Here is a 144,179-nt window from a genome sequence, read left to right as displayed (position 1 = left end):
TGTTAATATGTACGGAACTTCGTGTTTACATTTGTTATCAACTTGTTATCGTGTTTAAGTTTATCAACATGGGGTGATTTTATGATTCATAGCAACATGTCTTTGTATCACTTCAGGTGTTGGTTGATTTGTTATTTACTGCCGCACTCCGTAATATTCCTGCTTTTTGGCGGCGGCACGTGAGTAATCGAGTCTGGATCTGACAATCCAGTGATTAAGAGCATGGGCAATGATCTGTGCATCTGGGGTACGACCACAGGCGCTCGTGTCATTGCGAGGATTAAAGATATTTTAATATGAAAATTCTGAGATGACCCCCGACTTGAAAGCGTTTCAAGAGTCATTCAAGACAGTGAGCCTGACTGCCAGATCCTAATAGTCGCCTCTTGCGACAAGTGGAGGTTGCTGAAGATCAGGTCTAACCCGGATACTCACGGGTAGTTCTGGTTTGGGGTTTCAGAATATGCCTCATTAACTCTTTAGAACAACCATATTATATAACGGCATAGTCACCAACGCACACTTTCGTTCTGCAAGATTAATTTATATTTGTAAACAGTACATGCTTAAGTTGTATATTGTGTCACATTACATATATAACTTGTAATCGGTACACGCTATGACGACCCGTGTAGGTCCCGGGGTAGAATAGGCCTTCAGCAATCCATGCTTACCATAAAAGGCGACTATGCTTGTCGTGAGAGGCGACTAACGGGATCGGGTGGTCAGATTAGCTGACTTGGTTGACTCATGTCATCGGTTCCCAGTTGTGCAGATCGATGCTCATGCCGTTGATCACTGGATTGTCTGGTCCAGACTCGATTATTTACAGACCGCCGCCATATGACTGGACTGTTGCTGAGTGTGGCGTAAAAGTAAACTCACTCACTCAGAATTGACAACAAAAGCATGACGGCGACAGCGTTTGCACCCAGTTATTTATAGGTATGCTGTGACAAACGAGTGTGCTAGAGCTTGTCACGTTGCAAGACGATCAGGAAGAAAAATTAGGCTGTGACCTTTTTTAGGTAAAATAGGTTTGTCTCATTGTGTTACATGGGACTGTTAATTGTGAATTTTGTTTAGTATTGATAGATAGTCATCATTATCTACAACGGTTATCTCCCAACTGATAGACACCCATCTGACAGACAGACGATTGACGACCACTGAACCGGCAGGTCTGAACAGTGGGCCTTCTCGTTTACCCACCACCTATTGTTCCAGGTGGGCAAATCACTGACGTGGAATAATCCGCCAGCCAAGAGATATCTCTTAACTTTCGCTCCCCGTGAAATAAGGTTCCCCCATGATGTAATTCCCATAAGGTGTGACAAGTACAAAACAATTATCAGTTCATTCGCTTGTTTAGTGCTGTACAAATAACAAGTCTCGAAAACATGCATACGGGTTACCTGTTCTCTGCTACCTTTCAAAATAGGCATATTCCCTCAGATGATACAACATTAATCAAAATGGACATTCTTGCAGATAATACATCATTGCTGTCATTAATAATTTACATGCTGGTCTCTGAAGGGCATCACATAGTTTGCGGGTTTCCTGGACCCAGTTCCAATGGATGGATGTACCTCTTCTTCTCATAGTTGTGAACCTCTAGTTCTGGAAAATCAAGTACCGACTGCGGGTGGGTAAGTGAGTATGACCCACTTTAATTAGGGTAACACTTTCGGGTATAATGGAACGGTCCACTGTCTGGTGAGTAGAGTAGGATGAGCCTGAAACAGGTTCGTTACTGAGAAAAGGGAGACGATATATACAGTGACGTGCCATAAGTATTGCAACAAACACATTAGCAGTAAAAAACACGGGAATATTTACCACAAACAAAAGCCTCTGTTTGGAAAACCACTGAATGTTTTCTTGTAAAATTTGGAGAGGCTGCTTCTTCGTATGACACCGTCTATGACGTCATTGATTGTGTTAACGTCCTTCGCGTGCCTAGCAGACGACATGGCTCACAGTGCGAAGGAACTGACTGAAGGGCAAAAAGAATTGATAATTAAATTACATCAGAAAGGTTTGAAAATAATAAGATTCCATAATTGCTACCTGTCCAAAGGTCTACTATTGGACGAATTTTGAAAAAGTTTGACAACGGTGAAAGCTTAGAATACAGGCCTCGAAGTGGTCGGCCTCGTAGGATTGGTTTGAGGGGTGACAGGAGACTCTATCGCATTGTTCGTCAGAATAGGAGACGTTCTCTGACAGATATAACTGAACAATTTAATTCTCAACACTACAGTCAAGTTTCTAGCAGGACAATTCAGCGACATTTACATCAGGCTGGCATTAAAAAGCGAAAGATAAAGGGTATCACCATTTTGCAGGTTAACCGTCAGAAGCGTGTCAGATGGTGTAGGGGTAAATTGATGTGGGGACTTGATAGGTGGAAGAAAGTGTTGTTCACTTATGAAACACAAGTTTCGAAACTTGTTGCGAAAAAGTAAATTTTTTTCTGTATGGAGAAAGGCCGACGAAATGTGGAGACCGGAATGTCTAACGTCTTGAAATGTCCTGTCACGGCAAGTGTAATATGTTTTGGGGATGTATTAGTTACAATGGTGTTGGCGTACTGACTCCAGTCGAAGGAAATATCAATTCTGGCAAGTATATTGATGTACTGGATACCAGTATGTGGCCTGTTGTAGCTAAAGAATTCGGAGACGGCCCCTGGATATTTCAAGATGGCAATGCGCCTGTACACCGATCTCGGAAGACCACTTCCTGGAAAACTAATAATAACGTCCCAGGAATGGACTGGCCTGCACAATTAATATAATAGAAAATGTTTGGAGATGTGTAAAAATTAAACTTCGGAAACGTTGTGAAAACATCAACTCCCGTGAGGATTTAATAGCTGCTGTACAGCAAATCTGGGCCGCTCTTCCAGAAGTGTACATTCGGAGTTTATACCGGTCGATCCCAAAGAGAGTTCGAAGTGTTATAATCCAGAAGGGTTTTATTACCAAATATTAACAAGTTTCGGTAAGTCACTGCATCTGTTTTTATTCTACTACGTATTTTTGTTGAGCCCGTTTGGTTCAACACCGGTGACGTCAGCCATGTTTGTTGCAATACCTATGGCACGTCACTGTAGATATTATGTACATAGATTGCAGATTTTCCCTACTGAGAAGTAACTTCTTCTCATCTCAAATTACCATTGAATATGAAACAGGTTTGTCAGCGAGAGGTTTGACTGTCTTTTTTATTGGAACATATTTTACTGATTCAAGAAAAGGGTGAGGCACAAGTTTTCTGACGTACAATAGCTCTCCCCCATTCAAGGATGTGACGAAAAACATTCTCAGATCCATATACACACTGACAAGATGCGGCATTTTTTTGTGTTCTTAAAATTAATTCACATTTAAGTGTAATGTTTTGTTAATTTTGTGTGGAAAACATTTTACTTCCTAATTCCATATGAATAATGTTTCGGTTCACTATGTTCTTTCGGGTAAATATAAGATTTAAGTAATGCAACTGCAATTTCTAATAACTAAGGAAATGTTATTCCACATTTTAACTGCTGGAGGAATAAACGATCGTGTTGTCTTGTACGTGGTTGACTAAAATTTTTGGAGTTCTAAACTCACAGCTTGCCCGGTTGCCTACTACAGGTCAGAGTAAATCCTGAAGAAAAACTGGTGTTGTTTGTTTAGTGCTCACTCGTTTTAGATGTCTTTTTACGAGAAGGTTAAACCCAAATATTTATGAAAATCAACTGTTTTTATATTGCAGCTATATCTTTCAAAGTAAATGATACAGCTTCAGTTTCTTTCTTGTGTTATAATTTGGACTGTTCTGTTTAATGTGTAGGTAACGGGTACTAGCTTATCTGCTCACTGAACCGTAAATGTTATTGTTCTAAGGCGCCTGCGTACTGTCTGTCTGCCTAATTTGAGGACACCTCTACAACAATATATAGATCACAATCATCATCAAAATCATCTTCTGAAAATAACTGTCTTGTACAGAGTGTGAGTTAAGCATTGTGAATGGGATATTGTACTATCTGTTTGTATATGTGTAACTTTCATTTCAAGAGGTAATGATCTTGTGACTTGCAGTCACTCAGGTACTCATTAAAATGCTATATTGACATGTTTTAAGAATGTCAATACTGTACATGGTGCCCAGCACATTTCTCTTGGCGTAATACAAAAATCATGTCATCTAATGACTCATTCCTTTGAGCAGGGATAATCTACAACATCTTTTGGTATGATGCACAACTTCTCGCCTTGTCCTGAATGAACACAAAATATCATGATTTATCCGTTACCATCATCTTTCAGTCTGACATTCAGGGTGGTAAAGACACTGGGACTTAGACTGTAGTGTTAAGACTGTGCCATCACTTTTGTTATGGGCAGTGAAGGGACTAGTCATTTTATTCATATTTTATTAAACATACTATATAGAAACATTGTGACAAACATCGATTGTTAACACCTTTAAGGAATGCTGAATTGTCTGAGTTGTGTATTAGATTTTTATAATCCCCCTTTACAAACAATCTCCTCTCATCAATACCTATTTAGTCATCCTCGATATCTCCAGGGTATACGTTCCGACATTTCTCCACTGCACCCTGGATCTACGATAAATTTATTATCTCTCTTAGCTGACGTTTTATACAGCCATGCAGATGTCTACGCTGTTAAGAAAAACAGGAAGCAACTCCTGTAAGACCTCTGCGGGAGGTAGTTCTTATAAATATATCTATGACAAGGGTATTTATAGAATGAACATCTGAAAAACCACCGTATTAGCTGAATGTTTGTGTGTACACTCTTGGCGATAAGTGGTTTGATTTATGTTGTCTCTCTTTTCCCCGGTGTTTTCACAGAAACGAGTAAGTATGTAAGTTTTAACAACGTTTGAACACCTTTTGAATGAGCATTACTGGATTAACTGGTCTGAACTGGATTATATACTCACCTCTTGCATATAGCTGGAATTAGGCGTTACGTGAGACACGAGTTGACATTTGGAAACTGACCCATACAATATATAACCGATCGCCATATACCGATATGGTCTCTGACAAACGTTCCTATTTGATAGATCTGACAAATCCCGTGAAGGTCCCGGGGTAGAATAGGCCTTCAGCAACCCATGCTTGCTATTAAAGGCGACTATGCTTGTCATGAGAGGCGAGTGACGGGATCGGGTGGTCAGGCTCGCTGACCTGGTTGACACATGTCATCGGTTCCCAGTTGCGCAGATCGATGCTCATGTTGTTGGTCACTGGATTTTCTCGTCCAGTCTCGATTATTTACTGACCGCCGCCATATGGCTGCAATATTGGTGAGTGCGGCGTAAAAGTAAACTCACTCACTCAGAATTGACAACAAAAGCATGACGGCGACAGCGTTTGCACCCAGTTATTTATAGGTATGCTGTGGCAAACGAGTGTGCTAGAGCTTGTCACGTTGCAAGACGATCAGGAAGAAAAATTAGGCTGTGACCTTTTTTAGGTAAAATAGGTTTGTCTCATTGTGTTACATGAGACTGCTCATTGTGAAGTCTGTTTAGTATTGATAGATAGTCATCATTATCTACAAAGGTTATCTCCCAACTGATAGACACCCATCTGACAGACAGACGATTGACGACCACTGAACCGGCAGGTCTGAACAGTGGGCCTTCTCGTTTACCCACCACCTATTGTTCCAGGTGGGCAAATAACTGACGCGGAATAATCCGCCAGCCAAGAGATATCTCTTAACTTTCGCTCCCCGTGAAATAAGGTTCCCCCATGATGTAATTCCCATAAGGTGTGACAAGTACAAAACAATTATCAGTTCATTCGCTTGTTTAGTGCTGTACAAATAACAAGTCTCGAAAACATGCACACGGGTTACCTATTCTTTGCAACATACAACATCAATCAAAACGGACATTCTTGCAGATAATACATCATTGCTGTCATTAAAAATTTACATGCTGGTCTCTGAAGGACGTCACATAGTTATCTTTGATGTTAACCGTGGCATGGCAGGTTTTCTGGACACTGTTCCAATGGATGGATGTACCTCTTCTTCTCTTAGTTGTGAACCTCTAGTTCTGGAAAATCAAGTACTGACTGCCCCTACCACTGAGAATGAACATGACATTCACTTTTTGGTTAGCCATCGTGACTGACTTGATAACCGACCATATGTATCATTATATCATGATGGTAAACAGTGTTCATTAAATTTATTAAAAAATAAGCAACAAAAACAACAACCTTAATTCATAAACGGTAAACACTGTCCACCTGGATGAGACTTGTAATTCGTGCCACCCACCAGGACCAAGTTTCATGGTGAGCATTGTAATCACTAACCTGTGTTCACTAAACTTTCTTAAATCCCTAATCATAACTCTTGGGTGGTGGGTAAGTGAGAATATTTGGGTATAATGGAACGCTCCACTGTCTGGTGAGTAGAGTAGGATGGGCCTGCAACAGGTTCATTACTGAGGACAGGGAGACTGTATATAGATATTATGTACATAGATTGGAGATTATCCCTGCTGAGAAGTAGCTTCTTCTCATCTCAGATTACTACAGAATATGACTTCTGACGTACAATGGCCCTCTCCCATTCAATGCAGATAATACATCAGTTCATTCGCTTGTTCAGTGCTGTACAAATAATAAGTCTCGAAAACATACACGGGTAACCTGTTCTCTGCTACCTTTCAAAATAGGCATATTCCCTCAGATGATACAACATCAATCAAAATGGACATTCTTGCAGATAATACATCATTGCTGTCATTAAAAATTTACATGTTGGTCTCTGAAGGACGTCACAAACATCAGTTGTTAACACCTTTCAGGAATGCTGTATTGTCTGAGTTGTGTATTAGATTTGTATAATCCCCATTTACAAACAATCTTTTCTCATCAATATCTATTTAGTCATCCTCGATATCTTCAGGGTATATGTTCCGATATGTCTCCATTGCACCCTGGATCTACGGCCCCGGTCGATACATTTATTACCTCTCTTAGCTGACGTTTTATCCAGCCAAATGTCTACGCTGTTAAGTTGAGCGAACCAATCACAACTCACTTTTTAAATTATCTAACTGATTAAACTTTGCAACACAAACAATGCAGAAGCTCTCTGAAAGAGGTAGAAGGATCTATATTTTTTTTAAAATTCGGACCTATCAGTTTGTCTGTTTGCTTTTATCCAAATCCGAGTCACACTGCTAACAAACCTTCGCAACAGTGACTGCTATCTCAAGCTCGGCTGTAACGGCGGCTTAGTTGACTGGTTACTGTGAGGACGCAGAGCCAAAGGGAGGTAATAAAATTATCGGGTCAAGCCGTAGATGCATCCAGTGTATAGTTGAGATTCATCGGAACGTGATGATGATGATGATGATGATGTTAAGTAATTTTGTATTATCTTCACAGTACCATGCATTAATAACCATAATATACACTACAAATAGTGTCAATCACATTGTTGTTGCACATTCTCACAAATATTTGCAGGCATTTTGGGATTGATTAGCACTAAAGACCCTTGGCGCTTACCTACCTTACAGGTTTTGGATTACGTGATAATACCTTCTGGAAGAACCTGTATAATCAAACCTTTAATGTAGAGTGTGTTGAACAAACTTGTTTGTTTTCTGAGCTCCCGAATAATTGAATGAGCTTTTGTTATAAAATGTACAGAAACCAACCAAGTTGTGATGTTCCGAACCTTCTTCGAATACTAATGAAGATATATACAGTAGCTTATGTCTATTACGGGCTGACCCCGGACCGCCTCTTTTGTCCGGATTGAAAAGAAGTCCGAATTGTAGACATATTTTGTCCGTTACCGTCGACATTGCAACATGAGTTACTTCCCTTCTACAAGGACAACAAACAACTTTGATCGTTCTTTTTTTCGTTGTTGCTATCTTAGAATTATGCTCAATATACTATTTATTCTTTCACTGGAAAAGGTCTGTTTACATAATTTCTTCTAGCTCGTCACATTTCCACGGAATACAGTCTTTTCCGTCTTTAACCATCGGGAACAGAAGTAACCGAGATGTTTATTCAATGGACTGTTATTTTAGTCAGGTACGTTCGGATTACTAAGAATTGGTTTCATTGCAAGTTTATTGTCGGCACTGTCATTCTAGTCAGCTGCGACCGGACTACAAATCATTGTTCTCAGAACAAGTTGGTTGTATTGTAAGACTTCTATCCAACTAGTCAACGGTTGGCCCAGCTCATGAGTCTATCCGTGCGTCGAATGATCCATCATGTATTTTCAAAAGTGTTTTCTCGGCAATTTCCAGTACTGCATTACTAAATCTTGGTGGCGATGACAAACTTCAACGAAAGTACATTCCATTTACAATTCAGGTGTAAAGCCAGATAATCAGAGGACAGCAGTGGGCGACAATGGCTTCGAGTGACGATGTCGCATGCAGCATCTACAGAGAAATTCTGGAAAAGTTTTTAGACCAGTGCTGCGCAAATAAGGAGCTTGCTTCCAAACTGAAATTACTCCGAGACCAAAGAGAAACCCGGAAACGGTTTGGAGATGATGTCGACGAAGGCATTGACTCACGTCCCAATTCCGGCAGTGTGGGCAGTGCCGGTCGGGATTCAAATGTATCTATAGTGATGCGCATACGGGAGTTAGGTGGAGAGCTCAAGAGCGTCATAGACACCGTTCTGAAGGAATGTGAAGACAGTGAGAGTCTACAGGCGGGTTAGTTACTTCAATAATACTTCATTTAACACTGGCTGCTAGATGACAAAAGGCTGCTCCGTCTTCCTGCGTGTGTATCTCTCCCCAACCCTACCCTTTCCCTCTCCGTCTTTGTTATGCGCGTGTGTGTGTTTGTGTGTGTTTTATCTACATAACGTTGTGGAGTGATTGAGTGAGTGAGTGAGTTTAGGTTCACGCCTCATTCAGATATATTATTCATTATACTGTTGCAGGGGCCCTGACGATACCGGAGCAGGACCACGAACTCCACAACCCGCCAGTAAGAAAACCAACTTCTTTGCTTCATTCAGTTCTAGTACTGTTCCTATTATGGAGGTAACCTTATGATCATGGTAGAGTTCCGGCTTGACTCGAACTGAGGAATGCGACGTGAGTGAGCGAGGAAGACACCATATCATACTATGCCTAGGTGTTGAACGAGGGCGAGGGATATACCAATATTTAAGCACGAGTGTCGTAAACATGGTATGATAAGGGCACAAATACATCGATGATATTTTCTGAGTATTGTCAAATAACATGTATATTTAATCGAGTCGTCTGACAAAGTTGCGCTCCTCGTGAACATATGAACTTTGTCAGACCACTCGATGAAATAAGCATTTATTGTTTGACAACATTAAGGAAATATTCTATTTATTATACTTTGATCATTGTTTAACTCTTTAATTAGAGAGTAGCTCCAGGCAAAAGTGATACTCTACTCAGTGAAATAACATGATATTCTGCTCCGTGAAAATACCATTTTTATTTTCCCCCAAATTTACAGCAATTCACCGTTAAGAATATAATAAATAACAACACTCCAGCACGTCACGGCGGGGACACTATAGTCGGTTAGTCGACGTGTTGTACTTGGCCCATTGAGTTCTCTATGGAATCCTCTAAATCGGCCAATGCACACCTTACACACAGTTTCATCAACAAAAACGGACATAAAGAAATACACATTAGAATTTAGGGATTTAAAAAAAATTAAACGTCACTTTAGTTACAGCATTTTGTAGGGAAGGTTTTAGCGGGTCAGTAGCAGCAGAGAGCGCTGCTCGACTGCAGTCACAAGACTGATGTCATATGCTAGAGTGTGGATTCCGTCTCTTTTAACTTTATTTAATCCCTTTGACCGTTCACATTTGTGAACGTATAGTCCTGGTAATCTGTTTTAAAAGATTAATCACAAAACACGCTGAAGATAATAATAAATCTGTCAACAAAGGTACAGAAAACTATATTTTGAAACACAAAGTAAAAATCCAGACGGCAATGTCCAAACAACAAACATAAATATGTATTTTTAACAAGTACAAAGTAAAAGACTTTGTTTGTGAAAAGTATAGTCGAATTTCACAGGGTATTATAACTGAAAACACGACAGTGATCAAAATTGAGTAGTGTAGTGTTCATGACCGAACACAAGCGTTCAATACTTTAACATCAGCGACGTTGGGTGCAACTGTTTAGAACACGTGTGTTAATTACACTATGTGGTAGGAATTGAACGTGTTCAGTGTTCTGTCATTTTGCAGTGCACTCGTGTCATTGCGGCAATCGAAGATGTTCTTGGAGGATACGGAAAGGTGCGAGTGGTGACGAATGGGTCCATTCGTAGATCTTCGGATTGTCCCGGTATAAGACGAATTGGTCACGAATGGAATAGGTCGATAGGCCGTATAACTTCCGGTATTTGAGAACCTATAGCGTTATCATTTTCAGATGTCTTTGGTCCCAGACTTCCAGCTGGTGGAGACGATGTCTGCGGCAGCCCGCAGCAACAGACTGGCCCTGCGTGAAGGACACGCACGACAAAGTGTACCCACAGAAAACACGGAGCACGACGAAGAGACAGTGTCCAAGGGAAATCAGGAGTGATCTGTTCAACTTCATGTCGTTATTATTCAATGCTAAAATTGTGTTACAAACTAGATGATGGCCAATCACGGTCTGTTATTATCGTGATGACAAAATAAGGTACATATGAACACTGACAATAGTATGAAACTGGAAATGTTTGTGTTGATGACTTAACGTATGGCTAGACCAAGTGACCTTGGCTTTGGAAGCTCGGAGACGACAGCGCTAAGATAGTCGTAAGTGCCATACATTAACATTAACTTACGTCTAATTTAGCGCTAAGAGAGCTTCGAAAAATCCAGGCCTTGGTCTTACTCCGGGCTGGGGAGTAATGCTGAGTGTTGAGGTTCACCAGAGACCATTTAATATTATATGGTCACTGGGTTCACTGTATATAGCACTGTCATATGTATATTGTGATATATCCCAGTATATACATCAATCATAATTCATTCAAATCAACATCAGTTGTGTCGCTGAATACCTCGTCCTCATAAAAGTGAATGGATTTTGTCACAACACACACCAGTAAGTACGACCGTAGGAGATCCATGCTATGGACTATATGATTCGCTATGGATTTCCTTTAGTGTAGTGCTTCAACTTCAGTATTATTATAATTCAGTATGCATACGAGGGGATATCAACAAGTTTTGAGCCTTGCATATTTAAACTTGACAAATAGTAATGGGCAGGGCACCTAACGTATATTAGTGTCCTAGCTACATATTCCCGGTAGGATCACATAGCTGGAATCATTTCTTCAATGGCAGTGCCTTGTAGAAGAGATATACCCCCTAGTGAATGTGACAAAATGGACAAGGTTGAATATAGAGCAGTAATAAAGTTTCTTGTCCTGGAGGGCAACACGGCCAAGCAGGTTGAAGAGCGACTCACTGCTGTTTACAAGGAGTCTTCCCTTTCTGCTGCAACCATCAAACGTTGGATGAACGAGTTTCAGCGAGGAAGAGAGAGCTTAGATGATGAACCCCGTCCAGGACGAGCCTCAACCATGCAGTACCACCCAAGCAAACATTGACACTGTGCATCAACTAGTGATGGGAAATCGTCGTATCACCCTGCACGAGTTAGAACATGCAACCGGGCTCTCATATGGATCCATTCACAGCATACTCCGTGACAATCTCCACATGTCCAAGGTGTGTGCAAGATGGGTCTCAAGAATGTTTTCTGATGACATGAAGGTTTCTCTGGTCAACATCAGTGGCGCGATGCTGACTCGTTACCATGCCAACCCAGAAGATTTTCACTTTAGAATTGTAACCTGTGATGAAACCTGGCTTCATCATTATGACCCTGAGGGCAAAGGCAAAGAAGTTCAAATCGGTCGGGTCCCCAAAGAAGGTTATGGCAACTATTTTTGGGGACAGTAAAGGTGTTATCCACATCGACTACTTGCCTCATGGTACGATAATGAATGGAGAATACTATGCTAATCCTCTGAAGCAGGTACGCCAGTCCATTAAACAGAAGCGGCGAGGAAAGATCCGGCGATGGATTCTTCTTCACCAGGACAATGTGCCAGTCCACACCAGTCGAGCTGCAATGGAAACTGCGCGCGAGTGCGGTTACGAAATTTTACCTCACCCCCTCCTATTGACCAGACCTAGCCCCTAGCGACTTCCACCTCTTTCCTCGACTGAAAAACACATCCGGGGCCAAAAAATTCAGGATGATGATGAGCTTATCGCTGTCGTGGAGGGTTTTTTAGGGGACCAAGATGTGGAGTTCTTCAGATCAGGAATCAGCAATTGGCAAACCAAATGGGAGAAGTGTGTGAAGTTGGAAGCGGACTATGTTGAAAAATAAAGCAATATGAATTCCAAAATCTTGCTTTTTCAGGGCGAGGCTCAAAACGTTTTGATATCCCCTCGTATATGGATATATTATTGTACATATACTAGTATAGTATGCTTTCTTGGTGATATGTGCGTACATGTGTAAAACAGTCCCGTAAAACTTAAAATGAGTCGTATTATATTCCTCCTCCACTAAATCTTATCTTTGTATATGTTCTTGAAGATGTACATTTGTGATCTAATCTGATATATCAAGTGCGTGTTAATATCTGTCTGGTTGGGCTGGTACACAGGCACGTATTACGAGTCAGAAAATAGATAAACTAGCTCCTCGTTTACTATCCAACCTCTCTACTACATATCATGTAAGGGTGCGTCATAGAAATGATAGAAAACCGGACAATTTCGCACATATCAATCAATATATCTTATTTCAATGGTCTCACAAGTATCAAATGCCTTTTTCCATATTTCCGATGTAAGCAGGAGTCATAAACTCATGCTTCATGTGAAGGTGCATTTGTTGGTTTTTATGAAATCGCCAAAGACCGTCAGCGCTATCAAATTGGTTTATAAAATGACGACAAATACACTTGCTAAAATTAGGTGGAAATTCATACGTCTTTCATCCATGATGTCACGGTCTGTTGATTTGTCTTGGTAAGAACAAATTTACAAATGAGTGAAAAATGTTTTCAAAGAAACACGTAAAAATCCATTCATTCAGTGTAATGTATTAGCCAATCAGATCGCCGGAGATAATGAAGTCGCTGACGACCATTTTCGTATACTTCCTGTAACTCGGCCTGTGTATATGCCTCCTACACATATCGGAAATATGGACAAAAGTCTTTGATATTTGTGAGACCTTTAAAATACGATATATCAATTGATAATACAGGTTTTCGATCATGTCGCCGTATTTCTGTGATGCGCCTTTACATGATATATACTAGTGAGGCTGTAACGATTTTGTGACTCGCAGTGGATACCGGTAATCCGAATACTCGGGACGGGTTGGTACTTTGGACCCGGGTAACCGTCCCAATACCGGACCCGTAATGAACATGTGACTAAGAGATTAAACAATCTAGGCCCTAATATGTTACACTGTCATGAAACAAAAGGTTGTATTGTCTTGAAATTTAGACATAGTTATGCAGTCACATAATTTTGAATATAACATTTGGTTAAGATATTGAAACTGTAGCCTCCAAACAGCGACGGAGTATATTGACGAAGTGACAATACTGCGCGATAAATTTTTTGCTACATTCACTTGGTCTACAAACATTCGCTCACCAGTATGTAGATACTCAATACTATTTCAAAGATATGTTGTAGTTCCCCCCATGTTAGGGCATGTTTTTTTCTAAAATAACATTTGGAAAATATTTCAGCAATATTTTTCAGTAGTATTTGTGTGATTTGGCTTGCATGTCCACAATAATTTTAAACATGATAACAGCATTTCATTAAACATGTACTTGCATAACATTTCTTCAGCATTTAAAAAAAGATTTCAATGATATGTTGTTAAATATTTAGTTTCACCCATGTTACAGTATCATGTTAACATTTAAAATACATTTCAAATACATTAAGTCCTCATGAAACATTTTATAACGCTGTAACGGAAACGTTTTTTAAAAAATATTTTTAAAAAACCAAACCAAACCAAAACGAAACGAAACAAAAAAAGCAAAACCAAACTATTTTGAAAACTAATGAACAGGTTTCGAAAATGTTATGTGTTAGCTGGGATAATTTGCCGGATTACAGGCCTGGTCTCCCGATCCATTCAGTATTACAACTCTTAATTGGTTCTTAGGGATCTAACAAACCATCCATGAAAACTATAACCAGGAAAATCTGTTTCGTACCGAATGAACGTGACATTGTGCTGGGCCGGTAGTAAGATGTTTTCCTCTTTTCTTTGAACAGGCAATGAATTCGTGTCAGCGCCTATCCAGTTTCATTCATTCACAAAATTCCGGCTCGGCCGATTGGTTGAAATCCAACGTACCAAAATACTCCGGGGAAATATGATAACCTATCATAACACGGTATTTTTGCTGACCGCATGGAATTCTGGGTAGGCGTGTGCTGCCCTAATTCAATCTTGCAGAAATGGACGAAGTTTGCAATACACCTAGAAATGAAATTTTGATTATATACTGAATATGTAAGACATGTCACAGTCCGGACGTTGTCATTATCACTTGCAAATAGTCTCACGAACCAAAGTCACTACACCCATTAACGACATACTGCATCAGGAGATAAGTCACGTGACTACATAACCTCCGACCTGATATAGTTTTGTGGTTTCACGTGTGAAGATTCATACGGATACAAGCTTAAGCTGGAGTACAGTGTTGGAATATCCAGAGGTCAAGTGTTACTGTATGTCCATAAGCAGTGAGTGTCATTTGTTGTTTATTTATTTTACAAATATATATTTCAAATTCGAATGGGTATGAACAAACATGTCCCTTCACCTAGCGCAACATGCCTCAATATGTAGAATGATAGATCATGCAGAAGTACGTGTTATAAAGTGAGTCTTGACCTGAAAGTCGCTGATGCATGTAAACATATCTGTTGAACTTGGTGGATCTCGGTTTGACATTGCAACATAATATCAGGCATATTTAGGCCACCGGTGATGGTGAAAGCGGGTGTGATCGAATGTATTAGTATTTATTCATTTCGTTATCGATTAACCAAACGCCTATAGACCAGACACTGACATATAACCAGATCGGTGACGTGAGTTATGATAACTATATTGAGGTCAGCAGGGAATATCGAATGTGACTCCTAACTAATTCATGATGTCGCTTAAATGCCCCTGACGGTGTTCCATTGTTCGGCAACACCGTCATGCCACACGGCGTCATGTTGCTTGATAATGCTAGTGAACTGTTATTGCTACCTTACTCAGGGTCATTGTGACAGTGTTCCATTGTTCGGCAACACCGTCATGCCACACGGCGTCATGTTGCTTGATAATGCTAGTGAACTGTTATTGCTACCTTACTCAGGGTCATTGTGAGGGCCTGTGACACACCTATCTATAGCTAAACAATGGAGTGTTGTTGTGTGAATTATGAGTGAGTGAATTTGTTCCGTATTTCTGTTAAATCAGGACGTTGAAGACGACCTTCAGAGAACGAACTCCCATTGTTTTTAATGAGAATTCTGAATATCTTCCGTATGTAGTCGCTCAGGTTGACATGTGTACAAGCAGAGTTAACGTTGTTCGATGCGACTGCGGTAATACGGTATTATGAACTATTTTTTAATCCACGTGATAGATTATTAATTGATAATGTTTGATACTTTGAATAATGGTCATGTTCATATCACTCTATTCGCCCTTGTTTGAAAAAACACCCGTTCTGAGTTTTTAAAAATATGTAGATGTATCCACGAGCTACAATGTTGTGTGACGTACAATGTTGTGTGACAACCGGCTTAACAAATGACCGGATTAACGATTCGTAGGTACATTGGAATAACGATCGGTACTTATCAAAATGTCCCGGATGTAATTTCTGGAGACAACATTCTTTAGTCTCAAAATATCCCGCTGTCTTCAAGATCTCATAAAGCAGAAAGAAACAGATGTCGTTTGAAACTTTCACTTCAGTAGGTTTGCAATTTCACAAACGCTAAAAGTAGAATGTGTATGAACTTTACAAGTTTAGTATCCTTTGAACTTTAAACAAATGTGACCGAGTTTTGTAATATCATGGGCAGTTGAGGGGATGTATCAGTTTAAGGGTTGGATGATTGGGGTCGGTGGTGGTGGTGGAATGCCTCGTGATAGTTTATCCACTTAGGGAGGCGTGTTTTTGGAAGTGAATAATGTCAGCAGTCAAATACCAATGAGTATATTATATTCAAGCATGCAAAAGTGAGTTAGTGACTTTAATGCCCCTTTTTGTTTCAGTTATATCACGGCGTGTTAGTTTGTTACCGGAAGTAAGGCGATATACGTCTTCCAACAGGCGTAAACGTGTTGTGCCCTTAAACCTACAATGGTCTTAAAGTGAAGTAAATTAACTCGAACAACTTTCCAGCCTTTTTAAGGTCAGTGTTAGAATACGACGTTAATTTTCTGCAACAACAGCAGCAGTAGTAGTTGCTAGTAGTAGAGGAAGAAGACGGTTATTGTATTATTGGCCCCCGGCTTACATATAGAGACATATGTAACGGTCGGGTGTTACGTGCAGTATTACATCAACTGGATATACAATATTTTTCAAAGCGTTATTTCTTAAGCTTAATGTATGTTTCAAACACAATGACAGGTGTAAAACATGGGCAGAATTTCTACAGTGAGTGAATGAGTATGGTTTTGAAACCGCTTTTAGCATTATTCCAGCAACATCACGAGGGGGAACACCAAAAATGGGCTCCACATATAATTTCGAGAGGTCATAAAAGAAGTAGTACAGTAGCCACGTGACGATATCATAGGTATATCAGTACCGTTAGTAGCAGTAGTGGCGGTAATATGACAGTAGCAACAATAGAAGTAGCATAGTTGCCATACTAACATTAGTAGTAGCAGTAGTGGCGGTAATATGACAGTAGTGAGTGAGTGAGTTGCGTTTTACGCCGCACTCAGCAATATTCCAGCTACATGCATATGGCGACGGTCTGTAAATTATCGAGTCTGGACGAGACAATCCAGTGATCAACAGCATGAGCATCGATCTGCGCAATTGGGAACTGATGACGTGCCAATCAAGTCAGCGAGTCTGACCACCCGATCCCGTTAGTCGCCTCTTACGACAAGCATAGTCGCCTTTTATGACAAGCATGGGTTGCTGAAGGCCTGTTTTACCCCGGGACCTTCGCGGGGCATGACAGTAGCAGCAATAGATGTAGCATAGTAGCCACACTAACATTAGTACATATGTCAGTATCAGTTGTAGAAGTTGTGACGGTATTATGACAGCATCAGCAATAGATGTAGCATAGTAGCCACACTAACATGTATCAGTATCAGTGCTAGCAGTAGTGGCGGCAATGTAACAGTGGCAGCAATAGAAGTAGAAACAACAGCTAAAGTAATATTAATATGGTAGTGACCACAATGATAGCTGTAGCACTAGTACTTGTGTGAAACAAAAACGTTTTTTATGAGGAAAAGGAATTCAAAGCAGTCCACAAGGATGTGTTACAGCTACAGGCAGAATTTACATCCGTCTCGCCTGCGTCATATACTAGCCAGCTGCAGTTTAAAAGCGAACTCATGTTACTACGATAGTATCATGCCATGAGATGAACTCTGTCATGGATTGTTTGTTGGCTTGTGGCCGCAGCAGTACACCGGCTATATAAATGATCCAGTCTGGTCCAAACAATCAAGTGATCACCCCTGTCTCGGAAGGCAATGAAACAAACTTTGATCCCCTGGATGCTTTGTGTTGAAATTAACACCGTGCTTGAAAACACAAAAGAAGCCCTCTGAACGATGGTTTGCTGACGGCGCACTCTTTGCGCATTGTCGTTATAGAAAGCATGTGACATCGTTCTACTACTGCATTCCCCCAGATAGAAATCCCTTGCCTGACGAACGCAACAAAAGTCCCAAATTATTCAGATGATACTCAAAGACATGGTACAAGGCGTTAAACGTGCACCCATTTATACTTCTTGTTTGCAGTATAGAGTCTCGCGTTCGTTCGTTCATCACGCCGAAGATCCTGCATTCTCTTCCTACGTAGGAAGATGTGACAAGTAAACACTGTGGGAAGAGAATGAAGATCCTGGGTCGATAGTTACAATACGTGAAGCCCTTTTTGGTCTCCTCCGCCGTGATATTGGTGGAACATTAATGGTTAAAATCGGTCAAGTACAGTTCATGATGTCAGGCAGTTCCTGAACATCCGTTGACAGTACTTGGTGGACGTCGGCGACTGCAACTGTAATAACGCTGATAACAGACAATGTTCGAATTAGCCTCCGACTCGAAGGCCCAGCGCCGTTTGTTACTGCATTGTTATTGTATGTTATTTTATTTATTGTAATTCCAAAGGACGTAAAATTACGAAGCACGTGTTCAGAATAGGTGAGACGCACACAGTGGGCAGTGAACAAAACACCGTATATATACAGTTAATAATACAGTAACTAAGGAATCGATATATCAAATATAAATACTGTAACCCTGCCTTACGACCAATCAACCACTCACATAAATTTAAGGGAACGCATGAAATAGCTGTGACTTGTAATCTTTGAATCAGTAAGAGAAAAGTTCATACAGATGAAAAGGCTTATGTCAAGTGATGAAAATCAATATCGGGTGTGTCCCTCATGTCTCTGGAGAACTGCTTGGCATCGTCGTAGCATGCTGTGAATGAGTGTCCGGATGGTACCAATCGGAATTCTACGACATTCTTCCTGGAGAGCCACGAAATGTTCATCCAAATTGTTGGGTTGAACAGGTCTGTCCCGAACATTGCGGCCAAGAGCATCCCAGAGATGTTCGACGGGGTTAAGGTCAGGACATTTAGCCGGCCATTGCAACACCCGGACACCTGCAGCCCTCAGTCTGTCCCGACAAACATGAGCGATGTGAGGGCGGTTATTGTCACGCTAGAACTCGAACATTCGACCTGCTGTACGCGCAAAGGGGATCACAATCGGGTTCAAGATCTCGTCACGTTATCGTACACCTGTTATCCTGCCATCAACACGCACAAGATCTGTTTTAACAGAACCTCTCCATTACGATCTTGCTGTTTGATGGTGCTGGCACTGTGACGTTCTCCAACGCGTCTCCAAACTCGAATTCGACCGTCATTATGGCCTAGTGTGTACCTGCTCTCATCACTAAACATGGTGTTTCTCCATTGACGTACGGTTCTTCCTCCATGGTTCCGTGCCCACTGCAGTCTCAAGCGCTTGTGTTGCTCAGTCATGTTGATACCAACCAGTGGACGGCGGCTTTTTATACCAGCCGATTTAAGACGATTACGCGCAATATGTGAACAAATTCTGACGTTTGTTCTTCGCCTGAATTCCGTATTGATTTTGGAGGAGGATTTGAACCTGTCTCGCAGAGCAATAAGGCGTAGGGTCCGGTCATCCCGTGGGGTGGCTTTCTTTTTCCGTCCCCGACCACGCCTCATTTTGACGTCACCAGTCGCTCTATAGAGATTCCAAAGTGTGGATATCACGCCAACAGACTTGTGAAAAGTTATTGCAACCTGTCGTAATGAGCTTCCACCATTAACCATGTCAGTTGCCTCCCATTTCTGTGCCAAAGTTAAGTACTGTGTCGCCATGTTAACAATGTTTTTAACCGTTGTGTTTGACAGTGCACATACACGTCACGTGTAAATCTAAGTGCATGTAACTTCAGGAGCATGTAGTGCACATGCATGGAAAGCATTATGGTGAGTTTGAGTGAACTGCTCTTCACGAAAACGATAATACACGGCGCTGAAGTTAGTGAACAGAAATTTTGAATTGCCTTATGAAACATGCGTTCCCTTAAATTATTCCATGAGTATATATATAAATTTATCCCCGATTGCCTTGTGTATTTAGTCACACCACGAGAATGTCTGGACTGGCGGTGGGGTAGCCTTATGGTTAAAGCGGCTGCTCATCAACAGCCACCCCACCCCCCACCCCCCCACCCCCACACACACAACACACACACACACACCACCTTACAGATTCAGTTTGTTCAGTAATTCAGGTCTATGGTACGCATACCTTTGCTACGGTGTTGGTGGTGACATTTCTTGCATTGTAAAACATGTTTACAATAATTGCAAATGAATAGAAAATAACAGCATGGGCAACATTTGTTTGTCTTACAGGTGCTGATATAAATAGTAAATACTTACTTCGTAAACATGATACACTTGATACACACAAATGTCACACGACGTTCACTTTAAATATTACCTGTATTCTAATTTTGCAAATGGATTCGTTATATTGACGCATAGCTCTATTGGAATTTTGTAAATAGTGAATTCTAAAGTCATGAAAACCCCCGATCCTTGTTACCCACAATGGACAACAACAAATGCCAAAGTATGTTAATTATATGCGCTGCAAAAATCTCTTATTCAGCTTACTTTTGTGATATGTGAAAAGTGAATGCTATTAATAGATCATTTGACGTCAGCTCTGACGTCAGTCGACTTGAACTTTGACCATAAAAAACGTTGGTTCACATTGCTATCTATTTTTAGATTTTTATCTATCACATGCAGATAAAACTCTGTTCTTAGCCAGTCACGATATCGTCGCAGGATAGATAGTGTAAAGTTACTGTTTACATATAGATCAGCAAACATATCATGTTTATTTTCCTACGCTCTGGGTAACGCGCAGCGTGTTTACAGCCTCGAGCCAACAGTTGCACGAAAACAGAGCTGAAAGGGGAATCCCCTAGTGTGAGCGACCAATGGCTTTGTACTGTATTATTAACAAAATATCGCTGGCATTCTACGGAGAAGGTAGGATTTCGAACTCTGTCAGTAGCTTCTTGTTATCGCATGTATTAAAACTGAGAAGGTTTAATTAAATGTTTGGTAGGTTATATTCGTGTGTGTTCTTTGGAATATGCTGCTCACGTATTTGCAGGTGTATTTGCAGGTGTAGTCGACCTATAGATATATCCGTCTTCGATTTCCCTAGCCATATTATATCATTTCCGCTGGAAGCTCAGTGTTGGACGCGTGTCGTGTGTTAGCTGTGTAGAAAAACACGATATGTAATGAATACAAACGCATCAGTTCCGGTGCTTTTACATAAAGCAATTTCAACGATATGTGACGATCCCAAGTCTCAGTTATTGAAGAACGCTTTTTGCGGTCATTATTTTAAAACTCATGGATAAATGTTGTTCGCGAATTCGTGATTTCCGATTGACGGTTACCTGTAGATGATCAAGACTGGTACAGACAAACCGGAAATTGATGTTCTGAACAAGTGCTATCGTACTGAACAAGTACATAAGCCGGGAGCCGCGATGCGGTCCTATGCAGTCAAGTCCATCCTCGATATCTCCAGGGTATACGTTCCGATAAGTCTCCACTATATATATCGAGGATGAGTCAAGTCATGTCTTGACTGTATAGGACCGCATCGCGGCTCTCCGCTACGCTGACACATGTCATCGTATCCCAGTTGTGTAGATCGATGTTCTTGCTATTGATCACTGGATTGCTTGGTCCAGACTCTATTATTTACAGACCGCCGCCGTGTAACTGGAAAACAGTGCTGAATGCGACAATCAAACAAACAAACAATCAATCAAACATGCGCAAGCAATAGTCCAGGTATACGCGTGTCAGTTAGATAGATTTTACATACCAGCCATACACCTTTCATCGTCACATTTTCGGGTTAACAATAAGGCACACTGATATCCTTTACTGGCAGAATGACAGCCCCAACCATCTGGCAGCTGGGTGAGGAACTCAAGGGGAAGCTACTGCCCGTCCTCAGAGATGTCAAGGAGATGAAGAGCAAGATTGACCTGGAGATCAGCCAGAAGCAAGACGAGATGGAGTACAGCTCGGTGGTGACGAGGTCGTGCAAGGCGCCGGTCCCTGAGGATCCCAAGAAGATTAAGAGGCTCTGTGAAAGCGTCATCGAATACATCCGGGCAACAACGGACAGCTATGAGCGTCTGCACATGATTGGAGAAAATGGTGGTGGGTAGTTTTACACGAATGCTGTCTTTTCGTTAGTTTTTACTTTGTTTCAGCTTGCAAAATATTTTATCAGCGTCATTTTCCTGTGTGTTTCTTTTGTTAAAATATTATTAATGAACAGTTCAAGAAAAAGTTTTCATATCGGTTGTTAGTGCCTTTGAGTGGCATAAGTTGGAGAGTAATTAGGGGGCAAGCTTTATGGATGAACAACTTTATTCACATGATGTGACGTTTGCATACAGAATATCGTATGGTTGTCAAGCATATAGAATACAGGATGTGATATATATACAGTACATAATTAACTAAAACAACAAGGAAATGAATTGGGATGTACAATGACAATGTGATGACAGTGATTGTGAACTGAATTCCATCCTGTGCGTGCGTGCATGATTGTCAACTGTTATTTCTGACTTCCTTTTCTGACTTCCAGGAGTGCAAGAGACTGGTCAGGTGTCCACCACATGCCCTGACTTGGATGATGAAGCAGGTCAGTGTCCATTCTGCCGAAATGAAGGAATTTCAGATCGTTTTCTCTGAGGCAATGCAGAAACAATGATTTTCAATACTGTAAGCCAAGGGAACTGACCTCCATGATCTGGATCACACCATGTAACATTCAGTAACTTTCACACTTTGTATGTCCTTGACACTTGTGTAAACTTGGTACTTTTCATAAGTCGATTTTACCAATGGTACAGCTACATCCTTGTTAAAGTACAGGCATTACATAGTCCTGTACGCCCACCTTGCAGTACAGTTAACAGTTATAGTGCATCCATAATGCATGTATTTTCACCTTTGTACCCATGTGCTTTCCATGTGAACATTTTACCCACAAGGTCATCTCACCACCTGGTGAATATAATGACCTGACAGGTAAGTCACCAAGCCTGACCACCCAATCCAGTTAGTTGTTTCTTACATCTTCAGTGTTAACTTGTGTTTAGGATAAAGTTAACTTCTATAAGTTTACACCAGTGTTAGAGTTATAGTTACAATTTGCAATATTCACATTATCTTGAGAGCTACCTTTGTAGGTGCAGTGGATGTTTGAATGCATGGATGTACACAGACAGGCATTATATTGTGCTGGACAACTTATTTGGAGGGTTTACTTAATCCAGTATCTAATGTGTGACCACCTGTCAACATATCTCAGACTGTAGATCATTCTTGGCTGTGAACATTTGGTTACATGTACCATACTCAGCTGACTACATCTAGCACAGTAGAGATGAAATATTGCTGACTCATCTAAAACACCAATCACCATTACATAAATATCTAAAAAATATACTGGACAAAAATAGTTAAGGATATATGTAAGGATCTATTTATTCACTGACACACTGACGAAATGATTCAATCATAAAAACACCAATATTCCTCACTTGTTTTGATCAGTAGAGAAGTTGAACACATATGCATAGGCAGATCCAGAGTAGTGTGAAGGGGTGCACAAACATCCCCACTCACCTGTCCTGATCTCATCATTGAAACTCCTGTGAAAGCAGGTGAAAATGAACTATGCACCCCCACTTTCTCAAAAAAGCTGCATCCGCCCCTGTACGTGGTATTTGAACTATTTTTTTTTTATTTGCCCTTGTAGAGAAGATAATCCTACCAACTCCAGAGACTGAACCGCCAAGCCCATTCTGTGATGTGGAAAAAATGGTAAGTCTTCTTTACGTCGAAGGAATTCAATGTAGAGGGAGGACACCAGGCTTTACACGTTGTACCCATGTTGGGGATTGAACCCAGTCTTGAGCATGATGAGCAAATGCTTTAATCACTAGGCTACCCCACCACTCCTGTCTGGATTTAGAGTGATGTGGTGGAACATGCTCCAGGAACACAATCCTTTAACATGATCCTTTTACTGAGGACTGTTAGTTGGTGCAGTTACAGGTTTTGTTTATCATAGCCAATGTAATGACAAAGAAGCATGTGTCATTAAAGTGATGTCCACTCTGTGGCCACCTAATGATGGTAAACAATACTGACAGACGGACTGAGTTTGCTTCTATGCTGCTTTTAGCAATATTGTCCTGGTGAAAAATAAGTTTGGTCTATTCATTCATCTCATCTCTTAGGTAGAAGAGTGGCTGTCGTCTTTTATAATGGAAATAGCTGATGTGAATCTTGTCGTCATGATTGACGACCCATTTTGAAATGCCTGCAATTTTCCCCAAAAGGGAAATTAGAACAATACTTTTCTTCATATTCCTATGGTTCTTTCAGGATATTCAGGATGCTGACATACTAGACAGCCAAAGGCGGGGGTCTCTACGCCCGCAACTTGTACGCCGAGGGGCAGTGGAGCATGTTGAGCAGGAATCTGTTGACCTGGGGAAGTAACTCATCTGATCTGTAGATCTGGGAGAGGCAGCTAACGGATGGGGGATGTTCACAGCATGAATGGATCTCACAAAACGTTATTAATGTGTTCTCATTGGTTGTTCATAGTTCATAAACTGTTCAAGGGTCACTGAAACTTTGATGGTGACTCTTCAGTTTAGATCCTGGGAGGTAGAATTCGTCCTTCTCTGTGTAGACAGGTACTTTTTACTTCTTTTGTGGCGGCTGAGTTCAAGTTATCTGGTAATGTCAACATGGGTAGGAGTGCAGTGTGGAGCATGTCCATCAGGTTTTGCTGTTACAGCCTTGAAAATTCATGTTGGTTCACTAGGCAAAATACAAACACTAAGAACAGATCCAGTATGACAAGTATTTGTGGGCCAGAATTCATATCCAGTTCCAAATGCTTCCATTTTGCTTCCAACTGGAATCTTATTGATAATGTACATTTGACAGACAAAGTGAACAAAGGTAACAATTTTGTCTTCTCCAAACAGGACTAGTTACAAACTCTGCAGTACTTTGAAATATGATTGTCATCTGCGCTAGTTATTAAATATAAATTTCCCCATCTATTGCATTACCACTGCTGACCTTCTCCCTCATTTCATTTGTCCAGATATGCCGAAACGCACATCTTTCTGACAGCATTTTACAGCATGGTGACATTGAGATTAGGGGCGAAACGGTATACAGTGTTTACTAGAACAGCGGTAGGGCTGGGACAGGTAGGAAAAAATGGACTCCAGTAGACTACATGTATTACTGAAAATTTGAAAGAGTAGCAATAAGGGATTAAAACTTGTCTCTAGCTCCTTATTCATGTCTGTTTAACTAATATAGAGTATCACCATCATTAACATTCCTCGTTTAAACACCGAACGTTTCGTTCCTGGTTTTACTGTAACTTTATTACACAGTGCTCCCGTGCAGATTAATTACAGGAAACAATATAAGGAGATGTTTGACAAAATTTTGTTGTAATGTAAATGATTTTAGTGTTAATTTGTATAGACACTCAGAAAACTATGAAACTGTTTTGTAGTTCCTGTGTGACTGAATTAGAAGATGAATTCCATATTACATGGTAAGAATGTACTGTTTCATCCTTAATTCAGGTTTAGATGCAGGGGTGGATACAGCTTTTTGAGAAAGGGGGTGGGGTGTGCACTCTATTGAGAAAAGGGGGGTGGGGGTTGCACACTTCATTTTCACCTCACTTTCAATGGTCATTTAACAAAATGTTGTAAAAGGATCTGCCTATGAGTTGATACTGACATACTCTGTGGAAATTGGCCCAAACATTTCCACAGTAGATCATACACACACTTACAGTTTTTCAATGATACTGTTACACAAAGACTTACAATATTACTGCAGTCTTCAACAGTGAAGAGCTCAATTTCATAAACCACTTTCAGGGTAGATCATTACATACATCAACAGTGAATTCATACAACTGTTGATATTGCTCAATTCTACCTAATCCCAAATTCCATCACTTTTACTTGCATTTATCCCTATCTATTGATGATATAAAGAGATGAATCAGAGAATTGTTAGACTCAAACACAAATTAGCTAAGACATGTCATTAAATATTAAACAGGAAGATAATTCAAGCCCATTTTACTACAAGTGGTCATTGTTGAATATGGTCTGGTGATGCCATTCCATTGCTAACATAGCCCTGTAGCGCTGTGTGATGTCATCAGTAGAATGTCACTAAAAGTTTAAATTTGGTGTTTGAAATATGTGCCACATGAAGTTAAATACTATTCATTTGACTTCTTGCACCAGTGTCATCATGGGGAATTATTTCCTACAGTAAAATGCACCCATGAAGATCTGGGTTGGAACTGGTCATCTGCAATCCATACTTTTGTAAAAGGCAGCTAACAGCATCAGCTGGTTAGGCTTGCTGACTTTGTTCATGCATATGACTGAATTCCAGTTGTGTAGATCAGTGTTCATGATGTCAGTCATTAAACAGTCAGGTTCAGGAAGAGTATTTATTTGCCGGTTAATTTGCTCAAATATCGGGTGTTTTGGGTGTTAATCAAACAACAAGGACCCCCAAAATGCCAGACCATCCTGTAAATAAATTGATATATGTAAGGTATGATGTACTTAACTTGTATTTATATGGCTTTAACACTCATCAGTACATTCAGTTTAATTCTGTTGAATCTTCACCTACTCCATTACAAACTACATACAGTCCATCCTAGATATCTTACTGTAACATTGACTGACCTGTCACAGGTTATATGTGAGAGATACTTGTACAGGTTAATGTTTTGCTATCATTATATATCATAACTTGTTAAAAAAGGTAATACATGTATTTACTTCTTTAAATTTGGAGACTTTTTAAGTACATTTCATAATTTCAACTGCCTGCCTCAGACAATCTCAATAACAATGTTCAATAGTTCTTTTACACAGATGAGCTGGTATTGTTCTACAAGGCAGTCCTATTATACAGCTGTCCAAACCCTATGATAAAATAGAGGCGTTATGATCACTGTGGCTCTGGCATCACGTTGTGGAATGGACTCCCTAGTTGCTAAGGATAATGGGGCCAGGCCAATTATATTTCTTCTTTAACAGATTTTTTTCATCTGAAAACCTAAAGGCGGGAGAGGAAAACAAATCACCAGTCAAAGTAATATTCCTTCTAAATATTAAAAATATTTTATTCCTGGCAATTTATTAAATGTATTTGGAGCAACAACAAAAACTGGTAAAAAAAAGCCATGTGAGTTTGAAATTCTAGCCAATACAACGTTTATGAAAAGGTTTGCAGTTTTGGGGGCATAGAAAAAAAAATCTTTTCATTTCTTATTCTTGAAAACATATGACTGATGGATCTCTAAAACAGTAAATAAAATTGGTCTTGCATGACCTAGTCATGAAGAAGATTATCATGAGGGCACTTTATTGTAATAAATCAGACTATCACAGGGTATCTAACTACTCCATCAATACATAAACGCATACAGATTTCCTCAGTGAAGCCAATTCTTAGCTGTATTTCACCATAGTACATTAATACAATCACTTTCACCCATTCATAAACAGAGCACTAGGAGAAACAGGACTTAAAGCACAATTATTTATCATCAATTTGAACTTATGTATTTTTCATATACCATTTTGTTGAGTCTTTTCAAACCAAAACAAATTGAAGGACTCTTCAAAGAACACAGTTGAATTCCATGTCTTTTTTAAACCTGTGGGAATGGTGCAAACAATAAATTTAAAATATAGAAATGTACCTTTAAGTACATGATTTAAACAAGGTGCTGAATACATCTATATATCACAAAATAAAGGTACACTATGGCTGCGTAAATAGATTAAATGTTTCTCTGGCACATTTTGTTAAAAGTGACGAGGGTGGTAGAACTTTTTAAAAATATTCTGATAGCAAAAAAAGTGACGAGAAAGGAACATATTTTTTCTCTCAGAAATACAGCTGTAGCACGTGTTAATGAATTGTAGTTTCAGTCACATTCATTCTTACAGACACCATAGACACCGTGGATCAAAAGGATGTGTCCAAGTCAAAACTTTGTAAAATGGTTATAAAAAAACTGTTACGTGCACAAATAAAAGTGACATTCCGATGCTCGAGAAACATTTCACTTTTTTCAGTTTAGCCTAACTTATTACAGTGCATGTCAGACATGTACGGCAGAGTGGTTTGTTTGATATATGTTAGGTATGCAATCTTATTTCTCAATCTGCTCGAATACTGATCACTCATTATACATAGTAACTGCTTCACATGTTATCATTTTTCTAATGGACTTTCCTAACTAATTTTTTGTATAGTTGTAATATAGATTTCAGTGTTGCAGAAATAAGATTAACATCAAATTGTTTACTCTGATTGAACACCTTTAACCTTTAATGATTTGATTTGAAACCCTCTGTAGGTATCTTGGGGTAATTTTTCTAGTCAGCCAATCAATAAGTTGGTGCTATATTCATGATACAAACCATACTAAAAAATATATTATGTGACTGAGAAGTTCCAAATGGGAAAATCTTTAAGGAGGGCAGTACTGGTGGATATTTTATATGTACCTCTTTTTCTGAGCACATTCCACTCACTTAAAAATATACTGTCAAGGAACATTTGTGTTTTTCCTTTATTAAGTATTATACTTTATGATTTAAATAAAGAAATGAAGCAAAATCTCATTTTGAAACATGCCATTAATTTGTTGAAGAAACCACACATTTTTCATGATGAGTTCACTCATTGTTCACCTGTCATGACCTGTAGGGTTTGTACTAATTAATTAATCAGTTAATTACATGCAGGGAGGTATTGAATCAGAGTAAAAGATCTGGGATTGCTTGCACAAAGAGATGTCGCACTACAACCATCTTGAGTCTATGCTAGAGTAAAGGTGTTATGAACATTATCGTACTAAGATTGCTTTGAATTTTGGCATGTTTAGAATATTGATAGCACTTGTTCCCATGTGGATTTTATTATTTATCAAATTATTGCCAAAAGCACGGCAAATACTCATTTAACAAGATGGTTGATATTTCATGTACTACATAACACTTGTGATGAATCCTCTGTACATATGTGAAGTAAGATTGTTTCTCAAAAGTTTCTGAAATCATTCAGCTCCCCTACTTTCTGAAATCATTCAGCTCCCCTACTTTCTGAAATCATTCAGCTTCCATACTTTCTGAAATCATTCAGCTTCCATGCTTTCTGAAATCATTCAGCTTCTGTACTTTCTGAAATCATTCAGCTTCCATACTTTCTGAAATCATTCAGCTTCCATACTTGTCATCAGAAACACCATAATTAAAGGGTGCTGTGCAAATGCCATGTGAAGGTGCCCATTTGTAATGGCTGTTTTTATTAGCCTGTTTCATCTGATAACCTGCAGTCAGCTTTGCTTGTCAGAAAAGCATTGTAGGGAGGACAAGGGGTTCTCAAGGACAGGCCAAGCTGTGTATGATTTTGTACAAATTGTGTTCACTACCAACATGTATTTTATTTTGTTAAGTCTTGAAAATGCTCAATTTGTAACTTAATACTTTTAAAATAAATACATCAAACATACCTGACTTATCTGTTTAATGATTGAGGTGAGAATTATTGCAAATGTGTGTTTGTGTGTGTATTAGGGCATGCATCTTCATTGTGGCTGAACAAAATGAATAGTGGACCATAGGGAACATGAATGACCCGATATCCCACCATGCTGCAGTTTACTGTGCAGAGTTGCATCCCTTGGCCAGATCAAAAATCCATGGAAATAGGTTTGAATAGATGTGCATCTTCACACTGTCACTTGTTCTTTTTTGCCTGTTGCCATTTATGACAGGGTCTATCAAATAAATGAACCATGAACCTTCTGCTCTCTGGACGACATCTATCCATCTGGACCCCGAGGCGGTCTCTGTATTCATTGAGTGTCTCCATTGTGGAGTGTTGGTAATAGCTGACCACAGGGAGCATGGATGATCCAATAGTCTACAGTTCAATGTGCTGAATTGTGTCCCTTGGCCATGTCAGAAATCTACGGACACGGGTTTGAATATAAATGATGTGTGTCTTGAGGTTTGTTTATGATCTACCAAACACAACACAAAGCTGGCAGAGAGATCATGTTTAGTTGCTGCTCCAAAATTATGGAACTCATTGCACCATGAACTAAAATCTGAAACATTAATTGAAATATTCAAAACAACCCTGAAATCCCACCTCTTCACAAAAGCTTACTAACTGGCCACTTGACATTGCTCACACAAGAGCCAAGGAGCAGCTGCAGCTGGAAGATAGTGGCTGTACGGTACTCCTCATGTTTAAAAATTATCTGGAGCCCTCAGGAGCCATACATATCTATTGGCAAACAAGGATAAGTTGAGCACCAACCAAACAGTTGACCTGTATTAACATGTATGAATGCTGCCCACTGGCATTTGCCATTTTGAGTGAAGGGGCCCCATGTTGTTTACGTTCAAGTGTAGTTGTTACACCCATCACATGAGAGTCTTATGAGCAAGGCATGTGTAGCTACATGCGGAATCAATTTCATCATCATGCACTTCCATGCACTACATCTGATCTCCCTTTCACAAACGAAATGGGTTTTGCTCATTGCCACGTTCTCTGTGCAGGTCCAACTTATCCTTGTTGTTTACTTTAGTTACAGGTAAACATTACATTGTGGGATCAAGTTAAAAATATAAACACAATTTTTATAGTTTTATTACTGTTTTCAGTAACAAGTGTATATAAAAAGGCATTTATATGCTAACACATGACAAAGTACATTTTGAATTCTTTGTAATACATTCAGCACAGGTGAGTGTAACTAAACATGGAATATAATGCAATCCAATCACATTTGGACTATCACAGTGACTAAAACACTGCTTAATGTATCACTGAAGGACACTCAGTATGAACTTAAAAAGATATTCTCTTTTTCATTCAGTCAGTAGATCTTTACAGGAGGAAAATCACTGAAGTATAAAAATTAGGTTTAAGGTTAAAAAGCAACCATTTTTTTGTTCTCTGTCCCCTGTAATAACTAAGACATTAACACATTACTTTATACATATTCTGCACAGAGAAAGTTAATAAATTCAACACTGGACGTATTTGTATAGCAGTACCCACTTGCTATGAAAGACCACTTAAAATGGGAGTTCTTTTACTACTTTGTGAAGTAAATTCCTAAAAGAAATAAGTGAAGATGCAAATAAAGATGTTTAGCATAGTAAATGTTTAAACCCTGAAGGAGCTGCTTCTAATTGTTCACTCTGAATAAATGATACAGTTGCTAATTCCAATCACAGACTTCACTACAATTCACAGTCACATCTTGCTGTAATCCGAATACACAACTTACCAACCAATAGTAACTTTAAGTGCATCAAGTATTTGACTTGTGGTTCATCAAATACCCAGACCTCAATCACACGCAACAGTTCAAACATACTTTTTAAGAAGAGCCTAAATCTGTTCTTTGTCAACCACATGACCCATCTTTCCATCCATCTTTCCATCGCTCATCGACACGTCTACAATCAAATTCTGGTTTCCCAAGTTTGCGGTTCACATCATTATGAAGACGACACAGCCATTGTGAAAACTGATGCCTGTTGCTTGTATCAGGGGTGTTTGTCTTGAGACTGAGGTAGGAAGAAAAACAAAAATAGTGTCATAAGTTTGATGGAACACTCTGTAACATAAAGGCGAGTGAGTGAGTCAGTTTAGTTTCACGCCACTTTTAGCAATATCATGGCAGGGGACACCGAAATGGGCTTCACACATTGTATCTATCTGGAGAATCGAACCTGTGTCCGACATGACAAGTGAAACACCTGAGGTGATGAGTGAACACTCATTAACTACTAGGCTACCCCAGCAACATGCCGGTTTTAGGATGGTAACCGTATACACTATTCCATGAGTATACTATATACTATATATACACATGCCTTTGGACAAGATGATCCCGTGAATAACAATTATCAACAAGAGTCATCAGAAGATGACATATCCTCCCAGGCCCCACATATTTGAAAGGACAAAATGAAGTTATCCCTCCATTTTGAGACCATGTCCAAAACGTTCCATGGAAAAACAAAAAAGAAAAATACACATGCCAAAAATTTGTAAATAGCAAAAGGCACAACCACAGGTTCAGATTATTATATCTATTAATTTTGGTCCAAAAATATTACATGGATTTTGAGTTATGTTCCGGAAACAAAATGATTACTGACGGATGGGCGGGACAGGACGGACGGACAGACGGACGGACAGATGAGGCGTGGACTATTATACATGCCAGGGGTTAATAAACGTTAAAATTCTTTGACAAGCCTTGAGGTTTTAAACTTTAATCAACTTGCATTGAAATGGTTCCTGTGATAAGACATTCCAAGATATTTTCTGTACATTAGGTAGGTCTCTTACTTTTGCCTCAAGTCCTCTGCACAGTAGTCACAGGGGTAGTACTTTGAGAAGAGATGTATGAAGTCTTTCATCTCTTTCTGCTGATGTTGTGTTGGAGACTCAGGGAAGTAGGCTGCCATCGTGTGGAGGAATGACCATGTATTTCGACCCAACTCATCACGATCTAGAGGGCAGTCAGCTGTGGCAGAAATAGTTTCTTCCTGGAAGCATGTTCAATAAAAAGTCCTGTATTACCTCAAGCTTGTTGAAATTATAACACATATTTCAGACTTGTTGTCACATTTAAGCCGAATAACTTTTTTCAGTCAGCTAAGCTATTCTGGTTATTGGAGGGTATATTTACAGTACTGTACTTTGGTAAAGTGAATGAAAGGATCAGCTGTTGATGAAGTGTCTGTCATCCCATATTCCCATCAGATGTGTCTAACAGAATGAATACAGCAAATCTTTTGAATATGTGATTAAAATAGCTAGTTCCTAAGCATACTATACTTTAGCATGCTCTCAGGGATAATCAAGACCTATATCAAGTCAATATGAAAGTTTATAACAAGCAGTACTGGAATAAAATTACTGCGGTATCATGTTATCAGAACAGTTTACATGTCTAATTGGACTGTCAGTATGTGCTCTCATTATTAAATAGAAAAGAAGGCCTGCAAAATTGAGGGGGGAACTTGACCAAAATACAGGAATGTGGATGCACTTGACTTAGGATGTTGAATTTATATACGTTCAACTAGACTTTGCCTTTAGACACATTTCTGATAGTAACAGAATCTTGTGAATTGAAATTACTAGTATTTGTTAACTGGAGTTGGTAATATACATTTCTCTCTCAAGAACTACGCCGGATAGCTGCCAATTTCGTCACAGACCAGTGACTGTATTCATGTTGGCGCATGGGTGAATTTGCTCTCCTGCTATCATCCGGGACTGCCTGATGACAATCATTTTCTCTCCATGAATACAAACATGTCAATTAAGTCATTCCAGTGTTCTATTCTTCAAAAGACTTGTAATTTAAGTTAACAATTCCCCAAAGAGGCTGAAACTGCTTGCATCTATAAACAGTTTACAGTTTCATAAGGTGGCATGATGAAATTTATGACATTATTGACAGTCATACCTACAACCTACAATGTCACATCTCAATTGTCTGGTTTTACACGCTATATTAACCTTCTTGTGCGTTTTGCCTTGCATTTTCATCCATGTTGTAAAGTCTGTGCATGTTCTACAGGGCTTCTTAGCTTTCTGATCATGCTGACTAAAATCATGCATGGGCGCCGCCATGTTTTGTCAACACTTCCGTTTTACATTCGGAACATCCTCCAAAAAGTTTCCGTGTCAGTCAATGTGCCGAAAATAGCCGACAGAGAGCCGAACGATCTGTTTCTTGTTGAACTGCGCATGCGTTCTAAGACCATCAAAATGGCCACTCGGGGAGCAACGAAAGGTAAAATACAATTACAATAGTGACGTTTTAACCATGTCTAAGAGGTGTTTTCAAACACACAGAGATGGACACAAGCAGACTAAGTCGCAGACTGTGATAAATGCACTTAATAATAAGTGGCACTTTTGTAAACGTCTCATATCAAGTCCTAATCACAAAGTTGTAGCTTCACCTTGACCATGTTATGTTCATTTATCCTGAAGAATTTGACTGGTTGTTTTATTACCTACTCTAAGGTAAGTAGGTTTCTGTGTTGTTTTAATCGAGTATAATTTGCATTTGAACTTTCAGATTATAACCTTAACTGAACTCCTTGTATATCCACATATTTTAGCAAGACAACCTTGGGCTTGGCTCCATTCTCTTCCCACAGAGGTTACTCTTGTCATATCTTCCTACGTATCCTCTGTTCTAATACGGCCCTTTCATGATGTTAGTGTCCTGGATTCGTGATTGGCTGCAAATCAGATTTAGTTGTGCAATTAGCCACGTTTCAAAAGTGATCATTGGCAAACCTCAGTATTTTCCGTATGTCTCTGGAAAAATCAGTCTAAGTAAACTTATCCTCAGTACTTTTCGTTACACTCCACCACTTAGTCTGAAAAAACCTTATGGAAGGTCGCGTCAGGTAACCTTTGAGACTGACCAATCTGAACACAGCTTACCAAATCGCGAAAGTGGACATTCACACATACCTTTTGAACGTTTTATCTCAAGGTTCGTACCTGAAAGATTCCGAATGCTATTTAGCGTGCGCTTGCTTCTGGGTTATGCACACAGCGTACATACAACCATGACAACGGTGAGTAAATACTCGCTGAAAATGGTGTTTTGGGCAATATTCAAGGATGTAATCTTGCGGAAATATTAGCTAATGGTAACCATGTCAGAAGAAACCTCAAAGCGTATATACTGCAGGTAAAATAATAGTGTTATATGCGGATTTTGTTTGTGGAGAGATCTGTGTCAGTGACCTGGATATTTTGAAAGTCCCTCCGACCCCTAAATAGTACCTGTTGCCTGGTTGGTTAAATCTATTTAACTGTCTTGCATTTGATTGGACGGTCATTGGTCGCTCTAAGGTTACCTGACGCGACCTTCTACGAGGTTTTGTTAGACTCAGTGGTGGAGTGTAACTTAGTTTACTTAGACTGTGGAATACTGGAACCTCTTCCGCGATTTTGAAAACATTTGGTAGTTTCACATTACTTTTGAACTCACTGTGTGCATGGACAGAGCATGTAAAATTATACATTGGCCAGTTCCGGTTTGGTTGTATGTGTATTGAAACTAATTACACTCTAAATAAAAAAAAATATGAAGATTATTTACGTGTGACAACTATTCATGCTGAGTACATACATCCATTTTCCCATGATTTTACAATGGTTGATATCCAGTTTTGGTCGCAACTGCATAAAAAATCTTGTGCTATTTTAGTTGTGAGAAGGGGATGTGCAGGAAGGACCATGGTGGGGAGAACATCAATGTAAAACCAATGAATAAGGATCTGTCATCAGCAGGGAAGCATTAGGCTAGAATGCAGTTTTCTGGGTACCTCACCAGCCAGTGGCACAGGGCAGTTATCTCACTGTCAGTTATACCAGCTGTCTTCCTTTTTGCCTCTCATGCTCCACTGATCTCTTCTTTAGAAGCAAACAACCTTTTACAATCATTAGGGTTATGCTTTGGCACCCTTCACAATCTTTAGCATTAGGGATCCTTAGGGTTAGGCTTTGTGATCCTTAGGGTTATGCACCTTTTGTGATCCTTAGAGCTGGGGTTTTGGGTTAGGGTTAGAGCTTACCTTGGGGCAGTAAAATCCAGTTTAATCAGAAGAAACACTTTTCATGCCATCATGAACTCATCAGTACAGTCCCAGAAACAATGGTGTGAAAAAAATGAATGGGAAGGGTGTGGCATAGTAAGGCGGAAACATGAGAAACAAAACAAACCATTGCATAGTGGTTTGTTTTCTTGTCATGCTTCTGCCTCACTGCTGTACTAATGACCCATTAAACAAGCACTCATTAACTGTGATGATGCTCATGGTCTAGAAGTAGAGTGTTTGCTAATTAACAAAATCAGTAATCCTTCAAAGAGTGTTAGAGCCCCAGCATTACTCTGGAAGTCTGCTCGGTAAAATGCAATACTCCCACTCCCAGTGCATAAGGAATTTTTATCAGCAGGGAAAAATTGCTCATAAATAGAAAAGGGAAATAGAACTTGTTTAAGATAATTCTTACTGTGTCTGGTTGGTAGCCGGATGGTGGTGTAAATCATACTAAGTTGCAGTCTCAGACCTGAATTTTAATCAGTGGTTAATAAGGACAAACATTTTGTACATGTGTATCCTTTTGTGTTGTTGACTAGGCATATCGCTCATCAAGAGAGGCTGGCATGAAATTCCGGAAGTGGTTGGTTCAATAGCCATGTGTGCATTAGGTAGGTATGATCTGGTCACAGATGTGGTAAGGTAACTTACATATAATGCTTATACTGCATCTTCAATCACCTGAAAAAGGCGCAAGAAATAGCCCTGAAATGTTTCGTTATACAGTAAACTCCATGGATGTCAAACTCACTGTAAACTCCATGGATGTCAAACTCCTGAATCTAAAATCTTCTACATATCTCGTACCTAATATCTGGTCCCAAGATCACCAAATCACATAAATTTTGTATCTTGAACTGTACTCACCATAACAAACATTTTGCAGGAATATTCAATGCTTTGTCGACAAACAATTAGTTGTATAAACAACAGTTGCACTTAACATGGTTAAACAATGTGAGGATTATTTATGTGCTGCATGAAGTGATGCACGCTCATGTGCTTTTTATTACAGGTACATGTACATGTACATGTGACACATTTGTAGAATACAGTCATCATTTACACATAATTTATGTTTTTAGTTATGTATCTTGTATATAATGATATTTATGATTACTGTGAAATGAATAAAAGAATGAAACTAGAGATTTTTGGTTTTGTACATTGTCATATACAAAATCCATGTATATATAGTACTGTGTACACAATATGCATATATCCAAATGTATTTCAGTCTCAAATCACACGATATCTCGAACCAGTCTTGATAGTCCTTTGGGGTTTGAGCTTCAGGGAGTTTACTGTACAATAAAGAAGAAGTTGTCATGCATATACCTGTTTTATATACTCACCAACTTCTAAATGCCTCTCAAGAATCTAATGCTGCATGTTTCCCTTTTTGAACCCTTTCTACATGTAATAACAGTCCATTTTGTTTTATTCTTATTCAGAGATGTCATATAATTTATCAACAAATGATGGTTCGGCTTTTGAATAGGTTTATAGATATATAATCAAACACCGTTGTCTTGATATTTACAGGACCAGGAAAAGTATCCACTTACCTGAATATCAACACATCCAAGTTGGGCATATCATCGCATACTATCATGAAAGAAAACAAAAGAAAACAGTAGACTGCATGTCCATTATTTATTTTCCCTCAAAGAGAATGCAAATGCACATGGTACTCTTGTTATAGTGTTCATTTTGAAATGTACAAAAGTTTGATTTACTCCACAAATGAAGTGAAGAAATCAGAAAGTTTTAACTGACGAGCATTTGGTGCTGGAATGAACACAGTACTGGTCAACCAGCTATCCTCACTGATAAGACGGGTCGTTTGCTAAATTGCTCAGATATGATGATAACCACACTGACAAACCTACCATTTGGTAACATTTTCTAGCCCCACAACACAATAGCGTTCAATCCTAGTCAGCATTTCTTAGTCAGCACAATATATTTAGTAACAAGTCAACAATCTATTGCTTATCATGTGATGACACAAGTCCCTGATTAGATTCTCACTGTGTTTTGAACATCCTAACAAGATAAACAAACAAGTGACATGTTGTAGGTGTACAATTCAATTAGCCCTAGTCAGCTTACACTATTGCTACCTTTGATTCATGCCACAGCATGTGTGTAAACATGTTGAGACAGTTATGGTTCAGATGGATACTTGTACGAGGAAAGTATTTTGCATATTGACTTTACACGCAAGTATCAAGTTAAAATGGTAATTTTGCTTGTCGGGACCATGAAATCATATCAAGACATCCGTATTGAGTTAAAAGGTTTCAAATAATGATAAGTAATGAAGGATTTGGCCTGGACCAAGAAATTATATCGAGACAACCAAGATGTCGACTTGACAGAATTTGACACAGTGATGTTTGACTGTACACATATAATGGAATGATTTAGTGACAGGTCGTGTGGGGAGAGTAGGGTGCAGCCAAATATGATACAGGAACAGGAGTCCCTGTTTCTGAAAATGAAATATTGAAGTGTAGATACCTTATTCCTGGTATTAATGATTGGACATGTTTATAGACCACTATAACCATTTTAATGGTTTATTAATTGCAGGCCTAGCTTCATTTGGAATTGGAGCCACCATTTGGTTAAGAGATACTGAGGCAGCACATCAACATAGATACACATATACAGGTAAAGCTGAACCCTAAAGGCCATGTGACATCAATGTTTTAATGTTATCTCTGAAAAGCAGCCATATGTGTGGTCAGGATTTGATTGCATTAAGTCATAATTGTTCATGTTAACTGTGTCAATTTGTTATCAGGAGTGGACACATAGTGACATACTGGTCACATTCAACTTGTCACAGGCTGATGTAAAACAATAAAATTTCAGAGAAGAACAACTATTTCTGCTCTTACTCTTAACCACTCTTACTCATCAAAATTTACAGCTTCATTATTATGAGAATGAGGATTTTATGGATATCAACTTCTTTGTTATGGGAACACAACGTTTCAGAGTTAATGCTTACTCCTTCATCAGGTGAATGAGAATGGGATTCGGAGCTATATTTATATGTACAGGTAAACAATAACAAGTGGAATGAATTCATGAAAGCTGGAAGCCAGTATAAACAAGCACTGATAGGAAGCCAACAGTTGTGATAACAATGATGGAAGCCAATGGTAATTACATTACACATGATAGGATTATGTTTACATAACACATGATGTACATGATTTACATGATTGGGGATTAGGGATGATGATGTACAAACACAAGTAGATAAGGGGGTGATGTACAAACACAAGTTGACTATATATGGGCACACTGTTGTGTAAACACTAATGAATGCATAGATAGAATGTACACAGATAGATAAAATTAATTTATCAACAAGTCCCAGGCACTTGGTAGGTACACTCCTTGGTCCCGTTTGATTGCGGGTTTCTGTCTCTGGATCTCGTTTGACTCTTGTAGTTTCCTTTGGCTACAGATGTTGTTGTTGGTAGATAGTATCCTAGTGTCTTCCCATGGAATGGAATGTCCAGGGTTCTTGAGAATGTGTTCAGAGATGGCCAATGTCTGGTCGAGTTTGCCTACAGAGGTCTGGTGTTCCTTCATTCTGGTGTTGATTGGTCTCAGCGTTTCTCCAATGTATAGGTTGCCACATTTGCAAGGGATCTGGTAGATGCATCCTCTCGGGTTAGGGTGTTCACAGCCGGGTCCTTTACCATTGGCTTTTAGGTAGGTCTTGATGGTCTTGCTGCTGGAGAAGGTGACATCAATGCCAGCTTTAGTCTTGATGAGGCGTGATATCTGATGACTGATGGGGCCAAGGTAGGGTATGGTTACTCTGATGGGTGATGGAGAAGGCTTGAAGCGGGGTTCTTGGTCCTTGAGGGTCGTGTTGATGGAGGCTGTGACGAGTTGGGCAGGGTAACCGATGAGTGTAGTGAATGTCTCTCTGAGGTGGTCCAGTTCACTGTTTAGGGCATTAGGATGGCAGAGCGCTTTGGCACGTCTGGTAAGGGTGGCGATGATAGCTTACTTGATCTGAGGATGGTGGCAGGAGTTGTAGTGGATGTACTGGTTGGCATGCGTCTGCTTGCGGTATACTGAGGTTCTGAGTCCATCTTCTGTGGTGTGGAGGGATACATCAAGTAAAGGCAGGTGTTGGCTGGTCTCAGTCTCCATGGTAAACTTGATTCTTGGATGTTTGTCGTTGAGGTGGTTGAGGAGCTCGCTGGGGTTGTTGTCATTGGCGATGGTGGTGAAGGTGTCGTCGACTTTCCTGCCAAAAGAGGGGCTGGAACGGAGCTGTGGAGAGGACTGCTTCCTCGAAGGAGGTCATGAAGATTTCTGTAATGAGAGGAGAAAGAGGTGAGCCCATGGGGAGACCGTGGATCTGCTTGTATATCTTACCATTAAATGTGAAGTAGGAGGTGTCAAAACAGCTGCGGGCGAGGTTGATGATGCTGTGTATGGTGAGGTTGGTGTCCAAGTTATCTATGCTGTTGGTTAACTTGCTGCGAAGGATGTCCAGGGCTTCTTCTGGTGGGATGTTGGTAAAGAGGTCCACAACGTCGTAGCTGACTATGGTGCCTGTGAGGTTGGATTCTTCCAGCTGGTTGACGAAGGATGAATAGTCACTGATGTAGGGCTTGCCATCTTTGCCAAATGGAGCGAGGAGACGTGAGAGGAACTGGGCGGTGTTGTAGATCTCCCTAAAATCTTCATTCTTATGTATTTCACTTCTAAATGCCCTTTAAAGACTTCATTGTTATGTATATGTTATTATGATGTTAAGAACTTTTGGAAGGAAAGTTACCAACTATGCAAACTTGTGATGGTTTCTTGTATGTGCAGTGTGTCATCTTGTCATTTATGTAGTTCCTGAAGGGAACACTTAAGTTTTGTCAAAACTGTAAACCGTCAACTGTAAAATGAATGGGTTAATTAACATATTCAGGACAAAATAAGTTAGGGATATTGGTATTTTATCAGTCTGTCAACGAATGAATGCATCAGTATTCATAATTTCAAAAGTTACAAATATCACTAACTATTATAGTATAGTGCTGAAGTAATTTGTGAAAATTCAAACGCTTCACTTGGGTTATACTCCATGGAGAGTTGCTTCCCTTGGTTACCTTTTCAGAGCTGTCACATTTCCAAACATCTAGCTTATATCAGGTTAAGCATCTTAGAAACTTAACAATACTGTAGTATGATGAGATATTTACTAAAACAGGCACCACCCTGATGAAAGACAGTCACATGATTTAAGTAAAGTCAATCCAAAATTCTTTTGTGACCAGAAAATTAGAGTAACACAACTTAATTTCAGGCAGAAATTATTTCCAAGCTGAAATTCAATCACTAATAGTCCAATCATGTCCACCCCTGGACATTTAGTTTCAGTTTTCGAATTTTTAACTCAAGTCTTTTCCTATTGTGCTTGACTTCCTGCTGAATCTAAGTTTGCGACATTGTTGCAGCAACTGGTGATTACACAGAAACAATGTCTCAGTCGCACACAATAATTGCATCATCAATGAGCCTGACACAGCTGTTTGAGATGAATCTTTAACCAAACTTTACTGGCTGCACAGGTACACTTGTTAAACTGATCTTTATTTTTCAGTTGTGCGAACATCTGATGTGGACCCAAATAAGAAAATATACAACTAGAACTATGAGGTGTGTGTGTGTAGTGACCTGCCAAGATGGTTCTCCCAACAACAGTGCCAGCCTTTGTGTACATAGAATGACCGCTAGTAAAGTTATTGAAAACTGAATATGATGTTGCCCTTGTTTTTCATCTGATTCTTTCTCCATTGTCACTTCCAAACTGATCCGTGAAGGTCCGAGGTAGAATAGGCCCATGTGTGCCATAAAAGGTGACTATGCTTGACTAACAGGATCGGGTGGTCAGGCTTGCTAACTTGGTCGTCACATGTCATCGGTTCCCAATTGCGAAGATCGATGATACCTGGATTGTCTGGTCCAGACTCAGTTATTTTCAAACTGTGTTATATGGTTGGAATATTGTTGAGTGCAACGTAAAACTAAACGATTTCACTTACTCGCTCACACACTTCCAAACTGAAATATAATTAAATGGTCTCTTCAACCTTTAGAAACTAACTTTCACTGTTGTATTCCCAGAGTGGCCCCTCTGTCTATGAAAGACACCTAAAGTTTTGTAAAAATATTCTTAAAGTAAAACAATCTACCCCAAATTTTATGGTTTATGGTGAATTGGGCAGATATCCTATTTATGTTCACATACAGGTAAAATTCATCAGCTACTGGTGCAAAGTTATGACTGAAACTAGTAAATTTCCCCACATTCTTTATAACATTATGAAATATAGATCATCTCGCCAGAATGCTGATTTTGACCAACTAAAAGCAGTCAAAAATTCTTCAAAACGTTGGACTCCCTTGTATTTGGCAATCACAAAAGTTCCCTAGCATTCACTAGTTTAAACATCATGTCAAATATAATTAATTGACCAGTTCGAAGCATCATGGAATGCAGATGCTCAAAATATATCTAAAGGAAAATATCGTTTATATAAAACTTCACTCACGTTAGAACCTTATCATTTAGACCTTTCACCAAAATATTTTATCTGGTTAATAAAATTAAGAACTTCTAATCATAGATTACCCATTGAAACCGGATGATGGTTTAATGTTGATCTAAGAAACAGAACGTACAATTTGGGGGCAGTGTAGGACGACATGTTAGTTGTAGAAACGAAGAGTTAATCTTAACGCTACCCTACCGCCCGGTAGATTTTGTACGTGGTGATAACCACTAGATGTTGCTAGAAATCTCAAGATCTTTCACAGTGTGAAGTTGTGTTTGTACAAACAACGTGCAAAGGAAGTTCCACAGACACTGCAAGGAGCAAAAGATGTGCAGCTAGATGGTCAACGGACAGTGACTTTTTTGGTGATGATTTTCTGCATATCTGGATCTCTGGACATTGTCCCATCTCTGGTAGTAGGTCCGTCATGATATTTCCAGAACAGCAGCGTGACCTTCAAAACATTTTGGAATTGATCATACTCTTCAAAGAAGAACACTCAAACCTCTTGGCATCAGAGCTCTCTCACGCCTCCCTAATTAGTCCAACACAGTTGATAATTTAAGCTGATTATTTCATAGATTAACAGGGGCCAGTGTGGGAACACTTAATGTTCGGGGGTCACTCTGGGAAGGGTCGTTAACAACGCGTGTAAACTTAAAGACCACTGTGGTTAGGGCCACTCAGAGAATAAATCCTTTGCATACCATTCTGGCATCACTGGTTACCATTGTGCCAAAATTAAATGACTAATATCTCTTACTGAAACTGATTATGTGCACCCTTTTACACTTCAGACACTCAGTATGACTATTTATATACTAAAACAGCAAAATGAAAGATCTTTTGGATGATAAATTGAATATAAGCTTTCTTTTGAGTTGAAATATACAGCACAAGTCAAATAGATACCTTGGTTTAGTGCCTTAATGGGTTATATACAGATGGAAAAAAGTACTGCAGCACCCAAGGTTTAAACATGGAGCTTGGTTCAAGGGGAAATCATGGAAAAAGTCTATGTTGGGCTATGTCTTGTCTAGCTGATGTCTTCCATGATCCGGACCGATCCCTTACAAGGTTCCATGAACGATACCGATCCCTTACATGGTTTGGTGATATTTCCTCACTATCTGACTGAGGGCTGTTGAGTTAATTGCCTAGCTATTTGTCTCATGGAAAACCTCACAGGTGCTTGCATCGCTCATATCACCCCCTCCTCAATGCACGTTAGATTTCAGCACGGAAAGTATTTTAAGGCCCCACCGAGGCCTGTAGATCGAAATCCAGATGATTTCCCTACAGTATGAGCTATAAATGGTCACAATCCGATCATTATTTCAAAAGGTATACGCCACGACTCCTCGAAAACAGCTACCTCTTCAAACGAATTAGATTCCCGTACATTACCAGTTTTATAACCAGTTATTGAAAGCTCTTCACTTAGAAGTTTGACGAATGTGAATACATGACACCTTTTTATGGATAACAACTCCATTTTTCTTCACACGACGTTTCAGTGCTAATTACTGCTTCTTCATCAGGTGAACGTTGTTTGAAACGTCAGCTGAATAAAAACGTGTCGTCTATTTATTGTTAGAAGCCGTAAAGCCAAATCCACGAGGCTTGTAACGTAAACCTGCCATCAAAGTATGTACTGTCACTAACGGGGATAAAAGGATGTAGCGCTAAAACCCGTTAGTGACAATACTTACCTTGATGGAAGTTTTTTGCGTTACAAGCCCTTAAAACCCCTTATCCCGTTTTGTCATTTCCCTTATTGGGATGAAGTAGGGATCGAACCGTGCCCTCTATAGTAGTTTATTGTTTACATGTCATCACACTGGGCAGCTGCACCCTTCTTATATCGGGAAGGTACATCTGGTATTGATGTACATCACCCCGTTAAAACAGACTAATATGGGTAGGCCATCCTCAACATCTTCGCGGTATAACTAATGGAATTAACTCCCATACCTACTGAGTGATTTCGATTATCTCATTGTATACCAGTGATTAAAGAAACAGTAATCAAAGCACTCTAAATGAAGAAGAGCCGATAATCTTGCCTTTGTGGTAGCTACATGCAGGTGATTAGTTCTCAATGGAACAGGAAAAGCAACATTTTGTGTTATGCTTATATCGATTTTCCCGACTGGTAGCGTTACATATGTTTGAACATGTGAGTGGTTCTTGTTATGATTTACTCTTCATGTGAGGCCAAACAAATGCGTTTGTTTTCCGTTAGAAACATACCTTTCAAGGCGACCAAATTAATCCTGTGTACCGTGTCTTTGATCAAGTGAACCTTGTCTACTCAATTGTGTGAGTTTTCGAGGTATTTTGATCCGAAATGGGAGAAAACTGTTATTGTTTTGGAGATTAAATTTAATACGGAATGGAATGAAATGTGGAATGCCATAACCAACGAATTTTGAGTCGATTATCTGCCGAAAGATTCCCATGGGCCTAAAAAAGCTAAATAGTGGTGAAAAATTTATAATGTGTCATGGGAAAAGTATTGATTAATCTGGTTGTTTGTGAAAAAGAGTTACCGTGTGACGACAATAACAACAACTCCGAGACAACAACTTTAGTCACTTCACTGCAACTACAATGCATGTATGCACAACCCGAGAAATCTTTGCATTTGACAACGAAAGAATGGTTTAACCAGTGATATGTCTGCCCGAGATCAATGTACACACCAAGAGTGTGGCTCAAAGAAGTTGTGCTGAGTCAAGTATTGCTTTTGTATGTTATGATTAATATATACTTTAAATCTGAACGAAATCGGTGTTTTATGTAATGAGTGTAGCGATAGAATTTTCTAAAATATTCATATCTTCACCGATTTCGTTTAAACTTTAAATATATATGTATATGAGTTACTCATAAGACATGGAAAAAACCCAGAAAAACAAAACAAACAAACAGAAAAGCAAAAAAAACCAAAACCAAAACAAAAACAAACAAAAACAACAACAAAACCACTATACGATTGCAACAGTCTATATTTTCAAATTTACAAATTTTTGTCCAAACACAGATTCGAACACCCGTGACTTGATCATAATTAGTGAAAGTACTGCCCGTAGCAACTGTATTTCCCCTGCAAGTTGAACCACGCCCTCGCCAGCTGGGAATATTACAGCTGTTACCATGGACACACGGTGTCCCAGTATCAAATCTGCATCCTGTTTAATACAGCACTGACCAAGACCAGTCTTTTATCAACACAACGAGGACACTGTGCGTCACTGTAAAACACTGATAAGTGTGAAGCTGGAGACATTTCTGCCATTGAATGACAGGATCCCCCTCTGTCCTGTGTGTGATTCAGTTCAAGTTGATGTGAATGCAATATGACGTGTTTGTATTCAGCGTAATCAGCATGGATAGGACCGAAGCCTCCGACCGCAAGGATTCAGGTATGTCAAGACTCACTTCTGGGGGATTCCGGGATGAAGTAGGTCCCCATTATCCCCTACCCTTGTTCAGAGAAACGACAGAGGTAGAGACACTATCAATGGGCATCATGATATCTTGTGGAATAATTGGCTCGGAGCCCGTGACATATAGTCAGTCGGGTCACCTGGTTGATCTAGCGTGTCGCAAAATTTGGTACATTTAAACGCCGCATATATCTGGAATATCGCTGAGTGCGACGCAAAACTAGACACACCGCCACTGGTACATTTCATAAGTTAAAATACCATGACGTCATAGTTGATTAATTTGTCAGAATAGCTGGTTTTGTGTGTGTGCGTTAGAACACCTGGCAGTGTTTGCAAAATGAGACACCTGGAAGGTTTTGTGCATGCATGGTGACACTTAGCAGATTTTGTGCGTTTATTGTGATACCTGCTAGATTTTGTGCGTGGTGGCACCTGTTGGATTTTGTGAGTGAGTTTTTACGCCGCTTTTAGCAATATTCTAGCATTAACACGGCGGTGGACACCAGAATTGGACTTCACATATTGTACCCATGTGGGTAATCGAACCCTGGTCTTCGAACGCTTTAATCACAACGCTACCCCACCCCGCTTAGATTTTGTGCGTGGTAACACCTATTAGATTTTGTGACTGGACGTCTCGTAGATTTTGTATATCGGAAAACATGGTAGAGTTTTTTAGTCAGACACCTGTGAGATTTTATGTGTGACAAAATCAGAAAAACTGGTAGATATTGTATTTGGCAACATCGCGTAATTTGTGCATCGCGACATCTGCTAGATTTTCAGGATGCATCCTGAGTTTGTGTGTCGAGACACCATGTAGGTTTCATTTTTTTCACCGTTTAAAAATTCATCAGAACTAAAGTAAATGTTAAAGATTAAGACATTTAATACACATATAAACGATGCATAAGACATATATGCTACAGAATATTTAACACTAAAAACGTACGGTTGGATTTACAAGACTGACAATGATGAAGAAAAGAGGGAAACAGATGATGAAGAGAATTTAAGGGAAAATGTGACAATTTATTCCATTCCTTTGGAAATGTTTCATCCGTATGGATATAGATTACTTTTCCCATATCCCCTGGCATTGACTAGTGGTATGCTCGCATGTATATGAGTATGAGTATTGTCCCCTACTTTTTAAAATAGTGTAGTACAGATATGACATAGAGTACACACTTACCTGTTTGTTTATGCATAAAATATTAATCTTTAGAACAGTTATTATTTTCAAAACTTTTCATCTTTCATTACAGTGCTCTCAAAGGTAATACGTTACACCAACGGTCCCCCAAATCGATCATTTTCCACCTTTAATACAGCCAAACTATCAACATTCCGATATATCGACTAATAGTATTGCTCCAAATGACGTGACGTGTCGTGATTTGCACGGCTGACTGTCACCGTTCCTCGGCGACTTGGGACGTTGTTCATAACATCACCCTCTGGTTTGTTTGACCCAGTCTCAATTGTTTACTGGCCACATCGATACATCTGCAATATCCCTGCGCAAAGTGTACATGTCGTAGTAAAAAGCGGTGCTGCCACTCGCTGTGCGTTTAAAAAGATTGTATAGGGACTAACTGTGAACACAGGACAGCCTGTAAACATTATTTAGACACTCGTGTTGAATGCGAGGGTCTTTTGTGATTATAGTAATGAATGACAGGATCACTAACATCTCCATGACAGTATAACATGTCTATGGAATCCAAGATAAAGTCGGATAGGGGATTCTGGGCCTGATGCAATATTAATGCAACATGCGATGTAGCCGCACCTGTTTGACCTTGTAATCCCGCATCAGCACCAAACAACTTATGGTTTAACCCCGTTGCAGGTTGAGATCGGTAATTTCCGGTAACTATCGTCAGCTTTCGGTCTGATAAATTTTAGATGAATATGCATGTGGATTGGATTTGCTTGGTCTGTAAAAGTCATTGACCGCATGGGATGACCTGGCTATAAACATCCATTCGTCCGATGTACAGACTTTCATTATACTTCCAAATGATACAGTACCGTTTCAGTTCAACCGAATGCATATTGATTATAGTTTAGTATCACACACGCAGCAGGGTTAACGTTCACAGAATACAGCAGACTGGGTTGCTGAAGTTGCGTGACATGCTAATGTCTTTGGTTAACAAGGAACTGTTCAAGGAGTGGTGTAGATGGGTTTCCTGTTATATAGCTACATGGGTGTGTGCGTACTTGTCCGGACTGTCCACCGAGATGCTGTGTAGACGATTAACATGGATCTCAACTCAATGTACTGATTCCGAGTCGACTAGTCTTTTATCTACCACAGGCAAGGTAACAAGAAGTACCATCTGTAACGTCTTATAACGCATATCGGACTCTGACCTTTCGTGTTCCAGGTAGGATTGAGTGAGTAAGTTTAGTTTTACGCCGTTTTAGAAATATTCCAGCAACATTACAGCTGGGGACACTAGAAATGGACTTCACGCATTGTACCCACGTGGGACTCGAACGCGAGTCTTTGGCATGACGAGCAAACGCTTTCTCCACTGTGCTACCCCTACTGCCCATTTCCAGTAAGACACTTTACCCACTAAACGGCTTGGTTAGAGATTAGCCACGAAATATGACCACTAAATCATTGAAGGAAGGAATGATCTCACACAATCGCTTTTAGGTTGTGGACGAGTGTTGGGCTTTATGCTGCTTTTAGCAATATTAAAGCAATATCACAGCGGGGACCACCTGAAATGGGCTTCACTCATTGTGTCCATGTGGGGAATCAAACCAGGTCTTCAGCGTGACGAGCGAATGCCTTAACCACTAGGCTACCCCACCGCCCCTATTCAAACAGTAATGGAACCATGCCAGTATACTTTTCCAGCCTCGTTATGATATTGTGTTTTCATAAACAATAATGTACATTCACGGCCAATTACTCTGTTTGACATATTAAACTATGTTAGCGACCGCCTCTTAATAATTTAGTGGTCGATGTTAAGAGTAACGACCTTCGACACAATTAATGTGTACGAATTTCATGTATAAACTTCACTTGTGCTCTTTGTGCGAAATACGTTACCAAATTTTGTCACCCAGTCGGGTTAGCTATGCCTGAACGTTACTATTCCACAAAATAATTCACAAACCCGAAGTCTGAATGCAGAAAATGAGCAAAAGATGACAAAAATAGATGAGAATAAGACATTGTTGGCAATACATGGGTTTCATCATTTAGCTGCTAGTATGATGAACGCTTTTGTCACGCTATAATCTTGCATGATATAAAAGTTTATTATGACTTACCAAAACGGAGAGAGTGATATATTTACAAAAGGACTCCATGAAAATTTACCAGCCAGTAGAGCCACTGACTTTGGAGATTTGTTGGAACGAATGAATTCTTACTAGACCCGGGTTTACGGATGTGTGGCTATCTCGCACACTGGTTGTTCTATGTGTGTCTGTTGCGGCATATTGCTCAAGTTATCATCATCTGGTTTGTGTTGGGCAAATTCCTCATTATATAAATATACAAATACTCATACTCATATACAAATTGGGGCGCAAAACATTCATTCACCCAGTTGGTTGGTTCGTTCTTCAACGCCCCACTCGGCAATATTCTATAGTAGCTACATGGGAGCGATTTGTACAGTAGAGTCTGGACCAGACAATCCAGTGATAAACAGCTTCAGCATCGATCTACGCAATCGGGATACGATGACAAGTGTTCTATACGTGGGTACAATATACGAAGTCCAATTTTGATTTTCCAAAGGGCAATGTTGCTGGAATATTGCAAGAAACTGCATGGAACTGTACCGGCTCACGTGTAAATCAAACATGTTTACATAATATTGAAACAATAACTCAGAAACGCCATAACGATACGTAAACACATGCTACAGATTGGGCGTTTCACTTTAATTTCTGTTCGTGGAACGAGCCTGTAAGCAAAGGAAAAAATAATAGAGGACAGTATCGATAATAGACCGTATACGGCTAGGTCTCCTCTCGAGATAGTAAAACGGCGTTTGCGATTCGTCAATGCACAATTACAGATGACGCGATTGTAGTGTATCAGTGCTAACTGAATTGACGTAGACGTCTGACGTCAGCCCATATATCTGCATATACGCCTCACAGTAAGTAGGGTATCATCAAGTATATATTTTACTTTCGGTCGTTTGGGGAAAGATCGGTCTTGATAAAACGCCTGCCCGGGATTGAACGATGATTCAGGGTCGCCAAGCCATTAATCTGTTGTTATTTGCATTATCTACAGTCATCAAATGTCTGCACTTTTGTTTTAATTTTTCTTAATCATTAGATTGAGGGTGCGACCATTAGATGAGAATTACAACATAATGAAAGTGCGTTGGCTAATGGTTGGCAAGTGAGTTTAGTTTTACTCCGCTTTCAGCAATATTCCAGCAATATCACAGCGGGTGATAGAAACGGACATCACACGTTGTACCCATGTAACAAGTCCATCTGGGTCTTCGGCGTGACGGGCGTACACTTTGATTCTGGGAAAGCTTCGAACAGGTATAGAACACCGCGAGGGGTAGCCAGTATGTTCATAGTGTCTCAGTCTAATTTGAAGTATTTGTAACAGGTGTCTGCTAAAAAGGATTCTAATGATTCGTCAATAGGCATCTAATCTATGATTACACAATGCCATTAAGAAATTGGTCAAATGCAACATATGTCATATTTGGGATTTCACTTTCTCGGTAAAGTGCAAATTCTAGTACTTTTTTGGTTGAGTCACATCCGGGATTCGAACCCGCACCCTCAGAGCCATGTGCCTAATCCCCAGCACACAACGTCAGTCGCCTAGCCCGCTCAGACGCCGCCCCCAAGGCATCTAATCTGCATTCTTAGCGACCACGTGCTATTCTACTATTAATTGGAGTACACATTCTTGCCATATACACGTCTTCTATTCTTCCTGTTAGAACACAGTCAGTCCCGCTCACGTTCGCGACTACCGCTCACGTATATTGTAAATTCTAGTACCTCGAGCTACAAAAGATCTTTAAATGTAATGGTCAGCCCTCATTTTATGACCTTTCATCTAATGAGCACACCTGGGGTTGTCATTACGATTGGTTTGGTTAATATTGTTTAACTCCACACTTAGCAATATTTCAGCTATATGGAAGCGGCCTGAAAATAACCAGGAACAGACAATCCAGTGATCAACAACATGAGCATCGGTCTACGCAAATGGGATACAATGACATGTGCCAACCGTGTCAGCGAGCCTGACCACTCGATCCCGCTGGTCGCCATATTACGACAGGTATTGGTTGCTGAAGACAAATTCTAACTCGAGATTAAATTATCACGGGTTTTCTTTCATTATGAGATTATTTTGGGGTATGTCAGGCCATATAAACGGAGTTCAACAAAACATTGGTAGCGACGTGTTACAACCCCTACAACAACACCCCCACCCCCCACCCCCCACCCCCACCCACACACCCTGGATCCTCCACTGAGTATTATTGGTTACACTGCGTATCATTATATAGTGTAACGCCAAGTTTACTTAGACTGCCTACAATGTTAGGGCAAATTACGACACTTGTTCAAATATATACAAACTGCCAGTTTCATGTTACGGTAAACCATAAAATGCACCGAAAAGAATCCTGATGAAATACTTCAGTTGTACAAAAGAGCAAATGCACTCATGGGTGATGTGCGTCCATCAAAGTAGGGACGTGCACTTTTGAATGTTTCCAAGCGCATATGATCGAATTTGATGTTGAGAAAACGTTCCTCATGAAATAAACAAACATGACCAGGATCAATATTCCCTGAAACCGTTTTTCACTTCAAGAGGAAGTGTTAATCGATATTGATCTTTGAGCACGAGTTGACGTGATTCTGTTATTGGTTTGCTAAAGAAAACTATCATTATCATATAAAATGTGAGCAAAGGGGGACATGGAAGTGTAGGTGGGACGGAGGAACGCTCTAGCTGCATGCAGGAACGAATAACTGACTATGAATAAATTCCATTCGACAACAACAAATATTAACAGTTGCAGAAAGGAATTAGCTGAGTAGACGGACGAATGAAAACTGACGTAGATCTAATGAATGAGAGAAAAACAAAACTGACTGAATAACTGTAAGAAATAATTTAAAAGAAATAACCTCAGCAATATAACTGATTGTTTGACTGATTGACAGTCTGATGTTTCCGTGACATTCGATTGCTATTTGACAGGTTGATAAAATGCCGATGTGACGTAAAACTCAACTCAGTTCATTCCATATATTTGACAGAAAGTATTTTGTGTAGACATGCTCTATATGACTAAAAATGAATTAGCCACCGTTTCAGATGCTTGACTGGTAAGTTGGGAGACGCTGTTTCATGAACATGGAGAATATTCAGGGTTTTATCTTCGTTTCATTCTTGAGTACGTTTCAGGTTTTTTCGGGTCTCATCATCCATTTAAGCTGGTGATGAATTTTTACCATGTTCTGAAAGAACAAAAAGAAGATAAAACCCTGAAAATTCTCTATGTTCAACCACCCTTTCATTGAAATAAGTAAATAAAAAATATCAGTGTACACTGACCATGTCACGGTACATACAAGGCAAGTATTGCTTCTGCATAAATCTAATGCTGAAACATACACACTTATGCTGAATGACGGCAAATCCGGAAACGTAAACCTAACTGTCTGCAACTAGTCACACGGCGGTTGGTATAATACTGTCGCGCGCGGGTATTTAATTAATCCGAGACAAAGAAAATGTGATCATGTATTTTTAATGGAAGTCCTTGGGAGGACTGGCACGGGCTAGATAAATCAATGGCGTTATTTGGCTCTGTCCCATTCATGATTACATGAAAATGAGAGTCATTTCGGGAGTTGGAATGATGAAAAGAGGTCGGTGCGTTGAACGCGAAAAGAGTTGCTAGTGGCAACCATCACGTGACTAATGTCAGAATCTCATCATGGCGCGGAATCGGAGGAGTGGATACTAGTGCGATTGACATGATTTACCAATGGTTTGTGAAATTTCATTCATTTTGTGATTGGTGTGTGGCAGGTAATGTCATTATGGGATACACATGCTCCACGATATGCCTGTCCATCTCTAGATAACTCAGGATGTGACAAGATCAAGTGGATTGAACTCATCAAGTTGACTGTCGTAGCAGACGCCTCTTCTCTTGACTCTCGCACTGACAGGTCATCGGGTTGTCACTTCATACTTCACGTGAGAGACAGCTAACGGCACTGTTTATGTTAATATCTGTATTATTCTATGTCTAGTGTGATATTAACTTGGTAAATATTGTTTTTAAAAGCGAATCTGACCTGACAGTCCGTATAACAACTCTCAAAACCGAGCACAAAAATAATTATCATGTCACCTTGTGCATATTTTTATCTTGAATTTTGATGTCCAACATGCATTTGCGCCAGTATGATAAACGATGAACACAGTGAGCAGGGAAACATTGCACAGTAAATTAAGTGACAAAAATATTCTTTTTTTAGTTATCTGGAAATGGGTTCCTTTTTCTACATGTATTTGCGTGTTTGTAATATCCCCAATATTTGTCTCAAGAGTTACCAAAATGAATTCCAAGTATTATATCGACAACAGGGACACTGTTTTAACTTGTGCTAACAATATCCAAGAAGGGTTCCTCGACACGTCCCCACGTTCTGTGATTGGGAGGATAATTGTGTAATGGGAATGTTGGGCCTATTGACTTTCAGCATTTTACATGCTTATTAATGTCTTTTTTTTCGTCAGATCTTTGGCAATTTTGAAGGCAAGCCACAACTATTCTCAGTTTTCATTTGATCTTTCTCAAACATGTTAGCAGATCTAGATCGTATAAATGTTAGCAAAGAGTTCTCAGACACCTAATTTTGTCTCCTGTCATTATCATCATCTAATTGAAAATCTTTCCAATTAGGTCCAAAAATAATAGTGATTATGAGTACCTACCCAACCCTAATGATAGACTATGCAATGGTAGATGCTCTAATCTTCTTTATGTATTCAGCAAATGTTCCAATACATCCTGAGTCACGACATTTTTTCTGTTACCTTGTTACAACTCAATATCAGCATTGATATTAAAAAGAACCATACACAACTTTAGTTTGAATGCAGTGATGTGTTTGCATCAATCAAACTTGTTGGAACCTCCAGTTTACCAAGCCCTGCCCCTTTAATAAAAGAACCCAAAACAATCTGATTGCAGACAACTTTAGTAGTCCTCAAGCATACTTCTTGGTGTTGTGAAACAAAACTAGAGTCTCACACCAGCGCAACAATCCACCTGTAATTTCTTATTGTCCTTACATTACTATTGTGGCAACATACTAGTTTCTTACACTGTTGTGCCATCTGAACAGACACAAAGTATGGACATTTAAGTGTTATTTGTCAATAAATCTAAGCCGGTGTGTAATTACCATGACAGAATGTTTTGCCATGCCATTTAGATTTAATGGTAAATTGACTCTACTCAATGTCTCTGGCTGGGTGATAGACCTGTAAACAATGGGGAGTGGCTGGTTACAATGCATGACCAAGTTCATCGTGTCTGTGCATCCTGGTAGGGCTTACTTTGAATATAGATCTTTATAGATTAGCAAGTATTAACTATTATATTGATGGATTATTGATAAATATTGAACTATTAACTGAAAGAAATTAGCATATTTTACATCACTGCTGTGTTGTAACATATTTATGCATCAATTACAAATAAAAACATTGTTTTTGATATAATTTGGAAGTGACCCATGAATAAGGACATAAGTTTGTGTATTGATTATGTAATTTCAACTTTGCTGCATCACAGTAGTTTATGGATGGTATTACAAAAGGGTAAGTAACTTTAACATTTCTGGTGAACTGGTACAATGACACATGTAGAAGCACTTGATTTGTTAAATAAGCAACATAATGAAGTTTAGAATGTCAACTGGACACAGGTACAGTGTGATATACAAATTTGTCTGCCTTACTGAAGAAAAACACTGGATTGGGACTTAGGGCAATTATTTCCACCCCGGTATTACTGATGACTTGATTTTCATATTGACAATTGTGAATAATTTTCCTGTTGAAAATGTGTCCAATTATCAATCTTTTTGTCCAAACCAACCTGACATGGATTATTAAGGTTGTGGAAACGCTTCACAGACAGATAATTTCTTAAATGTCCACAGCCATCGGTGTTCATAATTAAGTGTGAAATGTGAGGTTGTTTTGAGACTTACTAATTGTCCCATTATTTAAAGTTACAAAATGTGTGGTTCCCAAGATTAAAAAACTAGAGGATTCCACATCAATAACCCCACAACTGTATTCAATACATGTAGGTGATACTACACCCTGTTGAAGCAAAATGTTGCAGCCCGTGTGTATTGTATGTGTTAGTGGTATCTACTGTAAGTCTAATAGGGTGCCAAAGTGAATGCACATTGGAATGATTGAAAATGTTTCAATTGTATGATTCCCAGTAAGTAGATATTTCTGTTCAGATTATGAAAAAAGTTATGTGGCGTTGATCATAACTTAACTCTTTCACTTAGGAGTGATTCAAATGAGGAAGTCACAACATAGTACCAAAAATGCTCGTGTAAATGGCTGCAGTGTTCACCCTTGGCCTTGGCTGCTCCCCACATCCATTTTCATTCCATGGAACCGCAGCTGTCAACACTGAATGTCCTGAGGACTGATAAATTGAAAGTGTCTGGGTCAATCCGCTCATATGCTGATACATAGATTATTTGCAGCTTAGTAACTAATACTAATTGATTTGATTTGTGATGTTAAAGCTGACAAACATGGGTGTAAATATTCTTTAACCCTGCAGCAACTATATATGTCAGCTGTTAGCAGAAGACAATAGGAATTTACTGAGATACCAGATTTCAAAACGTAGCTTGAGTCTTGGCCTTGTTTGATTTATTTTTATTTGGAACCCCCTTATGTCATTGGCTGCTTCTTGCAGTGTTTTAAATTTGGGCCCTGCTTTGACATTTACACTTCAACCATAAAGCTATTACTTGCGGCCAGTGCTCAGTCATATTGTTTCCAAATGTAATGTAATCTGGTGAATGTTTAGTTTGGCATTTTATGTGTTTTGATCACAAATTGGGTCAGTGAGTTGACTGTTTGTGTTTGTTATGACTATTGTGACTTATGTTGATTAAGAATCCTGAAAAGTAACTACTAAAATGCGAAGTTTGCACAATATCGATTTATATTATAAGAATGTACTCAGCTTTAGAAATCAGCATCCATTGCCATGACCACAACATAACCACTTTAGTCAGCAGTCGCAAGTCCTTGGTCTGATAAAATTCTGATCGGTCTAGCTATGATCAGCTAAAATAACTCCATATGGTAACTTGAGAAGTTCTGAAAAAAATTATTCAGGACCAAGTTCAGAATAGTGGACTCAAAAGTTTTATGCACTGACTGCATAAATCCTAACTGACTGAGTTAGTTTTGCTGAAAGTTGTACTAGGGTCAGTACCAAAGGGAAAACATTGAATACTTGAATGAACTAATTTCCTGAGTGTTTTGTTTTCTTCAAAAATACCAAGGAAGTGTGTTTAAGGCAAAGTGAACTTTAATCCAAAAATATCCTGAACCCATAACATAAAGACCCTGTACTTGAAACTACAGGCAGGGATTTTCCTAGAGTCCTATATTTGAGGTCCCTAGGACTCATACTCCTAATCTTCCCAGGGTTCTGGACTACAAGATGGGGGTCCCAATCACTTAAATATTATTATTAATACTATTTTCTAATGTTATTGTTTTTCAGTTACTGTTGTTGTATTGTGTATAATAATTGTCACACTGTGAGAACAGTTAAATTGCAAATGATACCATAACCCAGTTAGTAGCAGATAATTCTTGTTACTTGATCAAAATTTTTACAAAATGTATTTTGACTGTATTTGCATCTATGTGGATGCGCTAATAAATATTGTTGAATCCACTGTTAAAAAAAAATTATGCATATAGAACACAGGAATTCACGTCCTGTAAATACCTGTATAGGTGTCTTATAATGTTTAATAATAAGGGCAATAGAGGATGGCAGTAGAAGTATGCTAAAAGTTGGAACTCTGGAATAACACTGTTCTGTTAATGGCTTACGTAGCTTGCACCAGAGCTCCAGATAAGATTCAGCTTATGTGGGTACTGTACCAATTGTGTTTTTTGGAGTGGTAATATGAATATTTAGAGGTTATTTCGTTTTCTGTTAGCCACTGCTTTCAAATGTGTGGGTATTTCACTGATTTTACTCACCCAACTATTTGTTATTGAGTAAGTTTACTAATCAGGTATGTGCTGCCTTATGCCATACGTTATCAAAACCAACTCAAGTATAATGAAAATGATTTCATAAAAAATCACTCATCCTATAGTGACAGTACAACACTAGCCTTATACTAACAGTACAACTTCATAGCAATCAAAATCTTTTTCGTTACGCATGCAATTTTTATGAATATATTTTGCATACATATGCTTTAAACTTTTTGCGTGTTTAACATTTTAAATGCGTAAATGGTACGCAGCAATTATTTTTCAATGCGTAGTTGGTGTAAATAATAGGTGACTTTAAAAACCCGCAAAAAGCCATACAATGAAGAATGTGAATTATGATGGAAAAAATAAAGACCTTTATCAAAGATTAGTTATGAAAATAGTAGCTTGTCCATAGACAATATAAAAGCCCAGTTTTGCCCTCTGTAAATGTGGAATCTCATATCCACTGTCCTGTCAACTCGTCTGGATGATAATGGTAAAATAATTGCATTTGTTTGAAGCTAATTGTCATTGTTATCTGCAGACCTCCTTTTTGACCAAATGTATATCATGGAGTCTGCAGAAGACTCAGATTCAGAATAGCAAAAGTAATCTAATGAGGAAGAAGTTATCTAGGTATGATGTAGTAAGAAAAGCATGATTGTCAGGATATTGGTCCCATTGCAAACCTTCGTGGTGCCGTAACCATTAGATATTTATGAAGGGTTACACACGCAATACATTAAGGATTTTAGTATTTGAAATTAAGTGTTAAAGTTGATAGGCCCTTATCATTTTGTAAAGTAGAGTAAAATTCTAGGAGCTCAAATTACACTGACCCAAAAAAGAAACGCATAGCTGAAATCTCATTTTTAAAGTAGATTTTTTCGGAAAATATGGAATGGAATGACAATTAATGTAAATATTAAGTGTTTTTATAGTCAATACAACCAAAACAGAGAAACAAACACAACCTCTGGTGATTATTCGCCACACCACAGCACCTTGAAAACGCTTTGTATAATCTGCACGTGGGAAAATCTGAAAGCATTATGCACGTGCAAATGCAGGATCTCAATCTTGATTATGATGGCTATAAAAGGGGACAGGTCCTGTTGCGATTCATTCTTCGAATTTCTTTCTATGCGACGCGAAAAATGCCAAGGTTAAATGAAGAAAACAGAAATAGAGCCATTGGACGTCTGGAAGCTGGGGAAAGTCAGTCATCAGTTGCCAGACGTCTGAATGTGAGGCAGAGCACGATTTCCCGTCTCTGGCAACGATACACGCAACACAACTCGACCAGAGACCGTCCAAGGAGTGGGAGACCAAGGGTGACAACTCCAGCACAAGACCGCTACATCCGGGTGCTTCATCTGCGTAATCGGGCCGTCACTGCTACGTATACCGCTGATCACGTTCCTGGGCTGCGTAGAGTCTCTCCACAAACCATCAGGAATCGCCTAAGAGAGCATGGAATTCGACCTATGCGACCTCATGCAGGACCTGTTCTGCATCCCCATCACCGTCGTGCACGTCTTCAGTGGTGCAGGAACGTTCGGGCATGGAACCTCTTGAATTTGAGGAGGATCTGGTTCAGCGATGAGTCACGTTTTCTGCTGTACAGACATGATGGAAGGATGCGTGTTTACAGACGTCGAAATGAGAGATATGCTCGACAGTGCGTTCGTGAGGTCAACAGACACGGTGGTGGAGGTGTGATGATGTGGGGAGGCATATCTATGAACGGCAGGACACAGTTGGTGCATGTGCAAGGGAATCTCAATGCTGTACGCTACCGGGATGAAATTCTGAACCGTCATGTTGTTCCTGCAATTGACGCTAGAAGGGAAATTTTCCAGCACGACAATGCATGACCGCACACAGCACGCATTACCACGGATTTCCTTGCCAACAACAACATTACAGTTCTTCCATGGCCCTCAAAATCGCCGGATTTGAACCCAATTGAACATTTATGAGACCAATTGGGTAAACGGTTACGACGTCGACAGCCGCAGCCACAGACACGTCTACAGTTGGTGAATGCGTTGCGAGATGAGTGGAGAAGAATCCCACAAAGGCGGATACGACGTCTTATACAGTCAATGCCCAGGCGATGCAGAGCAGTGATTGATGCCCGTGGTGGTCACACCAGATACTGACTTTCTCACTATGCCATGGAAAATAGAGACGCTTAATACCACTGTGAATGATTGTATATGTCTTGACACACATTTGTTAATACCCGTGTGAATTATCATTGCTCAAGTTCCATTACTTTTTGTGCAATTTAAGTTAATAAATTATCTCTCATAACATTGGATTTTCACCTATGCGTTTCTTTTTTGGGCCAGTGTACATAGGCACAAACAATGGGACCTGAAAACTCCACTTAATTTCAAACACTGACAAATACTGAATGCTGTGATTTTATTTATAGCTGGAGTAACATGTATATGTTGTATTACTTAGATGTGAATAAAACATAATCTGTCAGGAATTAATTAATAATGATGACCTTATTGAATTTCATACAAAAAATACATGTAGATTGGGGCATGTAAAACATAGAATGTCATTTTTAGATCCTAATTACCTCTTTCAGTGATCAACACTGTGAACTATGCCTAGTGGGATTTCACGATCAGTTCAGATTAGTTATAAGAATAATGCAAATGTCTATTTTTAGAAAACTATTAATCGTAATTTTTTAACCAGTCAGACTTTAAGCAGTGTTGTCATGTCATGGTTGCATTTCCCTTTCATCTTAACTCTATTTTTCATTGCCTCATTTATGATAGACATATGACCTCACAGGAAAGGTGTTTATATTTATGACTGAAAGTGACTGATACATATGATGTTAAGTCCAACATCAACTCAGACGTTGACACGCTGTTAGTATAGCTTATAGTTGAGCTAATGGAGACAAGTGTGGTGGTTGTTGCTGGGTTTCTGAATATCTCAGTTGCACATTGTCAACACAGCTTTTGTCAACCTGTCACAGCACTGTTGTCCACACATACACTGCAGTTGAATTACTGCCACTTTCAATACTCAGTATGCAGTTTTTAGCCTCTCTCTTGAAAATTGCCCCGTTATCAATGGAGGCCCTACTGGGCCTGGATGGTCAGGGCAGTAATTGTGTTTGAATTCACCAGATATTGGATACATACATCAATAGAATAAGAACAAGCAGCAAGCCCCAAGGGAAGTTTATTGAACCCACATAAAAACTTCCAGTTCCCATTCAATCCATAAAATAAAGTTGTGAAGAAATAGCATTCAATAAGAGGTAATGAATACCCTGAGTGGGATGTTAGTATATATAGGTGAGTACTAGCAACACTCAGTGTAACTTGCTATGTCCCAGTAACCTGTTAAGCTAACAACGTCAAACCATCTGTATGTGGCAGGGTTATGTATTACAGCAAGTCTAGCCATGTATAATAATGCTTATACTACATGGCAATGCTTTGTATTGAAAGTTGTTGATGGTATTATATTAGTGTAACCCATGTGTGATCGCTTGCTTTTGTTCATTCCCACAGGCGTGCACATTACTAAAAACGGGCTGATTGGTCACAGCATAGCTTGAAGTCGGCCATCATGAATAGGGAACTAAACGTGGATTCTATCATTGAACAGCTGCTGTCTGTCAGAGACTCTCCAGGGAAACAGGTAGACATTGAGATTAATATTTTACAAGTACTTGACAATTACTTGTTTAATCTGATCACTGTGGAGCTTCATTTGAGTGTGTGCTTCATCTTGTTTTCACCAGTGATACTGATCAAGACCTGCAAAACAAGTAAACAAGAAATGCAAATGTAACTTGAGTTAATCGCAACACAAAAGTGGTTAAGTCTTCATGGTTTTGATAGTATGATATCTTGTCCTTTTTCAGTCATCTTAAAATGTAAATATATTTGATGGCACATGATCGTTTTGCATAAAAGCATGTGTTTTGAAACATTAACGATTTGTTCATTTGCTATACTCACTGCATGTAGCAAAATACTTCAAGTGTTGAATTTTTAATTGCAGGTTCAACTTCCTGAAACCCAAATTCGCCAATTATGCCAACTGTCCCGAGGAATATTCTTGGAACAGCCCATGCTGCTGGAACTCGATTCACCTGTCAATATATGTGGAGATATACATGGCCAATATGAGGACCTGCTGCGACACTTTGACAAGTGTGGATTTCCCCCAGATGCAAATTATCTTTTCCTTGGTGATTATGTAGACAGGTTCGTGAAACATTTGAATTATTTTCTGTCAAACCTTGGGGAATTTAGGGGTTGCCAGGATACCATTTAAACCACGATTGTATACCACTGGTCTGAAAATAGTCATGATTGATTCATTGACTTAAAGGTTCAACATGTTTTCCTGAAGTACATCATATGAGTCAGAAGAAGTAGATTATGGATAAAGCAGAAAATATAACAGGATTTGTTGATGCAGTATACATTGTTTTAAGAGGCATTATTGATTTAAACTATTGCAAAGGTTTAGTCATTCTGAAATATTGTACTCTGTATATTACATCTGTAGCATTTTAAGTGTTCTGGTTAATCAGACTGTTTAGAAATGCTAGTTTTTCTGTATATTTCATTAGTCTCTTGCACTTCAACATTATATTGTGTTAACGGCTTATTGCTTCTTGTAAACTGTCCTGAAAAATTCATGCCCTGTTGTGAGAAATCATTTGAAAATCTAACACGTGTACCGACATGTAAATGCATGTACCAAAGCAGCAACTTCAGCACACAATACTAAGTATGAACAACTGACTATTATTAAATATTAATGGACCTAAAAAATGCAATTGTTTTGGCATTTCTTTGAGGTTTGTATGTATAAATAATGTGTACTACTGGTAACTTGAATGCTTGCATAATTAAATGTTTTCTTTATATTTTCTATTTTCAGAGGTAAAAGATCCCTTGAGACTATATGTTTGGTACTAGCATATAAGATCAAATACCCAAACAACTTCTTTTTGCTACGAGGGAACCATGAATGTGCATCTATCAATCGGTATGTCTTCATGTATTCTTCAGGACTCACATAAAATCTCTAGAACTGAAGTTGCTCATTATGATTATGTGCAACCTTGAAATAGAAACTAAGGCCAAATGGAAAAAAAAGGCTATAGTTCTGATTGCACCTCTTTAAGAATTAGGGACTGTTCATAATTTATGCTGGGGTGTATGTGTGGTGATGATGATTTTAAGGGGGGTCACCCATTTTGTTCTGGGGAGGTAGAGGGGGAGTCATCAATTTTGTACACATGTTCTCGAGGGTGGGTCATTTATTTTGTACATGACAAGCAGGGATATGGTCACTTACTTTGTACATTGATTTGGGGGTAGGGGGTGAGGGTGTTCATTCACATTGCACATGCAACTCCATAAAATCATCATCAACCCCCTAGCCAAAAATAATGAACAGTCGATTAGGGTAGGTAGGTTTGATTTTCTTTTTACATTTTTTAGATGTTAAGTACAAAGTAATAACACATTTATCAATTTGTAATTGTTTATTCAATCAAGCTTACGACCATCATATGTCAACTTTCTCTATCAGAATGGCTGATGTCTGTCTGTGCCAGGAAAAAGCAATGGCATCTGAAAGCTTATTTTATTCATACTGTTTTAAAAAATACAGGGTGGGCACCAGAATCCAAGGGTTGGTTGGGTAATCGGAACTACAATTTTTTTTTTAGGCCTAACTTTAGTAGTTTTACTGAAGCTTGTGCTGTGGTTAGCTGGGACATACTTGCCATATTTCTAGTGATAGTCAATTTTTGTACTCTCATGAAGCTGACTTTCTCTGTTGTTAATGGCACATATTGACGCATAATATTTCAATCTGATCATGTTTGTCCTTTACACAGACAGTTCTGCATGAATGTATTTGACATAAGCTCTTAATATGTAAATATGATGTAAATTATTTATTTAGTGTTTGCATTTAGTGTTAATTATCTCAGAAAAAGTTGGTTTTTTTTAATGAACATAAGTCTTATCTGAATATTGAGTTTGCTTTTTAAATGGAATCTTATCAAACTACTGACTTTCCGTGACCTTAAGCCATATCATGTATAAGTATTGTTATATATAATGTCACTCCTGAAGCTATGATGATGTTTTATGCTAAATGGTATTCAAGTACAATTTCAAGAAGCAGTGACAATATGGCTAGAATGTTTGCACATGCCTATATTTTTGTTAGACTGGGGCCAGATATTAATTTTTAATGGGTGCCGATGAGAGTTTAACTGTACGCCCTGACATGAACTTTTAATTCATATGATTCTGGCTCTTTTCAGACTGCTCATTAAATTTATGACATTGATTTTATATCAAATGTTTTGTTTGTTAATAATATTCTTTTCCACAAACTGGACTCTCATATCTATCATGTTAAACCCCAATTGTTAGGTTTAAGCGTTAGACACATGAATATTTTTCTAAACATCATTTTTAACAATTGAACAATTTGGTTTTCACATCAGTGTATATGGGATGGGAATTATTCACCTACAGTTAGGAGGCATTTTCAGACTATTCACTAAATATCTGTGTGCCATTATTGATTATTGATTGACCATAGCCATCACAGAATAATCACATATCAGAACATGTAGTTAATCTCTGGCAGCTTTCATATACCAGAAACCATAGGTGGTTTTGACAGGTGGGTTGTGTGACTTGCTGATATTCACTCAATTATCAAGTAGGCAATATTACCAGGTTTTGCTCTCAGTGCAAGATTATTCAGTACATAAACCTCTGTGTAATGATCAGTCTGGGCAAAGAATTACAGGGTTGTAATCCCCGGAATTAGAGGATTATCTCACTCTATAATGACTTTCATCACATCAGATTACTGGTATATAGTGACTCAAGTGGTGTTATTGGGTACCAGATTATTCCAGTTTGGTTGTGTATTGGCCATTAATGTTGGTATTGATTTGTGCATTGATGAATGGTGCTAATGGTAATGTGATTATGGTTGTAGTGACTGGGGTGATTTTATTGCTTGGTTTCGTGGTAGTGACACTCCCACTTCATTAGACATGTATGTTTTCATGATTTCTAATCTTGACGTACAGCATCTTGGAATAATTGCTCATAAAATCAATACAATTCTTTGTATTTTTTTTTTCAGTTGCTAAGAATTGTTAAATGTTAAAAAATTTATTCATACAGTTATTCATGGAAAAGAGATCATCAATCATGTTTTTTAATGAGACTTCAGATCTTGTACAAATGATAAATTGTCATTTAGAATGTTTGAAAACAAGGCTCAACATGATTCACAAGTATGTCTGACAATATGTCTGTACATGTTATCCCAGTTAATGCTTTTGGTATTCGTGACAGAGGAGCCTAATCTTGTAAACATACATTAATGGAACATGTTACATGTTTTCTTTTCTGGTGCAGACATTCTTAGTAATGTTGCTTAGGAACAGTTATTTTCCAGGTAGATTTCTCAGGGAGATGTCCTTCAGTTGTAGCCAGTATAGATCATAACCAGCTCATATTAGATCAGAGCTTTATGTGGTTTAACTAGGTTTGCCAGAAAACAGCAGGCTCTCCTGTATTTCTTCAAGTCGTGGTTTAACACATTAGTTCATCCCTGCTCTTGATTTGTAAAATATGTTAATCTCCATGTAATATGAGGGTTGGTAAAAAAATAATCGCTATATTCTCAATGTCCAATGTTGGAAAAGCTTTCAGTTTATTTTTAAGGAATCATAAGTAAAGCCATATGAAAAAATCACATATATGGGGAAAGTGGTTAAACATATATTAGTCAAAACACACTGGGGTGTAATAGTTCTAAAAAATGGCAGAACATGAAAAATGATCTGTCATTTGGTGCATCTTGGTTAATGGTATGGCCTCAGGTTATATATAGTGGACAAAATAAGTTAGGGATATTGATATTTTTATGACTGATATTTTATCAGTGTGTCTATGAAAAATACACCGTTATTCATGATTTAAACATTTACAGATATACCTAACTATTTTTGTCCAGTATATATAAATAATTATCAAATCTTACAAGACAGTATCTATACCATTTCATTACTGTACACAACCCCTATATTTCCTTCTAGAACATTTGAAAATAATTATTGATGGTTTCCTAAGCCCCTTGCAGCATTTTCTGTTGATGGTAAAACCCTGTATTTACTATTTTGACAAATTTCGGTTTGTGAATAATGAACATCAGTTTAGTACTTCTCATTTATGATATTTATTTCAGAATATATGGCTTTTATGATGAATGCAAGAGAAGATACAACATTAAATTATGGAAAACATTCACAGATTGCTTCAACTGTTTACCTATAGGTAAGCCTTTTTGTAGCTTTTTAAAATCCCATGCCATATTTGTTCAACCAATAATATTATGATCAACTGCTTCCTTACCAAATTGTTGTCAAATTTGGGCAAGGGCTTTGTTGTTTATCGGGATATGTTGTGCAAAGTTTGATACAGATCTTGTATTTTGTCAGGAGTAATCATTATTAACTGTTCTTCATCTGAAATGTGGAGTCACAATCAAGGGTATTAAAGGGCCTTGCTTACACTTTTTGCTGGTTAATTATTATTTCTGGACGAAAATCAACCTGAGTTCAAAACTATTTTCAGTAAACTCAGTGTTTCTTTCAGGTGGAGAAAACATTAAAATATGAATCAGTGAAAAGTTTAGGTCTTTTATACATGGGATTGGATTTATCATCTTTAAATTGGTTTTGATAAACTTTGAACTTCATTTGCCTAGAACTTTGTGAGTCATTTTATTTTCTATAATTTGGTCATAATGTAAGGCCATCTTTACAAATTAGAAGCAAGACATTGAATGAATGAACCAACATTTAAGTGAATAAAGTTGAATGTGCTTTTTAAATAAAACTGAATTAGATAAGGGCCACCTAGTGGCTCATCACGCGGTTTCATTCCCCTCAGAGGTACAACAAAAGCCCATTTCTGGTGTCCCCAGCCATGATATTGCTGGAATATAGACAAGAGCGGTGTAAGAGTCAACTCACTCTCTCACACTCACTTGAATTAGAAAAGTCTTGTTTTTTGCTCTCTCTGCACTCCACAATGTTCGGATGCTATGGCAGTGGTCTGTAAATAATTGAGTCTGGACAGGATAGTCCAGTGATTGACATTATGAGCTTCGGTCTATGCAGTTGGGATATGATCATGTGCTGACCAGTTAAGCGAATCTGACAACCCGATCCCGTTAGTAAATATAAAGAGGAAAGAATATATATTTCATGTATACGACAAAGTTTGTCACTAGTGTGCCCACTGACCAACTATCAAACCAGTCTCCAAGTCATCTTCACAAGCACTAGGAATCAGATCACTTCTACTCAATAATATTTACAATAATTCTGATCAAGGTAACATAAGTACATTGAAACAAACATTTGTTATGTATGTTATATTTGGGATTACACTTTCTTAGTAAAGAACAGATTTGAGTACTGTTGGGGTTGAGTCCCATTCTGTATTTGCACCCTCACCATCAGAGTCTGTCACATAATCGCCAGTACAAAAAGTCAGCCGTCTAACCTGCTTAGCTACTGCAGTTTCCTCAATTTCCAGTGAAAGTTGCAGTGACTGAGCGGGTTAGGCGGCTGACTTTGCGTGCTGGCGATTAATGACAAACATTTGTTGTTATGTGCTCTTTGAAATCATGCCAAATTAATGTTGATTTTCTTAGCACTGTGGGCACTTATTTTTTTTTTGATGACTCACATGGATGACATACACAACAAATGTGGTACTCTAGATCATGTTATGTCACAAATGGATCACTAGGACTTCAAAACCAGGTTCGTTATCTTATTATAGGTAAATTTGTTTAATTGAAAAATGCTTTATTTCCAAGAGTATAGAATTTGCTTGGTAAATGAGAATTTGTATAAAAGCCTGCTCTTTTCCCCTGGCAGTATGTTGTATAATGAATGAGTAAAACATATTGGCTTCCTGCATGTGGAGCTTCTAAAGACTATTGATCTTGCAGAGTACAGGATGAAGTTCTGAAAGCTTCCTTTGCAAGGGAACAGATAATGCTGATACCAAAGCTGTTATTGGGGCATTTATGTGCATTACACTGTTGTATTTGCATACTGCCACAAAATTTGCTACGGTATCATAACTCCCTTGGGAACTTCCCAGTGACTGCGAGTTTTCAAATGAAGCTAAACGTTATTAACAATCACTTATATAATAGCTTTGCTCTTTTCTATTACAATCCTTCCACCATGTAGTCCCTCCTGATATGGTTTCTTTCTGGAATGGGGTGTGGAATAATAATATCAGTATGTTTCTGTTCCTTCATAAAATGTGGTTATAAGTTATATCAAGTAGATAATAATGATCAAGGAAGCTTCTTCTGGTTTTTGAACACTGTCAGAAACAAATTAGTCCCTTTTTGAGCAGTTACTAAACCCAAAACAAGTTTGAGTTCATTACTGGCCAGAAAATGTAATGCTTACTAATTATTCTAGTGTTTGTCAATCTTAAGTGGGTTTCACATTTCTTTGAGATTACTGAAACCACCTTGCATTCATATTGACTGTCAACAGTGTCATTGTTGGAGGGGGATGAGGACCACTTTGAGTTGCTCAAAGAATAAGAGTGTATTTTCATTAGAGTGTATTTTCATCACCTGTTGTGTATTGAACCATACTTTTCTAGCAAAAGAACTACACAATGACCAACATACACGAAAATTGATCACAATGCATTACTTTCTCCAGAGAAACATTACTTGAGTGACACAGTGTGGGAATCTTCCACCAAACTGCATCTGGATATCAAATTCCAAATCTTTGATCATCCTTCTCAGCCTTATGTCATGAACACAGACCAGATGATTTGCTAAACATGATCGTCAGCTTAGGGCAAGGTCAATGTGGAACTGTGAGTTTCAAAATGTTCAGACCTGATGAGAATTGATTAGTCTGTTATTGTGTTTCTTGGCATGTATCAACAAGAACAAGAAGAAAATGTCATTAGGGTCAACATACATTTGAGTCAAGAGAATAATACAAGCTTGCAGCAGTGAGCATCACCAAAGTTTCTAGGCATTATATACCATTGTTCATAATGACGAGTGAAATAATTAATGAATTGTTCAATGAGGCAGTAAATAGGATAGTGTTGTAAAATTCTTACAATGTTGTCTTCTGATAATTCAGAAATAATGTGATTGTCAAGGTAGTTCTTGGATGTATTGAATGATTTTAATGGTCATTTGCCTTTAATGAATGCACTTTCAACATGACATAAATGCTAAACCAAGATACAGTTCATGCTGTCTATGGCTTACTAGTGTTGGCCTTCAGAAACTTGAGAATGTTGTCCAAATGGGTGAAAGATAGGTTCAGACTAAGACTGTGTATTGGCAAGTAAATTGTATTGAAAATTGTGATGTTGGTTCATTTGTTGCAATAATAGTTGTGATATGGTGGGATCTAAAGTGACAGTGAATCTTTTTCTACATACAGAGGCCCTAACAACGTATGTTATGCTTATAACTGCAATCTCAAAATGAAGTTGGATTGTTCCATGTACTTTTTTCATTTTTTTTATGATGTATGGTATGTAAAACATGCCAGTTTGTCTATTGCTTAAAATGACAAAAACATATAATGAATGAAAGCTTTTGAAGGTCAAAACCACAGACATTTATGCAAGACGTCATATATTTTCTAACAAATATACCAGTTGAAAGAAAAAATCAAATAGGTGATGTTTGAAAAGCATTTTGTGGTGTATCAGTATACCAGTAATACCATGGCAAGGGAATGATAATTTATTTGTCAATACACCAGTCAAGAGTAAGATTAAAAAAAGCTGTGTTGCTGGTCCAAGTTAGGTGGTCAATCTCTGTGACTTGCCTGATTCCATGTGGCCATGCACTAATGGTCTGGGTCGCTACTCGTCTATTCAACCACTTATTTGCCTGGTTTAGATTCAATGTTCATAGTATAATGCTAAATTCCTAGAACATTACTGAGCTCACTGTTGTGTTCCACAGCAGTCACTCTTTTCTCTGTAATTGTCTTGGATAATGATCAGCTGTATTTATCTTCTTAATATTTTTCAAAAGAATAAAGCCACGATGACATGACAGAATGAAGCAGAAATTCTGCAAGTAACTAAACAGTAATTTATTGATTCAGAATGGTTCATAAAAGCATTATATTTACAGGTAAACATTGTTTGAAGTTTCTGCTAGTCCAGATGCCCATGATAAATATTATTAAAACGGATGTATTGATATATGTCTGTTAATGACTGTGATCAGGATTTATTTTCCGCCTTCTGTAAATATGTATTGCTATCAACATTTTTTGTTCCATTGCTTCAGATTCATTTTTTACTTTTAGTGATCTGAGGTTAGAAAGTGCTAGGTTGACATGTTAGCTAGTTTGTTCCAGATCCTATCTGCACTGGTAAAGCAATTAACAGCTGTTGTCATTAATATGGAGACAATTGTGTTCAGTGTGGGTGACAAGATTCCACTTTGTGGACTCTTGGATCTTGGTTAGACTTGTTTTTCAGCAACCAGTGCTTGTCATGAGAGGCAGCTAAGTTGATCGGGTGGTCAAACTCGACTCGCTGACTTGGTTGACACGTCACTTTAATGTATCCTAATTGTTTAGATTGATGACCATACTGCTGATCACTGGATTGTCTCGTCCAGTAGTAAGTAGTAAGTACTGTGTCTTAGACAAATTAGTTTTGGAATCACTAGTATTGTGTCATCTTGAGGTTACTTGTCTGTGTTCCAGCTGCTGTGGTAGAGAGCACTATATTCTGTATGCATGGAGGATTATCTCCAGATCTCTCTGATCTACAACAGGTAGGTGCAGGTTGTAGTCATGAACATAATGAGCTCTCAAAGTTAAGGTAATGGTTATATGTAAGATTTTATTGTAAAACTGTGTTGCTCAGCCTGGGCTTGGTTGAGTGATGATGTGAATGTGGCTCACGCGGCAGTGTGCTGATCCATGTCATGGTAAAAAATGTGAAATACTGTATTCATTATGTATAATGCAGAAATCCAGTTGTATTGTTTCTGAGGAAAAGTTGATATCCTGCAAATCGGATGTCTCATGCAGGTACTCAAACATCTTTTAGAAATTATATATTATTCTACTACTAAGTATTTGAAATAAATATATAAATCAAAAGCATATAGCCTTTACATGCATAATTATGTGACAAGCAGGGGACGTTATCGACGTGAAAGCGTTGAAGAGTTTAACATAACTGTTTAACTGTTGAATTCATGAACAGAATGTCGAAAACAAAATCTTCTATGTATTTCTGATATTTATGTTGACTCACAAAGTGCCTACCTGTGTTTGTTTGTCCTACCAAGAAGCATTAGCCATCTTCGTGGGTTATGCAAAGTGACTTTATTGAGCATAATTATTTAAATATCATGAAATTATGACATGTCAGCAAAATGGCCTCTACCTTGGATTTTTAAACTCAGTGTAGCATTTTCTGACAAGCTTAAAACTGCAATAAAAATGGTTAATTTTGTTAAAGTTGAGTGTGCAGATGATTACATGTACAAAATAGTTTAAATAAAGCAGTGAAAGTCGGTGTAATAAATGTGTTCTCAAAAATGGGTAATCGAATGGCATTCAAACTCCAGGCACTGCATGCATCATATTATGACGTCATACAATTGTCAACAATAGATCTTCTCGGTGGAGAGTAGGTAATATTTTTTCACCATCCTCAGAGGGGTAACAAGGAAAATCTTAAAGTGTCATTGCCCAATGAAATTGAAGTATTTCACTTGAAGGTAGTATAAGGTGAAGATAAACGTGGTGTCTTCACCCTTCATCCTGAACCCATATCTTGGATATGTGCTCTGCAGTCTTTGATCATAATGAAAAACGACTTCTGTTTGGTAAATCCAGCTACTCAGCATTGGACCATGAACATGAAAGAGATTATTTACTGACCATGATGGCCAACTTAGGTCAAGATCAGTAAGGAGCTGGGAGTTTCATGATGTACACAATTATCATCTGATGAGCATTGATCTGTCATGTTTATGAAGATCTATATGGAACTGTCGCATCTTAATAGAATAAAGAAGTTGCCATCTTCCCTATATAGTGTAATTAGTTCTTAAAGGTCCAGAAATCACTGACATTTGCAGTCTTTGTGGCTAGGCAATGGAACAGACTTTGCTTTGACATCATTGTTGATGCATTTGACTTGTCTGTTTGACTTTTACAGGTTAACTGCAGCATTAGAGATGAAAGTCCACATAGATGTTGTAACATGACATTGTCAAATATTCTGTTTTAATCAGAAATATAATATTGCTTTTTTATACCCATGTTAAATCAAAGTCAGTAAGTCATGTACTATTTAAACCTGTGTGTAGACACTGCATACAGTCTGAAGAAAGGCTGTACAAAGATCACATTCACGGATCAACTTCCTAATTGCACAACTTCAGTTAGCAATCTTCCATCTCCTATTGTCTTCTATAGCAGTTCTGGTGTCTATCTCCATATACAGTCCACCGATGTGTCCCAGTCCACCTAGCTGTGTATGGGTACCTTGTAAGGATATGAAAGCCACATAAACTTGATGTGCCTACTGGCAGTAAGCGTTGTATGCTCCCCATCGAGTTGAGTAATACGACATGCTGTTGACATTGACATCCTGTGAGCGAGGGAAAAACAAGGCACCTTTGAGCAGCTGATTTGGATATTGGCTGTACAAATATTGGTATGATGATGATACGATACAGTGGATGATTAAAAAGGTTTGCATTCACCTAGCATGAATTTGTCAAGTGTGGGTGGCTTCTACACTATTCCCCAACATTGGCAAATGAGTTATTTTACTGTGTAATTGTTTCATCTTAGCCTTAAGGCACTATATTTATAGATTTCCTTTATGTCAAATATTTGATTTACACTGTTCTAGTTTTCTTTGTTACTTTCAGATCAAGGATATTGAACGTCCCATTGATGTTCCAGACCATGGTCTCGTTTGTGATCTGCTGTGGTCAGACCCTGACGAGGTGAGGAAGTAGGGTGTTGAGAAGTGATAGTGTTGGATGACATTGTTATGTGTTATGTCTGTAGGTCAAAGTAAATGTCTGTTTACTTCCATTATCATTTACTCTTCCTGTTAAAGCGTTCACCAGTGATCGCGGTAGGTTTTGTATGAATGTGTGCAGAAATAAAATTATAAATATGTAGTCCTAATCTTTTGCGCATAAAATTTTCAGCACAATCCTGAATCATGTTAAAATTTATTGTTTGTCTAGATGTTGCGGTTTTAAGGTACTTTATAGAATTATGTAGGTCAGAATCTATGCATCCGAAACGTGGGCATAATATTTGTTGTGTGGTTTATTTTTTTGCGTGAAAAACGCATGTTTCTGCGTTAATGCGAACACTGCTTCACACGTCATGCTGAAGCCTATTTCTGGTGTCCCCTGGCGTAATATTGCTGGAATATTGTGTAAAAGACATCAGCCATGTCTTTTCCTCAAGTTTGAAAACTTTGACTTATTTGGATAGCTGTCAGCAGCTACCAAATTAAACTTGACTAAGATATGTCAAAGAAAAAAATCACTCACTCAACCATGTTTGTTTTTTATTGGTTAAATGTGGACTTGATGATCATTGGTGTCATTAAGTACGTCCCACATACATGTTGTAGGACATCACTGGCTGGGGAGAGAATGATCGAGGTGTGTCGTACACATTTGGAGGGGATGTTGTCAAGGACTTTCTGAAAAAGTTTGACTGCAGTCTCATTGTCAGGGCTCACCAGGTAAGACTTGTCACTGGACATGTGGCAGTTCAGACAGACTACTTCATGGCTGCTGTGGTTATAATTCTTAACGATATTGCCAGTTATAGCTTTGTGATGGGGAGTGAACAGGGTTTTATGCATCCTGTGTTAGGTTTTGTCCACCTAGCCGAAGTGAGATGGATAAAAGCTAAAGATGGAGGCATTAAACCCCTTTATACCCCGCATCATAATGCTACAAGAAATTTCAGATCAGTTGATCAGATTTGTACCCAAGGTTCTAACTTAACACTAGTCCACCACAGTCAGAGTCCCTAATTTATTAGCTATGTGGCAGCTCTTCATGTGAAAATATTCTCATTAATGTTAACACTAGTATGTTGATGTTGTTCATAATATTGATCACCGGCTTCTCTGGTCTGTACTACACAGTTTGAATGATGCTTACACAACAAACTATTTCTTTTGATTGAAACAGAAAAATCCTTCAAAGTATATAGATCAATTTAATGGCAACTGGGTGAGAACTGATTTGATTAACTGTCATAGTGTCTTTGTATGTATTCTCTGCAACATTTTTTCTCATGTCTTGTTTCTCAGGTTGTTGAGGATGGATATCAGTTCTTCCAAAAGAGAAAGGTGATTATGAATGTGTATGGCATATGTAAATTTTATTTTCCACATTTCATTTTGCATTAAACATATTATACTGACCAAAGGAGAAAGTTTGTATATAAATAACAATTTCACCAGCGAAGTGAAAACTTCAGTTTCTAATATTGTCGCAGTATATATATATATATGAAAGTTGATAGCTAATTGTTAGGTGCAAATATTTTCTCAGCATTCACACGGACATGACTGCTTCAAGGGAGATAATCCTACCAACCGTACTGTTCGTAGTCCCATCATAAATCCCATAGCGTTTCAGCTTGAAGATTCCTCAATGGTCTGATATCCATTTGTATTCATGGTTGGTGAATAACCATGACATTGTCCCTGGTTAATTTGGGTAAAAGTAAATTAGATTCATACAGATAAGAACATAGAGGTTTCCAGGAAAAACGTGTAGTCATGATATTGGTGATGCAATTGCTTACACTGAGTAGTAGTGATTAGTGGTGATCATGGTCAAAGTGAATGAAAATTTCAATTTTGACATGAATGGATATAGTGTAAAAGGTTTTGTTAGCTCAGTTCCATTATTGAACACAGAACTGTGAAATCTGTGACTTAAAAATAGGGATAATCATATCTTATTTCAGTATTGTTTAGAGCAACATTCAAATGTTTACAGACATTAATTGACATGAAGCTATATTCTGTTGCAGCTTGTGACACTGTTCAGTGCTCCCAACTACTGTGGAGAGTTTGACAATGCAGCTGGTGTCATGATAGTGTCAGAAGATCTCACATGTGCTTTCAAAATACTTCCTGTGAGTATCTGACAACATGGCATTGTTTTGGCTGGAAGAAACAATGTACATACATAATATATTTCTAGCAACTTTACCACTGTTTAAGTACAAAATTGTGTATGAAAAATCTAACGTATATTCCATTTTAAAGTCTGTTTAGTCTAATGAAATGTACATACGTACAAGCACATTGTATTTTCATTGTATCAGCAGACACATTGGTTTATCAATTGATCAAAATGTTAAATAACCCTTTACAATCCTCTGTAAATTTCCTGATCAAGAAAGATTCAGGGAATGATAATCAGCAACATCAGGGTTTTACTTTGACTCAAAAACAATTGGGGCTTGGAACCCATATTTATTAGTTTTAAGGGGTCTTTGCAGGCAATTCGAGGTTCCTGTGAAGTAACAGGGTAGATAAATGTATATTTTGACCTTTTTAGTTAGAGTCTGGAATGAATCATTGAATATGTGGACTGATAGATGAAATGATGCATGTAACTGCTCTGAAAGAAATCCAAACTTTGCAAAATCAGATATGTTTTGTGGGTACTGTGAATATTACAAGGCTGCAATGAATATTCTATGTGGCGAATATGATACGTATCATGAATATTGGGTAACGAATATGAATAATGATTCATGAATACAGTATTATGGTAAAGTGATTGACGTACAGTTTGGAACAGATGTTGACTGCTAATTTTTCGTAGTAATAACTAGTGATATGACACAACACTTAAATTTGGTATGTAATAGACTAATAACTATAAGATAGTCCACAGTACCATGTGCAGCCATTGCAAACTAACATCACTTGCACTACTGCATGGCTAGTACATATGCCATTCCTGAATATCCCACTTTGAATAAAGGACATAAGAGCTCAAGTAAAACATGCTCCATTAAAAAATTGTAAATATTCATTCATATTCGGTTTTGATGACCATGAATAACAAATTGAATTCATTGAAGGGCTATGGTTCGATTCAACGAATATGCAAGTGTATTGTAACAGCCTAAGTAAATAAGATTGTGCATCCCTCTGGACGCAGTGAATTCTTTTCTGAATCCATTCTCCATTCTCTTCATTTTTATGTACTGGATGCACACATGCAAGTCGTGTAATACCCAGAGCATTAAATTATTTACACAGTCATGAATTTATCAGAGTTTTGTTTACTGGAAACTTATACTATGAACAGATTGTATTGCAATCAGCAATACTCCAGCTATATGATAGCAGTCTGTAAATAACACAATACAGATCAGACAGTCCAGTGATCAACAGCATGAGCATCGACACAGTTACATTACGATGACGTGTGTGAACCAAGTCAATGGCCTGACCGCCCGATTCAGTTAGTTGCCTCTTATGACAGGCATAGGTTGCTGCTAGACTGGTTCTAACCTGCATCTTCACAAGTGGATTATGACCATATACTTGTCCGACCTCTAGACATAGAAATGTTACCTCAAAGACCACATAATGATCAGAAGTCAGGACGAGTCTTTGACTGTGAACCTAGACTTGTCCCGACTTCTACACTTTACGTTCCATTGTCAAGTCCTTTTGTTCACTGATTGTCCTTAGAGAGGGTTTTTGAATTCAGAAAGATACCTTGGTTACATTCCAATAGTACCTGCCCTGCCATGGACCTCTTTAGTGGGTGTATCGGGTTTGCTACACCTGATTGGAGAAAAAGCCAGCCAAGGGAGGTAATAAAATTCTCGGGCCAACCCGTAGATGCGTGCAGAGTATAGTGGAGACTTGTCGGAACATATACCCTGGAGATATCGAGGATGGGTTTGCCAAGGCAAGAATCTAATGCCCTTCATGAATATACAGTGCCTTCTCATATGAATCTGATTAATCATGGTTTTGTAACATTTTGTCTATTTCCTATTACAGCCAGAACGAGGTAAAGTAATAGCAGTGAACACAAAAAACAGCAAGAAATAGCACAGTAATATCAAACAGCACGGAGTTCAGTCCTGGGGAGTCCAGCCAAGTTGAATTACCAGAATGCAGCTCTCCTGACAGAAATGCATCTGCTCAAGAACAAGGTTGTATTGTGTTTGAATCTGATGCTACCACCAGACAGGCATTCCCATGCTCCAGGATGAACTGGTGACGTGGACATTGTGACAATGTACTGAAAGCATATACAAAACTACGCATTATATATAGAGAGATATTACTTCTGCCAAAATCTCATGCACTTGCAAGTGCCAACAAATCAAATATCAAGGAATTTTACTAATTTCATGAGTATGTTTGTAGACTTCTCTCTTAACACCATCTTTTTTTAAAACCTTGTTTGTGATTGTAAGTCTGAATCACAGGGTGAAACCATTTGTTTAATTGTGGATGCAAGTGCCAAAATAGCTTTTCATAATTTGCATGTGTTTTCATTTCTTTTCTCTATGAATTTGCATTATTAAAACATAAGTGTTCACATATTTTTAGTAATATTATGCTGCAACATTTCAAAATAAAATGGAAAATATTTTTTCAACTCAAGTGTCAGCATTGTATGACAAATATGCATGAATCATGCATACAGGTAACATAACCTCTCAATGTATTTTTAAACAATTATATGATGAGTTTGAGTTTAGTTTTACGCCGTACTGAGCAATATTCCAGCTATATGGCGGGATATGATGACCATGATCATGATTATAGTGTTAATGCTAGTTCCATCTTTCTGATTTTGTCTACAGCGCTGCTTATACATTCTAAATACCTCATTAAAATCTTCCAGATAGTCCATAAATCAATAAATAGTTAAAATCATATTAACATATTGAAAGAGAGGTTTTGGATTAGCAGTTTCCAGGATGCCAGCCACTCTGATTTTGTAGGAGTAACTTTGATTTTTTAGAGCATAAATATGTTTATAAATTTAGAATGTTTGAAAGAATTTTATCCAATAGCCATTGAAATGTGTTTATTTGAGTTAAGTATTATCTGGTTAATATGTCCAGAAATTGCATATTTCAGGCTAAATCTAACAATTTTCATAATCTAACAATTTTCATAAGGGACACCTGCCCAGACCCCCACTGTCAAAAGGAATCATCTTCAGGGCTCAGGAATTGCTTTTAGCAAAGCATGACTCCACTTTCTTTCAATTCATGGTTGGCATCCCTGAGTTTCTGGTAATATTTTTCCATCAGTTTGAACTATCTGGTTATTTTTCAAACAGAAATGCTGATAAAACAATCATAGTAGATGTATCTTTATTTTTATGTCTGATCTGATCCTGAAGTCAGTCCTTGAGTATCCAAAACTTGCTGAAAAACTGAGGTTACAGTGGAATATTTATGGTATGTAAGAAAATATGTGAAGAGACGAAAGGTGTGATTCCATTTTACCATGCTGAAGGCGCCTGTCACTAACGGTTGAGATAATGTTTGCTATTTCTTTTTACTATCCTCACAAATAACAGCATTTTCTCTCTTAAAGAGTTCTTAAGTTTTAGTGTAGATTAGATCACACGTGTTATTATGTAGGAAGCATCCCTTTAAGGTGGTGTTATTCGGGCACTTAACTTAAGTTTCATTTTATATGTCCTACCTGTGTGCAATTGTAAACATGTACAGTAGGTGCAATTTATGAAGAAAGAGGTTTATTTCAGCCTTTTGTACTTGTAAATAGTTATGACTTATGGTAACTGTGATTTTGAGGTGTACAGACATTTCAGTGTTGTCATTTGCCTAAACAACATATGCTACTCAATGTTTGCTAATGATTGACACTTTGAAAGAGAATAGTTTAAAATGTATGCATCTGTTAAAGAGCAATATTGTATATAGTCAATAGTCAGTTGTCATTTGGCACCTAAAACGAACCAAGAATATGTGGCCAATATTCTGCAATCAGCCGTTAACGTGAAAGTTTTTGCCCAAAACTAAACACCAATAAATCATGAAAAAATGGTCATTGCCTGAAGAAAAACACTCATAACAGTACATATGTAGTGGGATGAACACTTGGTACCATTTTGTTTCTATGGTAAAACGGAACATAGTTCCACTCCTCAGTATGATCATTGCAGAGTTCCTGTACAGCTGCAAGAACTTGGCATCATGAGAGGGTGATCCAGTTGTTGCAGTCCTCAGTACCATATTCTGTGCTCTCTGAGAATGATGTGCAATGATTCTGTACCCATGTTTGTATGCCTCTGTCTGTTATTCATGAAACTTGGGTCTTTTAGGGGTTATCCATTTTGTACCCCAAATATTTTAATTGGTCTTCGTTGGATGATATTTTTCATATCACCAAAACTTAATCCTTGGGAGACTTTGAGTAGTATATTTTGCCATTGTTCAGGACATTTTTCATATCACCAAAACTTAATCCTTGGGAGACTTTGAGTAGTATATTTTGCCATTGTTCAGGACAGATCATATTAATTCCCAACACTAGTATTGCACAACTGAAACACAAATCTCCATCAAATGATTTTTTAACACTAGGCCACATAAGATGATAGATTTCCTTATCAGAGTGTCCCAGGTATGCAAAGTCTGTTATGAGCATAATCGCTGCGGTGTCACTTGGTAGATGTAATAACCTTTTCAAACTACATGTATATATGGAATGTTTTACAACCAGGATCTGTTGGGGACCAACACAGCACCTTGTTTTCTTATAAAAGTTAAATATGAAAATTTCAATGTTTTATCATATTTATATTCTTAGCTTATTTTAAGCTTTAACCATGTAAGCCATGAGAGTTCATCTAGTCACATGTACATTTTTTACTGTTCACCCAGTGAAATTAGCTTTATGCAATTATTAACATGTTTTAACTATATTACAGACTGTTTGGTTCCATGAAAATTTAGCATCCGTGCAGTTTCTTCAATGACTTGTACTAAAACTATTTATCTCCATGTATATACAGTGAGATGATGAAATTGGTTTTTGTGCCAACGTTTGTATATTGGCAGATTGCTCAAAATTAATCATACCTGCATCAATTTAATGCCTTCTGATCAATCACAGACAATCTGGGTCCCATTACACAAAGTGTTCATAACATTAAGGCCCATCATAACTATATACTTTATCATAGGCTAAGACTGACATAGTGCTACGAACATTTTGTGGATTAGGCCCCAAGTCTACCCTATGAATATACAAGATCAAGAGGTACTGGTTATATATTGAATGGGGTGGGGATGTTTTGTGTCTGTTAAAGTCAGTGGAAGGGGATGGGGCAAATGATCGTTACTTTCTCAGAAATATTACATTATTGTTATTTTCTAAATGAAAAGTTCAAATATTTCAACACTATTTAGGATGTAGGGATTGGTCATTTTGATAATTTAGTTAGTTTGGAGGAGGGGATGTGGATGAGCAAAATTACGACCAATCCCAAAGTTGATTTTTGTTATCTGTTGAACATCAGGCAGGCTATTCTCGAAATGTTTGTAGCCCTATGAACTTCTTAAGCCCATTCTTAAGACTTTGGCAATGATCAAAGTTAGGAATTCTTAGGGCTATGAATGTTTAGAGAATAAAGGTCCAGGGCCCGAATACCAAGAAATGTTGGGGTGTTGCAAGATGTACAAATAATCAATGGGTGCACATCTATAGTGGAGAAATTGTTTCATCTGCTTCTATATAAAAACAGCACTATACACTCTGAACTACTGGCTATTCTGTTTACCAGTAACCTATTCTAATACTGCAGGAAGACTGAAGATTTTTCTTCTGATGAAAACAAATAAACAGCCTCTTTTACGAAAATTTTCTTGAGGCATGTGCATTTGGCCATCTTTACCATGTTACTTTAGTTGTTAGTGTGATTGTGTAATGGCATCCAGGCAATTATTCCTTTCATGATGTTCAACTTAAGTTCACAATAGTCAAGATGTGGAGACTGGTACTCCAGTGGGTCATTTCATTGAACACTGAGTAGCAAGTGTAAAGAGCTTGCCTTCCTTGCTATGGCTACCTGGATTTCTGTTCAGTGTTGTTTGACACTGGATAATTAGGAGATAACCTGCGGTCATTTTGAGATTTTGAATGTACAATGCTGTTTCCCGTTTTTAAATGTATTTCTGTACAACAAAATCTGAAATGTCTCATGACGTTTTTTTCATTTTGGGGGGCTGGGGGTTGTGAGTTTAAGAAAGAAAATTGATTATAACTAGGGTATTGGGCAGTTACTTTGTTTCTATTATCTATTGCATTCACAGACACCGCTGGATAAGTTAAGCACTGGAAATATGTTCACAGTAATTTCGGAGTTCCTTTATTTTTCATGCCCTACCTTGAAAAGTTGAAATCCACCTGGGACCACAAAGTATCTCTCCTTCATAGAAAGAACCATGTGGCTGTTTTAAAGCTGTTAAATCTTTTACAGTTACTGTTGCAAAATAAAACATCATAAATTGAAGAGTGTTTTTTTTATTTCACAGATATGTCTAGAATATAGTGAACAGTTGCACCTTTCTTCTAATGCTCCAGTTGATAATCAACCGTGAAATCAAAACAGGTATGGGTGACATACAATATTTGTTATAAAGAAAGAATTCAGCTTCAACTTTTATGTATCAGGGATGAGAATGAAAATTTTCATTTACAGCTGAAAACTAGTCGGGGGTCTGGGCGGAGCCTGGTCGGGGGACCAGGGGGGCAAAGCCCCCCGGAAGCTCCTGGGATTTTGGCATTTTACACACTAAATATGGCTTCTAAAATCAATATTAACACTGTATATATATTTAGACGTTTCAGAAAAATGACCCTGGGGATGTAAAAAAACGCGGATTTCCGCGGATCCGCGGAAATTTCTCATCCCTGATGTATACATGTCACAGATAATCGTAATGTCTACAATCAGTTTTGTTCATAATATGTTTGAATTGTCTTCCATTAATCAGAACACCGGGAAACCTGTGTATATCACATATTTTTTCTCAGTGAGTGTTGCTGTGTGATATTCCACCTGTGACCTGATTGTCAAAAGAGACCCAGGCAACAATCAGTTGCCAATGGTATCATAAAACAAGAGACACCACAAGCAAGGAACTCTAGGAACTTGTGACCAAGAATTCCCTCTCTCCTGCAAACAAGGAGCATCTTGATTCAAAACACTTGACAAAACAAGTAAACATGTCATAAATGTGAAATACTGCCCAACAGCTGGAGGACAGACAGCCTCACTGGTTTAGAAATCATACTAATTTTACAAAACATATAAGATAAGTCATCCATCCTGACATCACAAGCACTTATATAATTATATCATCTCCTTTAGCTAAAGAGACAGAAACACATTTTAGCACTATAATCTGATAGCCTATAAACATATATGCTTTCACAGAAATGCTCACATATGAAGAAATGATCTCATCTCAGATAAAGGCAGGTACTTCTGAAGTTCCAGTCACACTTTATTATCCAGTGATTAATACATTCATTCTATAATGATAATACCCTGGACATCTGCCACACGCTGAACACAATATCCTAAAACTACCTGTCCAACCAATTCTGTGTAAAATTAGCAAAAGCAGATTGGAGATGATGTCACTCATGGAGCTTAGCAGTGACTAGATCCGATAGAGATGTTCATGCTAGAAAAAAAGATTAGTAATGCACTGTAATTGAGAATGACTGTTACATTGTTGGGAAAGTCTGTAAATATTACTCAAAATATCATCCTGAAAAAGCTTGCCCAATCCCTTGTTCCTGACAAGCTATCATTTCAAAAGCAAATTCACCTGAAACTGTTAGTAACAATTTATTACTCAACACCACCAACAGTGGTACATGAGAATACAAGTTTATATAAATATATATATATAAATATATATATATGACAAGATGGCAGATAAAGAGCAAAAAAAAAGAACAAAAAGATAAGGTATCTTTGTAGACTTAAATATTACATTCATGTACAATGCAAGATTTTTAAGATTGCCCGTTTGTTTAGAGGAGTACAGTTTGACAACTTTCCACAGGGATACAGAATTCGTATACGAAGGTAAATAATGAAGTAACAGTAAAAAACGAAGGTTAAATTCAATGTTTCTTTCAAGACTGAGCACACACATGAAGATAACCCCATTGAAGATTTAAGTGGCTGACAGCAAGATGTGGTATGTAAAATAGTGTTGTAGATTGCAATGTAAATCATGCAGTTGGATTATATGCCTCACTTTGTTAGGAACAAACTCATCAATAAAATAATGCTTTAAAAAATGTACATATTTATTTGTATTTATTTTTTCATCTAAAACAATCATGAACAGCATAATAGTATCATACTGTACTATCCTGTACTAAATGTCATGCAACTGTCACATCTCCCCTTGCCATACAATCATTACAGAATCAAAGACTATCAAACCACCACACTTTACTAACTGGCACATAATCCTTACCTGGAATGAGGGACTTTGAAGAATAGGAGCTGAAACTTCATATATGTATCGAATAACAGAGAATCACCTTCTAAATTGTTAGATAGATGTGATATCCAGGCAACTCATCTACATCTATTTCTGAACCAAATATCAAACTTTCAGTCACACTGTCAGTGTATAGCTCCTTCGTATCTCAGCAGCCAGTCTTTCACAGAGTTTTTCTTGCCCCATGCATAATTTCCCAGCTGCCCGTTGCTGTTAATGACACGATGACATGGCATTATCAGCTGAATGACATTTGTAGCCATTGCCATACCAACTGCTCGGCTAGCTCTAGGGCTTTCACAAAGCTTGGCAAGCTCTCCATATGATATGGTCTGCCCAAATCCAACTTGCTCTGGTAGAGTTTTCCAAACTCTGGCTGTAAATGACCCTGCAAGAGTTTTGACAACATGTATCAGTTCTTCAAGTGGCATTTAGAAGTTGGAGGGAACATTCTTATGCATGGACAATGTCCTTATTCCAATAGATGCAACATTTTGGTGTAGATGCTATCAAGCAATAATAACAGGGATGGCAACTTTCCATTTTGAACAGTATGTCCCTCCATCACCTTTGATTTTGTGCTGCAGTCTCCATGTTTTCCTTGGAAGGCCTAATTATGACATCCTTTAAGCATGATTAGATTCACGAGGACAATTGTCTTGTCACCTTGCTTCATAAAACATAAAAGCCATTAAGAATCATTTAATAACAGGTTGGTTTGTTTAATGCTGCACTCAGCAATATTCCAGCTATGTGGCAGATGTATGTAAATAATTGATTCTGGACCAGACAATCCAGTGATTGACAGCACAAGCATCGATCTCCACAATTGGGATACAACACGTCAACCAAATCAACAAGAATGACCACCCGACTGTGTTGGTTGCCTCTATCGACAAGCATAAGAAGTCCAATTCAACCCACATTTTCACATAGATTGAGATGATCAGACACCATTACTGTTATGAGATGGGTTTAACAGCACTTTGTACAATTACCTCACAGCATGTCAGCTTTATGGAAGTTTAAAGCCCAACATGTCTCAGACATTTAAGATAACAATACAATGGTCTGGTTCTGATAAACCAGGAAGGGGGATATTCCTAGGTTCTTGTCTTAAGGGATGCAACTCCACACAGCAAACCACAGCAGCTTACACCTGCCCCAGAATTCTTACCTTCTTTGACAACTGATGGACATATGGTTGGCATGACTGGGTCTTTCTCCAAGCGAGGCTGGTTAAAGTAAGCCCTCAACCAATCAACACACACCAGAGCTGGCTTGTAGGTGTAGCCGTTGTCCTGGTACAGCTGTGACTTCACCTCCACCTTAACACTACACAGAGGAAGAGATTGGCAGCTGAAGGGGTTGATGTTGGCATCAGGTTCTACAGATATGCACTCCTTGTATGTACAAATCAGTACCAATAAATCTGGCTACAGACTAGAGTACCAAGGTTCCAACATATCAGATCAATAGTGATTCCTCAAACAGAAGCAGGCAGATGTAGTTTAGGTTCACCATGTTGATTATCAGTGTCTCCTGTGGGTTACAGTAAAGCACAAAAGCACTGTACACGCTTGTTTTGATGCAGCTCCCTTGAGTGCATCTTGTACATGAACACACAATGCCATTTTGGACAGGGGTCAAATATAATATGTCATATTTGGGATTACACATTCTCAAGAAAGTATTTGTTTTAGTGCTTATGTCAGGTTGTTCCTATTTGGGATTCCAATCCACAGTCTCTGAGTCAGGGACCTAACCACCATCAAACAAAGCATGCCACTGCACATTCCAGCCAAGGGAATTCTCGTGTAAAATAAGAACATTTATGAATAAAATACTGTTTAAAATTCACCTAAATGAATTCTCTCAGAAAATTACTCATTTCTGATTGGCACAAAGTACCCTTAATGCAGGGATGAGAATGGAAATTTTCATTTACAGCTGAAAACTAGTTGGGGGTCTAGCCAGGTCCAGGGCGGAGCCTGGTCGGGGGCCCAGGGGGGCAAAGCCCCCCGGAAGCTCCTGGGATTTTGGCATTTTACACACTAAATATGGCTTCTAAAATCAATATCAACACTGTATATATATTTAGACGTTTCAGAAAAATGACCCTGGGGATGTAAAAAAACGCGGATTTCCGCGGATCCACGGAAATTTCTCATCCCTGTTAATGTTCAGATTTCAATATTGGGGGATATGGAGGATTTGCAGATGATGTTTTAATAAATGTCTGACCATTAATACTGAGTGAATGTCTACCAGCTGTCTGCCTTTACAAAACCTATCCTAACCTGTGGGAACTGTGGCCACCTAGAAATCCATTCACTGTTCTTTTCTCTCTGGAATTACCTTAAGTCTGGCTTGAAGTTGTCATCATTGATGCTGTCACCTTGATTAAGAAAATGCAGACCCTTTGGGCAGCTGATGAGTTCCATGTTGCCGATGGGTGTGGTCACAGTAAATGTGTTGGTGGGACCATGGTGACATGCCAACTTCGCTTTGCCAGGCATTGTAGAGAAATGTTGGCACAACGACACAGAAAAACAAACCTTATTCCTGCAAAAAAGGCAAATCTTTGACAACACGATAGTTTTAGCTATTTCCCAAATGACCTTGTTTGTTGTTTAATGCTACACTAAGCAATATTCCACCTATATGACAGCATTTTGTGAATAATTGAGTGTGGACCTGAGAATGAAGTGATCAAAAGAATCAGTCTACGTAAACTTAGTCTCAGTATTATTCGTTACACTCCTCTGTTGAATTTAACAAACCCTAGTAGGAGGCCGAGTCTGGATACCTTTGAGATTGAAAGAAAACCTACCAAATTGCAATGGTGGATGTTCGCACATACCTTTTGAACTTTCGCCTGAAAAAGGTTTGTACCCAAATGGTTCCAAATACTACTTCCTGTATGCTCACTTCCTGATGATGCACATGGAGCATGCTACAACACTATCAACTATGAGGTAGTTGCTGAAAATAGGGTTATTTTTTTTCAAAGCATAAGCATATATTCTGAAGGTCAAATGTCTGTGTTTTATGCAGATTTTTGTTTGTTGAAGGATCAGTGTCAGTGACTAGGGAATTTTGTAAGTCCTCCCAAACCCTTAACAGTAGCCGTTGTCTGATTGGTTAAATCCGTTCCGCTGTCTTGCATTTGATTGAACAGGCATAGGCCACTCAAAGGTTACCTGACGCGATCGCCTATTAAGCTTTGTTAAGACTCAGTAGAGGAGTGTGACAAATAATAATCAGACAAGTTTATTTAGACTGTCAATAGAATGATCTACACATATGGGACAAGATGGTATATGTCAACCAAGTCTGGGAACCTGATTACCACATCCCATCAGTCACCTCAAGACTGAAGCTGAAGGCCCATTCTAACATGAATTCCCACCCCCACATGCCCAAACAAACAACCAGGCTGATGAGTGATCACTTTCCCTCATGTGACAGACCAAGACACAAAACCAGATAAGGCCATATCCTTATGCCTTAAATTCAAAGCACTTCTGGTTTAATGACATGTGGTGAGGAAGACATAAGCAAGATATCTCAAGCTTTTTTCAGGCACTGAAATAAGGTGAAACATGATTGGTTTGATCCTGGGCTAATTATCCAATGAGAATTGTTGTTCTTAGACACTGCCAAGTTACTGATGTAAAAAGCCGACTTCCATGAACTCTGAGAGTTATATGATTCTCATGTTTTTTTACTTGTACAAAGAAATGAATCGAAAATGATCAATTGGAGGGTCAAATATTGAAATCGAATTGAATCGTGGTCTGGGTGAATCATTGCAGCCCTACTACATAACTTTTCATTTATGAATATTCATCTCATGTAACCATAACATAAATAATGCTTATATTATCAGAAAAAGCCACTTTTGTGAAAAAAGTAAGTACAACACCTTACAAATATCTCTAAAACAGACCTTGACCCCCCAAGCACAGGACACACTGTGTCTGCTGTTGCATCCGCATTATTTGGACCATATAAGGATAAGGCTGTGTTGAATTATTCAGCTTCAGCCTTATATGTGATTTTATGTTTATACAAAAGGTTCACTCAATTATGTCCAATGTTCAAAGCTAAATATCAAATCAGACAAAGAATTCATGTAGCGTCTAGTGATTCAAATACGGGCAGTCCCGAGGAGTCACCGTAATAAGTTCATTACAAAGAGTAGACATATTGGGAGGTATCAACTATTTGGGTACTGCGCATTATCAAGTGTAGGGGTGCTCCACTGTATGTTTATGTTCAAGATCAATCAAAATGGAAGTAGTCATGTTGGGAGTAGTAATAGTGGAAGATACTGCACACACTCTTGTAATCCAGTGATTGATGCTATGAACAAACAGTAAATGATCTATGTTAAATGTTTCTTAGGAATACATAGTCTTTCAGACTTCCAGCAGAACGACCTTGACATTGCTGATCTATTATATCAACATGTCACTAGAATCTGAATTCTTCAGTTCATAATATTCATCTGCACATGAGTGAACTTACAAAAAAAGTAAGAAGTGATCATCATCATCAACTGCCACGACAGAACAGACAATTCTACTCTGCATCAATTAAGAAATTCACACTAATTAACAAACAGGCTAATTATATTAAATCATTTTACACATACACATCATCTGTAGATGTGCATGTACCTAGACACTACTTCTACAACAGAAACCATATTGCCCAGATCTAATATATACACCTGGAAATTAATCAAGCAACACCCCAATTTTTTCTATTGGAGCAACTTTGAAGTGTTCTGACAATCAAAATATGCCGGGTTGATATAGTTTGACACTTTTTTATTCAACAGACGATCTCTGACAAACAACTTAAAGGGAAAAAGTATCAAGACTTTGCTTTATTGCAACGAAATCCAAATTCTTAAAACTGTCTTAAATTCATGAAAAAATGGACACAATTTACTATTCATCCACAGACGTTGTTGTCAGGTGTATTAACACAAATGTCACATGGAAAGAAAGAACAGTCATCTGAGAGTCTGCACACCGACTTTCATCAATATCTAGTGTGTCCTCCCTGCGCACGCACCACCGATTCCAGACGCCTCCTCATTCCTTGGATGAGTCTCCGGATCTGATTCTGGGGGATCCTGTTCCACTCCTCATGCAGGGCAGCCGTCAATTCGTTGAGATTATGGACTGGTGGGTCTCTCTGCCTCACACGACGGCCAATAAAGTCCCACAAATGTTCAATGGGGTTGAGGTCAGGGCTCATGGCAGGCCATGGAATTCTGTCAATTGCATTTTGCCGCAAAAAATCATTTACAGCATGCGCCCTGTGAGGTCTAGCATTGTCGTCCATAAATATGGGTCTCGTTGCCAGAGGATGGTTCTCAAAATGAGGTACCACAGCCCTGTCAAGAACCTCCTGTTGGTAACGAACACCGTTAAGGTTGCCACGGATGGTAATGATATCCAACTTGCAGTTCATGGAAATGCACCCCCATACCATAACGGAACCTCCCCCAAAGGCCACAGTCTCCTGGATGTTCCGTGGAGCCATTGCTGTGTTCCTCTGCCTCCAGACCCGAGTACGACCGTCCACCATGTGCAGCAAGAACCGGCTCTCATCTGAGAAATGGACCTTCCTCCAAGAGGCAATGTTCCAGTGCAAACGGTCATTACACCAGGCCAGTCGGGCTGCCTTATGGGCTGGAGACAGTCTGGGTCGCTTGATTGGCCTCCTTGCCCGGTATCCTGCAGCTTTCAGACGATTCCGAACAGTCCTGTTCGAGATGGGTCTCCCTGGAAGCCACTCCTGTCTCAACCGAGAGCTCGAGTCGAAGGACCTGCGCCGTACAAGTCTCAGTAAAGCTCTGTCCTCCCGGACTGTGGTCTTCCTGGGTCTTCCTGGTCTAGGCAGGTCTTTAACTTCATTAGTGGCCCGGTATTTTTTCAAAAGTTTTGAAATTATGGAATGATGTCGTCCGATTTGAGTCCCGATTTGTCTTAGAGACATACCAGCATTCCTCATGCCGATTATTTGCCAACGAGTGGCCTCTGATAATTTCCTACGTGCCATGACATTGAAATGAATGAAAAACCGAATGCAATCGACAACCTGCGCTTGTAAACACCCCAGGGAAAAAGTGCATTTTTCGAAAGTTGAGGTTAAAGCAATGCACGTGCGCTGTGCAAGCTTCACGCGCGTCATATCAACCCATGAAAAGCTCATGCTGTATGTCAATACATCAAAATTGAATAATCAATCATCAAAATTACTTCGTTAAACTTTGTTAAGTTTTTATGTGTCTTTGAATTTGGTGTTGCTTAATTAATTTCCATATGTATAGTTGACATTTATATTAGATTCAGATGGATAGGAATAGACAAAGTTGTTGTCTGTTCTTAGTGTACAGGCACACATTGAACCATCCAGCTTTATTTCGTTTCTGCCTTCATTTCAGTCTGTAACTGTGAAATACAACAAAAAGCAAACAATCTTTTGATGGCAAACCTTCAACGTCATGGCCGTCTCAAAATGCACAAAGAGTTGTTAGGAGACAAGAGTACTTAGTACTTTAATGTTATCATTTCTGTTTTCTTTAAATGTTTAAGCATCAAAACCACAAATTGCCATCAATAATTGTCAAATGGTACATATGTAGTTCTCTTACCTATGCAATCAGAGCTTTTGTAAGGTGAAACCATCAAAACTTGTTTACTCTGCCTTCTATTTCAAAAACTAAACTCACTCAAGTGCAAAGCTACTGATATGAATATGTAACATCTATCACTGTAAATAACAGAAAATCCTGAAAATGAGTAAAGTCATGTTGACTTTTAGGGTCAATCTACATGAGCTTCATAGTCATGTCTGGGGCTGCTTCAAAAGCATGCATGTAATTTCAGAAAACTGTCATGGCCTATTTTGTGCTATCTGATCACATGAGATCAGTGCACAGATTCATTTGCATTTCATTCATTGACTATGCCTCTTAAAACATAATACATGTATATAGACTAAATCTGTATTTGTTTCTGATATTCCTACATTTTACCAGATTTCTTTTCACATTGCTTGAAAAAATCTGCGTAGATTTTCAAAAATCACTGAGCAAAACATAACTGAAAAGATTCTCATTTAATTCTTTTGATACCTCATTTAACATTGAGGTCAGTGTCTTAACGAAAAACAATTCTGGAGAAAATTGTATCAACACTTTTGAGAAAACCCCTGTAAGTTATGCATCATTCACTGACTACCCATTTTTAAAGTTATGCATCACTACTTTAACTAGTTTTTATTTTGTATCAACACACGTGTAAACCTGTTACATGGACCAGCTGTTTAAACTGAAGCTGAATGCTAGAATGAACATATAGAACATACAGTGTGTAAGCTGTGGTTAAATATTTGTTACTGTTTCATCATATGACGCTGCATGTCTCTGTTACATACATTCTTTCATCAGCACATCAATTTTTGATATTGTCGTATGAATTAAAATTTGATAAATTACTAAATGTTTGATGATTTGTGCTTACTAAGCAGTAAATGCAAATGAAATAATCATTGGGTGTGATTTTTTTCTCCAGATAAAACATAAAATAAAAACTGAACTTGTTACATCTAACATTAGGCTAAATAAAAAAGGTAAAATATTTCTTGGGCATCAACACATCACTTTTATTTGTGGGCATAACATGATGTTTAGTTCCATTATATAAAAAAATAATTTTGACTTTGCCGCGTCCTGATCATCCATTTGTCCACTATAAGAATAAGTGTCTGTAAGAACGAGTGTGACTGAATCTACAACTCATTAACATGTGCTTAACTTCCCAAGCTGTATTTCTGAGAGGAAAAAATGAAAATGTGTCCCTCCCTTGTCACTTTTTTCTATCAAAAACAGTATTCGCGGTATATAAAATCATAAATATGTAGCCAAAATCTTATGCACATGAAATTTTCAGTACAATCCTGAATCATGTTAAAATGTATTGTTTGTCTATATGTTGCAGTTTATAAGCACTTTTTCAAATCACGTAGATCAGAATCTAAGCGTCCAAAACATGCACACAAAGAGTAATGCATGTTTCTGCATAAACGTGAACACTGACAAATTTTATAAGTCCTACCGCCCTTGTCACTTTTGAAAAAAATTGTGCACAAGAAACATATAATTAATTTCATGTGGGCTTACCTTTATGCTTTCATTTGTCAAAAGAAGACACTGAAGTATTCGCAACGTGCAGCTATAGTTATGAATGAAGTTGGTTGTTCAATGATTCACTCAGCAATATTCCAGCTATATGGCGGCGGACTGTATATAATCGTGTCTGCCCCAGAGGCCTGTTTCACAAAGCTCTCGTAAGCTTAAGATCTTGTAAGTTTCCATGTAGAATCCCTACCTCCTATACTGTAACACAGGAGATACCAATGTTACGAGAAAAGTTACGAAATTGTAGGCTTACGACAGCTTTGTGAAATGAGACCCACACCATCTAATGATCAACTTAAAGAGCATCATTTTACTCAGGATATGATGACATGTGTCAAGCTGTCAGCGAGCCTGCCCACCCATTAAAATTTATCACCAACCTTTCACCAATACTTAACAATTTGAAAATTGTGTCAGTGATAATATTGTACTTAATATATTCATTATTGCAACTAAAAAAGTTTTAATTCATTTGGACAATACATAAAATCGGGTCTTATTTATGATAATAAAATCTTATATTTTAATTCAGATTTTAAATACTCCATGATATGTGTGAAACACATGATACAATCTCACAGACTTATCTGGTGTAGATATGGATGTTAAACCAAAGGCAGACTGTAGTGCAAATAAGGTTGCGCAGCATAGAGAATATGACAAGTCTTCTTATATGCGAGCGAAGCGAGCAAAGGTTGGCAACATACTCCTCGCTTCGGATCGAAAAATATTTTTCATGTCAAAAATAAAATATTGCCACCATCACACCCATTTCTTCACCGGGTTGTGCTCACATATTTCCAACCCAGAAATACTGACGCACCGTTAAATGGAATAGCCATTGCACATCCAAACTGCTCAAATGGAAAGATATTTAAAGATTGTTGAAAATATTTGATAATAAGTACTAACAATAAGTGAGACTCTATAATCATTTAGGGAATTTATTTAGCAGCACTATGTATTGGCTGGCATTGGAATACAATTGCCACAATCACACCTGAAATGTGACAAAGGTATGGGCAGGTAACATGCACCAATATATTAATGTCTTCATTTCACTGGAATATTTCACGTTAAAGTGTATGGTAGCCATACTAAACTTTCAGCGTGAATCCTTGTTATTCAGCCAAACAAACACAAATTTCATGGATATTATAACATATGCATTAATGATACCATGATACATCAATACTTTTTCTTAGAAAATACAATTACTGATACATTCCAAACTGTATTGATATTTAGTTTTGAAAGTATCAGTTTAAATATATTTTTGGATTGTTTACATTTTGCAATTACATCATGTTTTTGGATGTTATGAGAGTTATAAATAATTTTTGTATGGACAAAGACGGGAAATTAGAATTGTATCATTTCTGAGGATAAAAAATGTTTTTGATCTTTTCATGGACAATTACAAAATTTGAAATATTAATGTTCCAATTGAACTAACTTTATGCAATAATGCCATGAAAATAGGTATCTAGATGTATATCGAATCTTGACATGGGTATTAATCATGATATGTATCAATTCATGAAACTTATGTATCATGACATCCTTTATGTAAATCCAAACATTTTTAATAAAAATCATTCTACTGGTTGGTAGGGCTGTAATGAGGCATCAAACTATCGATGGATTGCAACTGTTGAATATCCAATAGCAAATTATACATAGTAGAAACAAGAGTCATCAGAAGATGACATATCCAACCGGCCCCCACATTTTCAGACTAAGTCCAAAACATTTCCATGGAAACCAAGAAAATAATAAATTACAAAAACCTTTAAAAACCAAAAGGCACCACTTTGGGGTCTGCCACACATATCTAGAAAGTTTTACTAACAGATATTAAGAAGTTTTTGAGTTCTGCTCTGGAAATGAAACACACCTCTCACTTTTCAGACTAGTTCAAAAACGCTTCCATGGAAACTGAGAAAATAATAAATCACATAGCAAAAGGCACCACTATAGGTTCTGACTGATATATCTACTAAGTTTCGCAGAAAAACACTGAATTGTTTTTGAGTTCTGCTCCGGAAACGGAAGCCCATCCCTCCATTTTGAGACTAAGTCCGAAACATTTCCATGGAAACCAAGAAAATAATAAATCACTGTAGAGAGCAAAAGGCACCACTTTGGGGTCTGCAACACATATCTGCCAAGTCTTACAGACAGATATTAAGAAGTTCTGCTCTGGAAACGAAACACAACTCTCACTTTTCACATGGAAACCGGGAAAATAATACATCACAAGATCCTGTACATAGCAAAAGGCACCACTTCAGCTTCTGACTGATATATCTACCACGTTTGGCAGAAAAATATTGAATGGTTTTGGAGTTCTGCTCCGGAAAAAAAAGCACATCTCTCATTTTTTAGACTATGTCTGAAACATTTCCATGGAAACCAAGAAAATAATAAATCACAAAAACCTGTAAATACCAAAAGGCACCACTATAGGTTCAGATTGATATATCTACCAGAACTGCAGAAAAATATTGAATGGTTTTTGAGTTCTGCTCCGGAAACGAAGCCCATCCCTCCATTTTGAGACTATGACAGAAATGTTTCCATGGAAACTGAGAAAATAATAAATCACAAGAACCTGTACATAGCAAAAGGCACCACTTCAGCTTCTAACTGATATATCTACCAAGTTTTGCAGAAAAATATACTGAACAGCTTTTGAGTTCTGCTCCGGAAACGAAACACACCTCTCACTTTTGAGACAATGTCCGAAATGTTTCCATGGAAACCGAGAAAATAATAAATCACAAAAACCTGTACATAGCAAAAGGCACCATTTTAGGTTCTGATTGATAGATCTACCAAGTTTTGCAGAAAAATATTAAACGGTTTTTGAGTTCTGATCCAGAAACGAAGCCCACCCCACCATAAGACCACCAAAATGTTCCATGGAAAAACAAAAAAAGTATAAATGCCAAAAATCTGTAAATAGCAAAAGGCACAACCATAGGCTGACATTACTATATCTATCAAGTTTGGTCTAAAAATGTTCAACAGTTTCTGAGTTATGCTCCGGAAACAAAATGATTACAGACAGACGGACGGACGGACAGACGAGGCGTCGATTATATCCTCTCGCATTACATGCCGGGGGGATAACAATCTAGTGATCAACCGCATGCAAATTGATCTATGCAAATGGGATACGATAACATGTATCAACCAAGTCAGCGAGCCTGACCACCTGGTTCTGTTAGTCCCTTCTTATAAACGACAAGCATGTAAAAATACTGTAAATCAAATCTAACCAGGATCTTCACAGATAAATAGCACTTGAACTGTAGACAGGTTATTTCTCAATTGTAACACCTGCTCCCGTTGTTTGTATTGGTTTCAACATACTGGTAGGAGCCACAATACCGAACCCAGTCAGTGTCGTTGGGTGTACAGTCAAGTGTAATGGGACTTTTTCACTAGCCACTGGTTCATTTACTGATACGCTTAGCCGGCTCTTTGTTTATGGCTTGTAAGCCTGATAGGTGTTAATTTCAAATTTCAAATGGTCAGTAACTGCAGTTGTGCATTGCATACTGTCATCAGCAGACCGGCAGACATAGGTGTCAATATACTAGACATTGAGTTTCCTCTGAGACAGAGTCTGCTTATCACAATCAACATGTTTTTTGTTTCTTTGGGAAAATTAGTGAATCATTTGAACTCTGATTTCAAGGTTGTTTTTTCATCAGTATTTTTTTTCAAATTTATAGGTTGAATTTACACTTTTGATGACTTGTTTCGGTAAGTGCATAGCGAAAGGTATAAGAATCTGCAAAGTTGTGTTTTACGTTGCATGTGACCTTAAAACATTTTCCAAAAACTTTGATACTCAATAGCTTCTTGTTTTCTTTTGAATTTCATTAGAAAGTATGTCATTAACTTATACAAAGTGAACTTTACAATGAAGTTTTGATGGAACACTCTACTTTAGAGACAGACATAGCACTGGCCTATGATCAGAGAATGGTGCCTGATAAAAACAACAACACTGGGAAATAATAATAATAACAACAAAATGACATCAAAGGAATGTCACAACAAAATGCAAAGATGACATGGCATATAGTTTGCCTGCCTCGTGCTAAACAGAACATTAACTTGCAAAACTGATTATGTTGGATTCCCTCCTTACTTTAAACTGGTACGTGATCAAGATATATATGGCCTTGACCTTCGTTCCGTTTAACAATACGGGTCACCAACAAGGTACATGCGCATTCAACATTTCAAACCGTTTAGTTGAGACAAACACTTTGGTCTCAATGAATTTATAACATATCAAACAACCTACATGGAGAAAATACAAGCATGTCATTGCATATAACACCTCAAACTCTTTGCCACCAGGTAACACTGCCTACAACATTCACCGGCTTCCCGCCATATCGCAAACTGTAGAGAAAAATGTTTCCCTAACGACGCATTACAAGGTTACTTTCCCGAGAAAGCGTCTGTTGTGTGGTGGTTGACATTGTGGGGTTTTGTCACACATTGTTGGCCATATTCATGCTAACGGTCTTCACTCAACCAAGTGGACTTCTATGACGTGCAGTACATACGTGTATACCAATAAAATCACGACTTAATAATAATAAGAACCTATTGCATCCAAGGGAACAATCTTCACTCAGATTTGTACCAGCAACTTCAGGTAGCTCAATTACCTTCATCGTCAACCAAGAGATATTGCTATATAACATTCATAAAAACCGCAACACGTATTTTAATAATATTATGTAAATATACTGTTTCCACATGATCACGTAATCCTTAAAATACAACTTGATTCACATTCAATTTTAAATTAGTCCTCTTTTTTAGTATTCACCCTCAGGTGCATTTTATTTTATTTTCGTATGAAAAGGACAGTAGGAATGTCCACACCTTGTTACATGACATTAGAACCGGACTTCCTTGTGTGCTGAACTTTTCCGGCTTCGGCTTTCCGCGTTCGCCCTTTCAACTCGGCAACTCGTTTGATGGTAAATATGCCATGAACCTGAAAACTTTAAAGTGCTTTTATTACGTTATAGTTTGTAGTTAATTTTATGCTGTATAACCTGAAGGTTCATCACGAGCGAGGTCAGTCCACGCGGGTTAATTACGGGTCATTAGTGACATATTATCGTCATAATTTAATTGGATTGACAGCGAGACTCGAGTTCCGCGATTTCGTTTTTAAGACAAAGTAAGGAAACATTAAACCTACCCTTTTATGTGGTTTTCATATTGACCTCCGTAGACAATATCGATCGTTGAACATCGACACTTTTCGTGAGCACTCGGAAACTCGCTCATATATCAAGACAGATCTTCCGATCCATAGTGACATGGTATGTAAACACGTCAAGGCTGGACGACACCTGAGTTGTTGAACCGATCAGAAACAATGCTTGGAATGTAAACAGAACCGTAACATTTCAACACTTGCATAGATATATTGGATGTATCTGGGTATACATGAGCATCTCTCCATTTTCGCATTTATACGTTCCATTTTAAAATCTTCCTCCTATAGCAGATTCGATGTGAAAGGTAGGCCATTTTTATTTTGGAAACATCCTCTGTTCATGCTGACATTTTCACTGTAGTTCTTCCTGTTAGAGTTGAATAGCAATTTCAAAGTAAGACTATCCATGTTTATACTCTTTCAACAACGTGTAAGATAACAATTTCTTTCAAAAAGTAGTGAGTGAGTGACGTTTCACATCTCACCCAGCAACAGTCCAGCTATATGGCGGCGGTCTATAAATAATTGAGTCTGGACGAGACAATCCAGTGATCAACAGCATGAACATCGATCTGCGTAACTGAGAACCGATGACATGTGTCAACCAAGTCAGCGAGCCTGACTACCCGATCCCGTCAGTCACCTCTTCCGACAAGCATGGTCGCCTTTTCAAGTTTTTTGGCAAACATGAGTTCCTGAAGACTCGTTCTACCCCGGATCTTCACTGGTCCGTAAATAACACTTTATATTGATACTTGTACCCTAAAAAAACCCCAATTATATGTTTATATACATGTACATGGATATTAGAAGAAAATCGTTTAATAAACATTTGAATGGGATTTTATGTGTGGATGTTCATTTTAGATTCTATCAAATCCTTTATTTCCAATAGCTTAAAGAGAATCGGTTATGAAAATCTATTACAAGGGAATTAACAAGGGGATGATTTGATATAATCGCCCTTGTCATCAGTGTGCGTCAATCACAGCTGTAATTAAATATGCATTATCATTATCTCAATTAGCAATTAGGTGTTTCTGCGATAAGGTGCTTACGTAATGTTAACTGGGAAGACGCCAAAACAGTAAATCACTCAAGTCACACTCCGACACAGTGATGACTTAGCACGACGTATTTGGTAGCACATATTATTGCGTTTACTTACGATATATACTTCGGCTGAGATAGTTCTGAATATTAAAATCAGCAGAAGACTTAGTAATATAGTGTAAAGTAAGGTTGCTGTTAGGAGAATAATTTTACCAGACCCGGCCTCGTTATGGGAATCAATTACCCATCATGCTTTCGTAAACATGGATGTCAAGCTAAGTCTACAGGTGGAAACAGATCTCCGGTGAAAAGAGTTTTTGTCCCTTTGTTTCTTGGTTCTTTCACAATGTCTGAAACGATTCCAGGTGGAAGACAAAGAGCCTCATCCGAGGGAGATATTTTGGATGACGACGACGACGATAGTGTTTACAGCACAGGAGTAGGTGCCCCTTTGAACTCAGGCCACCGAAAGGTAAGCACAAGCGCACTGTTGACAACTGTTGACAGACGAAGTCAAAGAGAAGACTACTATTCCGATGTTCCCGAAGAAAGGCGAACCATAGGGCCTTCTGAAAGGCGAAGTAAGTCGCGTAAGACATCTTTTAAATCAATAAAGAAACTAATGAATCGTGTAATGAAGAGTTCATCCTCTGCCAGCTCCATACACGAGCAGGATCCGTCATCTCGTGTGACATGGACCCCGACTCTCCGACGTCGAAATGACAACTTTCATGATGCAGCTGATCTTAGAGGATCCAGAAGAGGAAAACACGAGAAGTCGGAATCAACATCAAGACCCCTCATCACCGACCCAAACTTCACAGGCCCGAAGTGGGATAAAACGCCTGGAACAGTCGGTCTCAACAATCATGGGAACACTTGCTTTATGAATGCAATTTTACAGTGTTTAGGGAACACAGATTCGTTTGTGGAATACTTTGTTGATGGTGTGGTTAAAGAAGATTTGAGAAATCTAAGAAATATCAGGAAAGGTGCCATCAAAGCAGATGTGACTGAGCATTTGGCAGTGCTTCTGAAGTGTTTATGGTCAAACCGATACAGTGCTGAAGTGTCCAGGGATTTTAAGTCCATCGTTGGGAAGGCCAACCATCAGTATGAAGGTAGCTCTCAACATGATGCACAGGAGTTTTTGTTGTGGCTGCTGGACAGACTACATGAAGACCTGAACTCCAACATTAAAAAGAAAAACAAACCACTGAAGGTAAATATCGAAACCCTGGTTTTATTTGGTCAGTGGGAATGTTTAATAGCATTTTGTTATGAACATGTGAGATGTCACTGTAAAAAATACATTTTGGCTCTATCCTATACTCTCAGGGTATTTTACACACAAAAGACTGTTGACATTTTCTTCTTTTTGTGTATGGGTCTATTTCAAGTGTTTTTTCCACCTCTTTGAGTAATAGTAGACACACTTGTTTTATTATCTAGAAAGTAAACAAGTATGTTTAGCTGGAAATCGTTGCTGTTTATAATTACTGTTTCAATGAACCGTGTAATATGTTTGTCTCTGACTATCCAATGTAGACTTCCTGGTTCCTGGTGAGACTCACCTTTCCCTAGCTTCTAAGATAGGGTCAAAGGTCAGGCAGTGGCCTGCTTACTTAGCATGTCCAGTGTCCTGCTGTCTGTCCTCAGTTGATTGTCATCATGATCCTTCAGTTATCTCACAACTACATTATCATGAAATGATGCATGTTGAGAAATGTGATTATGTATGGGTTGTGGTAGAAGATAGCATATTTAGTTAATTTAAGATAGAATATGTTAATCCCTTTAATATAAGAAAACCATACAGATTCAATGAGAAGTGTTTGATGGCCTTTTAGCTGTCAAGAGTTATGGATGGCTTAAATATAATATATGGCAGTTACTGTGAGCCATTTATTGCATTATTGCAATATCAAAGAAATATTCAATTTGCAGTACAATAAATTACATAGCTGTAAGAATGCTGAGTAATCATAATTGGAAGTGATAGGAATATAAGTTTAACAGTATTAGCAGATACTTCATGTTAATTATCACTTCAGGCAGAGACAGAAATTAACCCTGATAAAACTGTCAAATTAGGCATATAAATAACTGAAGGTAACCGAGAAAAGATAAATTTATGCTGGCCCTAAGGGAATGTACCTGTCCATTAATTTCAATGGTTATGCATATGGTGTGTCTGTTCTTCAGTTCCTCAACTGTTCAGATAGATGTCAGCTAACTGAAATCTAGTCATTATGGTCATCAAACACTCTAAATCAGGTTTTCAAATAGTCCAAGATTTACTGTTTGTCTGTGCTGGATGTACTGTTTGTCTGTGCTGGAGATTACTGATCATTTTTCGATGGGCTTTCAGGCTTCGAAATAGGTTGATAGATGAATACTGTCAATGGCAAATAAAAGTAAAGTGTATGCAAAGGAAATTTGGATTTTGTTTTATTATGCTCAAATATGTGTATAATGATACACAATATTTAGCTTATCTTCAAACATTGGTTTCAAACATGCCACAAAGACCTTCTTTTAGTTCAAACAGTAATAGGTTGATGTCTAAAGACAATGCATCACATCTGTAGTGATTTGTTGAAAGGCATATTGAATATTGATGAAGATAGTTTTGAGTAAATCCAAGTCATCCTGTCTTTATTTTGGATAAGTCATTAATGCGACCAGATTAGATTGTTTGATAAGACAAGAAATCTTAGAGTTGTAATTGTTTTGATACAGTCAATTCAGTGCTGATGTAGTAAGTCTGATAATGGGACAAATTAGTAGTAAATATAAGTAAACAAACTTAGTCATCTTTGATGACGTATGTTTTTCACATGTTATTCATTAAGTGAGAACTAAGATCATTTGAAACATCATCTATTCATTACAAGGAAATATCCTTGAGTAATATTATTTTGCGAGTGACTTTAGGCACGTTTGGATAGAGACTGATACTGTGTCTGTCATATACCAGGTAAACTGTGTTGACATTTATGACAGCTTATGTTTGCCGAAGGTGATATATTTCACATAGCCCTTTTTTCACAAACAACTTAATTGAGTAACAGGCTCTGCATCAGGGTGATGCTTTTAGATTAAAGGTTCCTTAACCATGTTAACTGAAAACTTAATTGCTGACAGTTCAGTTTCAAAGGCTTTTGGTAGCCTTGAACTTTAAACAAAATGTTTGTCATATTTTTGTTGTTTAACATGTTTTGTTGGCCTTCAGTTTGCCATTTTCTATTGTGAGTCCTGAATTTTGACCTGAGTCTGTACATGTAGAATGATTCACAATAGTATCATCAAAAATAATTCATGTAACATCACTGTCCAACAGTATACGTCTGCCTGGCATTCTGTTGGAGGTTTTATTAGCTTGAAGTAGTTTTAGGAATAACTCAATCCTCATGTCATCACCGTGGCAGTTATCAATGGTTAGACTCTTTATGTTTCAAGAAAAGTTCCATAGTGAAAATAATGTCAATGATTAGTTTCGCAATGTTGTGAAACTATTTTGACACAAACGGAACTGTAAAGCAAATCAACATTATCATTAGACAGGGCTCCTGATAACAGCTTTATCAACGAAAGCGTAGCAGATATGCACCACAGTAATATGATACGGTCTTTGAATCATTTACAGACATATTTATCTGAAATAATGTAGTTTTATTTTTTACTGACCTGTTTACCCAAGAATAGCAATGTTGTGGTGCATATGTGAACAGTGTGTCCGATGACTTTAACTTGTACCGGTCTTGAATGAAATTTGCTGGACATATCCTATTATCAATAATTTGAAAGCGTTGTCGAGCCATTTTGACATGTGGTTACACAATCGGAAAAACTTTGTCTTTCTCCTGTTTCATTACTTTCTAAGCTGTAATGCATGGTAATAATAATTGAACTGAAAAATCTGAATCACTGATTACATTGACCAGTCAGAAGGTGCCGGATCGACTCTCATTTTAAATTTTTAGTATCCTGGGTATTTCCAAAACATAATTTTTGCGACCTTGAAAGTACAACCAAGACTATCATTTTGCTTACTCATGAGTTTTTATTTTAATACATGATTATTTACCGGACACAGTGTCAGACTGACTTTCAATTTACGAGACCCCAACAAATTTTACTGGTCACTTTGCAGGTACATACTGGAGAAGAAAACACTGATGAAGTGAAACATGTTACTGATGATCCATTAAATTCTATTCTGTACTCGAAATGTACTCTTAATTTTTCCAGTCCCCCTTTATTGAAAAAATAAGGAGCACATACTACTGATGTTGAAAAATTATCTGGATGCCTGATTTTAAATTCTGATTTGGTCCATTGTTGTTTTGGGGTTTATTGTCCAGGTATTGGCAAAATTTATTAACATTATTTGCACTCATGAGTACTGATCAGAACTTTGTACACTATGCTATTCCAGTTGAGCACTGACAGACATGAGACTTGAATGCATGTTTCACAAAGGAGACATTGTTGGAAAGTCTAAAAATACATCAGTGCTTCTGAAACAAAAGACATCATTTAAACAATCCTTATGTTCACGTCTGATGTTCAGTTTTTAGAAATGTAAAACACATTCAGAAGGAATGAAAAGGCTCTACAATATCATTCATTGTTTAGAAGGTCAGTATATAATTGAAATGTGATGAATTAAGTTTATAGAGTTGCAAATGTTAGCAAATGTGTGCCTCAGTAAAACAACCATTAATTGTTTGAGGAATTTGTGAAGAACTTATATGTCAAAGTGACCTATATTCTGAATGTGCTTATCATGCTTATGAAGTTATGTGCCAAATGATTTATCGTGATGACCTTCTGTTCTTCAAATATGAATACAGCTCTTGAATTAAGGAACCAGATGTAACTTGCACCCAGTACATGTTGACTTCGAAACAGGGTTACACCAGACAAATCTTGCTGCACCCTGATCATCTGAATTTATCGAAGATTTAACAGATGGGAGTTCAGCCAGTATCAGATACATTATTATTTTTTTAGAAGAAACATGCATTTTATCTTAAAGCATCCACACTTCTGTGATCTCAAGCCAAGTAAAGCATAAGAAATTAAACATGACAAAGAGATTAGTGATATAGTATGGTAAATACAGCCTTGAGATATTGTTTTCAAAGATCAATATTCTGTGAACAAGTAAGGGTTAGACAGACACAAAATGGAATTTTTAGCCTCTCTACTTGGCATGTGTAGACATAAATATCAGGTTGCATTCTTAAGCAGTAAGTTACACAGGTGCATGTTTTGGAAAGCCAAATCATGCCCTGGAATATTTGACTGCCCTAGTCAAATGAGGCATCCTAAGTAATAAAAAACCCGATATAAGACAACAATTACCCAGGTGTTCATAGTGCTCTTGATAGTATAAAGTATATGAAATATGTCATAATTAATTTTGAGTGAGTGAGTTAGGTTTTACACCACTTTTAGCAATATATCAGCAACATCATGGTGGGGGACAGAAGAAATGGGTTTCACATTCTACCCATTTGCGTAATTGGACCTGGGTCTTCAGCTTGACAAGTGAACGCTTTAACCACAAGGCTACCCCACTACCCCGCATTAGTTTTTGGTTGTGCACAAATTTCAAAAAGCAATCTGAACACAGTATAGAGTAATGGCACGGTGAGTAGTTTACAATCTATTCTTTTCTGCTATCTGTCGGTATTTCTTTACAAATGTTTCTGTACAAATCAAATGCAGGTATCATATGTACATGAACTCTACAGCAGTGAATAGTGCACACATGCCATAGGTCATGTTTATTGTAACTGAGCCATGTATAATCCTATTGCTAGCTTAGGCAACATCTTGCACACATGGTACAGAACAAAAAAATAGAAACCTTGAAACAGTTGAATTATTTCTGAGAAAGGTATACTGTTTTCTACATGGGTTAAAAAAATACCCAACCGCTCCAAAGGAGTTAAAATATACTTAGAACACTAATAAAACTATCTGTACCATATGTGATGGTACCACATGAATAAATACTTAATGGTTCAGAATTTATCTGAAGCCTGTACTTATCTTTAAATGGTTGCTCCCTCAACTCAATTTTTCTTTTAAGCTAACGTCACATGACTTTTAAGAAAACAATTTTGGAGAAAGAAAGTTAAAATTGTCATAATTTTGATTGTTACTATGATGACTATTTAAGTAAGACAGGAGCCTATTGTAGTGGATGGAATCAAGAAGTAGAATTGTTGTAGAAGGGAGATCTGGTTGTGTCCTGCTGTGCCTAGTATTGCATGCCTTCTGTGTGACCGGTATGCTTGTTTGGGGGAGGTTGTGCTGGTTCATTGAGAGCTGCACATCTACACACTGAAACCAAACAAACTAATTTCTTGAGCAAACCTCACCTTGCTATTATCTAAACATTGATCAAGGGTGATACACTTTCAGGTCATTTTGTCAAGTCACAGGTCATGAAAAACCAACACAAGCCAGAGGACCCCAGATGTGGTCATGTGCTTGCGCTCTTTGACAGCTTATTGGCGTATATGTGACAGTCAGATTGTTAAATCACTCATTTTGTGAAATGACTAAAACTTTCATGTGACAGTGTTCGTTCATTTGAACCCATGACCATTGCAATGAACAGGATCCCAACATGTTAGATTAACATTATAGTAAAGATAAGCATCTTTGGGCTATCCTTGATATTGCTCCAGTTTATGCTGATTTTACATTTCTAAAATCTTGGAGTACCCTCCCTTTTTTCTTTGAACAGCTACATTTATACATAAGGAACACTTGCCCTTCTTGTGACATTGTAAATACGTTGGTAGTTGTCTTAGGTAAGACAGTTTCCTGTGCACTGTTAGGCATGCCATGATGTAATCATCTTCATCAGGATCCCCAGTTTGTGATTTTTATGCCACTGACTATCAACTAAAATGTTTTCGTTGTGTTGAATATATTTTGCTCCATGGATCCAGTATGCTTTCTATGCCAATAAGCATACATTTTCAGAAAAATATTTTACAGGCTATTTCTAACTTGTTTCTATTTGTGACTGTGTATTACAGTCCCAAGTGAGTAATATATTACAGAGAAAGCCCAGTGATAAACATGTCTAACAACAGAGCGACTTATTACTTCTTTGACATTATCCACTGCAGTTCATGCATGTTTGATGCCTACATTCAATCAGTAAATATTTGTACATAGCCACAGATTGAAAAAAGATGAGGATGAGATTGCACAGCGATGTTTTTCTGCTGGTTTTTTTTTTTTTTTAACTTTTCATGCATGCTTTGGCTAATTGTGAATTTGCATGTGTACATTTTACACAAAGCTTTGTCCTATCTGGAATGCTAAAGGTTCATTTTTAGTCTAAAGAGGATAACTTTTCATTCTCCCCATCTCTTTAGACATCTTCCCACATGAAGCCAAGCTGCTATAAAACAACGTTCTTTCTGCTTACATTGATAAAATGTTGTGAAATGAAGACATTCCCTGGGATTGGGAAAGGCAAGGGCCATTGGCCATTTTGCTCATTAGAATAAAAAATTGACCCATTAAAATTTTGAAGTTTACTGTTGATAAAAGGCAGTGGCCCATTCTAATTTCAGAAAATCACTGATAATACAGAAAATGTCCCATTGTCAAAGTTCTCTATCCCAATCCCTGCATTCCTCTTTGACACCTTGTCTTTCATCAGGACAAGGTACTCTAAGGATTGGCAATTATTTCGACATGTTGGTGAGACAAGATGGCTGGTCAGTTTAACCTAGTTTTGTTTAACCCTATGCTCCCAAGTAGAAGTGTTAAGTGCGGTTAATTGTTTCATGATTTCAGCTATGTTCACACCTATCACAGGTACCGAGCTAATGACAAACATTTTAAAGAGTGTGGACCTCATCCTATCACACTGCGTGACAAATGTGACCGTGAGGTGACCGAGCAAGCCTGTTAGCATATTTACACACCTCCTCGGACCTGTGTTATTGATAGGAATTGTCACCTGTACTATTTACTGCTATTTATGGAAATGGCCACAAAGACTGCTTGACCACAACATGACCAATATGGAGTCCTGTATCTGCCTCTCTTCATAATCCAGCCTTTGCTTTCGTCAGCTGGCTACAATTGCATGTCTAGTGGCTTAGTCGCTGAGCTTTGATTCCATATTGAATTGAATATTATGGTCCTCTAAGTTTGTAACTGTTAATAATTCAGAACATGTCTGTGGCATGTGAAAGCTAGAGTGTTTTCAGTGAGTGTTGATGACCTAGTTGTTATAACCTGGGGCTGTCTTCGACACACAAACTTAAGATAAATATGATTTATTGTTCAGGTGTGTGATTTGTAGTTCGCTATAGCAGCTCAATTCACTAAAGGCCAAAGGAATTGATCTGAATTGTCAAATGCCATACAGGAGGTAAAATTAATTTCATGACTTCACAACGCGTTTGTTTGTTAAGGAATTAGGCTGTGAAACAGGTGTCTTGTACATGGGTTAAATTGAAGAGGGCGGACATGTTTTTTGATAAGTATTATATGGGTTGCCATCAGTGGAAATGATATTATGTTCCCACTATGTTTTGGCTCTGACAACTCAGATAAAATATTGGCAGTAGGAACCTATCATAAATTACCATGAGGCTTCCTTCCAAAAGGTAGTTTAAGGAACTGAGCAAGTTTCATTGAGCAAGGTATACATGTTAGTATCTCTGATCCAACTGTATTACATGTCCGTCCTGTTACCAAAAATACCCTTGACCGTAGTCTGATTTCAGTAGGGTGTCAGGCTTGTCTCTCATTACCAACTATGCATAGTATTGGTATTGTTCTTGAGTGTAATTTGATAGAATGTCTGTTTTTAACACAAGTGTTGTTCAAGTCACACTTTAAATAACCTGTAGTGGTAAATGAGTTCATCGTGTTATAATAGAATGTTAAATGTGATGAGGGTCCCGTTCCATCCAACCTTAATGTGACCTGATGCAGGGAAGGCAAGTGCCCAAACTCCTCCTCCCAGTGTTAAATGTATACTTTGGAGGACTGGACATTTTTATCTTTTATTAATAGTTGCCTGTACATTGTCATTATTGTGGCCAGTGATGGAAAGAGATGAGTCATTTTACCTGAAATGTTTTTTTGGTCAACAAAGTTTACCTGCTATTGTGTATTGTACTGTAGAGCTTAGTGCTGGAGCGATTAATCATAGGATTGGTTAATCATTCGATCCAAGTCAAAATAAACGATTACTAATGAATTGCAGATTGATATGACAACATGTTATGATAATCATTTCTACTAGGGCTGTAACGATGCATTGAACTATGGATTGGAATTGTTGAATCTCTGATAGCAATTAATTGATGGTAGAAACAAAAACTATGGATAGTATGTATACCTGTTGATAGTGTAGTAATTGACATCTGTTGATAAATGTGCAGTTCAAACTGCAGGAAAAACCAGAAGTGTTTGATTTTGAGTTACCGACCCCTGTTACCTCTTAAACAAACTTGATCTGGGTTAAAAGTTTCTTGTCAGTTATTAAGAGAGACTGAAACTACTTCAGCTTGTTTTTATTTGATACCTGTAAACTATACATTCATATGGGAAATGACTTCACATGAGACCATTCAAGGAGAAGGAAAAATATTGCACTAGTATTTACAATTATTGGTTGCAATAGACTACCACTATCGCAGAAGTATTTTGCAATAGACTACCAGTATCGCAGAAGTATTTTGCAGTAGACTACCATTATCGCAGAAGTATGTTGCAGTAGACTACCACTATCGCAGAAGTATGTTGCAATAGACTACCACTATCACAGAAGTATGTTGCAATAGACTACCACTATCGCAGAAGTATGTTGCAATAGACTACCACTATCGCAGAAGTATGTTGCAATAGACTACCACTATCGCAGAATTATGTTGCAATAGACTACCACTATCGCAGAAGTATGTTGCAATAGACTACCACTATCGCAGAAGTATGTTGCAATAGACTACCACTATCGCAGAAGTATGTTGCAATAGACTACCACTATCGCAGAAGTATGTTGCAATAGACTACCACTATCGCAGAAGTATGTTGCAATAGACTACCACTATCGCAGAATTATGTTGCAATAGACTACCACTATCGCAGAAGTATGTTGCAATAGACTACCACTATCGCAGAAGTATGTTGCAATAGACTACCACTATCGCAGTAGTTGTGTCCATGTCAGTAGTCACGCCTATTGTATTGTGTTGTGTTGTGTTGTGTTGTGTTGTGTTGTGCTGTATTGCTCATCAATGTTCATGCTGTATGGAAGTGGTCTGTGAATACTCCGTGAGTCAAATCATGAGTGTCAATGTTTGCAGTCGGGATACAATAATATGCATCAACCACGTCACCAAATTTATACCTTAAATGAGATTCATGTATTCCACAAGAATCCATTGTAGCCATATCTTCATTGGTCTAGGCTATTGCAATTGCGTATTATGAAGATTTTGGTCCTGTAACTCATATACCTTTTGCATTTGTTTCTTATACAATCTGTCTGAGGTGTCAGAAATAGATCTAGGCTCAGTCCTCAAAAGGGGAAAGGCACTCTCATACTTTAACATTGGCTTATGATGGCCATACCGCTAAGATCACTTTCGGCCCTTGATTATCTTGTATGCAATCTGTTGTCAATAGTGGATCAGACTCATTTTGAAGGTCATGTTGTAAGGAACCCTGCTTTTTGGAGATCTGTTGTCTTTCAGAAATATAAATAGATTTGAGCAAGTTTCAAATTGATACTTTCTTCAATCACCAAACTAACGTGGATTCAACATACAGGAACAGAAACTTGTTTAACTTTAAGTAAGTTTTCATAATGTTTAAGGTATCATCATGGATAGCAGTGCTGAAGAACCACTTTCTAAAAATATTGTTATTAAAGCCAGTGTTTTTTCCAGGTTATTATATTTCTCTGGTTGACATGAAGTTGATGACAAAATATTTTTTGGGCAGTACTGCTCCCTATGCCTTTATTTCAGATTTGAGTGCTTCAGATTTACCATGGTCATGGTGATTGTGCTTGTCGTAAGAGACAACTATTGGGATTTGATGGTCAGACTCGCTGACTTGGATGACACGTCATCAGTTCCCAATTGCGCATGTCGATGCTCATGTTGTTCATCACTGGATTGTCTGATCCAGGCTCGATTATGTATAGACTGCTGCCATATAGCTGGAATATTGCTAAGTGCGGCATAAAAATAAACTCACTCACTCACCCATGGTCATGAAGAGGGAAGAAAATGTATACAACAGTCATGTTCAAACAGAGTGGTCCACCCCACACAGGGACTCTTTCATTCAGGAATTGCGCTTCCTTTTTTCCTTTTTTCTTCCTGAAAATGTTTCCTGTGTTTATAAATTTAGAATATTGTTATGATTATTTAAACAAATCATAGTTAATCCCAATATTAATGGTGCATGGAATATTAATCAAATTAATAATTAATCTACAGGGGTGGGACATGTTATGTCAGCAATCATCTGAATATTCTTTAACGGTTTGTCAATCATTTATTGTGGTAACAAGTACAGACTTTCAAAGATGAGATATGTTTCAATCCTTCACTGAGTGGTAAGAAAGATCTAAAGAACATAACTTGATTATGGGAAACGTGTAGCTAGGATCAAATACATTTGAAGACAGTTAAGTACTTGTGGTCCTACTGCATGTCATGCGATCAGTGTACAAAACAGGTCATGGAGACTGGTGTCTCTTCAAGTCTAACCTATGAATGTTTATTGAGCTTTTTTTTTAAACAATTGTTCTATTGTGGTGTTATGTATACATTTTACTGTCATCACAAAAATATGTTCACTGTCAACAACCTTTTCCTACTCAAACATATCAGTGTGGAAATAACTTTAAAATTGCCAGTGTACTCTGAGATAGTGTCACATGTAAAATCATTTGCCCTGAGAATTTTTTGTTGTTAATTTTTGAAATAGACAACAAGTTGTTTTTTGTTGTTGATTTTTTAAAATGGACAAAATGATTAAAATAGGAAAGTCAACTAGACATGATTAGTGTACAAATTTACTTGATCGACAGTTATAAACATTGGACTTGGATTTTGTGCAGTGACTTGTTTCCACCCCTGCATGTCCAAGCCTTAGGTTTGTGGTTTATGTCAAACTTTGTAGATACACTAACCACATCATTTTCCCCAATTTAAAGTGTAGCACTGAGACATCCTCAAAACACATTAGATGATTGCTGTAAGCGAAGAGTGACATCACTGTTTTGCATCAATGACAGAGGATTTAATTCACTCATGGTAGGAAGAATAGTAGGTGTAGACAGTGAGGATAAGTGTCACTTATCATTGACCATGACCTTCAGTTCAATTCAGGAGTTGTACATACATATGAGGAGCTGGGCCTGTTGCATGGAGCTTGATACAAGGCGATGCTGTGTTTTTGCTAAACATGTTGTAGCCACATGTCCAAACAAAATGTTGACTCTGAAATTAGAACCTCCTTAATATGAATAGCTCCCACTGCATATTCAAGGAGGCTGAAATTTTGCTTCCTTGGTATGAAATTCATGGTGATACGGCTGTTTAGATTTGCTGTTTATAGAGATGGAGTGTAGAAAATGTTTGCTGTGGGTAAAAGTTAATCCTTGTCATATGATCGTGATGATGTTGTTTGAATAAGAAAGCTTTGGATGGTCAAGACGTTTGGGGATGAAGCAGCGACTTGTTTGAGATGAAGCAACTACTTGTCAGATAACTACAAGAAATGAGACTTTGTTGCTGATAATCATTTAGTGCTTTCTGATTCTATGATCAGATGATCATTCCGATGTTGATGCTTTCAGTCTTGTGACTGGCATAGTATCTATATTTTCTTGTTTAGAAATCCAGGGTAAGTTCCAAATAAGTTATAGCCAGTTCTTGAATGCAGCCATGATATTGCCATGATATTGCTAAAAGTGATGTAAAACTAAACTCATTCACTCAGTTTTTGAATGAGCCAGTTGCAAACTGTTTTCATTTTAAACAGAATATTTTTGATTCAGTAAAAATCCAAGGGATTAGACTACTTTCATAATAACAGTTTTGTGACATATTTGTAAGTCCTGTTGTGTTTAAAGAAATACACATGGCGCAAATTTTGTGCGTCTGCTCAGGAAACAACTTTGACAGGTTCGAAAAATGAGATATGTTAAAAAACAGCCATGGAGAAAATGAGTTCTGTGTAATTGTGTAATTTTTTACCTGTATGTTGCCAGGTTGCTAGTTTAGCTATGTAAGAAAATCTGGTGATTATTTAATCATATCAACAGTTGATTGATTTGGCCAGGAAGAATGTTCATCCATCATGTAGGACATCTAATTAATGATGTTGTGCTGTCTGGAATATGGCTAGGGTGACATCCAGACAGGGTGCATTTGTAGTTAACCCACAGAAAATGATACAAAAAAATGGAGAACAGCCATAAATGTCTACATCAAAGATTCACACAATCACCAAACAAGGCCTCTGCTGATATGAGAGGATGGCATTAGACAGTCTAGGTTTGAGAACATTTTTCTCATAATACAAGTGCATATTGTGGAAAATTTACCTTTTGGGGCACTCATTATTATGATGCGTAAAAGAAAGTATTTAAAAATATGAGTAATAACATCAGACCTTTATCAATATCTCACCTACTGGAAAACTGATATTTGTTTCTGGGACTGCCAGTGGTCTTATGAAATAATGCTTTTCTGCACTCAGTAATAGGGAGATTGGATATGGGTAGCCTGTACAAGGACAAGATTTTGTATGTGCTTTTGTACAAGGGAATCTTAGCGCTAAGGTGAGCGTTAAGTCCCATACCTTAACCCGTGAAGGTCCTGGGGTAGAATAGGCCTTCAGCAACCCATGCTAGCCACAAAAGGCGACTATGCTTTTTGTAAGAGGCGACTAACGGGATCAAGTTCGCTGACTTGGTTGACACATGTCATCGGTACCCAATTGCGCAGATCGATGCTCATGCTGTTGATCACTGGATTGTCTGGTCCAGACTCGATTATTTACAGACTGCCGCCATATAGCTGGAATATTGCTGAGTGCGGCGTAAAACTAAACTCACACGCGCACTCACTCACATAGGCATTAAGGTAGTCTCAGCATGGTTTCGTTGGTTTGTACAATGGGATCCAGAAGGATACCTTTGATATGTTCTTCATTGTGAAGTCAGGAGAAACAAGCAGTCAGTTTATTCTGTTAGACATACATATAGCTTAGAAAATTTCATGATTTGGTTGTTGGTGATATTGTACTGCTTGTGTTGAAAACAGAATAAACTTTATTTTGTTTGATGTCTGAGGGGAGACCCTTTCACCTGTCGTGCAGGAACACTTTTTATGACTCATGGAGCATTGTCAACAGGATAATAACTGCTCTCTTGAATCTGAAACACAACACTTTCCCCTGCAGCTTGTGTTGAGTCAGAAATATCTGCTGGCTTGTAGAAATGTTGAAAACTAACCCAACTGATGTTTTTAAAGCTTTGAGATCTCTGGCTGATATCTAACCCAACTAATTTCTGTCCAGTCCTCATTTTTAAAGTCATAAGTGGTTAATCATACAGTATTTAAATATATCATATGTCTGCTCTTTTCTCATGGATCATAATACAGATTTGTAAGTAATATTGTCAAATTGTGTTCCAACAAAAATCAGTGCAAAATGGTATTAGAGACAGCACTGTGTCGAAATCTATTTATGAAGTTAAGGTATTGTTGTGTGAGTGATGTAAGCATGTGAGTCAGATATTGGCAAGTTCAAAGATGATGTGTTGTATTTGATACAGACCATTTACCTTTGCATTGAACATAACGCATCACTGCTTCATAATGTAAATATTGTCCTAGACATACTCCTCTTTGTCACACAAGTACCTTGCAAACTCTCTGCTTCAGTGCTTTGTAGGCACTGCATGATATTTAAGGCTGATATAGTTGATGTTATTTCCTTTGTGTACATATCAATCTGCTATTTAGAGAGTGGATAGGTTGTGTTTAGTGTGGGTAGATTGCTTAGGTTCAGTGCATCAAGTGCATCAAAGCTAGTGTAGACTGTCAAATAAACCCTGAAGCAAATACATACAAGCCCATGCAAGTCTAGAAAATGTGGCAAGTCTACAAGTCTCAGGGCTCCTTTTTATTATATTCTATTTTTTTAACTATTTACTTTTTATTTTTTTTTCTGTAAAATATGTTCATTTCACAGTCTAAGTAAACTTATCCTCAGTACTTTTCGTTACACTCCACCACTGAGTCTAACTAAACCTTATGGGAGGTCGCATCAGGTAACCTTTGAGATTGACCAATCAGAACACAGCTTACCAAATCGCGAAAGTGCACATTCGCACATACCTTTTGAACTTTTTATCTCGAAAAGGTTCGTACCCGAACGATTCTGAATGCTATTTAGCGTACAATCGCTTCTGGGTGATGCACACGGCGTACATACAGCCATGACAACAGTGCATAAACAGTTGCTGAAAATAGTGTTTTTGATAATATTCAAGGATGTTATCTTTCGGAAATATTAGGTAATGGTAACCATGTCAACAGAAACCCCAAAGCGTATATACTGCAGGTCAAATAACTGTGTTATATGCTGATTTTTGCTTGTGGATAGATCTGTGTTGGTGACCCGAATATTTTGAAAGTTCCTCCGATCCCTAAATAGTAGCCGTTGTCTGATTGGTTAAATCTATTTAAACGTCTCGCATTTCATTGGACTGTGATTGGTTGCTCAAAGGTTACCTGACGCGACCTTCTACTAGGTTTTGTTAGACTCAGTCAGGTGGAGTGTAACGAAATACACTGAGACGAAGTTTACTTAGACTGGTTCATTTCAGAGACTAGTTGTTAGTCTATAGGTAGTGTTGTGATCTGATTGATATGGAAATGGTGCTATTTGATAAGATATTTGCTTAGTCCTACATCGTGCATCATCTTCCTACCTGTCACGGATCACACTCCACAATTCTTAAGTTCTGTCAAGAAGGCATTAAGAACTAACTGTCTTTCACTTAGGAGAGGTTTCAAAAATGTTATATTTTAAGTGCAATTAAAATTAACTCACATCTGCAAGCACAAAAGCAATTAAATACTGGAAGGGAAGGACAAATGACATTTCCTAGTTAACTGCCACATTTAACAAAGTTTGTTGCAAGTCAGTTTGAAAATTGTGAAAACAGACAATAAATTTTAGCTCTGCATTTTTTATCAGCTAATGATATGTGTAGAAAATGCTTAGATTATGCTCTAATGTTCTATATACTGATGCTCCCTTTTCAAGTAGGAGATTTACCTTGATACCTGACATGAAGGAATCTTGCCTGTGGTACATGCTGGTGAATAGTTGACTTTTGTCTTGTGTATAAACAATTCCTGGGTACTCTCAAGTCCATTTGTAACTTGGGATCAAGTGTGACCAAGTTACTTACAGCCAATAAAATACAAAGTAGATGTGATTCCATAGTCATGTTTTTGGTCTTGGTGTTCTCATCTGATCAGAAACATTATGACTTCATGCAGAAAATGTGACTTGCTGTTTGAAATATGATTGTATTTCACATCAGAACGGAAGTCATATCATTTGTTAGGTGTCATTTGAAAGAGTTAAATTCATTGAACCATCCATACTTGTCGTCCTTGCGGTGGATATGATTTGCATTAGTTTAATGTGTATTGTAGGACAGAATAGTTTCCAACAAGGAACACACTGTATTGTCTGTCTGCTTAAGCTGGTGATAGCATTAGCTATCTCCACTGATTTGTTTACTGAATCATGGGTCGCTCAGTGGTTTAAGCATCAACACTTCATGGCAATCACTACATGTAATGATGAAACCCTTTGTTGTACCCTATGTGATATGGCTCGTCTGTGTGAGCATACAAACATTCCCACCTATCCTTTCACTGATAGGTGGTTTGTCCTTTTTAATCCAGAAACATGTGTATTATTGTACCAGGCCATCTGTCAGACCAGTTTGATTATGCTTGACCATACTTTTTATGACAACCCCCAAAATGGATTTGGAAGTCCTTTGGTTTTATTGCATTTGATCTTTATAGACTCATGGAGGTTCTTGAGGTTCTTCAGTGTGTTATTTGTGGCTTTGAATACTGATGCTGACAGATCAGATGACCTTGACATGTGGGTCAAAGGTGATGAACTAAGAGTAATGGGAACTACACCCAGTTCATGAAATGACAGGGTAATCACTTATGTGGATTTGAAATACTCCAGATAACCCCAGTTGACCATGGTCATTTTGAGGTTACCTGTACTGGAGTCATCCATCTGGTTCGCTGACTACCAGCTGCTTCACTTTATGCATACAACTTGTATGAACACGTGGATATCTAGAATTATTTAACATACATACTTCACATGATTGCTGAAGCGAAAAATTGCTTATACCAGTTTGGTCAAGAATACAACTCCCTACAAGCATGATTTGTTTGTTGTTTAACACAATGCTCAGCTCTGGAATATTGAGAAAAGACATGCAATTGTTACTGAAATCTGATTCTTCATGCTTGGTTAGTGGTGATGTGGGATGACCATGAGTTAATCCAACTGTTGTTGTGTCCAGACTGCAAACTAGAAACTACTTAAAGTCTTCTTTGATGACAACCAAGTGAGGGCTGTAATTCTGAACCAGTTCTCAATGCTTGAATGTTGTTGCAAAGTGAATGAAAGGGACAGAAAATGTAACAATTAACATATTTGTCATGTCATTAAAGTCATCAGCATGTGAGTAGACAATGTCCTTAGAGAAACTTAGTGACAAAATATAGAGAATGATTTCTTCAGTGGTGCCTTTAACGTGTGCTCTTACATTAGTAACATAATTTTGGGAGATTTTGTGTCATTCCTTTATAAGTTTGCTCTGATACACTCAATATAATATTGAAATGAAACTAATGGTGTTATGTCTGGCTCTTAACAATCTCTTGCATTTGATGTCCTTGCCTGGCTTACAAAGGCTGATAGCAGTGTCAGATGAGACCATTCATGTTCTGCAGACTGGAGTAGACTGGAGGTATTTTTCCCAGGTCTATTACAGTCATTTCTCTCACAGACTGTGAAAAAGTTCATCTTGTGGCCCCAGGTATTGTCACACCGCTTTTGTTGTCAACTCGAGGGCATAGTTGTCTGGCACTTGTGTCACCGTGGTTACTACAAACTGTTAACCCTCTTCTTCCTCACCTTAGAGGATTGATGCAGAATTACCTGTAACTGAAAGGGAGAAATATGTTTGTGTTCATTACCTGTAAATGCCACACACACTAATTGTTTTCAGATGGGCCATGGGAAACTTCATGTCTGTATGGGACAGAACCTGATTTTACAGTGCCAGGAATTAAGAGGGATTAAGGGACCTTTCAGATTTTTACTGCAGAAGCATTTAATTCTTGAAAACTGAACACTGCTTCTTCCACATGAGATTGTTTCTCCGAACTCTCATCAAATATTTAGAATAATCAGAAATCGGTATCACACATTATATCCAGGTGGGGAATCGAACCCAGGTCTTTGGCATGACGAGCAGCCACTTTAACCTCTAGCCTACTCCATCACTCCTGGACTTTAATCACTGTTCAGGATGTGACAGTATTTTCCTTGTAGGCAGAGTATAAGTTGGTTGTTACTTGTTGCTGTTGTACATGTTACATGTCCTAGATTGTGCCCCACCTGTCATTTCACTATCCTTATTGCAAGTCACTATTGCATCATGGGAGGTATGGCTAATATAGTGTCAATTATTAACATAGGTATAAGGACCAAACCCTGGGTAGCAATGTTGTAATATGACTGATAATTAATGACATGTAGTACCAATATGTTAAATGTGGTGCCATGGATTTAATATATACTTTGAGGGTAGAGACACACCTGTGTAGGATACAGTTCAAGATATTACACCATTTGTAATGACAGCTTAACAAAACATAGTTCCTATCTCTGTAAGAAGCATACTTTGAATGCCTGGCCAACTGCCACAGGCTATGAAACTATTTGAGGTGTAACCTTTGTAGCATATATCCATCACAACTTCCTTGAGCTACTGGAATGTTTTGTACACGATCCCACCCTTGACAGTTTTGAAAGTAAGACAAGTATGTTATTACAGGTTCAAGTTTGTTACCACAGGTAGCAGTGGCTGTGACATTGAGTGGAGGACTTTCTTAGATACGTTGTAGTAGTAAACATACAAGGTCAAGTGCACACATGTGTACTATGCTTACTATGCTTAAACCTTTGATATTGATAAATATTTTGAAGTGGTTTGCTGTTGCCAAACCTTTTGGTATTTCTAAAGACAAATCTGAATCATAAAGGGGATCTGGTGCAGTAAATTGTGTTTAAATATTCATATTATTGTCCTTTAGCTACCACGGCTGTTTGTGAATATTGTTATCTGTTCCACTGCGCACAAGTTTGATAATCTAATAAAGGCTGACATTTACTTGTTATCACTGTTGATAAGAGACTGGCTCTGATTTGTCACAAGGGAGTGGTTTGACAATTCAGTTATTGAAATGAGTCAGGTATGAGACTGAGATAGAGATTGATTTCAAGAGGTAATCTGTCATTAAAACTGTTTAATTTGAGGAAATTTATTTTAAAAAGGCTGTTTACTTAATGTTTTTCCTTTATCCGTCACAACGTGACTCCGTGGTCACAACACTTGCTTCTATGAAAACTATGTGGATAACCGAGGTGTGACAATACAGAAAATTCATGATACGATACATATCGCAATATCTTCAACTTGATATGATACGATACAATTCGATGCACATCATGATATGCTATCTTTGGTTATATTCTTTAGAAAGGTATATTTTGATATCATGTAACAGTGTAAATTGTGACATAACTCTGTCCATTTCTAGTTACAATTAACAATTTTGAGGTCAACGATATGTATATCGTGATCTAAAAAAAGTATCAATGTATTTATTGTCCAATTAAGTATCATGATAATCGGTACTACGATAAAAAATCACTGCTCTAGTGGATAAATACCTGGAATAGGTACGTCTGATAAAACATGCCAGCCACGAGATAGGACTGACTCAGTGGGATGCAATTCATTGTTCTTGACCATGGGGTAATAGTGGTGATGGCGCACTCTGGATGTAATGGATTGTCTCCTCTTGGTGGTCGTTTCCACAGATGAATGCCTGTACTTTTTGTAGGAGTAAATTTAAGACATATGAATCCCTTGGTCACAAGAACCAGAGGAAGCTGTATGATATTAACACCATTTGGTTTCTATTGGACATCATGAACACTATCAAACAAGACCTTACTTCAGATGTTCTTTTGTGAAACAGACATGTTGAGGTCTGTGAATTACCGGACTACAGCTTTTGCAGATCTGTGTGTCTTACTACTTGTGATGATCTCTGCCCATATAATAGAACACAGCATGGGTGCAATATGAACATGTATGGGAAACTATACCTATAAAATTTGCACAGTTCTCTATTTGTTATTGTCTGTAAAGCAATAATCAAGTCTTTTGAAGAATAACATTGCAAGCCTTATTCTTTATTCATTCAGTCTTTATATGACTGAATAACAGTAGTGTGAGTGTTATCTGTTGTGTGCTTCATTCTTGATATACACTTTTCTGACAGGTTGGTTTGGGGTTTACAACCATGGTATGACAAATGCACACAAGTGGGGCGTCACAGTCCATTTAACTTTGTATCTCATTGATATGCAAGCAGTTTACGGGACTGTCATTCTGTTTAAGGCAACTCCATGAAATAGCCGAGGTTTGAAAGGTGCTTGCATCAAGTTACAAGCACAACACTTTTCTGTCAGACCTGAATTGAGCCAATGGGCCATGAAATACCACCGAAGTGGAATCTCAAGCTGGTGCTTGGGCTTAAATCAGGTCACCTTTATTGTAGGTTACTCACCTGTAATGAGGTCACCCATGATAAACATGGTGTTTGTAAATTAATTCTTTGGAAGTCAGTGATGCTGTTTTGGTTCTTCTTGCGAGCTTCTTTTGCTGGATCATGTCAGTTTCCTAGAAAGTGCAACTCAGTTCATTCGAAACAAAGACAGTCATTGTAGAAATATAAATGACACAAATTCTATTTTGTTGTATAAATGGTGTTATCATTCAAGTTGAATTGAGTGAGTGAGTTAGTGAGTGAGCATGGTTTCCCACTGCTTTGATCAATATTGCAGCCATATCATGGCTAGGGATACCAGAAATGTGCTTCACATATACCCATGTGGGGAACTGAACCCTGGTCTTTGGCGTGACAAGTGATTACCTTATCCCTTAGGCTACCCCACCGCCCAAGTTTAAGATGAAGGGGCAAGTGGTAGTGAAAGCTTGGTGTGTTGTTATTGCTGTTTGTCTAACAGCAGTAAGTATGCATTCGCTTACAATTTACATCCAGTTCACTACATTTGCAAGTAATGACTGCAGTTTTGCAAAATGTGTGTACATTCAGTTTGCAACTTAAGCCATTCATTGGAAGCCCAAATACTGGAAATACTTTTTGATCCAGTAAGCACAGCTAATAATGATTGATCAAATTACCTTTTTCAACAATTATGTTCAGAGTCGGTATGTTTTGTTAAATATGATGTATTTTGAAAGATATGATGTTACTTTGAGAGACGCTAACCTGCTGAACCTTTTTCCATGTATCTTATGGTGACCTGGTAGTAAACTAACTTTGACATATGTTGAATCGGAATGATGGATTCGTCTATGGCTCAATACTTGTTAAGAGCTGGGTTTTAGATGAGGGAATTGGTCTGATTGTCAGTGGCAGTCGTAGACCAAGCTCAAACACATTGGTTTCGTTTTTCGGTTCCCTTAGTAATTAAGGGTCTTTGCTGAGTCTGAATGTTCCGTGGGCCATGTAATTGTTGGCTGGTAGAGTTGGGATGGGTTGTGAAGGATCATGTGATCAATGGTGTGTAGACGTAGATGCTGTAGACATGCTGATGGATGATATGGCAGCTTGAATTGGACACTGCATGGTGATGGGGAAGTTGTGCTAGTCAGCTACACTTCTGAATGAATTCCAATTCGTTAATGAAGCTATTTATAGAGATTACTTGGTACTTCTTGCAATGGTTTCATATACCAATGTACAAAATCAGTTATTGACATATTATGGTGAATGGGACTTGTTGGAATTGCAGAACAAATGAAGTGGACAAGCCTACTTTACATTTTGCTGATTGTCTGTTCAGGGTCTCAGTAACATGCTGTGGTGTAGTGAAACCCTGCCCTACATATACCAGTATCCCAGCTGCCTGGGCAATAGTGTTGCCAACATTTGTTTCTGCAGCATTGATCCAGACAAATTTAATAGAAAGGGACCATCTGAGTGTATAGGAATTCCTGAAGGGAGGTTGGGGGTGGGTTTGGACGTGGTCAAATAAGCGGAGAGTTTTAGTGATGGCTTTTGTCTCTGTACATCTAGATATTGTGATGCTGGCAGTGTTTATCATCACGTATAGATTGTTTTCAGTGTCAGAAAATAATATACTGAGGGGAAAAAGTAAGGGATCACTAGCTTGGTATCGCACAACTTGTGAAAAAATAAAGGGACACTTGTGATTTCATGTGATCCCTTATATTTTTCCCTCAGTATATCCCTGATGTCCTCAGGTTATACCTATGCTGGAAATCTGCGTAATACTTCAAACTGGAAAACTGACTTGAGTCCAGAATCTTGTGCTTGTTCACACATTGGAACAACTTAAGGCTTCATTCTATTTTGCTGTCAGTATCTGTCAGTGGTAAAATGTTAATTTGAGTTAGTTGCAAGCATGATTTTACACTGTTATTGCATGTTTGGTATCACTTAAGTTGTACACACATACGTTTCTCACCACTGCAATGTCACCCTCACTGTTTAGGCGCTGTGGTAGATCTGTGAAAAGCAAAAGGAAAGTATAAACATTCAATACTTATATGGCTCTGTACTCATTATGAACCTGAGATGTTTCTGTAACTTGTGTTTTGTATGTTTTTGTATGAATAATTGTATGTGGGCGATGTAGTAGCTGAGTAGTTTAAGTGTTTGCTCAACAACAGATTGGGTTTTGATGTATCACCACAATAGGACTTGAACATTGCTAAAGGTGTTGGAAAACTCACCCATTTATAATATTGCTTTGTTTTGTTGTTTTTCAGAATACAGCAATGCGATCAGACGAGGAGTTAGCGAATGAAGCACTGTTATCAAGTCAGGGGAGTTTTGTATCGCATCTCTTCAAGGGGCTACATCGGTCATCACTAACATGTCCCCACTGTGGGAAGCACAGCAACACGTTTGACCCTTACTTGTGTGTATCACTGCCGCTTCCACAGAAATGTCCTCGACCAGTCTTTGTGAATGTTGTGTACTCAGGACAGAAGCAGCTGAAAATAGGACTGCGTATGAATACATTTGAGTCAGTGAGAGACTTACGGCACCGGATTTCAAAGGACATACGGATACCAGCATCAGAGGTTGGTATTCTAGGATATGTATCAGGATGTGAATCCTACAGTCATTGTTTTGCTCTGTATGTTTGGTAGAGCAGCTGCTTTAATCAAATGCTACTCATCCATGATAGGGCTGTTCAGCTATCTCATCTCATTTGCACACATAAATGATTGGGCACAGTTAAGTATCTGGATGGGTAAAAGGTTGGCTCACTCTGCAGTGTGAACAATGTGGAACATGGGTACCAGTACATTGTAGCAAGTCTTTGACTGGAATATTTGGGTTTTATGCCTAACATTGGTGCCTTATGACAGTCCACAGTACTGTTAAATTAATAAGACATGGGTACATTTTTGATAGTAACAAACTAATCCATATAAATAGAAAAGGAGCCCCGGGGATACCCAAGGCTTTAGAGAGTACTTACCAGTACGGAAAATAATGTGGTTCAGGGACTGTGAGACTGGGTAAGCCTCTGCAGGTATCCCCTGCCATCAATGATGATCATAGTGCTTCTATATTGGTTAAATCTTCTGCCATCAATGATCATAGTGTATGCTGGTTGAATCTTGTGACATATACTTTCTCTACAGCCAAATGAGCTGAGCCTACACTGAATGGCTACCATTCTTCAAAGATTCCATATTGAAACAGTCTTTAACAACAAATTAAGTTGTTTTTACAAATAGTGTTGATGATGTAAAGGAAATATTTTCGAAGCAGAAACTAATGGTGAGAGACAGCTCGAGGTTTGTTAAATTGTCAGAATGACCTTGTTATGAATACCAATGATTGGAAAGAAACATTGTCTGCACAGTTAACTCTGTCTTAATGGAAGGCAGAATCGTGACAGTGGTATGGTAATAGGGCATGCTTGTCAGCCAGTTGAGATGATAAACAGTGTACGTTATGTTCTTGACCTTGTCCTCCCTGTGCTCATCCATCAAGTCTGCTTCTTTCAAGCCAGGTCAGGTGCAGAAACAATCATTACCAATCGTAAATTAGTCGCAACTGTCAATTAGTATGTTATAATTTTGTGTAAGTGTCTCACTTTGTTTTGGTTATGTAAATGGCTGCACTGTTAACATGACCATTGAAGGTGATTGCTTGGTTACACATGTGGTTTAGGGTGTAATATAGGTTAATATGTTTTGATATTAGTTGTAAATCTGACGTTTGAACTTAAAAAGGTCCTTCTTTATATACACAGAGGACAAAGTTACATTCATTTTTTTTCAAATGATCTATTGATTTTTTGTGCACTGCTGTTTGTCTAGATAATATTTTTAACATCTGAATATCTAATACTTTTTCTTTGTATCTTTTATGCGATATTCTAGTTGTGATATTCTAGTTTTGTAAGTCAGATAATTTGGAATAAGGGCATAATTTTTTTTAATGTTTCATGTAGCCACAAAATTCTGAGCATAGGTTGGTCGGGGGATAAAAACAATGAAATGAAAAACTTGATAAAGACAAAATTATCTGATTATTGTTCCATGATTCTCATTAATTGTAATTTTTATTACAGTTTCTCACATTCTTTGGCCGTGTGGCAGCGGATGATAGAATTCGGCAATAAAATTAGTTGGGTCTGTTGGGCAATGAGAAAGACAAAAAAAAAGAAATGCTGCCCTAAGTAACATTTTATATTAACTGTGATATACTCTTGTGTATGTCTGTTAAGATGAAGAATTTCTAGATGATGTATTAATGGTAATTAGAACAAATAAGTGTTTCATGTGACTTACGTTTCTGGGGTTGTATCTTCTCTTTTAAAACTGTATGCTTGTGAAGATGTTGATAGGAAACTCAGCCAGGAAAAATTCATTTAATGTTCCACAACCATATCAAACACAGTATCTGATATCAATATTGAGGTGACACATATGTTGACGTATCAAAATGTTTTTGCTGAAATTAATTTTCATTTACTGGTTGTTCTTAAACAATAACTATTCAGCCCCAACCCTACTGATACCTACAGCTCAGACAGTTCAAGTATTGTTTCTTGAATTCACCTTGGCTTGTGCTTCCTTTGTGGAGAATAACTGTAATCATATCTCAACTTCACTCAAGGTGGAGATAGTATTTGTGTGAGTCACAAGGGAAGTAATTGATAGTGTTGTCGATGGGGGTGGAGTTTGTTGGGAGGGGGGAACTTGGTATAGCTGGAAAAGGGGAGATAACTCATGTCTTGACATTACAGCCCATGACTAACTCACCATGGGTCTATGTCATCCATGAGTGTAGAGGGATTCTCAAGACATCCCTGAAGAATATGTTGTATTTTGTTGTGTTTTGTATTGGTCTTGTTGCATTTGTATCTCAAAACCCACAGTTACATCAAAAACAGACCATAATTCCATAAGTTCTTCTTAAGTTTAAAAACCAATATGTTTGAACAAGTATTGGAGATTGAATATTATGTAACTTGTTTATGTATGTATTTAGCGACTTTCTGAACAAACAATATTAGTTTTACTTCTGATGCAATCATGACAATTGTTGAATCTGAAGATTAAGTCGACGGAATATGTGCACAGTGGTTCTTTGAGCTTATTTGGACGCTGCAGTGTTTCAGAGTGTATCTTTGAGGTTTACTGTTGTGCCACTGGAGTCAGCAAGGATAAGGATAATACTGACGTCTTTCATGGTCTCAGACACTTCAGTTACATATATTTTCATTCTCTTAGACTGGAGAGCACATTTCTTTCAGTTCAGGTTTAGTTATAGCACCAAATACCATCAATTCATGAAGACTTGTTCAGTGATAGAAGGTCAGTAAGCTTGAACAGGGATACAAGCACCATGGAAGATGATGGAAGGAAAAGACCTTATCCACATGGAGGCCTACAGGCTGCTTTTAACATTTGGTGTCCTTTACATGTCAGCATCCATGTGTCATCCATGATTTTACAGATAACTTGTCACAGTAATCAACAGATATCGCATCAGTGTCTGAAAATCTTACACAGCTTAAATCCTATGTAATATTGATAACAGTATATTTCTGCAGGAAGGTCATTTGACCATGCACAGTTTCACTAGAGTCATTTGTGACAGGTATATTGCCTTTATATTTTATTTCTAAGAGATAGCGATAATTACTGAAAATATTTCTAAGCAACTTTTTGCATCACTAGGATATTTCTTCTAATGAGAAGTTCTTCTCTTGTGGCTGCCATTTAATCCTTTGTTTCAAAGTTGAGCTTTCTGTGGTATTTTCAACAGTAGGAAATTGTAGACAATGGAGATGCCATGCTGCGTGTGATTTGTTCTGTAAGGAAAAAGTATGGAAATTTAATCTGTTTGAGGCCAGGGAATGAATGCTCTCACTTGTGATCTTGTCTCGTGTGTCACTTCTATAATCAACACAGTTCTTTATAGATATAGGTTCTAACTAAGTGAAAAAATTCCATCACTGCTGTAGGCAGACTCGGTATGTTTCAAATAAGGTTGTTCAGCTTTTATTTAGTCGGTTTGTCACTTATCCCCCAATGGTTGTTGGTGTACATAACAGTGAACTCATCGAAATGTTGTCGGTGATGTCTGCCTGCCTGTAGACCTCCGTCCAGTATTTGACGTTAAGCACTTGGTATGATATAATGTTACCATCACTTCATGCAGCAGGATGGATTTGTAACTTTGAGTGTCCATATAGAAGGAATATTGCTGAGTACAACCACACTTTCACTCACTCACTCATTCACTGACTCGCTCACTCACACACTCACACACTCTGTTGACCTTGAATACCAAGGGAGGAGACCTGAAGGACACAGGGACTGCCTTGATGTAGAACGCTGTTGTGTTAGTAACATGGTAATCTCAAAATACTTCAGGCTGCATACCAAGTGTGTTTTAACTCTGTTCATTAACATAAGTTGACAGTGAGTGTTAGACTTGCTAAATTCTGTAGGGGTGGGGGGTGGGGGGTGTACCGAAATGGGATCTGCTACTTAACCTGTTGGTAGATGGCAACTCTGTTCCTGATCCTTGTGAAGCATGTGGAATGTCGAATTATTTTCTGAACAATTTTTAGATAGCAGGCAAGGCAAACAAGTATTATGAGTCCATTTTAGGAACTGTTGTATGAGTGTTGATGTCTCATGTTGATGTTGTTATCTTCTATTCAGGATTTATCTATTTATCAAATCCTTCAAAACCTGAATAAGAGTACTGATCTATCACAGTGACCTGGAAAGATGTTGACATCACAGGTGCACAGTAGATTGTGGTCTGATTTCAACTCATGACCTGCAGTAGTATACATATTAGACAAGTGCTCACTCTCTGAATATATAAAATTTTGATAGTATCCAACTAATCCATATAAATAGAAAAGGAGCCCCAGAAAGCAGAAATTCAGAGGAACCTGAGGATATCTAGCCTTCCTTTATCAAGTTCATGTAAGGCTTTAGCATGGCAGAGCGGGCTTGGCCGTAAGGAAAATAATGTGGTTTGGGGATTGTGAGACAGGCTATAAACATTTGTATTGTATTAATTAATACATTGTGTCTGGTTTAAGTGATTGTAACTAATCATGGTTGTCAAGGCAGTTAGAATTATGCTGTGTGTGTTTTAAACCCAGATGGCCTGTCATCTTTGTTTACAGCTGACACAGAACAAAAGGAAAATGTAACACCTGGTGAAGATTGTTGCTATCCATTTGGATGTCAGTCTCTGAAGGGTGTTTGGGATGGGAATTAAGACCATTTATGACATTTCTGTTTCTTTTTGTTCCTTGATTTTGACAATCCAGACTGCAATGAAAAGATGTATGACATCTCGCAACATCCACTTAACCTGAGATCATAGCTCTAAAAATATAATTAACCTCTTTGGACAATTCATGGTAATGTACCTCTGCAGTGCATTATAAGCAGTCTTTGAAACTACTTGCTTCTTTTTCAACAAGGCGGTTGAATTGAAAAAGCACATATATTTGGGTGACTGCGCATGGATTGATGTAGGAATTATCAGCTATTTTTATTTTGCTATCTATCATTGTCTTAAAAGTTACAAACCTGTTTACAGACTTCTATCTGTAGCCTAGTTCTAGTGAGATGCTCAGTCAAGCATGTCCTATGTATGCCTGGTTTGTGTTTTTTTCTTGGAGAAATCTGGGTTATGGTTTGTTTACCTGACATTCTACTGGCTTCTTGACAGATAGATGGAGCAAAACCCGTCTCTGACACATAGAATGTGAATGTGATGTTGATGTCAAACAGAAAGGCGTGTGGTAATTAAATGAAGACTTTGACTTTAAGTCTTTTGCGTAATGCCCACTGGTTGTGTGAAGTGTAATGTTTGGATTACACTGAAAAATCAAACTGATAATTCAAAGTGATTTTTATAAAGTGACAAAATATTTGATGTGAAATGGCTTAATTTTTCCACATTTTATGTTATCGATTAAAATATCCATTAGATATTATATCAAAGCAAAAACTACCTGTCTGATAATAAAACAGGTATGTTATAAGTCTTCAAAGATAATTTTTATACTCTTCCTTAAAAATTGAGGATGCATTGACAGAAAATCTCTTTGATAGCAGGCTAGAAGTTCATCTACAAAATGGAGATGTTATATGGCACACTAATAACTTAACAAGAGGTTTTGTGTAGATAAAAGGTAAATGGCCTTTAATGAAAAGCTATCTTTGGCCATTGTCTCCCGTCGGCTCTCATATTGTGTACATGCATGGCTGAAAAGGAAGAAAGTAAGCATCTTCATTGGATGGCCATTGATTTTCCACTCCCATTAGCTTTGTAGAAACCACAAAGCTATTTAGTGGACTGGGAGAAACTCCTAGGGTCGTTTGCACAGTTGTATCTGCTTATAATTCCCCATGTACTGATGATCTTATTGGATTCCAGACAGATATGCATAGTGTCTTCCTGTTTCACTAAAAAGCACTGTGGCTGTATTGAAGTAATTTCTGTAAGAACCCTCACAGCAGGAAGCATTTGTGAACTGAGAAGGCTCCTGAAGAAAGCTTATGTTCTTCAAGGGTTTATGTAAGCTTACATTTTGTACCACCGCTGTGAAGGATTGAATCCCTGGCATATGCTTATCTTACTTCAGCTATGTGCATTGGCAAATGAGCTTTTTGTTGATGTGTAAATAAATGCTTCAAATGCCTGTTTCAAATCACTTCACAGATGTATTCGAGAAATGGTTTTTTTTAAATGTTCTGCACAGTAAGTACTAGAATTGGGTGGCCTCTTATTTTGGAGAGTTTTCCAATTTTGATAGTGGAAGATGTTTTTTGTGTTGGAAAAAAAGTGAAATAATTGACTTACCACTATATGTATATGAGTGGTCAGCAACTTTAGAAACAATATTTTTTTTATAATGATTCCATATTATAATGCTGAGTTCTACTGAAAAAGATGCATAGACCTTTGGGCGATTGGGGTCAAATTAGCCTCCTGAATCGAGTCAGGAAGGCAGTATATCATTATACAATAAATGTTGTAAACAGGGCTCATCTGATTAATGTTCAGAACACCCTTAACAGTTAGGAAGCTATGGCATGTTTAAACATAGCATAGAAGGATGTTTCATAATTAAATAAATGAAGTGGTGGAAAAAGCCAATTATTCAGTGAAGATTCCCTGATCATTTGTCACATAGTTTCATGTTGTATTATTGATATCCTGAAGACAGAGAAGTGTTTTTGTATTGTTTCATAAAACCTTTCTTGCAGATCAATGCATCATATTGACAGCTGTTTACTGAAATAAGATACACTACATTGTTCCATAACAGAAGCATGATACTATTTTCATGTGACAAACAGCACAAGGCTATATATTTTTATTGAAAACTACTCCAGACTAGCTTTTCCCTTAAGATATTTAACGCCATTGTTGAACCCTAGCGGTTAATTAGTAATATCTTATTCATAAGAAAAGATAGTATTTATCTCTTGGATACAAGGTTACTGTGATGTGTCTAGAGTTAGCTGCCAACTGGAGGTATCGCCAACAATCAACTGATTGAAATTCAATGAGCATGGCCTCTTCTAATGCCTTTTCATGAATTATAGATTTCATCTTTGTAGGGAAGCTTATCTAACAGCTTCATGTTGTTCAGATGACTGATCAAGCGAAAAACCCTCTTTTGCTGGTGAATTTGTTCAGTTGGATAATAACCGAAAACCAATACTATTGTCAATATGTGGGCAGGAAGAAAATAGAAATGTAAGTGGTTACAGTTTTTTGATCAATTATAGTTAGTCATGCTCAAAGCAGATATAATGTTCTTTGTTAAAAAAAATGAAACGTAGATGGTCAGCAACAAATGTGAATGTTCATTATTTCATAAGGCCATGTTGCTGGTTATGCTTTGCTGTCCACAGTGTCAAAGGGTCAATATCTCACTCCATGGCTCAAAAAAGGTGTAGGTCAGTGAAATTACAGGTTCGGGCTAGCATACATCATGACATGTTGATCTCTACCACTTTTTGAATAATTATTATTATGATGTAAGGCTCTTTAGATATTATTCTCACTGACTATTTCACTCACTCACTCACTCACTCACTTTGGCATAAGACAACTTCAAGAAATTAGGCTGGCTTTTTTCTTGTAGTGTATTCATGCAGTATGACAGATATTTACAAACAGACAACTTGTTGCTCTAACTTTGTAGCAAGCACACAGACACACTCGATTTACACAAGTAGTTGCTGAATCCCTAGAGAAACCACCTTGCAATCAGAAAGCAAAGCAACATACTTGATGATCTAAACATAATGTCTTGGTAATGACTAGGGCAGGATGTTGGATGCAGAAAAGGGTCCTTTGTGGCCTCCAAACAGTAGATAAGTACAAACAATCTGTAGATAAGGCTGTTTATATTGATCTGGGATAGGAACCTAAGTGAGTTTGCTGCAGTGGACCATGTTGCTGATGATGGTGGTTTCATGTCCATGCTGGTTATACATCATATTGATTACGAAGGGAGAGGTGGGGGATAGGTTATGAAAGGCAGTTGAATAGGTTTAGGCAAGAAGGAGATTGGAGTTGAGGAAAATTGCTTCCATGAAGGGAAGGAAATTAACACTAGGCTAAGACCATGAATCATTTGAATTGTAGGAAAAGGGCTGGTAAGAGATGTGGTTTTCAGCGACGTATTTCATGCTACATGGGTTGAGATTGGTTCAGTTCAAGGACATTGATGTCATCCGGGGTTGTTACGAAAATGTCTAAAAAATGGTTAAAAATTTTGTGATGGTGTCAAAAACCATGAAAATGACTTAATGACATTTGTCTCTGGGCACAGTTACTTGTTTGTATGAATACAGGAAATGTCTTAATCTGCTGCTGGGGATAGGACATGTGTAAACTAGCAGATATGAGTGAGTAAGTTTCTTGCTGTTGTCAACAGCATTAAACCTGGGCCTTGTTTAACAAATCTCTTGTAGCGCTAGGACCATTGTAAGTCAGTGTTACAGTATTGGAAGTATGAATGCTTTGAGAAATGTTAAAACATATTAGACTTATGAAAGTTTTGTGAAATGGGACCATGGAATGGAAAACACTATTCTTTGGTCTTCGGGAACAGTCCATAGTAAGGGAGTCGCAGAAACTAGAACTTTCATTGTAACCACAATATACCAGTTTTAGTCGTGCAGACAGGGTATGTGCATCAGCATTGAACCTGAGGTTATCATTGCTATGTACCAGGAGAAATATTACTTGTAAATTCTGCTGTTCAAAGATTGCTTGCTGTAGCAGTTTCACATCTGGCTAGCCATTCTCAAACTGTATGTAGCCTTATGAACTTCTTAAGCCCATTCTTAACACAATGGCAATGATCAAAGTTCTCAGGGCTGTAAACATTTTGAGAATAAGGGCCCAGCATCACAGCATTTCTTGTATATCTGTAGGTGATTTCAAGTCCTGTATTTGTGTCCTGAGCTTATTAAAGCAGGGATTGGATGGCAAGGGTGTGTGTGTGTGGCTGTTGGATGATTGTTTATAACGGAGCACCAATGGAAGGGGAGTTTGCCCATGACATCAATCATAGTTTATCTTCTGTAGCCAAGATGCCATTATCTATAGACTGCATATTATTTTCTGTTTAATTGCTGATTGCAGCATAAGACAAAAAAGACATGTTCTCACTGAAATATCCACAGTCCGGTGAAAGATTACCTGTAGCGGTAACCTTGTATTTTACAGATTGTCCTATGTCAGATGTCAGAGGAGGGATTCCGCACAACGTATGGGGATGACCAGCCTCTTTCTGACATCCCAGAGACAGAAACAGTTTATGCATTTGAAACGTTGCCAGACAATGACCCCGCCAGTGCTTCCTCCCGCTATGAGACTCCCTTCATACACATCCTTCTAGTACATGTGGAGAAGTCGACCAGCCCACAAGGACTGTAAGTAACTGAATGGGTATAATATATTACCATGCCCATTGTCCACACTCCAAGTAGGATTGTTACTCAAAGACAGGTTATACTGAACTAAAGATTGAATATGTATTTTGGGTTTCATTGATGAATGAATTGAAAAACTGATTTACAATCTGTGGGAATCAGCATTTACCTTATGTTTGCTGTTTTCTTTCATGTTGGCCTTTGGCCTCTGAAGGTGATTTTACAGTGGGATATGCAGGAATTTCTATGCACAGTCATATTCAAAATGATACAATAAGCAAGTAGAAAATACCCTTCACTGTTCCTGGGATTTTCTAACTTTCTTCTTATTTTTTCAGACATCTTACTTTTTGACATGACGAGTGTGTTTGACACATCACAGACATGTGAAATACATTCATAATGGCTTGTTTTTAAGTATAAAGTTATGTTTGTATGAATGAGCAATACGTTTGCACAGTTGTTTATGGTGTGTTTGAGAGTAAACACCTAATGTATTGAAGGTCAGGAAACCTTTAACTGGAGGATATTAACTGGAAGTAGACTGCTTTGGTTGACATGGTTAAATGTTTTACATACATAGGAAATGAATGCAATAACATTTGAGCAACTAATTAAAGTGCAGCAATAATGATAAGATTGATAAAACAATTATATATGTGTAAGTCTTGCACATGTAATGGACAATGGATTCTGATGATACCTCTGTCATCACAATCATCACAGCATCATCATGCCCATGTGTCTTTTCTAGTTTTTTCTCAGATATCGCTGCACCAAATGTGCTAATTTCTACTGACTTCTTGTTGCCATATGGCAGTTATTATTTGATATGGTAATATTAATTGTAAGCACAGAAATCAAATTGAAATTTACCTGACTACTTACACTTCTGCAAATACACCTGTATGTTTACCAGAAAATGGCGAAACCTTGTCACAGGATGACTACAATTATGTCTGAAAATGATCATGTATGACAGCTTGATTTGATGGTTAAGTATGCTTTGTGTAAACTATTTTTATTCTTCCAAATGTCAGTTTTCTAAATATGTTTATGTTCTTAAAATTTGATTTCTTAAGCTATAGAAGGATGGTTCAGGTTTGACTTAAACTTTTGAAATATAACTACTGTGATCCTCCAGGAGAAATTGCATTCATAAATATATTATGGTTGATTATTATCATCCTGGTTCTTGTTATTTCAGTTTCCGCTTCTGCAGTCCATGTGTTTTGCGAGTACCACGAGATTTCACCTACAAGCGCCTCCAGAAAGAAATACTGCACTACATGGGGGATGCAGTGAAGCCAGAAGCACTCAGCCAGGTATGAGTTATCTCCCTTTGAGATAGCAGAAGCTGCATAGCAGAAAATGAGGGGATAAATGTGAATGACTAATAGTATCATTAGAGAATTAAACTTAGCAAACAATAAAATATTTCTCCTTGAAGTGAGGTGGGCGTATTGGAACAAGGTTTGTTCCAGTTATTATTTCACTTCTCAGTGGACGACTAACATTCTGTAAAATAATTTTAAGTTAGTCTACCCAAATTTCACACACTTATGATACACGTCACGATCTAAAATCTGGACTTTCTTTATCAAGGACTGGTGTAAGGGAGAAAAGTGTGGTTCAGGGAGTGTGAATCAGACTGTTTTCACTCTATATTTGTGGTTGTTGGTTCTTGCAGAAATCAGTATTATTCAACTTACAAGTCGTGGACTGTCACCCCAGCAAGGCGTACCTCCCTCTTGATGTGGAAATGCCTCTATACTCACAGGCAGTGGACAGGTCAGTAGACTTTCACAGCAGGAATATTTGCTGTATTACTTAATGTGGTATAGGGAATCATTCTGAAAGAAACAATTCAAGCCTGCTGTAATAAACAGGTCTCATGACATTACTTTACTAACAATTTCTAACTAACAATCTATCAGCTTTTATTGGCTGGGTTTGCAATACAAATTCAAACAGATTGTTTCAATATGACTTGTACTTGTGACTGTTGGTAGTGATTTTTGTCTGTAATTGTATAGTTTTACACATTTATGTATGTTTGTTACTTTCATGTCTTGGAAAATAGGATTGTTTCTGAATTCAAAATTGTCATGAAATGTTGTGATCTGTTTCAGAGTAATGACATACTATGGAGAAGACTATGGGCCTGTCCATGTCAAATTGATGGCTGAATGGGACACACAGATTAAAGAGGCGTATGTCTTGTCTTCTTCATGACAGTTTGCCATGTGATGAAATGAAGTCATGGTCACATTTTGAAGAATGAGTGTATAACCCAACTCACTCACGATTGTAAAATGATAGGCATATTAACAGCACCACTATGACTGAAAATGTTGAAGAGTCATTTGTGAAATTAGCCAGCTGAAAAGAGTGTTTTATTTTTGAAAATATGTATCATTCACCTTGATAGTGTGGTTATGACAAAACAACACCAGGCTAAATTGCAGCAGTTGTTCTTGTCAGCCAGTTGTGCTCAGTATCTGTTGTTGATTTTTAAACATTCCTTTGGATTTATTCTTAATATTGCGTCTTCAGCATGTAGTTGAATGGCCACATGTGTGCCTGATTTGGTAGTGTTACCTGGGGAATGTTGCTGGTTGAAATGAGTAAAAGTGTTAACTTTGAGGGACAGCTGTTCAGACTTTTGCAGCTCTTGGTTGTGCCTTGCAGGTTTGTTGTAGACGATGATGATAACATTGATGAACACACATCAGTCCACCACCTCCGTATCTCACAGCACCTAAGTCCGACAGCATCACTAGATGAGTGCTTCAAACTCTACACACAGGAGGAGAAGGTGCGTCAGTTAAACATGCAAAACATTGGCTTGTGAAGATACAGTGTCGGCTAGCTAAGATCAAGGATAGAATATATGTTCTAATTGTATGTGACATTTCTTCTTCAACTTGTCCTGAGTGACTTCTAAAATGGCTACTATGTAGGGATGCTGCTCGCATTATTGACCACTGATGTGTACCTCGTGTGTTACCAAGCTCAAAGCCTTGACACAAACGAATGTCACCTTGCTAATAAGATCAGCCTGTGAGGTGGAATCCAAGATGGTCATTACTACACTGCTGATCTTGCCAAAGTAGACATTCCTCATACATAATGTTGACACACAAATGTGGGTGTGAACCAAAGTGCTGCATCTCATGTCAGTCTTAATCGAATCTAAGAACAGAATATATGTGATAACATTGCTTTGGAAAATTCATACACTGAATTAAGCATTCTAGACTGTGATGATGAAAGACCGTTTAATTTCAGTTGAGTGGTGACGACGCCTGGCTTTGTCCACACTGTAAGAAGCAGCAACAGGGCACCATCAAAACACTTGGTCTGTGGTCATTGCCGGATGTCCTAGTTATACACCTTAAGAGGTTCAAACAGGTGAGCTGTCAAGATGACCAGAAGTTAGTGAAGGAATCATAATTTTCATGTGTCGAGCTAACAAAGTGGGTTAATACCAAATACAGTAGTCAAGGGGAATTGCAATACACTTGAAGGGTGGCATTCAGCGAAGACTTCTTAAAAAAATCTTGATTCTGATAGGTCAGTCAAAGGTTTTTCATCACAAAATACACCTCTGATTGACAGAGCTGGTTTTATCACATTCAGAACACAAACTACATATTACAAATTCAAACATTCAGATACACATTGCTTCTCATTAAACAGTGTATTGGTCTCAAGTCTGCATCTTTCAAGCAGACATTAAGCCATCAACTGGAAATAAGTACAGTTATATGTTTCAGTGTACAGAATGGAAACCCCTACAATATTCCAAGTAGGTGTGTTGCATGTTCAGGGCAGAAACATGTTTATCTGCCACAGCTCACAGAGTGTTGGCCTGTGGAAGATTGTTTGTATCAGCTTGTGGCTTATTGAAGTGTTTTGTGTGATGTTTCTAGGTGGGCATGAGAAGGAACAAGCTGAACACCTTGGTGAACTTCCCTGTTGGTGACCTGAACATGACTGAACATGTGGTCCAGAGGGACGATATGCAGAATGGTCACCCAGGACACAAACTGACCAGTGGAAAGGACAGTACAGTAGGCAGGGATGATGACATGCTGTATGATCTGTTTGCTGTATGTAATCACTATGGCAACATGAATGGCGGCCATTACACAGGTATGGGCATGTACCAAAGAAGATTGTCCATTATCTGTTGGACAGAATCTACCAAGCGTGATTTACAGCTTGATTTATTATGCTTTATGTACAGTTTCACTTTTATGTTAATTCTTGCAGTTGCGATGAATTTGAAAATTTCTGCCATTACTATTGCTTTTATATAAAGAGAAGACGATGGGTAGCTGAGTGGTTAAAGTGTTTGCTTGCCACATTGAAGACCCAGGTTCTATTCTCCAAATGGGTACAAATGTTTGAAGCCCATTTCTGGTGTCTGGAATTAATATTGCTAAAAGCAGCCTAAAACTAAACTCATTCACCCACTTTTCTCTAAGCGTGGGATGTTTTGTGTACTGTTGAATAAGCTTCTGTGCCCTGTTGTGTGGGAATAACCATTCTCCAGCACTGTTACTGTATGCAGTATTATGTTTCCCATACTAAGGTGCAGTTTGTATTACTCCATTAATTTGTTTGATAAAACTTGCCATATCACTGTCCAAATTGTAAAACACTATTCATTTATTCCCGCCCTCCTTTGTTTATTTGCAGCATTTTGTAAGAACCCTATCGATGGTCAGTGGCATGAGTATGACGACACAAGGGTGAAGGACATTCCCCAGTCACAAGTAACATCCAAAGCAGCCTACCTGCTCTTTTACCAACGACGCAGTCTCTCCAAGTGTTGCAATCAGAACTTACACACTGGCAAACACTGGATCTTCCGTTTGTACGCCAACAACAACAACAACAATAACAATAACCATGTTCCTCCCAGCCCTTCCAGTCCTACCAGTGCAAAGTCGGTACACTTCGACACCTCCTCACCCCAGCAGATCCCACGCCACTCTCAACCCATGACGCCAAACACACTGAGACGGGAAATGGGAGAACATCCCATAAAACCTATCTTGCGACCTCTCACACCTCAACCTCCACGAAGGCAGAACTACAGTCCACAGGAAGTAGATTATTATGACCACAGTCCAACATCACGAGGAAGGGAGGTAACTCAGGAGTTCCGTGTGCGAGCTCCACTTGTTCGGCAACATTCTGAACCTGAGGCTCATAAAGGGATGGGTGCATGTTTCAGTATAAACCGGAATTCTGGACATAGTGGTGATGCGTACGGTGTCAAATCTCCTCAGTTGGCTGAAAAGCACAGCCATTCCTCGAACCTTCTGAACGGACATGACCACGAGAGTGGTACATTCAGGAGGAGCCACAGATCACAAGAAAGGACAAGGCATAATGTCTGCCACAATGCCAACAGCCACCGCCCTCTACGCCCTCCAACAGACTCATATTCTTCACGTGATTCCACAGACAGTCCAAATCATCCTTCCCATATAACAAGTGACAGTTCTTCCCACCCTGTGAGAGCAGTGAATGGTTCAGGGTACCTATCCTCGCCCAATGAAAGCCCAAGCCATTCATCAAGAGCTTCATCAGACCTTAGGCAACGACCCAGCTCCAGTGAAGGTCCTGTGGTGGTCTCCCATACGACCCAAGACAAGATGTCAGTCATGGTGGCAGAGTCGAAACAGATTGTGCCTCCAAGTCCTGTTATGGCTGCTCCATTGCCCAGTGGATCAAGAGCCCTGGTGGAGAGGAGAATGTTGGAGGAGAGGAGATTATCTGAAGAAAGGAGAATAAATGAAGAGAGGAGAGTGTCTGAGGAAAAAAGGCTATCGGAGGAGAGGACCCTTGTGCATCGAGATATTAACACCATTGACACTAGGACATCAGGTATGTCAGACCTGGTTTCAGACATGTAGTTGCTGTTTCATTTGAATTAGCAATGTAGAGCTCACTTCTTATATCCTTTGTTGCTGAGTTTGAAGAGTGATATCTTTGTATTGCTTGTCACGAAACTTTAAATCACAGGTTCTTTGCAAAAGTGTTTCCGTGATGCTCATGTTTATATATGATTTAGTGGTTGATGTATGAAATCTAATGTTGTGTGCATAAATGATCAAAACAAGATACTTTTGTAATTTGTAAATTTCCTCCTATCCATAAATTTGTAAGTCTCTTTTATACATCTCAGGAATATTTAATCAAACGTGTGGCAGTGTTATATTTACCATGCATATATAAAAAGAAATATGTATTTAGAAACACTCTAGACTTCACCTGTATACTCTTGTCAACTATATATATTGTATCTTGTATATGGGCCCTTGGCCTTGTTACAAATAAACTCCTTTGACTTGACTTTGATTACTGTTACAAAGGATAAAAATCTGACTTTATTTGAATATTATTTTTTATTGTTACAATTTTACCTGTTAGAAATCATTTGAATCACATCTTGAAATTATGTTCAAAGGTTCTGCACGGAATTCTGAAGACAGAGACATTCCTGAGAAGTTTGCTACAATTGGTCGTGACATTCAGATGAGAATTGATGCTCTCATGGATCAAACACGCAACACACAACGCCCCTTGGCAGACAATAACATGAACACATATTCCAGACCGCCCCGACCCCACACTGTGCAGCGGCGGCAGATGGATGGCTACGCGATGGAGCCACGTGATCGGGACAACATGTCAATCTCTAGTCTCAGTCAGAGGCAGAGTCGCAGTCGCTCAAATATTGATGCAAGAGACAATATGTCAGTGAAAAGCTTTGGGGACCAAGTTTACAATGGTTACGGCCGAAGAGATTCCAGTCGAGGACCAGTGCGGTATCGACCACACATACACAAAGGAAACATGCATGCACAGATGCAGGCAAGACGCAGTATTGAAGTGCCAGCACCTTGTTTGAAAGAATCCTCTGTATAATGAACGTGTATAGTGACACACTTACCCTTGGTGAAGTCACAAATCGTTGTTGAGAATTTCTGTGCTTATTGTAATGGTTGTCATGAATTGTTGAAGACTGATGACAGTATTGGAACACATTAATGGGATAATGTAGAATCTCTTTGTTGTGTTCCATAGCTTGGACCTATAGCTGGTTGTTTACACTGACTGATATGTTTAGTGCTATGCTCTTGTAGAAGGAAGATGTGGTGACTTGTTAATGATAAGGACAGTTGCACTGCTGATGTCACCCTGACTCTGTAAGTAAACCTGGCTTTAAGGGTTTGTGGTAGTGTGAGGTAGACGGTCCCATACAGAGAATGTAGTGTGTTGATGATGAAAGCCACTGCTGGGCAGTGAAATATTGGACTCCTTGACCTATAGTGCTGTAGTTTTGTACCTCTTTGTGCTGCCAGGTAAATAGCATGTGTGCATGTTTGACATGGACTACCAACATAGCTTGTGTGCCATGTTTGTTCCTGAAAGAGTCAAAAAAGGGATGATTGTTTGCGAATCCTGTATCATCACTTAAATCATCACCCAATGCTGATCACTTCAGAAACTAGTGTTAACTCCATGCGACTGGTACAGCCAAATCTGGAATTTGATCATTATGTTCAGGGCTTCGTAACCTTAAAAGAGATGTCATTTTTGTGACGGCATTGTGTTGTGGAGATACATGTGAAAGGTGACTGTGGATGTTTGTTTGACTGCTCACTTGTTAATGATGCGATACAACCGTATGTATATAACAGATCCCAGGAGCTGCACTGTACATAGACACAGCAGGCACATATCATGTACATAATATGTACACCATCTCTGTCATGATGGACAGCCTGATGTGTACAGACTAGAGGCATGCTCTGCCTTACTGTTATACTAGATATCAGAGTAGCCCATATCTTCATAACATTGTGTACAGTTGTTTCCAATGTTTGAAAATATAACTGTTCCGTGAATAGCTTTATATATAAATATATATATATATCTATATTGTTGCTGTATATTCTTACACATGCTGCTCAGTGACTACACATACCAATGGATGTGACTCTGTGATGAAGTGAATAGAGATGCTGTCCCATTGAGCTTCAGTATGATAAATTCAGACAAGACCTTTTCAAGAACAGGGCTCAATTTCACAAAGCGATCTAAGTGCTACGACTGTTGTAAGCACATAGTAACGGATGGGAATTAGGATCATTTTTGTGCTGCGGTCGCTTTGAGGAACTGGATACAAGGCCTGAACTTTAGCAGATGACTTCCAAAACCTGTGCATTGTTCCTCCAATCATTTTTGATGATATTGCAACTTGACTTTCATCTTTTGTCAAGAGTTATCTCCCTTTCAGGAAACGCCATGGGAATAAGGCATGAACCATGTTATTCTGAACGTTTGCAATGACGATGATGTCCAGCTTTTCATATACAGTATTACCTATGATCTTGTTCCATTTGAAGAATTTACAAAGCATTAATTGGTTTTACTGGTGAGTCGTAGAGTCACATCCAGGGTATGATTCAAGTACAGTGTGACACTCTTTTGTCCTTATGTCCATACAGCAATGCAAGTGACCATACCTTGCCTTGTGCCATAGGTACACTACCACTCAGCGACAACGATTTACATAATCAGTGTTGGCAAATATACATCATCCCAAAGTGTTAGTGTAGCTGTTCTATCTGGGATGTAGCAAGTCATTGTTGATGAAAATACCATTAGTATGAAAGGTTTTTGACTAGGAAGAGAATTTGAATGTCGCTGTTGAACCAATCTATCTTTGTTGAGAAGCTGAAGGATATACTGTATCTCTTTGTTTACCATTTTGGCGATATGTTAACTGGTTAAGGGAAACAGTTGCACCTTTTTATACCACTCGAAATAAATTAAGGACCAGCTGATTAGTTTGATTCTTTAATTCTTTCATTCAGCTAATTTTCTGGTCAACATCTCTGTGTGTAGCTATGGCATGACACATTTGATATTTTTTCAGAAGTCATATTCTGGCTCATAAATTGTTCTTCATGTCATGTCCTAAAATGGGTACAGATTGTTGTATGGGGAATTGTACATTAGCTCCTTGAATTATCCCATTAGTACTTGTTAGGATGTTTGTTACATTGAAATTGGAAATAATCAAAAACGTTGTTGGTCAGTTTCACTGTTTTCTTTTTACCTAAAGCTATTGTTGGGTGAATGTGGCTGAGTGGAAACGTTCCACTAGGGCTGCAATGATTTGGTTCGATTCATCAAATCTGACTCCTTAGTTTTGATTTTGAAGAAGCATTGTCGACTTGATATTTGAATATGTACATAAATTACTTCCACACAGTGCAAACATAATTTTGACTCCCAACTTGAGTAGTTTTAAGTGCTGAAATAAGAAAATGGATTTATTGATGCCAAGCTAATTATCCAGAGAGAATTGTTAGGAGACATAGCTAGTTGACAAGGAATTGCATACAAAAAACCTGACTAAAATCTGATGTTTTTACTTTTATGAACAATTGAATCGAAAATTATTGAATCAAGGGTCCAATATTGAAAACTTAATTAAATTGTGGTGTGGGTGAATTGTTGCAGCCTTAGTTTCCACTGCATTGCAGTTTCTGTTGATGATGCATATATGTGTGAGGATCAGTGTTACATGAATGATGTTTACTGCTGTATGCGGAAGAAGGCTTCGGCTGAATATTGTACAGCTAGCGTTCTCTGCAACACTATTGTGTTCATTATCATGATAATTCCATATCATAAATTACCCGGTGAAATTTATGATGAATTATGTTTATAGATATATCAAATATCTAAAATATGATTTTGAGAACCTTTGAAAAAATTGTATATTATGGTTTGCAGTTTAGTAGGTATTCTACATCATGAATGAAAGACATCTGGTTGCAGTTGAAATTATTTCATCAGACATTTTTTAATCAGTTATTAGTCTGTGTGCATACTTTGTTTAGTTTTTGTTTTAGGTGGTTCTTTTTGTAGATTATTGTGTACATAATAGCTGTAAATAGTTGTGAAATGATTTGGGCAGCTAGCACTCGAAGAGACTCTTGAATTGTCTTTTTCAAGTACTTTCATTTTTTTTCACCCTTACGTATGCTATCATATCGTTTCTTGAGAATTGATGTCCCAGCAAGAATCTTTCAGTTGAGAAATTTTCATTTGCAATAAAAAGTACAAAGAGACAGCTTTCTGGATCAAGGAAAGAAATAATGATAATAAAGCTTTTGAGATGGTCCCTGAAGGTTAGGTTCCCTCCATTTGTCCATGACATTTTTGTGAGAGTCACATTAACATGACTGAAATGGCATTTGTTTTTGCACTATGTATCATCCAGTAGATGAAATGTAGAGTTGTCCGTTTGATCTGTGAATCGTGAATAACCTCATAAATCTTTACCGATTTAGCCACTCATTTTAACCGTATCACAGCATTAATCTTTAAATAACTAATCTACATTTTGTTAGATTCCAAGCATATATTTACTCTGTTACTGTGGTCAGTTTGGGAATTGCAAGATATTGATGTACAATACTGATGAATACGTTCTTGTCAGCAGTCTTTCTTCCAATTAATGTTCAGTTAGTTGTGAGGTGCTTGATGTCTAGTGCACAGTCCTTTAGTTTTGTTCAGTATTCCTGTTTATTTAGTATTTAGGTATACATTGATTTCTGGATGGTATGCTATTCCTATATTACAGAAGTAAGAACATTCCGTAGCTTCCTGCAGTATTGCCACACCAACCACAGTGTGGCACATCAAGGACCAGAATCACCCCTGCCAAGGCAACTACAGCTGTTAATGACCAACAGAAACTACAAATTACTATCACTTCATTAAAGTCATTAACAAGTGTGAAACTGTAGTCAGTGATCAGAAGACATATACCCTTTATGAAGACTTGTCAGTTTACTGAAGTAAGGAACAATGAAAAAGAGTGTGCTGAAATGCCAAGTCAAAGGGTTTGCTTCAAATGTTCTTCTTGGCCCAACTATAAAGGGTTTTGAGTAATTAGTTTTTCATTACTGTAAGGGCTATAAGTACAATATTAAATGCTAGTGAAATAACCTGCATCCTCGATATCTCCAGGGTATACCTTCCGATAAGTCTCCACTATACCCTGGACGCATCTACGGCTCTGCCTGATACATTCATTACCTCCCTTTGCTGGCTCCGCCTTCTCACAGTAGCCAATCAGCTAGGCCACCGTTATAACCGAGCTTGCCTGTGTCAACAAAGGTAGCGGTCGCAACTGCGAAGGTTTGCTCGCAGTGCGTCCCAGATTTTACGGAAATCATACAAACAAATTGACAGGTCCGAACCTTTAAAACAACACATGCAAGAACGCCTTCTACCTCTTCCAGAGAACCTCTGCATGGTTTCTGTTGCCAAGTATAATCGGTTAAATAATTCAACAAACGAAAGTGAGTTGTGATTGGTTTGCTCAACTTCACAGCGTAGACACCTGACTGGGTCAAAAGACAGTCAAGGGAGGTAATAAATTTATCTGGCAGAGCCATTGATGCGTCCAGGGTGTAGTGGAGACTTATCGGAACGTATACCCTGGAGATATCGAGGATGAATAACCTGATGAATCATCATGAATTAGACCCTTACTTTATGTATTAGTCTGTCTTGGTGACATGTATCTTCACTACTGGTTACGTAAACTTTTATGGGATTCACAAATACGTGAACTGATAAGTGTGGTTAACTATGGAACATTGACAGGAAAGTGTTCATAGTATGAGATGTTAAAGTTTCTTTGAGAATTACTAACAAACCCCACTCGCTGGCATCTGTCTTCTAAAACCCCTTAAAAAATAGTACTGCAGACAATAGAACAATGATAGGTTTATGTTAAATTTCTGAATTTTAAAGTAAATATATTATCGTTCTTTGGTGTAATTCTGTCTGTTTCTGTCATTGGAGGAAATTACTGATAAGTAACATGGACAAGACAGGAACACAAGTTTGAAATTGAGATTAATGCACTGAGCTGTCAACCAACATTCAGGTGATTTATTAAAAATCTAAATGTAAGCAGTCTTGCGATTATGCTGGTTTTGAGTCCATTATTCCTTGTTGTGATCTTCATTTGGGTCCATGGATTTCAGCAGACTGGTAAACTATGACTTGTTTTCCTGACACACTGTTCAGTTACATGCTTCTTTCAAATTTATCCTTATTATGTAGGATTTGTGATGAAAAGGAATTTAATGAAGATAGTTGTTTGACAGATCCATTTGTGTGAGGGGCAAGTGCCATGGCTTGACCTTATTGAACTATCCTTGAAAGGTGTTACAAACATTACTTTCTTTACATCCTTGTGTGTTTTCTGAAGCATAAAGTTCTTCAATTTTAAACTGTTTGTGATATTTTACTGAAAAAATAACCAAAGTGTTTGGTTTAATATATTACCATTTTGTGTCCATAACATTCCACATTTTATGTATATGTGCAATTGCTGTTTATGTTTAGTTAGTAGTGATGGGATGAAGACCTACACTGTGCTGCTTGATGTTGTTATGTCCTTGTCATTATTTATTTTGTTTCACTTTTGCATATTCTTCCAGTTTCATTCATCAATTTAAAGTGCTGATGTTTTGGTTGTTTTTGTATATTATGAAAATCAAATGCAATTTATAGTAATATGACATATCTGCAGGCCATATTCTGCAGCCTTAGTGATGCTCACCGTTGATGACAATATCATATATGTTTGTATGAATGCTTGTTTGAATCATATAGCTTAAAAGTGGCTAATGTCACCGTTTCAATGCTTGCCGCAGATACAGATTTCATATACCAGTATCTATATTGTCTCGTTTTAGTGCCACTAATGGTTACCCTCAAATTGCCTGTATCAGCTTTACCTAGGTGACTTTTGATTTGGTATCCAAATTATTGCACTTAAGAATCTAGTTTGCTAAGGTTCACCCAGAATTGGCAGTTTGTCTGAAGGTGTTATTGGTACATGGTAGGGTGTAAATTATCTTTGAATTTAAGGACATATTACTGTTAATATTTTTCAAGTCTAAACATAGACATGGCTCTTGACTTTCCTCAGGATTATTTTTAAAAGATTGTGTCTCAGAAACCTTTAAAATGCAGTTTTTCAGACCTTTTCACCCCTTTCTCTTCTTTGTCTCTCTTATGTTCTTATGGACTGAAAAGGGAATAATCAAACAAATGTTACTTAATATATTGTGGTTTGTTCATTTTTGTTTTGGAACTGATATTTCATGAAATATATTGTGATTATTGCCATAGTATGATTTTATTACCTTCATAATCATTGATATCTTAGGAGGAATTCCTCATGCACAGATTGAAATTCCCTGTAGTCTGAAGGCTGGTTCCTAGGCAGGCATTTCTATTTTATCACTGTTTCTGACACCAAGCAGTCCCATGTTGAACTGTGATTGCTTGTATAACTGGACCCCTAACATGCCCTTTTGTTTGAAACCATATTATCTCAATGTTCAGGACCTAAAGGACAATGGCTGAGGAAAGACAACAGAACTAAATCATTGGGCATGCTTTTAGTCGAAAGCTAGAATGGCACATTACTTATGTGCAGGACTAGTTTATTCCTCTTATTTTCAAATCTGAAAAAAATTATGAATATTTTTTGGTGTTTTTTTATGTGTTTATCAATGCATAATCTCAATACTTAATTAAATTATGCTTTTGTTGTGTATAACTTTTATGCAAATAACCATGATCAGTGATATTTTGTCAAGAAGTGTTGCTAGGCACAAATTTACCATTTGGGATCAGAGGATAGTGCGATGGATGTGGCCATACCCACAAGTT

General features: G+C 38.1%; 6 protein-coding genes across 13 annotated transcripts; 4 read left to right on the top strand and 2 right to left on the bottom strand.

Annotated features, from left to right (window-relative positions):
* Positions 1-4,765: 4,765 nt before the first annotated feature.
* LOC137284468 (uncharacterized) lies at positions 4,766-13,543 on the top strand. 4 transcript variants are annotated; one of them, XM_067816287.1, is made up of 5 exons: positions 4,766-4,885; positions 8,014-8,110; positions 8,399-8,750; positions 8,984-9,030; positions 10,485-12,652. In XM_067816287.1, exons 3-5 carry the CDS (start codon positions 8,438-8,440, stop codon positions 10,638-10,640), a joined length of 516 nt encoding a protein of 171 aa, XP_067672388.1. In that variant the 5' UTR covers positions 4,766-4,885; positions 8,014-8,110; positions 8,399-8,437; the 3' UTR covers positions 10,641-12,652. The 4 variants fall into 4 exon arrangements, with proteins under 4 accessions (XP_067672388.1, XP_067672387.1, XP_067672386.1 ...); XM_067816284.1 differs by having other exon boundaries at positions 4,810-4,885; positions 10,298-12,652; XM_067816286.1 differs by lacking the exon at positions 8,014-8,110 and having other exon boundaries at positions 4,778-4,885; positions 10,485-13,543.
* A 1,207-nt stretch (positions 13,544-14,750) lies between these two features.
* LOC137284733 (uncharacterized) lies at positions 14,751-29,604 on the top strand. 3 transcript variants are annotated; one of them, XM_067816654.1, is made up of 5 exons: positions 14,751-14,863; positions 21,872-22,146; positions 22,583-22,639; positions 23,762-23,826; positions 24,394-29,604. In XM_067816654.1, the coding sequence occupies exons 2-5, from the start codon at positions 21,873-21,875 to the stop codon at positions 24,508-24,510; spliced, it is 513 nt and encodes a 170-aa protein (XP_067672755.1). In that variant the 5' UTR covers positions 14,751-14,863; position 21,872; the 3' UTR covers positions 24,511-29,604. The 3 variants fall into 3 exon arrangements, with proteins under 3 accessions (XP_067672755.1, XP_067672758.1, XP_067672757.1); XM_067816657.1 differs by lacking the exon at positions 14,751-14,863 and adding an exon at positions 16,462-16,540; XM_067816656.1 differs by lacking the exon at positions 14,751-14,863 and having other exon boundaries at positions 21,866-22,146.
* A 1,142-nt stretch (positions 29,605-30,746) lies between these two features.
* Positions 30,747-33,805, bottom strand: LOC137283782 (FAD-linked sulfhydryl oxidase ALR-like). The gene is made up of 3 exons (XM_067815464.1): positions 33,664-33,805; positions 32,482-32,681; positions 30,747-31,691 (listed from the first exon to the last, which is right to left on the bottom strand). Exons 1-3 carry the CDS (start codon positions 33,775-33,777, stop codon positions 31,529-31,531), a joined length of 477 nt encoding a protein of 158 aa, XP_067671565.1. The 5' UTR covers positions 33,778-33,805; the 3' UTR covers positions 30,747-31,528.
* Positions 33,806-52,779: 18,974 nt separating this feature from the next.
* LOC137284730 (uncharacterized) lies at positions 52,780-80,857 on the top strand. Its single transcript, XM_067816650.1, has 11 exons — positions 52,780-52,862; positions 60,712-60,841; positions 61,208-61,413; positions 62,099-62,206; positions 65,453-65,541; positions 70,011-70,081; positions 72,203-72,280; positions 72,928-73,041; positions 73,621-73,659; positions 74,352-74,456; positions 76,354-80,857. Exons 2-11 carry the CDS (start codon positions 60,770-60,772, stop codon positions 76,402-76,404), a joined length of 933 nt encoding a protein of 310 aa, XP_067672751.1. The 5' UTR covers positions 52,780-52,862; positions 60,712-60,769; the 3' UTR covers positions 76,405-80,857.
* On the bottom strand, positions 80,853-95,541 carry LOC137284732 (methylated-DNA--protein-cysteine methyltransferase-like). Of its 3 annotated transcripts, none has more exons than XM_067816652.1 (4): positions 95,423-95,541; positions 85,233-85,439; positions 84,052-84,209; positions 80,853-83,262 (listed from the first exon to the last, which is right to left on the bottom strand). In XM_067816652.1, coding segments are annotated over exons 1-4 (630 nt in total). In that variant the 5' UTR covers positions 95,425-95,541; the 3' UTR covers positions 80,853-82,999. The 3 variants fall into 3 exon arrangements, with proteins under 3 accessions (XP_067672753.1, XP_067672752.1, XP_067672754.1); XM_067816651.1 differs by having other exon boundaries at positions 95,459-95,525; XM_067816653.1 differs by lacking the exon at positions 95,423-95,541 and having other exon boundaries at positions 85,233-85,482.
* A 2,112-nt stretch (positions 95,542-97,653) lies between these two features.
* LOC137284738 (ubiquitin carboxyl-terminal hydrolase 43-like) lies at positions 97,654-137,394 on the top strand. Its single transcript, XM_067816668.1, has 11 exons — positions 97,654-98,636; positions 120,678-120,995; positions 130,171-130,376; positions 131,584-131,701; positions 132,067-132,167; positions 132,509-132,589; positions 133,068-133,194; positions 133,668-133,790; positions 134,312-134,534; positions 135,084-136,280; positions 136,864-137,394. The coding sequence occupies exons 1-11, from the start codon at positions 97,761-97,763 to the stop codon at positions 137,322-137,324; spliced, it is 3,831 nt and encodes a 1,276-aa protein (XP_067672769.1). The 5' UTR covers positions 97,654-97,760; the 3' UTR covers positions 137,325-137,394.
* Positions 137,395-144,179: the final 6,785 nt, after the last annotated feature.

The sequence above is a fragment of the Haliotis asinina genome, chromosome 5 (assembly GCF_037392515.1).
Source record: "Haliotis asinina isolate JCU_RB_2024 chromosome 5, JCU_Hal_asi_v2, whole genome shotgun sequence".
Lineage (NCBI taxonomy): Eukaryota > Metazoa > Mollusca > Gastropoda > Lepetellida > Haliotidae > Haliotis > Haliotis asinina.
The sequence above is the reverse complement of the archived record's forward strand: the minus strand, read 5'-3'. Positions and strand labels throughout refer to the sequence as shown.

Coding starts and splice junctions, on each gene's coding strand:
- LOC137284732 (XM_067816652.1), bottom strand. Junction 84,210..85,232: donor AACTTCAAGCCAGACTTAAG/GTAATTCCAGAG, acceptor TCCTCTGTGTAG/TGTTAAGGTGGAGGTGAAGT. Junction 83,263..84,051: donor TCCATCAGTTGTCAAAGAAG/GTAAGAATTCTG, acceptor AAACTCTTGCAG/GGTCATTTACAGCCAGAGTT.
- LOC137284738 (XM_067816668.1), top strand. CDS start 97,761: ATGTCTGAAACGATTCCAGGTGGAAGACAAAGAGCCTCATCCGAGGGA. Junction 130,377..131,583: donor TCGACCAGCCCACAAGGACT/GTAAGTAACTGA, acceptor TTGTTATTTCAG/TTTCCGCTTCTGCAGTCCAT. Junction 133,791..134,311: donor ACCTTAAGAGGTTCAAACAG/GTGAGCTGTCAA, acceptor TGATGTTTCTAG/GTGGGCATGAGAAGGAACAA.
- LOC137284733 (XM_067816654.1), top strand. CDS start 21,873: ATGACAGCCCCAACCATCTGGCAGCTGGGTGAGGAACTCAAGGGGAAG. Junction 22,640..23,761: donor TGACTTGGATGATGAAGCAG/GTCAGTGTCCAT, acceptor TTGCCCTTGTAG/AGAAGATAATCCTACCAACT. Junction 23,827..24,393: donor TCTGTGATGTGGAAAAAATG/GTAAGTCTTCTT, acceptor TGGTTCTTTCAG/GATATTCAGGATGCTGACAT.
- LOC137284730 (XM_067816650.1), top strand. CDS start 60,770: ATGAATAGGGAACTAAACGTGGATTCTATCATTGAACAGCTGCTGTCT. Junction 65,542..70,010: donor CTTCAACTGTTTACCTATAG/GTAAGCCTTTTT, acceptor TCTGTGTTCCAG/CTGCTGTGGTAGAGAGCACT. Junction 70,082..72,202: donor ATCTCTCTGATCTACAACAG/GTAGGTGCAGGT, acceptor TGTTACTTTCAG/ATCAAGGATATTGAACGTCC.
- LOC137283782 (XM_067815464.1), bottom strand. CDS start 33,777: ATGGCGGCGCCCATGCATGATTTTAGTCAGCATGATCAGAAAGCTAAG. Junction 32,682..33,663: donor AAGGCAAAACGCACAAGAAG/GTTAATATAGCG, acceptor ACATGCTTCCAG/GAAGAAACTATTTCTGCCAC. Junction 31,692..32,481: donor GCAGAGGACTTGAGGCAAAA/GTAAGAGACCTA, acceptor TTCCTACCTCAG/TCTCAAGACAAACACCCCTG.
- LOC137284468 (XM_067816284.1), top strand. CDS start 8,438: ATGGCTTCGAGTGACGATGTCGCATGCAGCATCTACAGAGAAATTCTG. Junction 8,751..8,983: donor CAGTGAGAGTCTACAGGCGG/GTTAGTTACTTC, acceptor ATACTGTTGCAG/GGGCCCTGACGATACCGGAG. Junction 9,031..10,297: donor ACGAACTCCACAACCCGCCA/GTAAGAAAACCA, acceptor GTCATTTTGCAG/TGCACTCGTGTCATTGCGGC.